At 36.6% G+C, this 140,053-nt stretch overlaps 3 protein-coding genes, 2 long non-coding RNA genes and 2 pseudogenes across 5 annotated transcripts; 2 read left to right on the top strand and 5 right to left on the bottom strand.

Moving 5' to 3' along the window:
* Positions 1-17,058: 17,058 nt before the first annotated feature.
* On the top strand, positions 17,059-18,271 carry LOC113112878 (uncharacterized). The gene is made up of 2 exons (XR_003293503.1): positions 17,059-17,162; positions 17,445-18,271. It is a non-coding gene; the product is annotated as an uncharacterized LOC113112878 (long non-coding RNA).
* Positions 18,272-38,810: 20,539 nt separating this feature from the next.
* LOC113112871 (ephrin type-A receptor 4-like) lies at positions 38,811-71,206 on the top strand. Its single transcript, XM_026278789.1, has 17 exons — positions 38,811-38,945; positions 39,846-39,913; positions 44,422-45,085; positions 56,168-56,323; positions 58,551-58,886; positions 63,538-63,662; positions 63,863-64,022; positions 64,442-64,556; positions 64,908-64,960; positions 65,046-65,159; positions 65,241-65,426; positions 67,926-67,987; positions 68,824-69,033; positions 69,660-69,809; positions 70,005-70,198; positions 70,673-70,834; positions 70,926-71,206. Exons 1-17 carry the CDS (start codon positions 38,849-38,851, stop codon positions 71,038-71,040), a joined length of 2,967 nt encoding a protein of 988 aa, XP_026134574.1. The 5' UTR covers positions 38,811-38,848; the 3' UTR covers positions 71,041-71,206.
* Positions 71,207-72,453: 1,247 nt separating this feature from the next.
* LOC113113265 (NACHT, LRR and PYD domains-containing protein 3-like) lies at positions 72,454-85,088 on the bottom strand (annotated as a pseudogene).
* LOC113112877 (uncharacterized) lies at positions 78,442-79,108 on the bottom strand. The gene is made up of 3 exons (XR_003293502.1): positions 79,017-79,108; positions 78,748-78,861; positions 78,442-78,546 (listed from the first exon to the last, which is right to left on the bottom strand). It is a non-coding gene; the product is annotated as an uncharacterized LOC113112877 (long non-coding RNA).
* A 2,591-nt stretch (positions 85,089-87,679) lies between the features above and the next one.
* On the bottom strand, positions 87,680-95,462 carry LOC113113264 (NACHT, LRR and PYD domains-containing protein 14-like). Its single transcript, XM_026279408.1, has 10 exons — positions 95,327-95,462; positions 95,132-95,250; positions 94,610-94,698; positions 92,217-92,327; positions 89,612-91,375; positions 89,328-89,492; positions 89,111-89,227; positions 88,836-89,009; positions 87,987-88,160; positions 87,680-87,833 (listed from the first exon to the last, which is right to left on the bottom strand). Exons 1-10 carry the CDS (start codon positions 95,460-95,462, stop codon positions 87,680-87,682), a joined length of 3,003 nt encoding a protein of 1,000 aa, XP_026135193.1.
* Positions 95,463-104,747: 9,285 nt separating this feature from the next.
* Positions 104,748-109,008, bottom strand: LOC113113263 (protein NLRC3-like; annotated as a pseudogene).
* Positions 109,009-129,359: 20,351 nt separating this feature from the next.
* Positions 129,360-138,298, bottom strand: LOC113112858 (2-phosphoxylose phosphatase 1). The gene is made up of 6 exons (XM_026278775.1): positions 138,215-138,298; positions 136,542-136,683; positions 132,892-133,053; positions 132,683-132,809; positions 130,965-131,104; positions 129,360-130,447 (listed from the first exon to the last, which is right to left on the bottom strand). Exons 2-6 carry the CDS (start codon positions 136,618-136,620, stop codon positions 129,426-129,428), a joined length of 1,530 nt encoding a protein of 509 aa, XP_026134560.1. The 5' UTR covers positions 136,621-136,683; positions 138,215-138,298; the 3' UTR covers positions 129,360-129,425.
* Positions 138,299-140,053: the final 1,755 nt, after the last annotated feature.

The raw sequence follows: 140,053 nt of genomic DNA, 5'->3' as shown, positions 1-140,053 counted from the left end.
AGGCACCGCTGGGATTTATTTAGTTTATAAGTAGTTTTAGCAGCTCTAATTTTAGTTGACCCAGAGATTTAAATAGTTTGTTTAAAAAGTAGGCCTAGTTTAGAACCAAAACAGTAGTTAACCTACATGTAAAATCACATTAAAGATTACCTATTGTGAAAACTCTAAAACTGCCAGACTAGAGTTTTACCAAGCATCCTAAGTCAAAAATAAAAACACAGATTAAGCTTTATCTGTGTTAAAATACAACCAAAACCTACCAAATTCAGTTCTGACAGGTGATCACTGTATGTGCACAACCCGTGGGGATGGCTGAGTTGAAGAACTGGTGTGTTGGAGAAGGCATAGACCCGGTGAAAGCCTTGCTGGTTAAAGATGTACCGCCGGAAACTGAAGTTGGGTTCATTGAAGAAACGCTGCAGACTGTCAAAGCACTCGGGAGAGTCAAGGTGAGAGGAAGAATGTATGATCCTCAGTCTCAAAGTTTAACTGTGCTATGTGAGTGCAGGGAGAAGGTGAATACAAAGGCCATTCCTCTTGATGTTGTTCCTGAGGGGTTTGCTATGACCTGGAGAATCTTTGGACCTTCTGAGCAGGAGGAAGAACCCCAAGCTAAGGCAGCAGGTGATGGCCACAATGTGCCACTGCCAGATTCCAGTTTTTTCTCCCCACTTCAAGCGTCCACTCCTGAAGCTATCATTCGAGCAGTTGGTGATGTCCTGCAAATGACAAGCAAGCACACTCATGGTGACAACAATCTTTACAGAAGACTGCGCACTTTCTCAGGGGTCATGCCCACACCCCCAGGAGAAGAACAGTTGGAAAGCTGGGTTGAACAAGCCAGACTTATGATTGAAGAATATGATCGCCCTGAAAGAGAAAAGAAAATGAGAATAATGGAAAGTGTAAAGGGTCCTGCACTCGAAATCCTTCAAGCTGTCCGATTCAACAACCCATCTGCATCCTCTATGGACTACATTGACATTCTCGAGACCACCTTTGGCAACCCCGAGAGCGGTGAAGAACTTTACTTTGCCTTCAGAATGTTGTGTCAGCATCCCAACGAGAAACTCTCTGAGTTCCTGAGACGCCTTGAGAGAGTCCTAAATAAAGTTGTCCAAAAGGGTGGACTCCAGTCATCGGCGGCAGACAAAGCACGTCTTGACCAACTCATTAAAGGGGCCATCAGGTCTGACATTATGATCCTAAATCTCAGATTAAGAGACCGCAGAGACAGTCCTCCCACTTTTCTCGATCTGCTGAATGAGATACGCCTGGAGGAAGAGCATGAAGTTTCACGTCGCAGACTCCATCCACCCAAAGCAGTCTACGCCAAAAGTGCTACTGTGACCTCTGACACAGAGTTAAAAGATTTGAAAGCTGAAATACACCAACTCAGATCACAAGTAAGTGAACTCGCTTCCCCCACCGCCATGTCAAGTCATCTTTCGACGAGCACATTGCTTTCAGTCACTCCAGCAGCAGAGAACTCAGAAGACAAGAACGTTCAAGCTTTAAAGAAAGAAGTTGTCAAGCTCCGAAAGCAAGTCTCTGTCATGTCAGTCAAGCCTAAGTATAGTTCTGCTACTGAGCCCTGCCCACAAGAGACCCAGTCACGACCCTGGCAGCCAAGACCTTCAACAACCAGAGACCCAAGTGATTTTTTCTGCTATCGCTGCGGTGAAGACGGGCACTTTGCCAACAAGTGTGCCTTTCCCGAGAACTACCCCAAAGTTATTCAGAAACTGCTGCAAGCTCAAAGAAAGTCCAAGCAGAACAGCAAATCTGATAACGAAGCAAGAACCAAGACCACAAATGCAAGTGTCAAGAGAAGCTCGGTAAATGTACAGACCAACAGTTTGCCCGAGGGACTCGTGGGACCGCCCTCCACTGCTCAGGTCAGGATCAATGGCAACCCCTGCACCGCGCTGATGGACAGTGGATCTCAAGTTACCATCATCTTCGACAGCTGGTATGCCAAACACCTGTCACACATCCAGTTAAACTCTGTGACCGGTCTAGCCATATGGGGCCTAAGTGAGTCAGAGAGCAGTTACCCATACAAAGGTTACATCCAGGTTGAGTTGGAGCTGCCACAAAAATCTAAGTCCAACAAAGTTAAGTCTGTTCCTGTTTTGGCTCTGGTGTGCCCTGATCCACGTTGCTCCGAGACTATACCTGTCCTGATTGGCACAAACGTCAGGGGGGTTCAGCCTTTCAAGTCCCAGCCTAAAAAGAAAGAAGACCTGGAGAATGTCAACTCTGTCAAAATCCAAGTTCAAGAGAAAAAACATTTACCCGCTTCTGGAGGGATGTCCATAAAAGGCAACAAAGACTTGCCTGTGGCTGAAGTAAAGTGGTCTGGGCCTGGTCCTCTCAGCATCCCTCCTGGAACTGAATACGTTGCTATCTGCAAAGTTACAGAGAAACAAGACATCGGAGACAGCATACTCATCATTGAACGAGCCCACTCACCTTCTCTTCCTTCAAGTGTACTTGTCCAGCCAACTGTGTTGTTCTCCAAGATGCTAGATCCAAACAACTTCCTGGTGCTCCTGCGTAATGAGTCTCTAAAGCAAACTGCCATTCCAATGGGCACAGTCATCGCTCACCTTCACATCGCTGACATTGTGACAGATGCACCAAACCCTAAAGCCGAATCTGTTCCAGCTATGGATCCTTCTCTGTTTGACTTCAGTGAGTCACCCATCAGCAAAGAGTGGAAAGAGAGGCTGAGTCAAAAGCTTGCTAAACACTCCCGTGTGTTCTCTATAGAAGAGTGGGATGTTGGTTTGGCTAAAGGGGTAGAACATCACATCCGCTTGAATGATAACACTCCCTTCAGAGAGAGATCTCGACGTATTGCCCCTGCTGATTTGGATGATCTTCGGCGTCACCTGCAAGGTTTGTTGGCGGCTGGGATCATAAAAGAATCAAGAAGCCCATATGCTTCACCGATTGTACTTGCACGTAAAAAGAATGGTCAACTTCGTATGTGCATCGACTACCGCACCCTGAATCGGAGAACTATCCCAGATCAGTACACTGTACCTCGTATTGACGACGCTCTTGATTGCTTGTCCGGCAGTAAGTGGTTTTCAGTGCTGGATCTGCGCAGTGGCTACTATCAAATCCCAATGGCTGATGAGGACAAAGAGAAAACCGCTTTTATCTGTCCACTGGGATTCTTTCAATTTGAGCGGATGCCGCAGGGGATCACAGGGGCCCCTGCAACATTTCAACGACTCATGGAGAAGGCAGTCGGTGACATGCACATGCTTGAAGTCATAGTATATCTTGATGACCTCATTGTTTTTGGCAAAACTCTGGGGGAGCATGAGCAAAGACTCCTCAAAGTCATCGCTCGTCTTGAAGAAGCTGGACTCAAGTTGTCCCTCGACAAGTGCCAGTTCTGTCGCTCACAAGTCACCTACGTCGGGCACATTGTCTCTGAGCACGGTATTGCCACAGACCCGGACAAAGTTGAAGCAGTGACTCGGTGGAAGCAGCCAACAGACCTTCCTTCTCTGCAGTCATTCCTGGGGTTCTGCGGCTACTACCGCAGGTTTATAAAAAACTACTCCATCATCGTCCGACCACTTACAGAGCTGTGCAAAGGGTATCCTCCCACCCAAAAGAAACGAAAGTCTACCTCTTCATCAGACAAGACCTACTACAAAGTAAGTGAGCCTTTTGGTGACCGGTGGGACCAGTCATGTTCAGAGGCATTCCAAAAGATCATCCACTGCCTCACAAGCGCACCTGTGCTGGCATTCTCAGACCCCACCAAGCCTTACATACTTCACATTGATGCCAGTTTTCATGGGCTTGGCGCTGTCCTCAACCAAGAGTACCCCGAGGGCTTGAGACCTGTTGCTTTCGCAAGCCGCAAGCTGAGTGCCTCTGAAAAGAACTATCCAGTGCACCAGCTCGAGTTTTTGGCACTTAAGTGGGCAGTGGTGGACAAGTTCCACGACTACTTGTATGGCGCACAGTTTACCGTGAGAACTGATAACAACCCCCTAACTTATATTCTCACGACTGCCAAACTCAATGCGACAGGTCACCGCTGGCTCTCAGCACTCGCCACATACAATTTCACATTGCAGTACAGGCCTGGCAGCAGCAACACCGATGCCGATGCCCTGTCACGCAACCCTCTTCCAACCACAGAAGAATTCTGGCAAACCATACCGACTGAAAGTGTTCAAGCTCTGTGTAAACAGATCAAGTGCCCTGAAACTCCAACAGAGCCCACAACTATTGCTGAGTCACTCGTAGTGTCACCTGATGGTATACCAGAGTGTTTTGTCTCCCCAGTTCGGTTGGATCTCGGTTCTCTGAGTCAGCTCAGTCACAAAGACCTGGTAACTGCTCAAGATGAGGACTCTACTATCGCTCCAGTCAAACAGTCAATTCATGGTGGTTCATCATTCACCAGCACCGACAATCCAACTTCTGTTTTGTTGCACAAAGAAGCAAGCAAGCTGTTCATCCAAAACAATCTGCTCTACAGAAAGGTTGAGAAAAATGGATCTGAGGTAAAGCAGCTGGTACTGCCCAGAGAGTATGTCCCGATGGTCCTGAAATCTCTGCATGATGAGTCCGGTCACTTGGGCATGGACAAGACCATCGAACTTATCCGAAATCGGTTCTATTGGCCGAAAATGGGAGTTGAGGTTGAGCAGTACATCAAGAACTGCGGTAGATGCATCACTCGCAAAGCCCTTCCCCAGAGAGCTGCTCCATTAAAACAGATCACTAGCCAAGGCCCTCTAGACCTTGTCTGTATAGATTTTCTGTCACTTGAGCCCGACTCTCAAGGTTTCGCCAACATCCTTGTAGTGACAGACCACTTTACTCGATACGCCCAAGCTTTTCCAGCCAAAGACCAGAAGGCGGCCACCGTTGCTAAAATACTGTGTGAGCGTTACTTTGTACACTACGGACTCCCTGCCCGCATACATTCGGATCAAGGCCGTGATTTTGAAAGCAAACTGATCCAAGACCTTCTGATGATGTTGGGTATTCGTAAATCAAGAACAACACCTTACCACCCTCAGGGAGATCCGCAACCCGAAAGATTCAACCGTACGCTTTTGTCAATGCTTGGCACACTCGATCCAAAGCAAAAACAAAAATGGAGTCAAAAGATCAGTCAGTTGGTCCACGCCTACAACTGTTCTCAAAATGATGCTACTGGTTATTCGCCTTACCTGCTTATGTTCGGCAGAGAAGCTCGCTTACCGGTAGACATCTGCTTTGGCGTGACTGAGGACAACCAAAAGACAAAATCCTATCATCAGTATGTTGTTAAGCTCAAGAAAGATCTCCAAAGAGCCTACAGTCTTGCAACAGAATCTTCAGACAAGAACCACCAAAGAAACAAAAAAGCACACGACCGGCACGTCAAAGAACAAATCCTTGACAAAGGCGACAGGGTGCTGCTGAGAAACTTTGGGGTCACAGGCAAGCAAAAATTGAAATGCAAGTGGCGATCCTCACCATATATTGTTATGGAGAAGCTACCCAATTTACCTGTCTACAAGATCAAGCCAGAGAGAGGCATGGGAGCAGAAAAGACTATTCATCGTAATCACCTGTTACCCATTGGTTATCTTGTGAGAATCCCTGTTGACGAAAGGGAAGTGGGGCCACAACAAAGACCTGTGACTAGAGCATTTCAGCAAAAGACAAAAGAATTGGTACAGACAAACTACCATGATGAAGACGTGTCCTCAGATTTAGAGTACGACGAAGTATACCCGCAAAGCCCCGTTGAGTTAGACTGGGATAAGTTGTTGACATGTTCAGAACTGTCCACAAAGCAATCCAAGCCAATCGTCACCAAGCCTGAAAGACAAACTCAAGACCTGGCTGAGATAGAGTCAGTGGTCAGTGATCTTCCAAACCTGCCTCTCAACGCTGATCCAGAAGTCAACGTTCTAGAAGAGGGAGGAGCCATCAACCCTTGTCCAGACACTAACTCTGGGATTGAACAAGTTGATCGTCCCAAAAGAGTCACCCGTCCAGTGGTCAAGCTGAGCTACGATGAACTTGGCAAGCCTCGTGATTACCCTGTGACAGTCTTAAGCCATGGAGTGTTGGTGGGAAGTGGACTCTACGGAGACTCCAGAAGCAGTCAATGTCACACTCTCTGGTGCCACCCCATGGCGTTGTGTTTCACTTGTTCTACTCTGGCCTCTACCCTTGACTTTAAGACTATTAGAGTCCTCTAAAGTTTATTTTGATGAGGGCATCAAAACGGTCTAGAAGGGGGAGGGTGTAGCCCAGTGGTAAATTTGGGCATATAGTGTAACGGGGACAGGGAGGGTTATGATTAATCTCTCTTACTCTCAAAAACGAGTCACATGACTATTAAAAAAGTAAACGTTTATTTACTTTAAATAAATAATAGGGGACATCTGATTTCTAAATAAGGAAATATCAGTTCATTTTACATAATTAAAAGGAAATAAATATTTGGTAATTTTATTTCATGACAGTAATTAAAACTGAAGTTTAAAGTTTATATTATTTAGCTGAATAATATTTCCAAAGGTTTTATGCAGTTAGCCTTTTATTATTTTATTTTTACTGTTTTTATGTGACTATTTTTATTGGTCATTTGGGTATTCACGCTGTATAGTCAATGGTGTTTGGCTGCAGGTATGTAAAAAGTAAAAAAAAAACGTATTTACACGTGACCTGGTGAGAGACACGTGAGAGAGTGCTGGAAGTTTTTTTCCGGTTTTTCCCCGTACTCGTGTGGAGCGCGGGACGCGGGCACGTTGAGAAGAAAAAGAACGCTAGAAAGTGCGAGTAAAGTTGATTAATCTGAGCGGGAGGCGCACAGAAGAGGACCGCGGACTCGGGATGTTTGTGAGCCGCGAGACTGAGTGAGAAACAAAGCCGGAGACCCGTCTGACGGAGCGGGAGAGAAGAAGTGGAAGCCGTGAACGCAGATAGCCGAGATAGTTAGCCACGGTGGGCGTATGCTGGGCGGAACTGTCGTTTAATCGCACCGCACCTGATCATCCGGACCAACGTCTTTCAACGCTCTCAATTTTTTGCAAGTGTCCGTTCAGCGCACTCAATGTTTTGCAAGACCAAAACAGGCCTGCAACGTTTTTTCTTTCTTCGTTCAAAATGATACCGTGAGTAAACTGGAACATGTTTGAATGTGTGTGTGAGTGGGCCCACCACTGCATTTGCTAAGACTTGTTTCAGGACACTTGGCGTGTTTTTTTTTATTGTAAAGTCCTATGTGTATTTCAGATTGTTAGGAAAGAGTTAAGGGGAGGGGACTTTTGAACCACTTATTCAGTTGTAACAAGTGTGATTGAAACTACTGGGGTTTAAGCTAAATTTTAAAGGAGTAAATATTTAAGTGTTTGGGGAATATTTTGGTTATTTATTTTTGTATATTCATTAATATTGAATTTTGGGGAAAGCTTTTATATTCTGTTTGCCAAATTATTTTATTTAATTAAACAAAGGCGTTACCCATTTTTTGATAAACTAAAAACCATCTCTGGGTCTCATTAATTTTTGTATTTTATTGTCAAAAGGTTTTAAACCTCATTAGACACTTATTTGGTGCACCTTCGTGGTATCCACCTGAACTACACCGAACCCAAGCACCCCCATTCTCACGTAAGTAACTCACAGAGTGGTTGTACGGGTGCTACACTAGCTACTAAAAAATCCTACCTAATGAATCAAAATGTTGTTATTCCATCTGCAGGTGCTGTTTGCACAACTGCTAAGGAATGTAAGTAAATGTTAACCTAAGAAAAACATCTGACATCAGCATCCTTATTTATTTTTTAAATGTTTACTGTTTAATTAAGGCTTCACTTGTTTTTTACCTCAAAATAGGTATTGGTAGGCATTTTATTTAAACAGCAGAAACAGCAAAAATTTTGCAATAAGGAAATATCAAAGCTAAAAAAACAGTTTTGTCAGGTGTATTTGATGAGCTCGAAACCCAAAAGGGAATGAAAAAGATGCTGTGATTTACATCATATTAAATTAACAGAATTGAAAAGCCATGACAGACCATTTACTTGCATAGATTTAGTTTATGCTGACTACCCTGCAGGAAATGTCAGGACTTTTCTCAAAAGCATCTCTATGCCTTGATAAATGTAGGGTCACAAATATTATGTGTGCTTGTATAACATATAAATGTGTATTACTCAGTTTTAAATGTTGGCACAATTCAGACTGACAGCAGACATGGACCATATAAAGGCTTCTGAGCCTTTACATTTTAAGACAGTTTGAAATCACTTGTTTCCTCAAGACAACAACAACATATTAACAAAAATTACACTCTTTAATAATTATTAGAATTAAAGGAAAAAAAGGAATAATCAACTCTGGCATTGTTGCTAGCATTTTTCTTTTCCAGAAGTTCCAAAATGTTTGAGGAAACTTTGGAATTTAGAAAAACGAATGAGAGACAAACATTTTATTGAATAGAATAATAACAAACACTTAGAAAAGAGATGAGAAACAATGGCATATTATTTCAGGTTATTTCAGCAGATAGTTTCAGTAGCTTTCAAAAGTTTTTTCCCCAAAGTTTCAAATGAGATTTCGTAGAGATGAGAATTTATTATAACAGACACATTCACAAAAGGACAAAAAAAATTAAACATATATGATGCCTCTGACAGGAATTGTGCAATTGTTTGATGTCCAAATGGAAGACAACAGCAGGTCACATGAAATACACTTTCAATAAATGATAAAAAAGATTGTCGGTTCTCAAAGTAAGTGAAAACATTATTTAGCTTGAAGGTGACAAGTTTAGCTGATGTGCCCTCAGAAGTATGTTTGTGTTTTTGACATTCGGGTGGAGGGAAATTACACCCATAAACCCTGGCAAAGACTTCAGTCAAAGAGTGAGGGATCATGTAGTTTCCATTCATCTTGTGATGATGCTGATGAAGCGGGCCAGTCAAGGGTCCAGGATCATAAATAGCCTCCTCATCACAATGATCTTCACTCTTTACTCTGAAGAAGACCTTAACCTTCAGCATCAATGGTAAGTAATGTTTAAATGCCATTTTTCATTTAATTTGTTTAAGATGTAGTTATTTACTCTTAATCATAGAGGCTCTTTATTAGCATTCCTTGTTGATCTTTTTATTCCACAAAAGGCTCTATGTAGCAAACGAGGGTTCTTTAAGTTTTTTAAATGTTCTTTAACTAAGAAAAAAGTGTTTTTTAGGAATTGCAGTGTCAAATGTTACATATAGTTTTTAAATATAGCATGTTTTTTCTTTTTAGAAGATCATTGTGTTTCTGAATGGACTCCTGCTGCTCTTTCTGCTTCATCACTGGACAGAAAGTGTGGAAGAACAGAAGATGAACCTTACAACTCTTGCCCGAATAATTGACTTCTTGGAGCAGAAGTAAGTATAGCGCATAAAATCAAGGTTTTATAAATAGCATTTAACTGCTGTATATGATGTAGCACAAAGAGGAAGTAAAGAAATAAAGTGTCATTAGTAAACTGTGTTTAGTCTGCTGGTAATCACAGAAATCTTCTTATCTTCCTCTATTGGATGTTTTACAGCTATAAAGACTCCAAAGAGGAGTCGTATGCTGTGGTCATCAATGTACCGAGGAATCAATGTCAAGGCAACTTTGATCCTTTAAATGAGAACTTCCTGACTCAGGAAAATGCAACACGTGTGAGAAATGACATTTTTGAAACACAAAATCAATATTACGAAGGTGAAGACCTCATGGCCGCAGGACCTTGTCTTTGTAATGGTAGTAAAATATCAGAAAACTGCAAATATAAGTCAGTGTCTGTCCTGCTCAATAATGACTCATTCTCAACCTTTAAAAAATTCTTACAGCGTAGAGAAAATGACAGCTGTGTTGTCATCTACACCATCTATGCTCCCTGTCAAAAGATGTCAGGTGGATATGACATTATACCCAACCTTGAAAACTTGAAAAATCACACTGGAATTAAAGCCTTTGTCTTCAAGAAAGTTTACAAGGTTGATGAAAGTGGCCATAGATGCTCGGATCTTGCCAAAAACTTTACAGAGATTGTGGATCTTGTTCCCTTCTATCGCTCTGTGAATAAAACTGTTATGAATATAACATATCAGTGTTAAAATGCACCAATGATGAACAACGTTGTCAGGGAATGAAACTCAAGTATAATCATCAAGTTCTCATACATTTAATTAATTACTCTAAGTACATGAAATGCAGGTCATTTTGGTTACTGTAGAGTCTAACATAGCTGAAGTTTTTATTAGTGTTGCAGGACAAAGAAACGAAGAAAAGAGAGAGGGTAAAATATTTAGAAAACCTCTTGAAAGTCATTGTTTTAGATGGCAGCTGTCTTGTGATAATTACTGATATAATGGCTTACTGCATGATGAAAAATAAATATTTGCAAGGCAATTGTTGTGCTGTAATTTCATTTCAGAATAATACTTGTGCAAATCCAAACACAAAACCCTTGATGCAGATAGATCAAGTGTAAACTTAATGAAGTCTAAGTCTAACATTTTAAGCTCATTTCAATTTCTGTTAATTGTGGATTACTCTTTTTCACATTGTGTTGTGCACCTTTGAACACAAGATGGCAAAAATGTGCATATAAGATGCTTTTTCTGTGCTGCAAAGTCAAATGAAAGTATGAAAGACATGGCTGTAAATGTATTTGTCTTGTCTGTATTATTGTGTAAAAGCATTTAGAGTTATATGAGAAATTAAAACCAGAACACTAATTTTTGACAAAACAATTTTTAATTTTTTTTTGACAATGATCATATCGTATCTTTCATAAAACTATTTTTGCCCATCACACATTGGGCTATGTAATATGGATTATTATTAACCAAACACACACTTATGAATTATTTTAGCAGTAGAGTGTTTAGGCACCACACGATGGAAGACTATAAAATAATACTTAATACTGAAAGAATACTTGTAAGTTTTTTTTTTAAGTGAACCTAACATTATACTAGTAATTTACTATTTATATACTTGTATACTATTTATATATTATTTTTTATCTGTATCTGTGTGGGATATTATGTTAACAAAGAAAAAAAAGTTTTTTCACACAGTATCTGAATGTGACTGAATACTTGCGGTGCATGGCTCATCCTATGGTCTCACATAAGGTCATTCACACGCACAAAGCTTGATGTCAGACAGACCACAAGGTGTGGCAACACATTGCAATATTAATCACAATTGCACAAGACCCAAAAAGAACATGCTGATAAAATGGTTCCTCAATGTTGTATTTAATCTGTGAATACATGGAGAATATAATAAAAAGGCAATGACTGGCACACACACACACAACTGCCAGATCACTTACAACCAGACAAACTTACTGCACCACACTGCACCACAGAAAATAACAGAAATGTTTTGAAAAGTTTGCACAAGACCCAGTTGGTTATGTCAGGTCTTCAAGAGATGGTAGCAGGACCACTCCTTCCCCCGGAGGAGAGCTGGGGGAGAATCCTTTGTTCTTGTTTTTTTTTGTTCCGCCACTGGCCCCACGTTCCTCTCTCCCCTTGTCAGTTTCCATCCAGAGCCGGCTGGAGAACACATTGCCTTCTCATGCCCTCTTTGCCACTTTGAATCAGACGAGTGCTCTCACTCTGCCCCAGCTAATGGACGCTATGCCTCCCATGTCGGGGCTGTCTGTTCCACCTCGCTGCCCCACCGTGGGAACGCCTGTAGTTACCTTGACCCCGCTGGATCGGTTTCTGGGAGCCTGGTTACAGCTCCCCAGGCCATCCCGGTGGCTTATTCTGAAATATCAGGCTGGGCAACGCTATTAAGTTCTTTCAGCATCCCCCCAGGTTTCGGGGTGTTTGCGTGAAAATGGTGGGCAAGGATGCTCCTTTTATGCGCGCCGAGGTTGTGTCCCTGCTGGCAAAGGGCGTGATAGAGCCGGTCCCTCCAGCTGACATGAATTTCCGGCTTTTACAGCCCCTACTTCCTAGTACCCAAGAAAATAGGTGGATTACGGCCAATCCTTGACTTGCGTGCCTTGAACCGAGCTCTTCACAGACTTCCGTTCAAGATGCTAACACCCAAGCGGATTTTCAAATGCATTCATCCTTTGGATTGGTTTGCAGCAATCGACCTGAAGGACGTGTACTTTCATGTCTCCATTCTTCCTCGATACAGACCTGCATGCTGCGTCAGGTTCCTGGACAGGACCCCAACTTCAGTGACATGTCAATTGCCTCGAGTTGCTTGGCTTGCTCTGCACCGCTTCAAGGCCCTGGTGAAGGACAAGCACGTTCTGGTCCATACGGACAACACTGCGACTGTAGCGTACATTAACTGTCAGGGCGGTCTACGCTCCCACCACAAGTCGCAACTTGCTCGCTATCTCCTCTTGTGGAGTCAGAAGCATCTGAAGTCGCTTCGTGCCATTCACATCCCGGGCAGGCTCAATCATGTAGCCGACGAGCTGTGAGAGCAGCAGTCTCATAGTGAAGACCCCTGGAGATGCATGATCGGGTCAGTGCTTTCCTTTCATTAGGAAGGGTTGGAACGAACGCTGTCTTCTTCCACCCTGAAGGTCTATGTGTCCACCATTTCAGCTCACCATGACCCTGTTGATGGTAATTCTCTCGGCAAGCATGATCTCTCATGTTATCTTGAGACCCCGGCCTGGGTACGTGCCCAAAGTTCCACCACTCCCTTTAGAGTCCAGGTGGTGAACTTGCAAGCACTGCCTCTGCCAACCCTGGCACTGCTCTGTTCAGTACGTGCGTTCCGCACTTAAGTGGACAGAACTCAGTGCCTCAGGACCTCAGACCAGCTCTTTGTTTGTTATGGAGGCCAGCAGAAGGGAAAGGCTGTCTCTAAGCAGAGGTTATCCCACTGGATAGTGGATGCTATTGTCCTGTCTTATCAGGCTCAAGACCTGCCCCTTGCCAGCTCTGTTGTTGAAACTTCCACCCTGCGGGCTGGGTACCTCAGAGTTCATGTGTATCACCACCTTTTGGTTGATACCTGCCTTTGTAAGTCCTCCTACACGTATGCAGCCTGCTAGCATACATCCAGCTGGAATATGCTACTAAGTGTATCCTGTGACAGCTATAGGCTATAGACGTCTCCGTTCCCTCCTTCAGGGAACGAGGGTTACATATGTTACCTAGACGTTTCTTATCGTCAGCTTCTAGGAAGTCAAACGTTCAGAAAGAAGCCCAGTTACATTGTTAAAGGTGTCAGTAAATCAAGTGTGATTAGTAAGTCAAGTGTGTCTGTCACAGTGTTGAATAAGAGGGCTAGGCGAGGGTCAGAATAAACAACATCTATCAATATATATACAGTACAGACCAAAAGTTTGGACACACCTTCTCATTCAAAGAGTTTTCTTTATTTTCATGTCTATGACAATTGTAAAGTCACACTGAAGGCATCGAGGGCTATTTGACCAAGAAGGAGAGTGATGGGGTGCTGCCTCCACAGTCACCGGACCTGAACCCAGTCGAGATGGTTTAGGGGTGAGCTGGACCGCAGACAGAAGGCAAAAGGGCCAACAAGTGCTAAGCATCTCTCGGGGAACTCCTTCAATACTGTTGGAAGACCATTTCAGGTGACTACCTCTTGAAGCTCATCAAGAGAATGCCAAGAGTGTGCAAAGCAGTAATCAAAGCAAAAGAAGAACCTAGAATATGACATATTTTCACACTTTTTTGTTATGTATATAATTCCATATATAATTCCACATGTGTTAATTCATAGTTTTGATGCCTTCAGTGTGAATGAAGTTTATGTAAGTGGTGAGCTTATCGCTGCAAGGGCTGAAATAAATAAACAAGATCATTCAGAATTTCGCCTGAGGAATTATCTGAAGAATATCTTGAATGTAAAAAATCAATGTGTGGTTTATTTCACTGTAAAGTCACCCTGTTTGGATAAATACATATCAGAATCCTGGAAATTCAGCATTAGAGGCAATCTGAGAAATTTTGAATAATGTGAAGTAATTATAAAGCCTTTGCATTCAAATTATTTTGGAAACAAGATGCAAGTATGGATGTTACAAAGAGACTTAACATAACTGAACTGAAGGTAAATAAACAACTATAAGGGAAACATTAATCTCTGTGTAAGGGTCCGGTTACATAAACTGCTGCTAGTCTGCTTGTTCTACTGTTACTTGCATATAAACAATTATTTTTTCTTTTGCCTTTTAACAAATCCAAAATTCCATGATGGTGTGCATGATTAAGTTAATGAATTCACCCATTAAATGGTGAGTTTCTCTCATGTTTTTATACTGTTATTATATCCATGCATAAAGGCCAATATTTTATTTTTATTTTATTTGTAATTGAGACATTATTTATTTAATAATCAATACTTTATTTTTTTATCATACTTTTACAACTGTTTTATTTTTATTTTATTTTTTTGATAATATTTTTTTGTTATCATTGTTTTACTGTTTAGGTCTTGTTTACAGTTTTTTTCAGTCGCTAACAAGCATTTGTCCAAGCAGTTGTCACATTTTCAAAACTCTAAACACAATTAGCACAGCATCTGTCTATTGTGGCCATACCATTCACACATTTCATGTCGTTTTCACACAATATGGATTCATTGAACACATTTCCACAATGCTTACATTTTCTGAACAGACAAGCTATACCTCCCAACAAAATGATGGATCGTTTTGGTAGTATTTACAAATGTTAACACACAACATCCCACAATAGCAAAAACAATGTTCCAAACCTTAGATACAGTATAAAAACCTCTGCTTCTGCAATGATATCAGTTCAAAAACAATATATCTTAGCTGATTTATTTTGTGTAAATTGGGCCAACCACAACTGATTCCAATCTGGCTTAGACTCAATGGCAGGGGTTATTTTTTTCTATTACATTGACACTTATACAATAAAGGGAGGACTTTGAAGAGTGATATTTTTGGAAACAGAAAAGACAAACACTGTAATGTATGGACGAGGAAGAGTAAGAGCAAGGGGCCCAGGGAGAAGAGCAGGCCCAGTGAGAGATGCAGTGAGAGGAGCAGGAGCAATGAGAGATTGTTTTTATTTTACCCCCCCTCCCCCCACCCTTTTTATCTGGGCTTTTTGCTGTTGTTGTTTTTTTGTTCAGAATGCTCTTATGTGTTTCATGGATATTTTGTCCACTGTAAGCAATACTGTCAAACCTTTTCTGTTCTATCATACCGTGTTTCTACTGTACCTCCTGCAGTAAACAGTAAAGGAAAAAAATAGCTTTTTACTGGAATGCTTTTGAATGTGAACATTACTGTACATTTGGACATACAGTTCCTAACCAAGAAATTTAGTGTTAAACAGTGAATTGCATGTTTTGCATGCAAATACCTGTAAAACTGAGACTGAAAAGTCTATGCAGTTTTTGTAATGTCAACAATAGCCAGTATTTTGAAACCTGGTGTACTTTGATTGACTGCATGTACCTTTTGAGGTGAAAACAAGTGTTATTCTTTGACAGAATCATTTAATTTTGAGTCAGATTTCCAGTGTTTTGGTAAAGTTGGTGTGTGCAGAGAAAGATGTGTTCTATTTTAAATGAAGATTTAGTATATATTTAACAAAATGTGTTTTTGAGAAGAAAATTATCCATTTGGCCAATTGTGTTTTGTAGGTGTGAGTCTGTGTTAAGAGTTTAGAAAAAGTATCTGAAGTATGGTTAAGCGCTTGTTAGCGATTGAAAAAAACTGTAATAGCACCATCCACTAATTTGACGAATAGTTATGGTTATGTACATTTCCGTTTGTTCTGATTACCAAATTGTTCCATGTTTACATTTATTCCACAGAATTCTGCTAGATTTCCCGATATAGAAGATAAGAATGTTGATTCTATCTGGACCTGGTTATCAGTTATCTTAAACAAAAGTGAGAAGCACACACACACAAATCCCACCCACTCTGGTTAAACACTAAGTTTGTCAATTATAAACCAGTCAGGTCTTTATGTATGCCTCATTTCCTCTCAACCATCAGAAGAGAAAGAAGAATACTTCAGCTCTGAAAACAAGTGTCTTCTTCCTCATAATTCCAGCAGTCGCAATGGTAAGTTTGAGAAACCTTTCTTTTCTGTTCTACTGTATTCTTAAACTCTCTTGTCTCTGTAGGGACCATTTCAAACGGAATGTCCAGTTATTCTAAATTTGAAAATGATTGGCTCTTTGAACTGGCTTTAGGTTTGTCTGTTCCTCACTTTTCCCATCTTCAGTCATATTTACGTTATCGTCAGTAGTACTTCTGGCTTAGCTCTCTACAGTAGTTTTATGAGATTAACTGAAATAAGCTAAAAAAGCATGATGTTAATATACATATTTCCATTCCAAAGAAAACACAAATCTATGAACATAATCAGGTGAGGTGAGGTAACTTGACTCTGACAATCAGAAAATTAATGTTTTTGTCTTCATCAGGATTGGGGTTGAATCCTTAGGGACATTTTTCTCTGTTTTGTAAATAGTAGTGTGAATAAGTGCAGAATATGATCAAATGCAATGACTGACACACACATGAAATCAAACAACTGTGAGATCATTCACAACCAAAATAAAATAAATTCATATTCAAAACAAATAAAGCAAATGTTGGGAAAGGAATGCCCTTCTTCCTTTTATGTGTATTTCCTTATGGTGTTAACACTATAACATGTTGCATTGGATAAGTGATATTACTGTGTATTTGTCAGTATCAAGGACCTTAAAATAATTTCTCTTCATATGTTGTGGGTACTAGATGACCCCATTAGATCCTTTTTGAGTTCTTGCAGTAATTGGGTTCTTTTTTTTATCGACAGTTTCCAGGAAGTCCAACATTCAAATATTCTTACATTGTTTGGAAAACCGGTCTTGTTAAATAAATAAGAATAAAAAAAGAGTTAGAAGTGTCCATACAATACGACTTCAAAGAATATAAATTTTCTAGCTTAAAGAATGATTGTGTGCTCTTTGTGTACATAGTTTGTATATGAATGTTTATATTTGTGTGTGATTCAGATTTTCGCTGTACCTCAGAGGATCCTCCTGATCTGTCTGCTGCAGTTTTGCACTTGTGCAGTCGGTCAGAATGTGAACCCAAAAACTCTCATGAATATTGTAAAGAACTTTGAGAATAAGTACGTTGCTTTGATTGAACATGAAAACAGAACTTACAAGTACAAATAATAAAAACAATCACATACAATAAAAACGCAATCAAAATTAAGAAATGACACACACACACACACACACACACACACACATATATATATATATATATATATATATATATATATTTATATAATATATATAACAGAGATTGTTTTAAATCAAATTTAGTTTCCCTTTATAAATAAATCATTATGCAATAATTTTAATTCATTTGATAAGCAAAATAATAAATTCTCATTGCTTTCCAGGTTGTCTGGCATGGGACAATATGCTGTCGCTTTCAGAGTCGAGAAGAACAAATGTCAAGATTCCAACTATGACGGTCAGGAATTAATAACTAGACAAGTGAGAAAAACACTTGGTCAAAATCAGGTTTATATAAGTGGTGACCTTATAGCTGCAAGGGCTGAAATAAATAGACAAGATCATTCAGAGTTTCGCCTGAGGAATTATCTGAAGAATATCTTGAATGTAAAAAATCAATGTGTGGTTTATTTCACTGTAAATTCACCCTGTTTGGATAAATGCCTATCAGAATCCTGGGAATACAGCATTAGAGGCAATATTAGAAATTTAGACAAATATGAAGGAATTAAAGCCTTTGCATTCAAATTAGTTTGGATACGTGATAAAATTGTGGATGTTACAAGGACACTTAAGAAAATTTCACCCAATTTGCCATATTATCATTGTGAGCAAAACAAAGCTGAATGTGATCGCCTGTGAGTAGAGCGATGCTTATGCTGAACAGTTGCTTTCTTCACACACATAGCTGAGGGTTTTGGTTCTGTTTTAATTGCAGTAAACATTACGATTGGCAAATAAAATCTGTAATCTGTTAAATTCATAAATTGTGATCTTGTGTGCTTGATCAGTCGCCAGCTCTGTTACAGTTCCTGTTTTGTGTTCAAGGAATAAATGTTTTTGCACCTATGGTTTCTGTGTTCACTTACATTTACATTTAGTCATTTTGCAGATGCTTTTATCCAAAGCAACTCACATGAGATATAAATAAAGCGATTTTCCTTCAAGAGGCCAACAGACACAGGAAGTGCTTGTAATACCAAGTTTTAGACATTGTTCAAATTAGTAAAAGCTAGAAAGAGAAGGAATAAATAATCACTTTTTTTATTCAGTTCATGTTTACCATAGTTCCCCTTGTTTGTTACCATAGCTACCCTTGTTACCCATGACAACTACAGTAATCACCTTCACCTGTCCCTTGTTATCCCTTGATTAATGTGTGTATCCCTCTGTTCTTTGTCTTGTGTCCTTCAGTGATGTATCAAGTGCTTGTTGTCGGATCTGTTTTCCTCGCCTGTGTCTAGATTCATCTATCCTGGATTTACATTTATTAGGTTTATTCGAATAAATCTTTGCTGCATCTGGATCTCTCACTAAATCCTAACATTACAGATAGGATGTCTGCTCAGTGCTGGAACAAATAAAAATGCATTTTATTAAGCATAATTTGTGATTCAATTATTATCTCATTCAAACACACTCTAGATGTACATCATTCAGTCACACGGAGAGGCCATGTCTGTTTTAACTATTATATCCTTCCATGATATTATACTTTAAAGCCATGGCATGAATATGAAATGTTACATATAGTATTTAGAACAGATTTAAATGATACATATGGGACTGGAACTTCAGTGTCAACTCACGTAACTGATAAAAACTGCCAGACAAGAGATGACACAAAAAAGAGAATTTTTCACAAAACCCTGTTTGCAGAAGATACACAGGAAATAAAAAAATCATGTTTTAATAAGTATAATATAATTTGCAACAGGTTTATTATAGACATGCTTTGTAGAATAAAATATATTGGTGGAAATGTCCAAAAACAATAACAATATTAATACAATACATATTAATACTTGTAATAATAATTTATAATTTAAAAACAAAAATTCAAAATGTATGAATAAATAATATTAAATATATTTTACACTATTTATTATTGGTGTTGTTCTTGTTAATATGTTGCTATAATATACTATTTCAATAATATTTTAAATATAAAAAAACCTTTTAATTGATTGATGGGTATGCCGAATGGTGCATGCCCGGGATTAGGTGAGAGGCGTTTGAATAAAGAAGAAAAGTTTAGGAGGCAAAGGTAAATGAACCCATTTAGTTAGCCCATAAAAATGCTGGCTTGTTTCAACCCATTTTTTGTCAAATATGGACTAAACCAACTATTGGGGTACATTTTATTAATAAATTTTGTAACCCAAAAGGTGGGATAGTCCATTTGTAACAACACAGGATTTAGAGTGTAAGTAAATTCTTATAACCTAATTTTTAGTTCATTACCAAGGCTTTTAACTATACATTGAGCTCTGAAAATAAATAACTAATGTTAATACTGTCCTTCAGAAGGCAGCATTTTTCAGTTTTCGGATACAAGCTGTGGTCTTCATGCTTATTTGAACACTTGGGCCAAATATAGGAAATTCATCATATAAGTAGCCTAGTGGTCAAATGCAAAGACCACAAGTGTTTGTATTTGGACTAGACAAATCTGTCCTGCAGAGTTTGGCTCCACACCTAATCAACACACCTGAACCAGGTAATCAAGGTCTTTATGTTCACTTGTAAAGTCACAGGCCAGGTGTGCTGAAGCGGGTTCGAGATAAACTTTGCTGGACAGTGGGTCCCAGGAGCAGGGTTGAAGATCTATTTGCTAGAATATTTTCTTTGCATTTCTCTTGAATCCCTCCAAAACAACCTGTGGTTTCTAGAAGCATCTTAGAGAGATTGTCACAGTGCACTGTTGCAGCACTGGCTGTCATCAGACCTCACACAAGGTCATTCCCATGCACAAAGTTTGATGTCAAACCGACCACAGGGTGTGGCAACACATTGCATTATTAATCACAATTGCACAAGGCCAAACAGATCATGCTGACCAATGGTTCCAGGAGGGTGTATTTGTAAATACAGTAGTGTGAATATGTGGAGAATATGACAAAATGCAATGACTGTCTCTCTCTCTCACACACACACACACACGCACACACACACACACACACACACACACACACACACACACATGAACACACAGACACACACACACACACACAAAACTGCTAGATCACTTACAACCAAAAAAACTGTGAAACAGACCACAATGCCTTGCACCATACTGTAACACAGAAAACAACAGAAATGTTTTGCAAATGTAGTTTGCGCAAGACTCACAGCAACATCTTAAATCATATTTTAAATGAATTATAATCAGCATCATGTATGTTATTTCCATGTTTTTACAAAATAAAATACATTTAAATTTAAAATAAATAAAACAAATGTTGCGAAAGTGATACCATTGTTCCTTTTGTGTGTATTTCATAATTATTTTAAATTCTATTATTTTGAGCAAACACAGCTGTATAAGTAAAAACGGACACCTGATTCGCCAGTTTGGTTCATTTCATTGTTTACATTTCACTTGTTGGAGAACCTTTCAGGTTGCCTCAAACATATGCTACAGTTTTTTTCGATTGCTAAACGACAGTGGGCACAACTGGAGTCACATGTGTAAAACTCTAACTACAGTCTGCACAGCATGAGTTCATGTGGACCAAACTCTAGTTCGTTTTTCATTGCTTGAACACAGTTTTCAAAACTCTACACACTTATCCCATGACTTTAACCACAACCTGCACAACACTGTGGATTTACAGCACTTTGTTCAAATGCTAACACACTGCTGTCAAAACTGTGAAGCACACATTCAAAACAGAAGAGATTTCAAACACTGCTGACTGCAATTTCAGGATTAGCCCTGAAAATTATTTGTTTGAATTACAGTATGTACTTTTAGTTCTAACTTTTTTTCTCATTACTGTAATTCTGTAAATTACTGCAGACTATTGAAGCAAACTGCTAATTTTCATTTAACTTAAAGAATTATGTTCTAAAAATGTAAATAAATAATGTGAAAGAATATCACTCTTTTCTATGAAGAAAATATGACTTTGTATGAAGTCACTGAAATAGTTCAAACTGTAAAGATAAAAAGCTTGTATTTTCTGTATTGGTGTTTAATGCTAGTGTTTTTCCTCTCACTGTGTTCGGAGTGACAGTGTGTGTTATCTCACTGAGGGTTGTGTGTAGTGTTTGGCTGCACTGAGCCTGTTTTGATTCATGTGTTAAGAGTTGTGTTGCTTGGAATGAGTTTTGCAGGTGATGTGAACTGTTTAGCTCAGGTGACTGTTGCTAGTGCAGACTGTAGTTAGAGTTTTGCACATGTAGCTCCAGATGTGCTCACTGTCGTTTAGCAATCGAAAAAAAAATTAATTTATGGGTCAGTTTCTAGGAAGTCCAACATTCACAAAGAAGCTCAGTTACATTGTTAAAGGTGTCAGTAATTCAAGTGTGATCAGTAAGTCAAGTGTGTCTTGTTCAGAGTGATGAAGAAGAGGGCTGGGCGAGGGTCAGAATAAACAACATCTGCTCTTTCTCATCAATTCTGCTTCATTACAGACTCACAGCATCACTATTGCTCATGTTGTGAATTAAAATTCCTAAAAACTGTACACACAATAAAAATTAAAAAAATATTTTGTTTTTACAGTTTTTGCCCGTTGCTTGAACACATTTTGCAAAACTTTGCTCATTGTGCCAAAACTCTTCACACAAGTAAACATGACACAACACTGGGAAATATACCATTCACATCTGTGTAAAATTGAAGCTCTACTATCAAAACCTAAACTTTGCTATCAAAACCTAACATTCTTTTGTCAAAGTGTAACTCTGATGACAAAATGACACATACTTGCATCTTATGCATACACTTTCAGATCAGGGGGAACACACTAGTCTACTTTATATAAAACACTGCAGTCTTTGATTTTCACTGTTTATTCAGAAGGCATATTTTCAGGAGGCACATTTTCAAACAACCAAAAGAGCAAATAGGCCTACTAAATATTGTACATTACAGCACTGTACATTGCAGTAACATGAATTCAGATAAAGCAAAAAAAATATATATATATATATATATATAAACACTATACTGTAAACACAGAAAATCATGGCAATTGTGCATTCGTGGGCTCATGGATCCCACCGTCTGTTGGCCTCATCGACATCACAAGCAATGTCTTCTCCCGCTAGGCACCGGGGAAAATATCCCCTTGCATGTCGAAACCATCCATGGATTGCTGTCATGGTCCACCAAAGTTGCTCTTATATCATCAGAAATAGGGGTCCGTGCATGGCCCTATTCGACCTCCTCCTCCTCCTCTTCCTCCTCCTCCTCCTCTTCCTCTTGCTCTTCCTCTTCCTCTTGCTCTTCCTCTTGCTCTTGCTCTTCCTCCTCCTCCTCCTCTTCCTCTTCCTTCTCTTCCTCTTCCTCTTGCTCTCCCTCCATCCATGCTTGCAAAGTTCTTGAAATGGCTAAACTGAGGGCTTTTTGTAGCTGGCTGATTGGTGTTCAGTTTTGCAAGTAAGTGCCTTCAGTTGTGTATTTGAGTGGTAGCAATTACCCAATGTGTTTTGTATTTTGGATACATGTGTTTTCCAAATGGCACTTTGAGATTTCATTTTTGAACGAAGTGTCTTAAGTATGAAATAGAGTGTAGTATGCAGGACCAAGTGTGTTGCATAAAGGAGTAAGTGTGTTGCAGAATTACAACTAGAATGCAAAGCAGCGCTTTTGTTTAAGGTAAGGGTACATGTGTTTGAGGTATGGTAACAAGAGCTTCAAGTTGTGTTACTTTAGTCTAAGCATGGGTCTATAGTGTTCAAGCAATGAGCGAAGTTTTGCTAAATGTGTTCAAGCAACGGACAAAAACTGTAAGAAACCCTTATTTTAACCACCTTACAATATATATAATGCATTTTTTCATTATTAGAAAAATAAGCTCTTATAAAATATACCATTCCCACTGCTTTGTAATTTCCAGGTTGGATAAAATCAATCATATGTAAAAAATCATAAAGTTTGAAATTGCATACTTGATTAGAAGACAAGTATTGTTAAAGTAAACTAATGTTAGCATGTCTGCTTACTGCTGGAGTGAATTTTTTTTTTTTTTTCTGAGCACCATTTGTGGTTCAAGTATTATCTTATTATATGCATTACTTATTCATATGGAGTGCCCATGTCTTTTTTAACTATGATATCCTTCCATTACTTTACACCTCAAAGAATATGAATATGAAATACTTATATATTTAGCACAGATTTAGATTATACATAAATACCGAATTCTCAGACTAGTGGTTTATTGCGACCAAGAGTCAAATACCTCTTGACTCTTGACTTAAAGTCTTTAAAATCATTTTTGACGCACAGCAATTTTTTTAAATAATATTTCAGTAATTACAATACAATCAGCATCAGGTTTGTTGAAAAATATTAACTTGTTGGAACTGTCAGTGTAGTGCTGATACTGCTGATACTATTTTTTGCAATAATAATTTGAATAATATTAATAACATTGAAAATAATATTTTACATATTTTTAAATAACTGTTTTTATTTTTACATTTTTATAGTACTTAAAGTAACAGTATTTATTATTATAATTTTTAAACATTTAAACATTACATTATATAATCACTTTTATTTTAATCAAATAAAAATATTATTTAAACAATGTTATTTTAATTATTAATAATTTTTTTAATTCACAGAAGCTTCATGTTTTCCATCTTGTGTGATATTCACACACACACACACACACACACACACACACACACATACATACACACACACACACACACAAACACACACACACACACGCACACACACACACACACACACACACACACACAAATGGTGTATAAACTATTTTCACTCAGAAATTGCTTGTAAATTTAAACAATTACAAACAAACAGCAAGTGACACAATGAATTAAATATGAAATTCTAAATATGAAAATTATTTTTTTACAATGTTGAGAAGAACAAATAATAAATATAAAATATAAATATATTAATAAAATATATTCTATAATCTAAAATATATACTAATAAAATATATTCACCTGAACTGTCAGTCTGGTGCTGTTAAATGTATTTCATCCAGGACGAGCCTGTCAATCAAACCTGAACAGAGTCTGTGGTGAAGGTACAGCTGCTCCTCATCAACACGCACAGGCTCTCTGGGGCCCGGGGCCCGGTCAGCTCTCTCTGTCCACAGACCCGCTGCAGACTGACCCTCTCAATGGAGGTCAGGACTACACTCATGGAAACCATTGGATTCAGTCAGCTGGAGATGAAACATCTCCCACAGCATATTACCCTGAGGAACAGCGCAGAGAGAGACTGTATGAGGGGAGCCAGGTGTCAGGTGGAATTCAATCAATAAGAACATTTCACTTCATAGTGAGAATGCATAAAAAATGAGGTGCATAGTAAAACGCAGCGGGTCACTTCTGTAAACCCCCAGGATACTGTACTGAGTCCAAACAGATGCCCTGAAAATGTGACCTTTGACCTCACAAACAGCTAAATATCGACCCACTGGGTCTCTTTTATTTGTGTCTTGATGTGGCACATTACTCGCTCGAGTTTGGATGAAAAAGAAATGAAGCAACAGCGCGTCACGGTGGATTCAGAAAGACATGATTTTGTTAATTTTGCCCGGTGTGTCTGGAAATGAACACTAGATGGCGAAACACGATCAGTCCATAATTCATTAGGCTTTAAATGATCTGCCACTTCCACCACCACCACTATAATAATAATAATAATAATAATAATAATAATAGGTTAATTACCATAATTTTATTATTCGTTATATTGTGTCTTATTGTTTATTTGTTCATGTTATTTATAATTTTATTTTTCAGGACTATTATACAATTTGTATGAATGTTTAAAAATATCATAAATTAGTAAAATAATAGGTAAAACGTTAGATAAATATTTTAACTATTTTAACAATAATTAAAATGATTTTATAATCCCAATTACATAACAAAAAAATACTATTGTTAGCTCATTGGGATTATTAGATTAATATTAGTGTAATAATATTAATAATATATATATAATACACACACACACACACACACACACATAATAGGCTATTTATTATAATACTACTATTCATTATCATAATAATAATAATAATAATAATAATAAAACATTTCTCGTAAATATTTTTCTTCATAATATAATTAGATTAATATTTTTAAATATATATTTTAATAATATTTAATATATTTGTACAATCATGTAAAATGTTTTTCAGTGATCAGTGTTATGCTTGTAAAGGGGAAGGAAACACTCCCATAGACGCACACTGTTTGCTTCCAAAAAAGACCAGAGATGAGTTGTAACAATTCTGTGAGTCTGTATTAAGATCTGCTGTCTTTTGTGCTATTGATTTTGGAAATCAATATGGAAAGATGAATTACTAAATGCATTTAAAAATGAATCATGATTCTTGCTAGAACAAATAAAATATATCCGCTTGGTAAACACTTGTTTTCCATTTCCATTTATTGATTTATCCAGGGCCCGGTTCCCCAAAACGTTCTTATCGCTAAGTAGTTCTTAACCTATTCCTTAACCTCTCTCTTAACCTTATGGCACGATTCCCGACACGTTCGTACGCTAAGTATATCTTCTGTAAGTCATACTTTCGTAAGGTTGGTCTGGACCATTCGTAAGCTCTCTCTTAGCGTTGTTTGAGCTCAAGATGGTAGGCTACTGTACAGCAGTCTTTAGAAATCAACTCAGCGAAGTACAAGTCAAACTATGGTATGTACACAATGTTGTGGCTCAACAATGATTTTATGTTATTTTTTAAGACTCATAATAAATTATGTTCGCAATGGATACAGGCCTATTTATGAAGTTGACTTTATGTGGTGGTAATTAGCCTATATGCTTTTCGTAATGTAATTAAAGTGAATTGACAATCAATTTTTTGATAATTAAAATATGGCAAACAATTTGGCTCTAAATGGCTAATATCTATAAATGGGTAAGCATGGTGGTGTCCAGTAAGCGACGAACTATGGCATCGATCAACGTGTCCTTGTATTGAATCAAAGAAGGAGCCGGACGCGGAGCCGTTTAGCCCACGTAAAAATTTTTATTCGGCAAAACTTAAGCCCTTTTGACATTTTTCCTGACGTGGCCCAAGACAACTCATTATGGAGCTGCAGGACCTTCTCAGACCTGCGCTTGCCAGCCTAATGCAGCGGAATTTTGCTTTAAGCCCTGAAGCCCAGCGCTACTTTTTTTTTTTTTTTTTGCTACAGAGAGATTCATCGAGGTCGTGGGAGAGGGCTACGGCCTAATCAAGACCTCTGTGTGGAGGTGCGTCCACACTGTCACCAACGCCCTTCTGCGCAATGCCGGGGATTACATCCTGGTGGATGGCACACTCATGTCACGTTTGTGTTATGGGAAACACAGGAGAAGGAACCAATAGCAGGTACGTCGTTTTATTAGGGATAATCCAATAGGGTAAACAGTCCAGGCAGGGTCAAAACCAGAAGATCAAAACATAAACACAAACAATACACGAACGCAAGGCAAGACAAGGATGACGGGCATGAAATGAAATAACATAACATTAAACAAGGACTCCGTAACACAGACTAAGACAGACTGGGTATTTATACACAGAAGGATAATGGGGAAACAGGAGACAGGTGGGGGGAACAATCAATTACGCAACAAGGAGGAAGGTGACCATATAAGGGAACAGGAAGTGATCTGGGACAGACACCGTGAGAAGGAGGACATCTAGTGGAACCCCGGGGAACAACAACCCAGACAACTCATCTCTATCGCCAATCCATCAGTGATTGATCAGGCTTATGCTACTTATCGCGAAAGGGAGACACGGCCATAAACGTGCAGGTTATAGTGGACCATAGGGGTGTGATATCTGACCTGGTGGCAAGGTCCAGCAAAACTGGCAAGGTCCAGCAAGTTCCTCTGACGAAAGGCTTGGTGCCCTTTTTTACGTTGCTTCATCCGGACATATTTTGTATCTAACTCTCTCTCTCTGTTCATTGTAGATAGGTTGCTTTTTATTAAAAACATAAACCAAATGCAATCAATACCACATTAAACAGAAGTAACTGCAGCTGCTTGCCGATCAATTCTGATTGTAAAGTACCTTACCATTAATATAAAAGTGTATTATATAATATTTATAAGTCGTTAAACCCATGTCAAGAAGCGGCACAAGTGGCACAACGGGATGGATGATCAGCGAGGGATACCCGGTTCGTCTAACCGTCAAAACATATCGTGTGAACATATTACTGACCATTTGATAATTGAATTTATAGTCTATATTTTACTGATAACTTAAACTATGTTACAATAAATGTTACTGTAATAATTTGAGGAATGTTTCATTTGCATAGAACGTGTTGTCTTTCTCAACGCTGTAATGCACCTTCGCGTGAAGTGGAAAATCGATTCCTGAGCAATCGATGCCAACTAATTCAGCACCTTCACTTTGGACAGCGCTCTTGTAACGTCGGACGTAAGAGGCAGCGTGCTAAGAAGCTTCCTAAGGGACACTTCGGGGAACACACTTAGGAACATAAACAACTTTGGTAAGATATATCTTTCGAGGTCTTCTTAGCGCGCTAAGAGTAAGCGTTATGGGGGAACCGGGCCCAGATGCCTTTTTACCCTTTTATTATAGAGTAGGCTATGGGCTGCAGTAATGCACATCAACACACACACAGTTCTCACAATAAAAATAAAAATAAATCCACATCAAAGAGGAGAAAAGCATGCGATGTAAGCTGAGGATCATTACTAAATGACATCAGTACAAATGCAAACACAAGAACCTTGAAGCAGGTAAATTCATTATGTGCTACTTAAGAGAATGTTTAGATCATTTTAAGCTTATTTAATTTCTGTTCAGTTTCTAGATTGCTAACTTTTTCACATATGAAGTGTTGTGCACCTTTGTACACAGAATGACAACACCGCAAAACAAAAGCACTGCAAAGTCAAATTAAAATGTTAAATTAAATAATTTGATATGGCATTAAATGTAATTGTCTGTATTATTGTATAAAGTATTTAGAGTTATATAAGAAATTAAAACCAGAACATTAATAATTTGATTGATATCATTTACTCTTGGTATTAACAACCTGTGATGAGTTAATGGTCTGTCTAAACATGGTTACAATATAACTCTTATTCCCAGTGATTAAAGATAAAATGAAAAGTTTGAAAAGTTATTGCACAACCATTCAGGTATCTAAATGGATATTGAACAAAAGAAGAAATATGGTGCACTTTTTTCAATTTCCATAATGACTTGTCGATTCGTTGCTCTGTTGAGAATGTGTTGTGTGTTTACCGTAAACAAACTCTCATTTTTGGAACAAGCATATCTCAGTGAGAAAGGTTAGGGTTAATCAACCGAGAGTTCAGGGTGTATGTGACGGTAAGTTAACGTTGCTTCTGGAATACACCACAGCTGCTATCAACCAAAGGTTAAAAAACAGCTTCAGTCAAAATGTGTGCTCCCTTGCACACTTCTAAAAAATACAGATCAATACAACTGTGTAGTTTTCTATTTTTACAACTCAACTTGTGTGAAAAAGTGCATTAAGACTGCTGACAATATTTTTCTGGGGGACTTAACGTTTTTGTCTATGGAAAGCTATGGAAGGATGCCAAGAAGGAAATTGCCAATGATTTCCTAATGATTAATAAGCCTCTCTGTAGGTGTAAGAGTACAAATGTGATGGAATGTCAGAATTGTGTGAAGGGAAACACTGCAAATTATTTCTGTCTGTCTGAAAATAAATCTGTGGAATCTTTCTATTCCACAAAAGGGTCTTTCAAGCAAGAGAAAAAAATAATTCTTAAGTTTATTAGAATGTTCTTTACACTGAGAAAAGAAAATTGCTTCTTTTAAGAACTGTCAGTGTCAAATGTGACATTTAGTTATTGAGTATGAACACACATGGGTTATCTCTAGAAGTTTACAGTGAATAATGTCATATATTTCAGTCTCATGACAGGTGACACAGCCAGTCGCTGCAGTCATTATAGCGTGATTCCTTTCTGTATCTTATATAACAAAATATTAAAGAGGTAGCTGTTTGGTCATAAAAATCAAGTCTCAGAGAAATTACAATCAAATTTTCACAAACTTGAAGTGAAATCATTTCTGAAAGCTCTATTTCAGAAGATACAACAAAAGTGTGATGAGCGCCAGCTGAAAGCCTGTCAGATTGTCATGCAAGAGAAGATATTATTGTTATGATATTTAAGTTATACCACCGTAGTTTATCCTTGTAATTTGCAAACTATAAATTGACATGAACTAAGTGATATGCAAATGTCAAAGAGTTTATCGAACATTAATACAGTCTTCCTTGTTAAAGATTACAAGTAGTTTATTTGCTTATGGCTGATGCCAGGATAAATATTGTCTTAGTCTGATCGATCAGACCCAACATATCATCTCTGAAGAGCTCAGAAGTGTCTCCCTTCTCTTACATTCATCGTGATGCAAGCATGGTCAAATACATGTCGCAAAATTCTGAACATGGAAAATGATAATCAATGTGTTTAAAACAAATCAAACAAAAAAACCTTACAATTCACCTTGCATAACAAAATGCATTAATGATAAAGAGGAGACAGCTTGACATATCTAGTATCCAGTGTCTCTCTATCAATGCATAAAGAATCAAAATCAAAATGTTATAATCCAGGCAGTGAGAAGTTGCATCCAAACTGTGTTTGCTGAAAAAGCTTTTTTTTGTCAACAATCATGCCGTTATTGTATGGTAATGAATAATTTTCACATCACTGTATGTGTTGCCCCTAAATAAAACTTGTTTTATGAAGGACTATATACAGTATATTTCCATTAATGAAGGACTATATATTTACAAAGAATTTATTTGCAAATAATATTTTTAAATATACACACATTAATTTATGCCCATTTGTGTATGTACTGTATAATCCTGATCTAACCTTGATTCTGCTTCAATCAATCAAAGGTTAAAAACAGCTTCAGTCAAATGTGTGCTCTTCAGTGAAACTGAAGGTAAATAAAGAGCTATAGGAAAACATTAATCTTTCTGCTTATTCTCAGTCACAGTCAGTGGCCGCCTACATAAACTGCTGCTAGTCTGCTAGTTCTAATGTTACTTGCTTATAAACAGTTGCTTTTTTTTTTGCCTTTTAACAAATCCAAAATCATGCACACTTAAATTAATGAATTCACCCATTAACTGCTGAGTTTATCCCATGTTTTATAGATTTTCCAGTAGATTATATCCATTGTAATTGAGTCATTATTTATTTATTAATCAATACTTTTTATCATACTTTATCATACACACACATACATATATATATATATATATATATATATATATATATATATATATATATATACATTTTTTCTTTTTTTTATCATATTTTTTGTGTCATCATTATTTTACTGTTTAGGTCTTGTTTAATAGCACCATCCACTAATTTGATGAATAGTTATGGTTATGTACATTAATGTTTGTTCTGATAACCAAATTTTTCCATGTTTACATTTATTCCACATAATTCTGCTGGATTTCCCGATAGGGAAGATAATTCTGCTGGATTTCCCGATATAGAAGATAAGAATGTTGATTCTATCTGGACCTGGTTATCAGTAAAAAAAAAAAAAAAAAAAAAAAAAGTGAGAAGCACACACACACAAATCCACCCACTCTGGTTAAACACTAAGTTTGTCAATTATAAACCAGTCAGGTCTTTATATATGCCTCATTTCCTCTCAACCATCAGAAGAGAAACAAGAATACTTCAGCTCTGAAAACAAGTGTGTTCTTCCTCATAATTCCAGCAGTCGCAATGGTAAGTTTGAGAAACCTTTCTTTTCTGTTTTACTCTTGTCTCTGTAGGGACCATCTCAAACGGAATGTCCAATTATTCTAAATTTGAAAATGATTGGCTCTTTGAACTGGCTTTAGGTTTGTCTGTTCCTCACTTTTCCCATCTTCAGTCATATTTACGTCATCATCAGTATTATTTCTGGCTTAGCTCTCTACAGTAGTTTTATGAGATTAACTGAAATAAGCTAAAAAAAGGCATGATGTTAATATACATATTTCCATTCCAAAGATAACACAAATCTATGAACATAATCAGGTGAGGTGAGGTAACTTGACTCTGACAATCAGAAAATGAATGTTTATGTCTTCATCAGGATTGGGGTTGAATGCTTAGGGACATTTTGCTCTGTTTTGTAAATAGTAGTGTGAATAAGTGCAGAATATGATCAAATGCAATGACTGACACCCACATGAAATCAAACAACTGTGAGATCATTCACAACCAAAAATAAAATAAATTCATATTCAAAACAAATAAAGCAAATGTTGGGAAAGGAATGCCCTTATTCCTTTTATGTGTATTTCCTTATGGTCTTAACACTATAACATGTTGCATAAAATAAATGTTATTACTGTGTATTTGTCCGTATCAAGGACCTTAAAATAATTTCGAACCCATTAGAATCTTTGGATTTCTTGCAGTAATTGGGTCATTTTTCTTATCGACAGTTTCCAGGAAGTCCAACATTCAAATATTGTTTACATTGTTTGGAAAACCATTCTTGTCAAATAAATAAACAAATAAAAAAGTTAAAAGTGTCCATACAATATGCCTTCAAAGAATATTCATTTTCTAGCTTAAAGAATGATTGTGTGCTCTTTGTTCACAGAGTTTGTATATGAATGTTTATATTTGTGTGTGTTTCAGGTTTTCTCTGTACCTCAGAGGATCCTCCTGATCTGCCTGCTTCAGTTTTGCACTTGTGCAGTCGGTCAGAATGTGGACCCAAAAACTCTCATGAATATTGTAAAGAAGTTTGAGGAAAAGTACGTTGCTTTGATTGAACATGAAAACAGAACTTACAAGTACAAATAATAAAAACAATCACATACAATAAAAACGCAATCAAAATTATGAAATGACATATATATATATATATATATATATATATATATATATATATATATATATATATATATATATATATATATATATACTGTATATACTAATAATATAACAGAGATGGCTTCGAATCAAAATTACTTTCCCTTTATAATTAAATCGTTATGCATTAATTTTTACATTAAACTATTTTAATTATATATAATATTTGTTAATTTTCACAAGCAAAATAATAAATTCTCACTGCTTTCCAGGTTGTCTGGCATGGGACAATATGCTGTCGCTTTCAGAGTCGAGAAGAACAAATGTCAAGATCCCAACTATGATGGTCAGGAATTAATAACTAGACAAGTGAAAGAAAAACTCAATAACAATGAAGTTTTTGGAAGTGGTGAGCTTATCGCTGCAAGGGCTGAAATAAATAAACAAGATCATTCAGAGTTTCGCCTGAGGAATTATCTGAAGAAAATCTTGAATGTAAAAAATCAATGTGTGATTTATTTCACTGTAAATTCACCCTGTTTGGATAAATGCATATCAGAAACCTGGCAATACAACATTAGAGGTAATCTGAGGAATTTAGAAAAATATAAAGGAATTAAAGCCTTTGCATTCAAATTATTTTGGATACGTGATGAAATTGTGGATGTTACAAGGACACTTAAGGAAATTTCTCCTTCTTTGCCATATTATCATTGTGAGCAAAATAATGCTGAATGTGATCGCCTGTAAGTAGAGCGATGCTTATGCTTAACAGTTGCTTTCTTCACACACATAGCTGAGGGTTTTGGTTCTGTTTTAATTGCAGTAAACATTACGATTGGCAAATAAAATCTGTAATCTGTGAAATTCATAAATTGTGATCTTGTGTGCTTGATCAGTCGCCAGCTCTGTTACAGTTCCTGTTTCGTGTTCAAGGAATAAATGTTCTTGCACCTGGTTTCTGTGTTCACTTACATTTAAATTTAGTCATTTTGCAGACGAATTTATCCAAAGCAACTCACATGAGATATAAATAAAGTGATTTTCCTTCAAGAGGCCAACAGACACAGGAAGTGCTTGTAATACCAAGTTTTAGAATTTTTTTTTAATAAGTACAAGCTAGAAAGAGAAGGAATAAATAAAGAATCACTTTTTTTATTCAGTTCCTGTTTACCATAGTTCCCCTTGTTTGTTACCATAGCTACCCTTGTTACCCATGACAACTACACTAATCACCTTCACCTGTCCCTTGTTATCCCTTGATTAATGTGTGTATCCCTCTGTTCTTTGTCTTGTGTCATTCAGTGATGTATCAAGTGTTTGTTGTCGGATCTGTTTTCTTTGCCTGTGTCTAGATTCATCTATCCTGGATTTACATTTATTAGGTTTGTTTGAATAAATATTTGCTGCATCTGGATCCCTCACTAAATACTCTTAAGTAGCCCAAATTACAGATAGGATGTCTGCTCAGTGCTGGAACAACAACAAAAAAAGAATAATTTGTGATCCAATTATAATCTTGTTCAAACCCTCCAGGAGGGTGTATTTGTAAATACAGTAGTGTGAATATGTGGAGAATATGACAAAATGCAATGACTGACACACACACACACACACACACACACAAAAGATCACTTACAATCAAAAAACTGTGAAACAGATCACAATCTGTCCTGCAGAGTTTGGCTGCAAACCTAATCAAACACATCTGAACCCGGTAATCAAGGTCTTTATGTTCACTTGTAATGTCACAGGCCAGGTGTGCTGAAGCAGGTTGGAAATAAACTTTACAGGACAGTGGGTCCCCAGGAGCCGGGTTGAATATGTGCTAGAGTATGTTCTCTGCATTTCTCTTGAATCCCTCTTAAACAACCTGTGGTTTCTAGAAGCATCTAAGAGAGATTGTCACAGTGCACTGTTGCAGCACTGGCTGTCATCAGACCTCACACAAGGTCATTCATATGCACAAAGCTTGATGTCAAACAGACCACAGGGTGTGGAAACACATTTTAATATTATTCACAATTGCACAAGGCCAAACAGATCATGCTGACCAATGGTTCCAGGAGGGTGTATTTGTAAATACAGTAGTGTGAATATGTGGAGAATATGAAAAAATGCAATGACACACACACACAAAACTGCCAGATCACTTACAACCAAAAAACTGTGAAACAGACCACAATGCCTTGCACCATACTGTAACACAGAAAATAACAGAAATGTTTTGCAAATGTAGTTTGCGCAAGACCCACAGCAACATCTTTAATCATATTTTAAAGTAATTATAATCAGCATCATGTATGTTATTTCCATGTTTTACTAAATAAAATAGAATAGAAATAAATAAAACAAATATTGGGAAAGTGATACCATTGTTCCCTTTGTGTGTATTTCATAATTCAAATAATTCAAATAATTCAAATTCTATTCTATTGAGCTAACACAGCTGTAAAAGTAAAAACAGACACCCGATTCGACAGTTTGGTTCATTTTCTTGTTTACATTTCACTTGTTGGAGAACCTTTCAGGTTGTAATATATGTTAATACAGTGTACTCTATGTTTGTGTATTTCAAGGGCCTTAAAACTATTTCTTTTTATATGTTGAGGTTACTGGTCTCTCCTAAGACCATGAGAGTCCTAGGAGAGAGTCTTAATTTATGGGTCAGTTTCTAGGAAGTTCAACTTTCACAAAGAAGCTCTGTGTCAGTAATTCAAGTGTGATCAGTAAGTCAAGTGTGTCTTCGTCACAGTGATGAAGAAGAGGGCTGGGCGAGTGTCAGAATAAACAACATCTGCTTCCTCTTTCTCATCAATCCTGCTTCATTACAGACTCACACAGCTTCTCTGAACCGTTGGATTTTGAGCAACAGATAAAATGGTAAGTTATACATACTTAATATCATCTTTAGAGGAGCGAAAGCAGTATTACTATTGCTCATTTTGTGAAATAAAAGCTCCTAAAAACTGTGCATGCAATAAAACTTCAAAGAATAATTTGTTTTGAACAGAATGCTATTTTAAAATTCAGTGTTTTGTTGTACACATACTGTTTATGTGAAAGTTTATATTTGTGTGTGATTGTTTCAGGTTTTCTCTGTACCTCAGAGGATCCTCCTGATCTGTCTGCTGCAGTTTTGCACTTGTGCAGTCGGTCAGGATGTGGACCCAAAAACTCTCATGAATATTGTAAAGAACTTTGAGAATGAGTACGTTGCTTTGATTGAACATAAACGTAGAATAATAATAATATATTTTTTTAAATAAAACTGCACAAACATGATAAAAATAGTGAAATGAATGATCAAATATAAGAAATAATAGAAATTATTTATAAAAATGTATAAGAAATATATTAAGAAAAGCTAACAATAGTTAACAGTGTATGTTTTGCCTTTTATAATTACACCATCATACAATAATTTAAACATTAAATTATTTTATCACTTGCTATAATGCTCTTTTTTTTAATTAAAGAAATAAGCTCTTATAAAATATTGCTTTGTAATTTCCAGGTTGGGTAACACGGGACAATACGCTGTTGCCTTCAGAACTGAGAAGGACAACTGTCTTAAAGGTTCTGGCTATCCAAGCAAGGACTTACTAACTAAAGTGAAAGAAAAACTTGAGAAGAAAGAGGTTTACGTGAGCGATGAGTCTGACCTCATTGCTGCAAATCCAAATGGAAAAGAACATTCAGAGTTTCGCCTGAAAAATTATTTGAAGAACATCTTGAAGGATGCAGATGAGTGTGTGGGTTATTTCACTGTAAATTCACCCTGTTTGACAACATGCCTAGCAGAATCTGGGCCATACAGTGTTAAAGACAGTCTTGTACTGTTAGAAAAATATGTGGGTATTAAAGCCTTTGCATTCAAAAAGTTTTGGAAATATGATAAAAAGGAGGATGTGATAAAGAGACTGAAAGAAATCGCGCCTGAATTGCCATATTATCAGTGTGAGAGAAACAAAGCTAAATGTGATCGCCTGTAAGAAGAGCAAAGCTTGACAGTTGCTTTCCTCACATATAGAAAGTTTCATTAAGCTGAGGATTTATTTTCTGTTTTAATTGCAGTCAACATTAAAATTGGTAGATAAAATCAATCATATGTAAAAAATCATAAACTTTGAAATTGCTTGATTAGAAGACAAGTATTGTGAAAGTAAACTAATGTTAGCATGTCTGCTTACTGCTGGAGTGAATAAATTTTTTTTTTTTTTCTGAGCATCATTTGTGGTTCAAGTATTATATTATTATACGCATCATTTATTCATATAGAGTGCCTATGTCTTTTTTAACTATGATATCCTTCCATTATTTTACACCTTAAAGCTGTGGCATGAATATGAAATGCTACTTATATATTTAGCACAGATTTAGATGATACATAAATACATAATTCTCTGACTAATGGATTACTGAGACCTTTAAAATATTTAAAATAAATTTTGACGTACAGCAAATTTTGAAATAATATCTCAGTAATTATAATACAATCAGCATCAGGTTTGTTAAAAAAATATTAACTAAGTGGATCTGTCAGTGTAGTGCTGATACTGCTATTTTTCACAATAATAATATTATTACTAATAATAACATTTAAAATAATAATTTACATATTTTTAAATAAATTTTTATTTTTACATTTTAATAGTACTTAAAGTAACAGTATGTATTATTTTAAACATTTAAACATTACATTATATAATCACTTTTATTTTAATCTAATAAAATATTATATTTACATGTTATTCAAACAATGTTATTTTAATCAATAATTAATTATTTTATAAATTCACAATAGCTTCATGTTTTCCATCTTGTGTGATATTCACACACACGCACACACACACACACACACAAAAATGGTGTAGAAACTATTTTGACTCAAAAATTGCTTGTAAATTTAAACAATTACAAACAAACAGCAAGTGACACAATGAATGAAATATGAAATTCTGAAGTAGAAAATATTACATAATATTTGTTTTTTTTGCAAAACATACATCATTTTGAAAAATCCTTTTTTTTTTTTTACATTGTCGAGAATAACAAATGCCTTGCAGAACACTTCCGCCACTCTTAATAAAATATATTCACCTGAACTGTCAGTCTGGTGCTGTTAAATGTATTTCTTCCAGGATGAGCCTGTCAATCAAACCTGAACAGAGTCTGTGGTGAAGGTACAGCTGCTCCTCATCCACACACACAGGCTCTATGGGGCCCGGGGCCCGGTCACCTTTCTCTCTGTCCACAGACCCGCTGCAGACTGACCCTCTCAATGGAGGTCAGGACTACACTCATGGAAACCATTGGATTCAGTCAGCTGGAGATGAAACATCTCCCACAGCATATTACCCTGAGGAACAGCGCAGAGAGAGACTGTATGAGGGGAGCCAGGTGTCAGGTGGAATTCAATCAATAAGAACATTTCACTTCATAGTGAGAATGCATAAAAAATGAGGTGCATAGTAAAACGCAGCGGGTCACTTCTGTAAACCCCCAGGATACTGTACTGAGTCCAAACAGATGCCCTGATAATGTGACCTTTGACCTCACAAACCGCTAAATATCGACCCACTGGGTCTCTTTTATTTGTGTCTTGATGTGGCACATCACTCGCTCGAGTTTGGATGAAAAAGAAATGAAGCAACAGCGCGTCACGGTGGATTCAGAAAGACATGATTTTGTTAATTTTGCCCGGTGTGTCTGGAAATGAACACTAGATGGCGAAACTAGAGCAGTCCATAATTCATTAGGCCATAATTCAATGATCTGCCACTTCCAACACCACTATAATAATAATAATAATAATAATAATAATAATAATAATACGTTAATTACCATCATTTTATTATCTGTTATATTGTGTTTTATTGGTTTTTTTTTTCTTCATGTTCTTTATTATTTTATTTTTCAGGCCTATTATAAAATTGCACTAATGTTCAAAAATATTATAAATTATTAAAATAATTAGTAAAACTTTATATAAATATTTTAACTATTTTAAAAATAATTAAAATAATTAAAAGTATTTTATAATCCCAATTACATAACAAAATACTATTATTGGCCCATTGGAATTATTAGATTAATATTAGTGTAATAATAATAATAATAATATATATATATATATATATATATATATATATATATATTTATATATATACTCACATGTGCCTCCGTTACACACACACACACACACACACACACACACACACATAATATGCTATTTATTATAATAGTACTACTATTCATTATCATAATAATAATAATAAAATGATCGTAAATATTTTTCTTCATAATATTATTAGATTGATATTTTTTAATATATATTTTAATAATATGTAATATTAATATTAACAATAATGTAATATTAATGTTAATAATATATATATGTGTGTGTGTGTGTGTGTGTGTGTGTGTGTAAAATATATAATATGTAAAATTGTATCATTTTAATTATATTTATTTAATTTTTCAATAGCTTCTGACATAAAAAAAATACTATGTCTTCTACTAATGATAATTTTAATCAATATTTAGAAAATTAAGACTCTCGTCTCTCTTTCTTGATTGATAGGTACGTCACCAGAGAATGCCACGCCCCCTACAGCAGAGTTCTCGGAGCGCGCGTCTCGTGAGCCTCCAGTTCAGACGCGCGGAGTAGCACGAGGAATAAACAGGAATAACGGAGAGACAGTAACGGGACGAATGGCGCTCATGGCCGGGATTATTTACTCACTCACCTCGCTCTTCCTGGGGATTTGTGCAGGTCTGTCCGCTCCGAGGAATCCTCCGGCGAATGAAGGTGAGATGGCTTTGAGCAAAGACGAAAAGTTTCGGGCGCGGAGAGAAACTCGCGCAAATACAAACAGTGGCGATCAGCGGCCAGTTCCAGAAACACCTCCTTTTAATTTAATCTACATTATCAAATAATTTATATATATATATATATATATATATATATATATATATATATATATATATATATAAGTTATATATATATAACTTATATATATATATATAAGTTCTTGTTGCAACTAATGTTTGGAAATATAATGTAGGCCAACTGTCACTTTAGCAGCTTAAAAACTACTATTTATACATAGAGATATGCCGCATATTTATTATTTACATTTTAGATATAATAATATTTATTCAGAATTTTGTTTATCCTTCCTTTTCTCAATTAATATTTATAATGTCTTAAATCTTTAGTTTTAACTTTAAAATTATTTAGGCGTTTTTATCACAAGAATAGAATTGTGATAATTTGTTATCTGGAAATATAAACAATAGCCTACATATAATGTCAAAGATCATAAAGGCTGTATAAGGCCTTAATTAACTTGAAGCTTTTTTTTTTTTTTTTTTTTTTTTGTGAAGGCTAGAGTTTTTTTTATGCAGTACTGTATAAGACACAAAAGTGTTTACTTATAAAAAAAAAAAAAAAAAAAAAAACTTTTCTTTGCATGTTGGTTAATTTTATAAATATTATTTGTATTTGTAATAAATAGCCATAATTCCCTACTCAGTTCAGCACTTGATCGTACCCCTGTGCACTTCTCTGTCACTTTTCAGCCAACTTTGCAGCTGTTGTCATTATTTATCAGTTTAACATCATCCTCGCATCAGTTTTAACACTGTGGGTAAGATGCACAGGCTTTAGTGATCTCCTTCTCAAGTCCTCTGTGTTTTTCTCCTTCAGTCACGCTGCTGGATTCCAGATCGGTGCAGGGAGATCTGGCATGGGTCGCCAGCCCGACGGAAGGAGGGGTGAGTCAAAACCATCTCTCCGTCCCTCTTTCTCCAGCTTGACCTCATTTGTATTCATACGTAGAGTTCGAACACAATTTAGATTGATACCGCATCTAAATGCATCTAAAACCTAGAGCCTTTAAGGACGTTCAAATTATTAAAAATGAACTGACATTCATATAATATTAAATTCATGGTTAATTGCATTGTATTACTAATAAATGACAGGGTTTAAAGGTGTTTAACACCATTGCATTTATTATAGCGCATATATAAAGTTAATTAATTATACATTATAGCAGTTTCGTTCTGTTCTGCTTTGATGATAATTACATTCAGCCATGCAAAGAGTGCAGGTGACTTTATTTTTATTAGATCCATCTGGAGTTCATTTATAAATAATTTTGCTATTATTAATGTCTTTTTAGGCCGTTGAGTATTACATTTTGGTGGTACAATTTTAAAAATCAAGGTTCTTTAACGGAATCAAAGGTTCCAGGAAGAAACATTCATGTAACGTTTTCATTGCGCAAAAGTTCTTCTGATTATTAAAATGTTCTTCACTCTATGGTTCTTTAAAGAAGCATTTGCTGAAAGGTATGGAAGGTTTCTGTGTTTTTTATCTCGCAATTCAGACTTTTTACTTCTTATTTCTGAGTTTCTAGTTTACCATTTAGACTTTTTTCTCACAATTATAATTTTTTTTACAAAAAAAGTCAAAATTGTGAGAAATAAAGTTAGAATTGTGAAATGTGAAATTGGATTTGTGAGGAAAAATTCTGAATTGTCCCAAGATTCTGAGTCTTTTCTCAGAATTGAGAGAAGAAGTCAGAATTGTGAGATAAAAACTGTTTTATTTTTTCATCCCATGACAGGAACCCCAAATAGCTCTATAGCATTGCCATAAAATAAATAAATAAATAAAAATTTCAGTGTACACACAATTTTGGTTCATGTCTTTAGAGAGCCTCAAGGTTGTTTACATCTCATATGTAAAAGCATTTTGCATTTTAGTTGCTGTCAGTATTTCGATATTGTCTGTTTCAACGTCTAAAAATCTTCATGTCACGTATGAATACCTGCAAATACAAGTGAGATCAGCCTACCCTGTCCACTTCTCTGGGATGTAAATTCGGAAAGCTAGGTTACAGCGACGGGTGTCAGATTTCCTAAATAGTAGAGGAAGACAAAAATGCCCTTTGTTAGGAAACTCTATCCCTTTTATTTCAAAAGAGGTAGGGGGGAGAGACTTGGCAACCCGGAGGCAGAGAAAAGGTCTGTTTGAATGTCTGTGTGTGTGTGTGTATGTGTGTGTGAGATTTTATACCGAGGGGGTTAGTGGGTTCTGTCCGATAATGTATGCTTCTGCACTGTTTGGAGCCCCTCATCAGCAATTAGCCGTTTAACATCTTCAGATCAGGTGCATCTAAATGAGCACATCAGCGATTCAATAAAACACACAGAATTCCCTTTCATTCCGGAGCAGCTCGGCTTCCTTTCGCATCGATCCAAGTCTCATTGAGCTCCTGAGTTCCTCTCCCTCTGTGATCTTCTCCGTGATGGACAGGCCTTTGGCACGGACGGTGGGCGGGTATTCAGACTTTAATACGGCCAATTAGGTCCTTTCTCCTCTCGTCCCGCTATCAGCAGCTCCAGGTTCTTATCTCTGCGCTGCTCCTCTGGGCCTCCGTAGTTACACAGATGAAGAGACGAGCCGAATGGAGGCAATCACGCTCCCTGACGTACACCAGATTGCTGTCAGTCTTATTATCTCACAAATGCTCAATTAGTTTTAGCGCACTTTTAATAATTCCTGGAGATTATTCAGGGCCGTCAGGATGATCTTAGTGGCTGCTGAAATCACACATAATAATTTTTCAACAGATTTTTTTTTTTGTGGGTTCTAAAATAACAGATTAATAATTTGGTAAATTTGTAGATCAGTCTGTGAAGGTTCACTGATATGAGTTCATTTGTAATCAGTTTGGATAAAAGCATTTGCTAAATGAATAAATGTGCCTGTAGTTCAAGGTCAAAGGCAAATTATTAATGCACATACACTACTGGTCAAAAGTTTGGAATAATTATGATTTTTAGGATCATTAGTGACACTGAAGACTGGAGTAATGATGCTGAAAATTCAGCTTTGCATCACAGTAATAAATTATAGTTTAAAATATATTCAAATAGAAGTCTGTTATTTTAAATTGTAATAATATTTCAAAATATTACTGTTTTTACTGTATTTATTTTGCTGTATTTATTATAAAAGCAGCTTTAGTGAGCATAATGGTCTTATTTCAAAAACATTTAAAAATCGGAATTATTCCAAACTTTTGACTTGTAGTGTAAGTTATTATGTGATATTTCCCATTCAGACTCTTGGGTATCAACAGTTAAATTAGCATGTGTTTATATGGTGTTCATTTGCTTTAATACAAATCATAAGTGCTGATTAGATGATGAAAACTTAGGGAGTCCAATCAGTCGCTGCAATGCTGGTTTAGCAGAGGCTGAGAAGTGTTGTAGGCTGTGAAACATTAATGACTGTCAAGAGTTGTTATTGTCTCTGAGGCTATAGAAGACGAGTAATGGTGATTTTCTGAGGTTAGTTCAGGCAAACTTATACTCAAGCCTGTAAGAGGGAAACAGATGTTATGCATTTACTCTATAGATTCCCAAGGTTCAGTTCTGTTTTCACTTTGGATGACCTTGTGTTTGTTTAGTTAAATGATCAGTTATTTTTTGTTTTCTTTCGGTTTTTTTTCTGATGAGCCTCATACTTTATGCTTTCAACCACCTGTCATAGTTTTTTAATAGAGATGCTTCAGTTCTGTTTTCATGTCATCTGAATTGGCCAGTCCTGAATGTTTTCAGGAGTTCTGTAATAATTTGTTGACTATATTGTTTAATGTATTGATAATAAGCACAAAAGTATTCATTTTAAAACAAACACTTTCAGTAGACCTCATAAAAACTTGTACGCTTGCACAAAATATGATCTGTTTAACAGGATGAGGACATCACCTGTAACACTTAAAATCAAACTTATATATAAAAAACTCTGTGATTTATTGTCATTTGTAACGAGGCTGACGAGTCGTGAGATGTGTGAGCTTTTATTACACAGAGACGTGGTCATAACAGGCATGGCAAACAGGTATAAAGAGGGAAAGATGAAGAATATTCTTAGGGCAAGCGTGGGTCTTCGATGAGTGAACAATATCCAGAGGGCTAAGCAAGAGGGGTAATCTAGAATCCAGAGCAAAAAGGTCAAAACACGGCAAGGCAAGAAAAAGACAAAACTACGAAAACAAGGAACTGAAACAAGACTATGAAAACTAGAAACTAACACAGAAAGATTTAAAGACTAAACTATGAAAACTAGAAACTAACACGGAAAGGCTAACGTATAGCAGCTATCGCTAGGGGAGAGATGTGTGCAGAACAATACTCGGCAGTGTTTGAAAGGAAGTTCAATGCTTATGAAGCATGTCTGATTGATTGTGCTGTATGTGTGTAATTGGTCTCAGGTGCATGTGATTGTTATCAGGTGACTGTGATTGGTGCAGTGGAGCATGGGAAATGTAGTCCAGGGTGTACTGTGTTGTGGATGATGACCTCTTGTGGTGAATTAACGGAAGTTCAGTGATTAGATCATGACATCATTATTATTTGCCACACTTTTTTTATTCTCTCCTTATTTTAAAAAGGAACTCTTGACTTTGTGTGAGTTAAAGAACCAGCTCATCATTCGAAATCGCTTGCGCTGTTTCACTAAAAAGAACCAGTATATTTAATTTCATTTATTTATTTGTGAATCGGACTGCACTGGGGTGTGTTTCCCATACAACAACATTACTCACTCATTAACCACAATAGTATGATGCATTGTTGTGGAAACTAACTAGCCAGTAGTGAATGTTTCCCAAACACGTTCACATCTCCGTCGTATAAACCTTATTTGTTCAACAATAAAGGGCTGTTGTTAATCCCGTCATACGCATGTGGTGAAGAAATAACTTCTGCTAATTAATTGATTCGAGTTCTAAGATAAAACTAAGATCGACATTAGGATACGATTGTCACATTTCTCCCCCTAGTGGCAGTCGCACTGAACTTTCAAACTGGTTGTGAAGCAACTGTTACCCTGAACTTATTCACCATGGGAAAATGAACGATTTTAATTAATACAATGACTGTATGAAATTATCCACACAAAACAAATGACCAATTATGGGGCTCCCGCACTGCTCTCCAATGGAAACGAATGACTTCTGGTCTATCGCTTGTCGTTTATTGGAGATAGTGAAGATGGCTTTATTTACTATTTAGTTTTTCCAGTCATTCTGCTTTATTTGATGTTTAATTCATCACAGGTTCCCTCTTAGAAACTATGCTTCTAATCACAGGTTGAGATCTTTAGTATTTTTTGCATTGTTTGCATTCTAAAAGATTTCAATTTGACATTGAGAAGGTCTTAATTTTCCTCATTTCTAACATTGTTTTTTTGCTGTCCTTTGCAGTGGGAAGAGGTGAGCATCATGGACGAGAAGAACATCCCCATCAGAACATACCAGGTGTGTAACGTGATGGAGCCCAATCAGAACAACTGGCTCAGGACTCACTGGATCCAGCGCGGGCCGGCGCAGCGTATCTACATCGAGATTAAATTCACCCTGCGTGACTGTAACAGCTTGCCCGGCGTCATCGGCACCTGCAAAGAGACGTTCAACCTCTACTACTTCGAGTCTGACTCCGATAACGAGCGTTATGCTCACGAGAGCCGCTTTGAGAAGATCGACACGGTGGCGGCGGACGAGAGCTTCACGCAGGTGGATGTTGGTGATCGGATCATGAAGCTGAACACAGAGATTCGGGACGTCGGTGTTCTGAGCCACACAGGGTTTTATCTGGCCTTCCAGGATGTAGGAGCCTGTATCGCTCTGGTTTCCATTCATGTGTTTTACAAGAAGTGTCCGTTAGCTGTGAGGAACCTAGCACAGTTTCCTGACACGGTAACCGGAGCGGACACATCATCACTGGTGGAGGTGCGTGGCTCCTGTGTGAATCACTCGGAGGAGCAGGAGGTTCCCAAAATGTACTGCGGTGCAGATGGAGAATGGCTGGTGCCCATTGGGAATTGCCTGTGCAACCCTGGATACGAGGAACGGAATGAGCAATGTCAGGGTAAGACACTTCTGATGTTTCACTCAAACTAGCCTCAATGATCATGGGGACATTTTAGAATTGGCTAAATTTCATTGGTTGGAATTTTGATTTGAATTTGTCACGCCCCCAGGAAGTTGTCACCATCTGTGTTTTTAACCTTAAAGTCAGAGACCAAAGCATAGATATTCACAATATGTACATTGTATTTTAGCAGAAAACTGTTCAGAAAACACCTTTTTGTACCATTCATTGAACATATCGAATATACAGAAAGTTTGAGTCCTCCTGAAACATAAAGCAGTTTTCTGAAATATTATTAATTTTATGTATGTTTAGAATTTCAGGGGCTTTTCCTGTCACTAGAAATAAAAATTTTCTAGAAATTTTCACGTTCACGTGAAAAATGACTTAAATATGGAAGCTTGTTTCCACCATGAAATAAAAAAATTAATTGATAATTTGACTTGATAAAATGACTCCTTATCTCACAATTCAGACTTTTTTTTCTTGCAGTTGTGAGTTTGTATCCTGCAATTCTGACTTTATTTTCCACAATTGTGAGAAACAAATTCCAATTGTTCCAAAACTCCAAAAGTTATAAAGTCCATTTCTGAGGAAAAAAAAGTCAGCTCACAACTATGATGTTTTCTTAAAATTGAAAGTTTCTATCTCATAATACTGTCTTTTTAAATCTTAACTGTGAGAAAAAAGTCTGAGTTATGAGATAGAAAGTCACATTTATTGTTTTTATTTTTTATTCAGTGGGGGAAACAGGCTTCCATACTTATATGAATTTCTTTGCATTTTTAAATGAATTTTAATATACGTTTGAATGACCTCAAATTGAAATACAGGAACTGAAATTTAAAAGGATTCTCAATTGACTTCTGAACGGTGAACAACACTTCCGTCCGTCCATGCATCCATATGTCTTTTTTCTTTTCCTCTCAAGCATGAGTCTGTCATCAAGTGGTAATAAGAGTGCTTCTGATTGGTTTATCAGCATTTGTGATTAATAACGAGGACGGAGGTCTCTCCTCCCATGAGAACAAGAGATGCTGATTACAAGCACAGAGTAAAAGAAAGAGGGGGAGAGGCAGTAAATCCACGAGTGACGTCCTCACCCGAGCGTTCTCACGGAAATAACTTTATTATAATCATACTAGTTGGGCTCTGGACTTTGTAATTAACAGATTTTTGGCAACTTCATGCCACATAATAGGATGTGACTCACTGTGGATGTGTGTGTGTGTGTGTTTGAGAGAGAGAGAGAGAGAGAGAAAGATGGAATGAGTCGAGGCATGTTATCAAGAGTCTAAAAATGGCAGAGGGCTGTGAGTGTGATGAATGGATCTGTTGGAGGAGAAAAAAATGTAATTATCTTTAAAACTGACGTTTCATTCTGCCATAGATCAAGCCAAATAAGAGCCTGTGACAATAATAAATACACATCACACAGACGTGTTGAAAGAAAAGAGAAAGTAGGATTTCTCTTGTGCTTAATGGCTTCTAGACATGTGCTGCTATTTGTAGAAGTGCTGCAGAGATGCACTGCAAACACTGTGTGGTTTCCATAGCGATGATGAGGGAAAGCCTGCACCACTCTTGACCTTTTCCTCGAGAGGTCACGGGTCAAAGGTTATGTTCTCGCTCAGGACTCAAGTGCAGTCATCTGGAGCTGTTTCAGGTTTCCTTAGGTGTGCGTCGACTCCATGATGAGTTAAATTTTGAGTTTTTGAAGGGGAATTATGTTACAGACAGATTATTAGTTGAGCCTTCATGAATACTGATGGTATTTGAATCCACATTAATTATTCAGAAAACTGAAAACTATGAATAGCAGTACTTTTTTTCATTTACACATTCATTTATATATATACTCGCAGTATATATGTAATGTTATATTATTTAAGATATTTTTATATATATAATTTTTTCTACATTTATTTATTTATAAATAAATCATTTATTATTTTATTATTTTTGAAATATATATTTTTATATTATGAAAGAACTAATACTTACTTATAAAATGTTATAAAATATTTATGATATAATATTTATAATGTTATTATCATATATAAATAAATATATATATATATATATATATATATATATATATATATATATATATATGTATAATGTTTGTAGATTTCATTTTATAAATAAATGTTAGATTTTCTTAAATATTATAAATTGTAATTAAATATATATATTAATTGTTGTAATTTCTTTTATATATAATATGAGTATTAAAAGATATAATATATAATAAATATTTAAATGTATTATGTTATTGTATGCTATATTATAAGTGTGTATTATACTGTATGTACAATATAAATATTACAATAAATAATATCTAATATATATATATATATATATATATATATATATATATATATATATATATATATATATATATATATATATATACTTTTGCCCACCATATAACCATGTCTAACAAGAGAGGCAATGTGCTTTGTGTAGCTCTACATGACTACTTAATGGTAAAATTGGTTGCTAAATACATTATATAAATAGAAAATCAATGCAAGTTACTCATTTGAAAAGTTATCTTGGTATATGCAGTGTGGAAATAAAGTAATGCATAGCACTGCATGTGAAAGTATCGATGCTATTGTTGAGCTGACGCTGTGCTGAAAGGATTCGAGTGCAGTCGAGTCTCGGGGTTCTGTGAGAGTTTTGGGGGTTCACTGAGGGGAGCTGAAGGAGAGGTCCGGGGCAGGTCAGAGGTCACTGACTCTTTCATCCATCTCTGACGCTCGGCTGACAGCTGGAGAGGAGAAATTTATTAAGACCTCAAAACTCTTGACAGCTGGACTTCCACAGGACACCATGGCTCCTGTTCTCTGTTTGTTCTGGGTGTTTTAGAGACGCCTGTTGCATGAGCACCCACAGGACACTTAGGTCTTTACAATCTCATTTGGACTTTCTAGACAAAAATGATATTAAATTATTTCTTCTGATTAATCTCACATGTGTCTCCTTTATAGTTTCAGAATAAATAGTAGACCACAAATTAGATTCTTAAATGCACCTAAGTTGCAAGGATAAATAATAATAAAATTAAATAAAAATATATTATATATAACACAGAATTTTTTTGCTTCTTTTGGCTCACTTGGCTCATAAATTTGTTTAATATAATAAATATATTGCTATTTTCTGGAACTCTAGCTGTCAAGGATATGTATTTATTTTATTTTATTTTATATATTTTTTTACATTTAATTTAATTTTAGTAAAAACTTTTTTTTAATTAAATATTTGTATTTACGTACATGCTTGTGGTATAATGAAGGTTTATTTTATTTATTTAGCTTTTTATCTCATCTCCTCAGGTATGAAAGAGCAATCACTGAATCATAATATGTCCTCTGGGTAATGAAGGAAAGCACAGGAGAGGAAGAAAACAATCCCTCTCACCTTTTCTTCATCACTTTTTATTTGAGCTGAGGGAAAGTCGGTGTTGAATTGTGTTTGGTGTTCCAGCTTTTTGTGGCTTCGTTTTCTCCTACACGCCTGAACGGTTTACACACACAGCAGGATAAAAAGGACAGGTCAGAAATTTTACCTCAGCCTGGAGAGCTCGGGACGACCAGCTCGGTTCCTCAGTAGAGGAAACAGAGGTAGAAAGAGTCCTGTGTGTGCGAGTCGAACATCATTACCGAGGTGTTGAGAGCTGTTTCTGGTCTGGATGGTGTTCTGTTCCCTCACTTCTTTATCTCTGACTGTCTCTCTCATCGCCGGCTCTCCCTCCTCTAAAAGGAGCGTGACAGAAGTGCGAGGGACGGCACCACCGTAACATTGATATAATGTTGCTGCTCGCTGACAGTACCTTATATTAACCAAACTTAATGGACTCTCTGGAAGTCTTACAAGGGAACGACAGGAGATGTGTGGACTCAGCTGACCTGAATTTCCCTCTCTTGTTTCAGTCAAATTCAGCTCTGATTCAGCTCTCTTAAAGGGACAGTTCACACAAAAAATGCCTACTCACCCTGATGTTGCTTATAATAGGAAATATTTAGCAAGTTTCTCATTTATAAACAGTTTAAAGAACAAAAAAGCATCATTAAATTAACGTTTTGTGTATTTCAGGTGTTAAAAAGACATGCAATGGTTTTGTGCATTTTTTCTAAAACCCCTTTTTTAAACCTGGCATTGAATAGTGACATACTGTACATTTTAGTTTGTTTTTCAACCAAAGTAAGAATATATTTTATATTGACAATCTCCTGAAAAAGGCATCAATACACCAAGAATAGTGAGAAATTAAAGTTGTAAGGCAAACATTTCTCATCAAATTCTTCCGAATTATCCTACATATTTTATTCACTTTAAGTTTTATTTAATGGAATTTCATTTTAATTTCTTCAAATTTGAAGACTCTGTTGAAAATTATTATTAAAATGATAATAATTGTATTACAATTTTAATAAAACAAATATAAAACTATATATATATATATATATATATATATATATATACATAATGTATTTATTTACAAACATACCATAATAGTATTATAAAAGTAGTTATTTTGCATCTTCTGTTCTATTCGCTTTAAATTTTAAATATTCTTTTATTTTAATTTAAATTAAACAAAATTATTATTAGATATCTCATGGTTATCATTTCAGATGTTTCTCCTAAAACTGAAAATGCATGTGTGTGTGTGTTTGTGTGTATAGTAATTATTAATATTATAACAATCTAATAATCTAATGAGGTGTTGTGTATTTCAAGCTTCCAAAGTCATGCAATTAATTTGTGCATTTTTCCTTTAATATTTAAATCTGGTGGTAAATAACAAATCAACTTTTAGTTCATTTCTCACCCAAAGTGATTGCATGACTTCAGAAAATTTAGTATATCATGTTTGAATCACGTTTACTACTTTTATGGTACTTTTCGCACCTATTTGAAGCTAGAAACGTTTTAGTCCAAATTCATTGTTAATGGATTGACTGTGATGTTTTGAACATGATTCACAGAAGAAAGAATATCCAATCTAAACCATGCCGCTGCTTTAGTCATTTCCTATAGTGTGGTTTGGTGTTAGAACTAGTTGTAGTGCTTTGACCAGTAGTGTGGGGTTTTGCTATCTTGCTGTATTGTTTTCTCTCGCACTCACTTTCCTTCTGCCTTTGAATTCGTCTTTTATTTTCCATCAAGAGGGGGTTAAAAAAGACAGAGGGAGATAGACGTGCAGTAAGAGTAAGGGAGAACAACAAAAGACAGAAAGACAGCGAGAATAAAGGAGGTGATCGCAGAGAAAAACAGATTTGTCAGCACACAGGGAAGGTCAGCGGCCTCCTCTCAGACAGGAACAGACCAGAGAATGAAAAGGAGCTGATGTCTAGAGAAAGAGAGAGGATTTTAGGTGGTCTTTGATTTCTTTTCCTCATCATTCACTTCACGTTCCCTTTAAACTTCCCTTTGATGTGATGACAGATGCTGTCTCCTTCTCTCCCTCTCTTTCTCTGTCGTTCTCCTGTAACAATGGATTGTGATTGCAAGGTTTTGAGTTGTAATCTTAAGCTCGTCAAACTGTAGGAGGTGTGTAGGTGGTCTTTTCTCAGTTTTAGTCCTCTTTGTGATGGAATGATGGATGTAAAGAGGTGTCAAAAATTTATGTGTTCTGAAACTCATTTTAATACCGTTTAAAAACTGTTCCAAAACCCTTTCTTCTAAGGCTGCTTCAAAACTGGAACATTAACAGTGTGATAAAAGTGCATAGTACTCACACTTATTATATGTTAAATGGTCATGTGTTATTAGATTAGACTATTTTATTTACACTTTGAATTGAATGTAAAAAGAGCATGAATATTGCACATACGGAACTTGTTGCAATGCATTCTGGGATCGTCTTCTATGCATAGCATGCATTTAGATTTTTGTCATTTAGAAGATTGCATTAGGGCTGGGCAATAAAGAGAAAAGAGTATGCAGTATGTAGTATGTAATATTATATATATATATATATATATATATATATATATATATTTAATGCACAAGCATTAGTGAATTACTGAAACAATCATTTTATTTCAATTCATTTTATTTTTACCTCTAAGGACAAAAACAAAACAAAAACATACACCAAAGTACTGATTGAGAGAACTGATTACATGGCTGTGACTCATTTCTAAAGGTCAAGAGAAAGTAGCAAAAGTAAAAGGTCATAATAAAAGAGTTTGTCATGTTAGTGCTGCCATTTTCACCATGTTGCAACGCCACAACATCATGTTCATGTGTTTGTACAATAGGTGGGTGCCTTTGTTTTCCCAACAAACCGATAGAAACGTACCCAGTTCCCTGCTGTCACCCACTTCCCATAAACACACACACAAATACACACACATAAACACACACACACACACACACACACACACACACACAAATACACACATTCACAGTGGAAGGTGTTGCAGCTCCAGACAGTCTGTCGTCCCTCATTTCCAACAAACGAAAAATACACACCCTAATTTTTTGACCCTGATCTGATAAGTCACATGTGCATGGTATCAAAACAGTTTACTCATCCCATGATGCATCATGTTGTAAACTTATGGTTGTGTGATGTGTGTGATTGTACGGTGTGTCAGTAAAGGTTTTACATGAAAAGTCACCTGACATTTGTGTGTGTGTGTGTGTGTGTGTGTGTGTTTGTGTATATGTGTGTGTAACTGTATGAAATCAAAAAATGTGTGTGTGGAACTCATTTACATATCCTCCTGTGTCAAAACTAGTTCCACAACTTTTCATGTTTAACAATGCATGCAGACCTTTCCAGACACACACTAGTCTTTCTTTTACTTTCATGCTAGATGCTATTGAAACCCTGTGGTTTTATGAATTGCATATGGATTTTAAAGACCCCTGCAGCACAAAAGGGGGTGCGCGATCATTCCGCCGATAAATGCACTGTAAATTATGGGAAATTCCTCTCTCTGACTGAAGGAAGTTGGTGTACGTGATCGGGGCAGCATGAAGTTCAGGTCATTTCAGGAAGTCTTGCACAAATCCCTTCAAAACCTGCCAAATCTATTATATTAAAACAACACACTTTAACAAAATAATACCAACAACACTGTGGTTTCATAATGTATATTAATAAATAATTCAGGTGCAGTTTTGACTAAGTAACTTGCTGAGGAGAGGTAAAGCCCAGGTTACTTTGGTAATAATTCACCCAAAATATATGCAATAGCCTGCATTAGCTTTGTTTGAGGGACAGACAAAAATTTTGCTATTCAATGAAAATCATTAGATTTTTAGGTAAATGTAAGTTTTTACACCCAAAACAGTATATTTTATCTTTAAAATTTTTTATTCAGTTTTAATTTTTGTTATGGAGCCTCGCACATGGCATGCAGGAAAAAAATTGTAGGTTTAATCGTGTGCACGATTTACTATTACGTTCCCTCGATTTATAAATTGTGCGCACAATTTACTAATTTGTTCCCTTGATTTGCTAAATCATGCATGATTTGTTAATTGAGAGAACGAATTAGTAAATTGTGCGGAAAATTTAGAAAATAAAGGGAAATAATTAGCAAATTGAGGGAACAAAATAGTAATCGTGTGCATGGTTAAGTACAAAGAGGGAACGAATTAGTAAATTGTGCACACAATTAATTTTTAAATTTTTTTTTTTTTTTTTGCATGTTATGTGTGGGGCTCTAAAATTTTGTAATTTTAGAACTTAAGTTAACTTAAACCTTAAACCTAAAGTTTAAGTTTTCATTTAATATTTATATTGAATTAATTTCAATGAACAAACATTTTATTTTTACTTTTAGTTTTAGTTAACAACATTGTTCAGTTTAGCTAGTTTAATTAGATTTTCATTAGAATTTGTTTGTTTTGAAAACATGATTTATTGATATGTTCTTCTCTCTTGTTTTTAACCTGCTTAGAAAAATGAATCAAAAGTTGACAGAGTTCAGAGCTATAAAATGAATATGAATAGCGGCTTGGATTATTTGCTGAATTTCAAGAGAAATGTTTGAGTTAATATTGAGATCTTACAAAACCTGAGTAAAAACTGAATCTGTTTTCAAACTCTTGATTAACTGAGATCATTGGGTCATTTTCTAAGAAAAAAGTGTCTACATTTGCTCCATTTGCTCTCCGTTTAAAAATGAATTTTTCTTTTATTTGGGTAGTTAAGAAGCCATACAATGACCACCCTTCAAAACACAACGGGACCTTCCGTATCTACTCAGGAGTTAAATGAGATTTGCTTTTGTTCAGGTTAATATTATTACTAGAGCTCGTCGGATTCGCTCCGGCAGGCATCGGGAGATGGACGACTTCCTCTGGGAATGAGAATAGGTTTTGTTAAGGTGAAGCGGGGCTGCTATGAATCGGTTAGTGTTGTAGGCCTCAGGGTGGGGTCAAGGTCAACATGTGGAGCGAGTGAGTCATAAATCAATGTGATCCGCCGCCCTCCGCATGTTTGTCATCAATCACACTGATGGAGCCGGCCCTGCGTTTGGAGGGGGGGTCAGTGGTAATTGTTAATTAGTGACTAAACCATGTAGAACAACAGATGCCAGACCGTGAGACAAGAAGCCAATTGATGTTTCTTTCACGTATGTGTGTGTGTTAGAGAGATCTTCCCTGCCCTTAGGAGAAGAAACTGATCTTGATGTTTTTGTCAAAAAAAAATCCTGGTGTTCTGCAAACTGTCATTGACACACACACATACACACACACACACACGTTTATCTAGCTATCTAAATGGACCCTGCCCATTGACTTCTGTTATTCTTAAAGGGATACACACCCTAAAATGATGTGCTTGTCACCGTATCTCAAAGTTTGAGCAATGCAAATATTTATTGCACTTTTCCATGCAGTGCAAGAATCAAATGTATTCTTTTAAATGTCTGCATGTCTTTTGTCTAAATATTTGTGTGTTCCTCACAAAAAGTTATTGAATGGTTTTAGAAAACTTGGAATATAGTTGCACAAATTGTATGGAATATCTTTATGATGCTTTTTTGGCAATAAAAACTATACATTTTTATATAATATATAATTTTTTTGAAATAAGTAAATACTCTTATTCGGCAAGAATCCATTAAATTGATCAAAGTGACATTTAAGACATTTATAATGTTATATAAGATAGCTCGTTTGCATTTAAAATAGCATGCAAGAAAACAGCTTGATCTGAAAAGAGCTGTTTTTGACAGGGTAAAAACGGTGTTGTTTTACACTACCATTGAGAAATTTTAACCAAACTATGTTACAAAATTTACATTAAAACCCTAAAGAATCATATCAACTTGTTGAAAATGGGCATTTTATGCCCTCTTTAAACATAATTCATCCTATTAACTTTTCCTATTCTATGATTCTTTCCTAAAGGTTGAGTTGCATTGAATCAAGAATGACAGAGAAATGGGTGTCAACAAGGTTTTAGAGCAGATTCAAGCAGATAATGAGAGAAGAGCAAAGACCGAGACGATCAGAACGAGACAAGATGCTCAGGATGTATTTTAATAAAAGCACAAGATACTCTTGAAGTGTCTTCTTCCTGTCTGTGTGTGCCAGGCCAGCCACTGAAGAATTCGTCTCTCATCGCAACTCGTCCGTCTCTCACCGTCTCTCAGCGTCTCACTAATGGAAAGACGTTGATTGGAGGGGTCAGAAATGTGACTGATGTCTCTGTTCTTCATCCTGTATAGATATGAGGGAATGTTGGTATGCCTTTTGGAAACCAAGAAGACACTTTTTTGGTCTCCTTATCTGAGAGGGTCATGTCATATAGTCAGTGTTTGGATGTCTGGAGGAACAGAAAAGCTCTTTCAGTTCGGTGAAGATTAAGACCAGAGGAAAGAGTGAATGAGAGAGGCTTTTCTCTTCCTCTGGTATCTCCCGCACCTCTGGATCAATCTTAACCAGAGATTAGAGTCCTAGGCTGATGGTGATAATCTGTCGGGAGCTCTGTTCGCTTCTTTAGGATTAGCAGAGGAACATCTAAGAGCCTACTGGCAGAAAGCGCTTCTCGTGTCGTGGGGTTTATCTTTCCTTCCAGTTTCTGGGGTTTTCTTTACTTTCAGCGGTTTCCAACAACATTTGTTCTGTATCATATTTGATATGAACAAACCTTGCTGAGCAGCCAGTTGTACACAATCTACTACATGCCTTCTGTCGTCTGATTGATAGGTTTATAGTTTTTAAAGATTAAATGGCATTTTAGTATAATTACAAATGTGCACCTACAGCTTGTGCTTCACGTGTGTTTTTGCTGTGAAATCTTTACAGATTTTTATAAAGTAAACGTAAGAAAAACTTGTATTTTTTGTAATATTTCAAACAAACAAAGACTGAATTGAAGCAACTTTACCTTACTAGATTACCCATACCTGAGAAAACAGGGTCACGCTAAACACCTAAACTCAACCCCAAATTCCCATCGTTTTGGTTTGGTCTCTGGAGTCTGATAGAAGTTTATAGGAGTGCGCTGGAGTCAAAGGCATCTTTCATCCACCTAGTTTCCATCCATACGCATACAGACGTCCAAACACACAGAGAGAGGTTTCCGTGCGTGCTTGTGTTAGCATGTAAATGAGTGACAAGGATGATGAAAAACAGTTTTTTCAGGCTGGAAGAGTAGGAGGACGCGACGCTAGATTATTTAAACATCATGCATTCTTTATTTATGATGTCAAAACATGTTTTACTCAGATGTGTGAGGCGGGTTCTTGAGACGTATGGGTGAGAGAATTAAAGGTGACTGGTGCATGCTGGGAAGACTCCCAGAATTCCTCATTCATCATCGTTTGGTCTGTCTCGCAGTCTCTTGACTTCACCTCCCTTTCCTGGCTTCTCTCTCCATCATAAATGCATAATTGTTTTATATTTGGAAAACTGGCAGGTTTTCATCTTCCATCTTTGTCTGCTTATATACTTATATACTCATAATTGAGTCGTTTAATAATGATTTATAATAGTTTGAGTCATAGGCCAGGTATTTTGTTATCTGGGTAACATTTTCAGCAGCTTGTTTTACACTGAATTGACGCCATCCTGTATCTTTCTCTCCTCTGTTAGTGTGTAAAGTGGGTTACTACAGGTCTCTTTCTACGGACGACGGCTGTCGTAAATGTCCACTGCACAGTTACTCCATGAAAGAAGGAGCTACTTCCTGTGATTGTGACAAAGGATATTACAGATCGGAGACGGATCCTGCTGGCATGCCTTGCACACGTGAGTTAAACACAAACATTGGCACCAGTTTGAAGTGGGTGGACCGTGTTTTTTGGACACTATGGTGGTGATTTATATGGGTGACTTTTTCAATATTTTACTTTTACTCAAATGTATAGGCTCTTAGACTTGTCAAATAATGCACTTTTCATTTTATTAGCATTGTAACCCTGTAAAGCCTAGTCCGAAAAATCAGATTTTTTTTTTAAATGGAACAGTTTGTTGAACTATTGAACAAAATATTTAAATGCAATGCAATACAATGACTGCGAGATTAAAATTTCTCCAAAGCCTGATGATCACTTTTGATCACGTTTGAACGTGATTCTCTTAAAAATGATATGTGGGTAATTAAGTTAACCTTAGTTGCTTTATTCCAATAAGTGTTCATCTTTAAATATTATTATCAATATAAAACCTGTATTATGTTTACTCTGTAATTTTTTTTTAAAGATTTAACTTAAAAAGGCATTTTTTTTACCACAAACTGAAAATTGACCTTTTTTATTTTTAAGCAATTAAACTAAAAGGCCTTTTACTTGCTAAAAAAATCAAAACTATCAATCAGATGTCATGTAGTAGATTGTGTACAATATTGGTTTCCAATAGGTGATATTGATAATTAAGAGGAAATGTATGCATCAAATATAGACTTAATCCAGATGTTCCCCCTTGACTATTGAACAATCTATAGCTTCATTATGTAATATTTTCCCTAGATAAAAAAAATAATGAATTACAAAATATATGATAAGTGAACTGAAAACTATAATGTCTGAAAAAATATTTACCAAAAATTCTAATAGAATGTTGTGCATGGGCATGTGATTATTTCTATTTACAACCTTTTATGCGCAGCAGATGTTCCTCACATCAAATAAAGGAATTTAAATGAGACAGTATCGGTCTCACTCTACCAGCTGTCTGTCTCTCTCTCTTTCTCTCTCTCTCTTCCATACTAATGACCAGCTCTATCTCTTTGTAGAACAGACGCTGTTTGTTTTCTCCTTCTGTTCTTGTTTTTTCTTCTGTCTATCTTCTTTCATCCTACTATTCAGAGTGGAAGGAAAGTTTTAGAGTACGCAAAACGGCACTTGCATAAGTACACAAACACACACACACACACACACACACACGTTTGTTTTTGTGAAAAGTGGGGACATCTCATAGGCGTAATGGTTTTTATACTGTACAAACTGTATATTCTATGGCCCTACTCCAACCCTACACCTAACCCTAACCCTCACAGGAAACTTTGTGCATTTTTACTTTCTCAAAAAAACTCATTCTGTATGATTTATCAGCGTCTTGAAAGATGCGGACATGGGTTATGTCCTCATAAGTCACCCTCTCCTTGCAATACCTGTGTCATACCCATGTCATTATACAGAGCACACACACACACACACACACACACACACACATACACACACACACACACACACACAAAGTAACAAAAACAGAACCATGGAAAATAACAAATAAAAATTGTAGGAGTAGCTCATCTAATCATATCATTGCAACCGACATAATTCTGATATAGAATAAATATTTACAATAAAATCTTTAGGCAATGTGCGAATTCTGAATATATAAGCTATTTAAATATATATGGGGTAATGACTATTAGTATTGTGTAATATTATATTTTAAGATAAACTTTTCTATTTCAACTGTTTTCTATTTTTGAAATGTAATTTAAATAAATGTTTTGGCAAACCTTTATAAATCATTCTAATATGCTTATTTGATGCTCAAGAAACATTTTTAAATAATAATAATTATTAATATTGTTATTGTTGAAAACAGTTGTGTGGCTTAATATTTTGTGTAAATCATGCTTTTTTGTTTCAGGATTCCTTAAGGAATAGATATTTCAAGAGAACACCATTTATTAGAAAATAGAAATCTTTTGTAACATAATAAATGTCTTTACTGTCACTTTTGATCAATTGAATGCTTCCTTGTAGCATAAATGTATTTGTTTCTTTAAAATATTGTGTGTACAATATTTCACAAACTTTTGTGAAAAGTTCCAAATGAATTTAGGTAATAATATTATATTAAATTATATTAAAATTTGTTAAATTGATTTTCCATCCATTGTAACATTGTTATTTAAATATAATTACATTTTCCGTTGTATCTTCAGCAAAGCAGCCTGTTCTTATGTAAGGATTTTATGCACTTAAAGTTCTTGCTCTCTATCTCTCTGTGTTTATGTCAGGTCCTCCATCTGCTCCTCACAATCTGATTTCTAATGTCAACGAGACGTCGGTGCTGCTGGAATGGAGTCCGCCTGTCTCCTCCGGAGGCCGTCAGGATCTCACCTACAACGTGGTGTGTAAGCAGTGTGTGCGAGACACGCAGAGATGCACACCGTGTGGAGACGACGTGCGATACTCTCCACAGCGGCTGAGTCTGCGCTCCACACGGGTGTCCGTTCACCAGCTGCAGGCACACACCAACTACACCTTCCAGATCTGGGCCATCAACGGGGTGTCCAAACACAGCCCCAGTCTGGAGCAGGCCACGTCCATCACAATCACCACCAACCAGGCCGGTGAGTGTGTGTGTGTGTATGTATGTGTGTGTGTGTGTGTGTGTGTGTGTGTGTGAGTGTGTGTCCAAAGATGCTCGGATTTAATCAAGCATCATGTTTGCATGTAATCAGGCAGGTGCAATTGAGCCATGTGAAATATTTTCACTGAGGATTAGATGAGAAATATAGTACACTACCAGTCAAAAGTTTAGAATTATTAACATTTTTTAAATGTTTGTGAAAGAAGTCTCTTCTGCTCACCAAAACTGCATGTATTTGATTAAAGTATTTGAGTAAGCGTTCCTGTGGCTCAGTGGTAGAGCATTGCATTAGCAGCACAAAAGGTCATGGGTTCAATTCCTGGGGAACACAGATACTAATTAAAAAAAGCCTGAATACACTGTGAGTAACTTTGGATAAAAGCGTCTGATAAATGTAAAAACTGAAATATTATTACAACTTAAAATACGTTTTTTATTGTAAAATAAATCATTTTACATTAATGTAAAATGTCATTTATTTCTGTGATGCGCAGTTGAATTTTCAGCATTATTACTCCAATCTTCAGTGTCACATGATCCTTCAGAAATCATTCTGATATATTTTAAAATATATTCAAATATAAAACAGTTCTTATAAATAGTAATCATTTCACAATATTACTGTATTTTTGATCAAATAAACAGAGGAGAAGAGACTTCTTTCAAAAATATTCTAAAAAAATGAGTAGTTTTGTCTAATCTGAACTAAACATTGTGTCAACAGCATCTACATTGAGATATATATGTTTAGTTAATCTAAATATACACTCATGACCCCCCAGCGCACGACTAACTAGGACACATGTATCCACGTCCTCTGTTAACCAAAGGCACATCACTGCATGGTAAAACCCCACCCTCCTCCCTAAACTCCACACTCAGATCCCTCAGGCTGATTTACAGGCTTGGCTTGTCACAGAAAGTTCCGGATCTCCAGCTAACGCTCCATTCTGAAGGAAACCCAAGACACCATCAAGAGCACAGACTGCATATAACACGTCTGCAATTACACACACACCACCATGAATCAAAATATTGTTTTGACGCGCTACATATATGTGTGTGTTTGTAATGGAACAGAAAGGTCATACAGAAGTTCTCCGAAGGTGATTATGTGAGTGAAATTGAACCTCGTGAAATGTTTTCATTGAGTATTAGGAGAGAAATATAGTACGCTACCGGTCAAAAGTTCCGAATAATTAAAGGATTAGTTCAAAATTTCCTGATAATTAACTCACCCCCATGTCATCCGAGATGTTTACGTCTTTCTTTCTTCAGTCGAAAAGAAATTCCAGGATTATTCTCCTTATAGTGGACTTCAACGGCTACCAAACAGTTGAAGGTCAAACGTACAGTTTCAGTGTAGCTTCAAAGAGCCCGAAACGATACCAGACGAGAGATAAGGGTCTTATATAGTGAAACCATCTGTCATTTAAAAAAAATTTATATGATTTATAAACAGAAATGCTCACCTTGCACTGCTCTGCGATGCACGTCCATGACTTCATGTAATACGTAAACACGTTGAAATGGTCACGCATGATGTAGGCGGCAAACACCTTAATTTCTTTACGACTGAAGAAAGAAAGACGTAAACATCTTGGATGATATGGGGGTGAGTAAATTATCAGGAAATTTTAATTTGAAAGTGAACACAATATATTCATGCTTTTGGAGTGAAAAATGGAACGTCATGTAATGATATTTGAACAGTTTCAGAAGGAAAGAGAAGTGCTAGACGAGGATGTAAAACCTCCTGAACTGTGGTAGAAATTACTGTAGCACGCTGCTGCTTTTAATTCATCTTTGGGAACAGCTGTATAATAAAAGACACTAATGTTCACCTTTCAAATCATTCAGATGCCTTCAATAAATGTAAAAACAATATTTTATATATTATTTATTAGATTACTGTTTTCCAACAAACAATGCAGCATTATGAGACTTTATGAAAGGATATGCAGATAAAAATCTTAAAATGCTAAATAAATATATGTTTGCACTTATTTTGAATTAACCTTTGCTATCAGAAAACAAAAAAGTATCTGTAAAATATATTCTTAGAAATTATAATATTAAATATAGTATAATATATAGTATAAATAAATATATATATATATATATATATATATATATATATATATATATATATATATATAATATTTTTTCACATATATAGTCACAGTTCACAGGAATGCCACAAAACTTCATGCCACATGTGAAGTACAGCATATCCCAGCATGCACTAAAGGTGTTAAATGAACCATATAGCAAGTTGTTCCTAAATCAGCTTTACCGAATCTTAATGTGCTTGAGTATTCAAGATGATCGAGCGCAGATTCTCATCTTTCCTTAACGTTATCTCAGCCAGACACACACACACACCCACAACTCCATTACAGCCCATATCTGTCAGAGCAGACGGCATGATGGATGTGTGTTAGGGATGAGTGTGTTAGGTGTGTGAAGAGGGGCCTGTGACCCCTGTGTTTTTGGCTGGAGGGGGCTGACTCAGAGTCCCCCCAAGGGACAAACCTAAATGACGTTCAGTCTGTCGGGTCTGGCAGAGGAAGATGGATCTGTGAGATGAGAGAGGGCCGCCGTCGAGCTGCTGCTACAGCTGGTGGGGGATCGAATTGTTTAACAGACTCACACACACCATCGCTAATGCACTGAGATGAAACTCTAGCTTCAGCATTTGAATTCTGGAAGCTAAGAAAACCCTAAAATTGTGATATGGCTTAGTGAAATGGCTGCAATTTAATTAATTGAATAGCTGTCCTGTATGTTTCAAAGTAAAGCACAGCACTGTGTTCATTCACACACGAGCAGCCCGTGATCCAGTGTTTTCAGCATTTTAGAGCAGCTTGATTCATAGTAAATATGCTGCTCCACATGAACTCATTTCTGCATCTTCTCTAAGTATCGTTTGGTCATAATGTGCATTAGCAAATGCGACATGCAGCAAACATCTTCCCAAAATTGTGAAGAAAAGTGCTTATAAATCAGCTGACGACAAAATAGAGGAATAGATGCTTTTTTATTTTTTGTTCTGCCAAAATAAAAAGCTCAATGATTTAATGTTTGAAAATGAAGAAATTAAAACAGCCATAAATATTAGTATTTTTTAGTTATACTTTAAAGTTTAAATAATATTATTTTTATAAGATGCCTGATGTAAATAAAAGAGATGCTCTATGGGCTCCTTGCATTTTTTTTTTTTTGCCAAAATAAAAGCTAAATGGTTTAATGTTTGAAAATGAAGGAAAAAACCAAAACATTTTGTATTGTATGATTTTTCTAAAATACTTTATATATATATATATATATATATATATATATACATATATATATATATATATATATATATATATATATACATATATATATATATATATATATATATATAATTTAATTGTATTTTTATTTTTTTACAGTGAAATAATATTTTGTTTTGGTTAAAATTTAAATAAAATTCTTATTTGTATTAATATTAATATTTTATAGTCTTGTAAAGTTGTATTGTTTTAATATTTAATATTGATATATCAAAATCTTTGGCCAAATTGTGCAACCCTACAGACAAACTTTTTTTTAACACATTTAAAATCATAATTATCAGAAAAAATTTAATTAGAATAAGTTTTTTTAAATCATGCAGCCCTACTATATATGGTAAAATATGTCACATTGAGCTTATAGTTTATTGCTAGCTGAAAGCATCGTCATGCTGGTTTGTTTACATCTTTTGAAGAAAATACGAGTTTGCCAATTTAAATCTCACCACCATAATGTCAGGGTGTTGTTAGTGGTTGTTAGGGTGTTGCCATTTGGTTTTTAGGGTGTTGGGTGGGTGATTAGAAGATTGCCTGAGTTCACTGGTTGGTTGATGTGTAGCTTTTACGTCAAAACACAGAAAAATATTATGGGCATGCACATTTTATTACTTGGCACTTTTTCAGTTTTCAGTCAACTAAGACACTGTTTACATATGGAAATGAGATCAGTACTATACATTTTCTGAAACATTGTGGCCTTTGAATTAGATTTTTGTTTAACGGTAAGTATGAGCAATTGTAATAGTGATGCTCAACTTAGCAAACACCACTAATTAGTCAAAATACACATGAGATAATGTGTAGAACTTCACCAAATATAGCATTTGAATTCTGTTTAAATACGCTGAGCTTTCTGTGGTTTTGATATCTAGAGTTGTTCTGTTTGGTAGCGGAAACTAATACATAGAGATCTTTTGTTTGTCTTCTTCCTTTGCATCCCTCAGATCCGTTTTCTTTTGCTGTTTTTCTCTTTCTGTTTATTGTGGCTTACGAAAGCAGAGAAGACGACATATATCTCTGTTGTGTCTGATTCTGAGTCTGTTTGACTTTCTCACCCTCAACAAAAACAGCTTCATGGGACAAAAAACCCAAAGAGACAATAGCGGTCTTAACTCTAAATCCACAGTTTTGAAGAAGAAAAAGCTTTCCTTGCTTTCCGGTTTATCCGTTCTCTCTCTGTTTGTCTGTGATGGGATAAAAGGAAGACAGATGTGTCAGGAAAACCTGACAAAAGTACAATTTAGTAAGCATGAACCTTTAATAAATATATGAACTCTTTCTGTCTCTCCTCAGCTCCCTCCACGGTCATGATGGTTCAGAGTAAGGAAATCACGCGCCAGACGCTCTCTCTGTTCTGGGACGAGCCCGAGAAACCCAACGGAGTCATACTGGAGTATGAGGTCAAATACTACGAGAAGGTGAATGTTCTGGTTTTTATTTTTCATATTTTAAAGGCATTGATCATCACCCTTACATTCTGGGTGTGCTGTTCCTTTAAGATGTTTTTGTTCACACACACTGCAGCAAACCCTTAGGACATTTGCTGTCTGGATAAACAGATAGTTCACCTTCCTCTCGTCTTCCGTTCTCTGTCTCTCTCTTTATTTATGAATCTCAGGATCAGAACGAGAGGAGTTATCGCATCGTAAAGACGACGTCTCGTAGTACTTATATTAAAGACCTGACTCCGATGACTTCCTACATGTTTCACGTGCGCGCTCGCACCTCCGCGGGATATGGGGAGTTCAGCGCCCCCTTTGAGTTCAGCACTAACACTGGTGGGTTTAATTAAGTAAGAAGGAGCTAGAAACAGCTTCACATATACTCTAAAAAATATAATGAATACCTAGTATAAAATAACAACATGTTGCTTCCACAATACACTATGCACTTATACACTATGTACTTATGAACTATGTACTCAACCATGCAGTGTAGCAATTATATGATGAGGTTTTTTTTTTTTTGTCATTCAACTTTTTGAGTTTGATAGCTCCTCCCCCTTAATTCTTCTGTTATTTAAGTGCATCATTCAGGTGTTTAAAGTGCACTTTTTCTTTTTAGAATTTTCAATCTGAATGCACTACTAACTTTATTTATACTACAAAACGGTAAAGAATAGTGCATATGTACGTGAATTAGGACACACAAATATGCTGCATGATTTGGAGAAGAAATCGAATTATGTCTCTCTCAGTCGCAGCTCCTGTTGTTGGAGGAGTCATAAGCTCTGCTGTGCTGCTGCTGTTGGTGGCCGGATGTGTTGTTGTTCTCCTCCTCGTCCTCATCATTACCTTCATCATCACCAAAAGGTAACAGAACATCCAGTATATTTTCCATGATGACGGGCCAGTGTTATTAATGTTAACTGAACCTAAAAAGTAATAAAATGTTGAAGCACTAAAATGAATAAAAAGAAATTAAAACTAAATAGAAATATGAAAACAAATTACTTTACAATTACATTTTAAATTACAAAAGCACATAACAAAATGAATAAAACTTTAACTACAAATCAAATCTAATATGAAAAAAAATTGTGTATGTATAAAATATGGAATTCATTTATTTTTATTCATTTATTTTTCGTATATTTTTTGTATATGTATGTATTAAACTGTACATAGATAAATAATAGAATATTGTGAATATTTTCATCTCAGGAGGAGCAAATACAGCAAAACTAAACAGGCGGAGGAGAAAAACCTGCAGCCAGGTGAGAAAACACCTTTCATCAGTCTTCAGCTGGACCTTAAAGTGAAACATTTCTGTTCTCAAACCTTCTGTTAATGTGCCGGTAGGTGTGAGAATATATGTGGACCCTTACACCTACGAGGACCCCAACCAGGCCATCAGGGAGTTCGCTAAGGAAATCAACACTTCCTGTATCAAGATCGAGAAGGTGATCGGCATCGGTGCGTTAACGACCCTTTTACATCGTTAGCAATCATTTATTGATGATAGATGCATGTAAAAGTCACTTCCTGTCTCTGTAGGTGAGTTTGGCGAGGTGTGCAGCGGCCGTCTGAAACTTCCTGGAAAGCGAGAGATCTGTGTGGCCATCAAAACACTGAAGGCAGGGTTTACAGAGCAGCAGAGGCTGGACTTCCTGAGCGAGGCCAGCGTGATTGGCCAGTTTGACCATCCTAATATCATTCACCTAGAAGGCGTGGTCACCAAATGTAAGTTCAAGTTTACATAGATTTTTATTTGTCCCCTGCAATCACATTTATATATATATATATATATATATATATATATATATATATATATATATACTGAACAAAATTATAAAAACAACACTTTTCCCCACCCCCATTTTTCATGAGCTGAACTCAAAGATCTAAGACTTTCTCTATGTATGCAAAAGGACTATTTCTCTCAAATAGAGGAAGATAGGAACATTTCAGCAGTTTTTCTGCTGATTAAGGTTTAATTTCTGTGGCTGTCAAAAGTAAAATGCTACAAAATGCATCATCTTTTGTGAAAATTTGTAATGTGCTCGAGCAGATCAGCTACTACTTTTGGAATCAGCACCCAAAATTAGTGAGAAACAAGTATTTCTTTGTCTTCTTCAGTCATTTTTAGTTTGGGATGTTTTCAAGAGGTTCAACTTGCCTTAAATATTAGTTTCGAGTGCATGTCATATCAGAATTTCCTACTTGGAACCATCGTGGAATTCAGGGACAGAGATGATACAATTCTCAGAAATTCTAAACATTTAACTGTTATGCAAATAAAATGCCCCAAAGATTCAAAATACTTATGTTTCATGCTAATATAATTAGAAAGCAGAATGCTATGGTCAGAAGTGGGAATATTAAGTGTGCATAAAGCCACAAAAGAAACAGGCTGCTGATAGAACTTATTTTCCTTTTGATGTGCTAATGGTCGTGTGTTTATGTATGCACGTCCAGCTTAACTGTGTGTTTGCTTGCTGAGCGTGTCTTGACAAAAACTGCTATGAGATGCACACACACACACACACACACACAGCCTTGTGGTCTCCAGATGGAGTGGGTCGCTCTGGATGGCTAATGTGAGCTAAAAAGCACAGCACACTCATTAATCACGTCGTCAGACCTAAATGTGTTTGGGGTTAGAGTTTCACCCTATATCTGTAACCTATAGCCACTTCGCTCTGTGTGTCTGTGTGTGTGTGTGTGTGTGTGTGTGTGTGTGTGTGTGTATGTGTGTGTTTGTGTGTGTGTGTGTGTAAGCGAGAGAGAGAGAGAAAGTCAGACTCTACACACATTTAGCATGTTTCTTAATCGTTTTGGCCATCCTTCTACTTAATTTTTCTGTTTACTTTATTTATCTGTCATTGCACTAGTTTATCAATAGAAGAGAGTGACAATGAATTAAACGATTCATTTTAAATGTGAGAAACTGAATGTTTTAAAAAGTCATAGCATGAGTTTAGATTTTTAAGTGATTCATTGAAATTTATTTTTTATTTTTTATTATGTGTATATTTGATATTTCAAATATGTAATTTTTTTGCACATATACGCTAACATTTTTGTTTTATATGCTTAAAGAAATAAAGCCTTGAGCAGCAGGTGACTCCAAATGCGTTGATTTATAATTTCTTAGTAAATTAAAATGGTGCGAGACATTTCTAACACTTGAATATCAGCCAGCACTGTCAATTTTTCATTTAATTTCAGCTCATAAATATCCACATGAAACTATAAAACCATCTCAAGTCTCCCGCTTTGTGTTACAGCAGAGCTAGTGGAGTTGAATGCTTCATTTGCATAATGTAAATGAGTATGAAGTGAATCTAAATATGTAAATAAGGTGGTTTGGAGCGGGGCCTCTCGATGTCTCTCATCAAAGATTCAACAACATTTCTTTGCGATTATTTGGCTTTATAAGACTTGTGGTAGTTTTATTCTTGATGCAAGAAATATAATTTCCAGTGTTTTTTTTTTATGTTTTTGAAATTATGAATGGTATATTTCTGTTATGTTTAAATGGAGATTATAATGCTTGTCTTGCAGAGTTCATTGTCAAGCGTACACATGCATGTCGGCACAGCTATACACAAGAAGTCAGTAAACGCTTCATTAGCATTCTTATAGCGTGGGCGGAGAGGGGCGGAGCTGGGATTTTCCAACAGTGAGGGGGTGGGGTCAGAGGTCACCTGCTCCTCAGGCCCTCTGGAGGAGCTGTCAGTCAAACTCGCCTTGAGGTCATCAGAAAGGCCAGCTCAACAAAGATGTTCTACAATGTGTCTGGTCTAGCTTTATTTACTGCACTTCCTTTATAGGACAGGAGAACTGGCTAAGTGTCAATCAGCTGGACTGTGACTATGTGTGTTGATTCTCTTTGAATAACTGATATTCATGTTCTGCGCTCAGTGTTTACATCTGGTTGACACTGACATGAGAAGTTTCAGTAAAGGGTGTTGCATATGCCCAGGGAATCACTCGCATTCAAATACTGTCAGTGGGAAAGTTTGAGTGCTTTGTTAAATAGATTTACGTTTAATCAGCTTTATTCAAAGCGACTTACAAAAGAGGAACAGACTTTTACATCCTAAGAAGGCAGTAACATACTATAATACAAAACAAGATGGTTTAGAGTACATTTGTTGTTTTTTCTTACAGAAACTTGAATTTACTATAATCTGTGAATTTTAATTGTTCTCTTTTTGTCTGTTTCTGTGATCGCAGGCAAACCAGTTATGATTATCACTGAATATATGGAGAACGGCTCACTGGACATGTTTCTCAGAGTAAGATCAATACACTAAAACTACATACTGTATACAGTATATGGGGTTGGATAAAATAATTTCCCACAATAGCACCTGGGAAATTGGCAATATTTCTTCATAATGATGTTTTTTTTTTGTCCTTTTGCCTTTAAAACGGTTTTAAAAAGGGCCTGGAAATAATATTTTGCCACACGTGCCAGTGGCCACTGGCCAGTGACTTCAGAGATTTACAAGCCATATTTTTTTATTACTGGCCATGAAACTTTATGTGCGTTATTAAAAATATATATATATTTTTTTTTTACTGTTATTATTATTATTATTATTATTAATATTATACATTTTATTAGTAGTAGTAAGTAGTATTAAATCAAATAACAGAAATTAAATCATAAAAAAATTACTAATACAATTGAACATTAAAGTATTTCATAATACTCTTAATTTATATAGTAATAGTTATAATAATTCTATATAACAACAGTAAAATTATAATGATATATTTATGATTCTTTTTTGTTTTGCTTTCAATCATTAAACCATAGAGCTTTTATTTTGGTGGAAAACCAGATGTGAACTTCTATTTTGAAATGTTTCTCTTTTGTTCAATACACATTTATAAATGCTTCTTATTATAGGTTTGTGGCATGTTGCATTTTCATTATAAGCGACTCGCAGAGCTGGAGTTCATGTGGAGCTGAATTTAACACGTGAACAAATAAAAGTGTTCTTACAAATGTCACAAGTAAAAAAAAAAGGAGATTTTGCCCATACTAAATGACTCAGAAGAACAATAACGACTAAAGCAACTTTGATTCTTGTCAAGAGTGTTGATGTGTTCTCTCCTCTTTCAGAAGAATGATGGCCGCTTCACCGTTATTCAGCTGGTGGGCATCCTGAGAGGAATCGCATCTGGAATGAATTATCTTTCCGACATGAGTTACGTTCACAGGGATCTGGCAGCACGCAACATCCTAGTGAACAGCAACCTGGTGTGCAAAGTCTCAGATTTTGGGATGTCCAGAGTGCTTGAAGACGAGCCAGAAGGAGCGTATACTACCAGGGTAAGAGTGTGTGTATGTTTTTACATTTATGCATATATAATTTTACATTTATATTATCATACAGTATATACAAATCAAGTAACTAATGCTTCAGACATATTTTGGCCAGTGAAACAGAACAGTTCATTGTAGGAACAATGCAAGCAGCTTTGTTATGTTTTCAGTATTACTTTTGTATTATTATTATAGCATTTAATCATATTTTTAATTGTTTTTTATTTCCATTTTAGTGTAAGCTTAAGTTATTTTGTTGTGTTTTTTCATTTTTATTTTATTTAATATTTTATTTTATTTCGGTTTTTAGTTTTTTGGGTTTTATTAATTTTAGTACTAAATGAAAACTAAATGATCTTTTATTTTATTTCTGTTAACATTTATTAAATAATTATTAATATTTTTTAGAAATGAGATAGATAGATAGATAGATAGATATATAATATATATAATATCAGAATTGTATATATAATATATAATATCATTATAATATATATAATATCAGAATTGTATCCAAATTTCAGTAATAACAATGGTTCCTATATGATTATATTGAATATCAGACTTCTAATTCAGTTAATTCTGTTGTATAATGCTGTTTATTGTCAATAACATGAACCTGTCAATCACAGGGAGGGAAGATCCCAATCCGCTGGACGGCTCCAGAAGCCATCACATACAGGAAGTTCACCTCAGCCAGTGATGTGTGGAGTTACGGCATCGTCATGTGGGAAGTGATGTCATATGGTGAACGACCATACTGGGACATGAGCAACCAGGATGTGAGTGGCACTGTAGCACAAATCTAATTAATTACGTGTGGTTGTCATATCTTCAGTGCTGGCGCTCCCATGGTACATGTTCCAGAAATGCATGCAAAGTATTAATACTCTGCTTTATCATGCTATTGTATGCCATGCCAATTTATACAAACCAACTGAATGCCATAGATTAATACCATCTCCTCTGTTTCATAGGTGATAAAGGCAATAGAGGAAGGCTACCGGTTGCCGCCGCCCATGGAGTGTCCTCTGGCTCTGCATCAGCTCATGCTGGAGTGCTGGATGAGGGAACGAGCGGACAGACCCAAATTCAGCCAGATCGTCAACATGCTGGACAAACTCATACGCAATCCTGCCACGCTCAAGAGGACGGCGGGAGACGCCAGCAGGTGAACATGCACTCTTACACAGACTCTCAGATTTCCATTCACATTTTTATTGCTATTTTGGATATATTTTGGTACAAGTGCATTTGTAGATACTAATTCCTAAATCATTTGTTCTCTTGTGAACATGTATTAGGCTTTTCTATTCTTCTAGAGACATTTTCAGAAATTTTATCTTGACAAGAAGCTACTTATAATCGCTGTCATCTCAAAAATCTCAATTTTATTTGCTATTGTGTTTCAGAATGCATTTAGTCTACATTACATTGATCAAATTTGACAATAAAGACATTTATAATATTGGAAAAATATTTCTATTTTAAATAAATGCTGTTCTTACATTAATTAAATGAGTTTTTTATATTGCTGGCTTAACCTAAAATAAGCTTTTTCACTCACACACACACACACACATACAATTCTGACAAGTTCATTTTCTCTGGGTTAATATGTATTCTGTAATGTTGTCACCCTCAGACCCCACCCCTCCACATTTCAGCACGCCCCCTCTGAAGGCTCCGCCCCCTCTGTAGGTTCTGTGGATGAATGGCTGAAAATTATTGGACTTGAGCAATATAGAGAAAACTTCAGCACAGCAGGATTCTGCAGCTTAGAGAGCATCTTACCAATGAGTCACGAGTGAGCACCACTTTCACACATTACACACTCAATTACACATCTTGATGAGCTTGAAGATGACTATAGCTTACCAAATCTCCCTCTTTTACAGGGATCTGGGCAAAATGGGAATCTCATGCAGTGCACATCAGAGAAAGATCCTGAGCAGCGTGCAGGAATTATATTCTGGAATGCATCACAGACAAGACACAAAGGTTCCTGTCTGATCTGTGACGAGGGGAAAAAACACTGCACCATGTTGGTTAACGTGCATTACAAGAGGGACGGAATATTTCACATTCGCACTTTAATGAATACAAACGGTATGAAGATCAGAATGAATGAGCTAAACTGCACTTTTCTGGGCCTCTTTGTGCTTCTATGAGACAAAATCTAAAATGGCTCAATGCATCTCTCCGGATGAGATGTTTCTGGCCCTGTCATTTTAGGAAGCGAGGCAGTATTTTTTGACTGGAGAAAGTTTGAGAAGTGTCCTCCTCCTTTAAGTGGAAAGAACCATTTCAACTTAAGTGCAAACAGACTAAGACGCTTTTCACCTCAGGATCTTTTCAGGATGGCCGCTCGTTGTCAGCAGGAAGGAATTGTTCCCTGCGGATCAGATTTGAACATTATATTCAGATCTTTTGCCTCGGGAGATTTTGAGCGTTTGCCAACGAAGCTAACAGACCTTTTGGACGGTGTGTGTTTATTTTACGAAGGCCAGATGGGAGTTTCAGAGGCATTGCTGAATGGAAAATTATATTGCTTTATTTGTTAAAAAAAATAAATAAATAAAGGGAATGAGGAGATAGATCCAGATAAGGTTTAGTCTTTAGTTACTCATGTTCCATGTATCCAATCTTTGCATTTTTAAGTAGCAAAGTAAAAGACTCAATCTGATGATCTTTCTTGTTTTCTTTTCAATCTTGTTTTTTTCTCTCCTTTCAATTTCATTTATCTAAATAAATGTCTGCACCTTTGAGTACCATTGACTCTGCACCCAGAGATCATACACCAACAGCTAAATCTGTGTAGAAAGTGATCAAATGTTGGAAACCGCTTGAGTTGAATCATTGCAAGAATTTTATAGTCACAGATATATTTTTTAGAATTTATTTTCACTGTACATAATCTAGGAATTTGTGTGTACATAGTTTTTAATAGTTTGATGTACATAATACCAGCAGACATTTCCATGTACAGCTCCATCATTTTCTTCCTGTTTTTCTTTACATGTGTTAACAGAATGTATTTAATTATACAGTGAGCATAATATTCATGTTGGCAGTAAATGTAACATTTTAAAACAGCAGTACATTTAAGAAAGGTTCGGTAACATATTGAGGAGTCTTTTAATTTCACAGTTTCTGTATTTCCACCTTTAGGTGCACCTAACTTATGAGCTTTATTTATGATCTTTTGTATCTAGTTCCTAAAATAAAAATTTAAAGAAACTGTAGTTGCCGTTCTATATTTATAATAATTAAATCCATTATACAACGTATCCACAGATCTTTACATTAGTGTAAACAATGCATGGCATTCTTTCCTCTAGTCACAATGTTGTTCTTCATACTGTATTGTACGGATTGCAGTGACATTAATATTGATGCATTTTCAATTTCTTTTAAAGTATTCTCTTAAACATTTGTGTTATTCAGTTTGTTTGATGATGTGTCCAGTATCTTGGAGAGCACTTTCAAGTCTGACTCTTCCAGATCATTCTCAAGCAGATCAAGTTCTTTCAGGTGGGATGGATGTGATTTCAGAGCTTCAGTCAATGCTGTCACTCCTTCGTGTGTTACATTACACTTGGACAACCTGAAGAGAGCAGAGTGGATTTTCACAAATTGGAAAATGTAAACAAATAATGGTACAAACGGTTTAGTTTTTGTGGAAATCTGATTTGGTTTTACAACTTTTACCTGAGCTTCTGTAGTTTACAGTGAGGCTGCTGCAGTCCAGTACAGAGTTTCTTCACTCCTGCATCTTGTAGATCATTAATACTCAGATCCAGATGTGTGAGACTGCAGGTCTTTGAGCTGAGAGCTGAAGCCAGAGCAGTGCAGCTTCTCTCAGTGATTCCACATTTGTCCAACCTGAGACAGAAATTAATTTGTAACATATGCTTCATTTTCCAACTTTATCAAAAACTATATTTCTTACCCCAGTGTTTTCAGTCTACAATTTGGATGCTGAAGAACAGCAGACAGCAGCTCTGCTCCCTGATCTCCAGGTCTGTTGTTGCCCAAGTCCAGTTCTTTCAGATGAGAGTTTGACCTAAGAACTGAAGCCAGAGATCCAAAACCTTCTGTTTTGATTTTGCAAGTTGAAAGTCTACAATAAGTAAAAAATGTAAAGTTCTTAATTATACAAATTATAGTACATAATATCACTTTAAATTAATAGTTAACCCGAAATAAATAAATCTGTATTTATTTATATTTGATTTAAATGCCAACCTCAAAACAGTATCATAAAAAGAATCCACATTTAAATTTTAAACTGAAATGTGTTTTTAGAACAGATGTTTAAATCATTACTGAGCTGTTGTTTTTTTAAGATATCCTCCTAGGACACAGACATAGACTTTTGTCCTCTGTAGAGGACATTATATTTTATGCATTTGTTTCTTATGCTGCAACCAATGTAATGACATAAAAAACAACACAATTCACAAAACATTTTTTTCTGGTTCTCATGAGGAATTAATTCTCAAATTACTTTGTGATTTGTCACGTGACATGTTGGCATCAACTGCGTCGAATAGTAGCACCCTTTTTTAACTGATGAGATTGTGTTTTATATTTTGAGAACGGTAATTAATCAGTAATTGCTTTGATTTCACTTTGTTCCTCACATAAAGTTATCGTATGGCTTCAGGAGACTTAAAATATTGCCTAGAAGTCATATGGAGTGCAATTATGAAAAAAAGTTTTTGTGCCTGGCATTTTAAATAAACACTAATTGTTATTTGGAAATTCTCCTCATGGGGGTGAGTAAATAATTTCCAATTTTGATTCGAGTGAATTATTACTTTAAAGTCAACATGGATTCAAAAGTCACATATTTTTGAATCCATGTTCTTCATCAACTTAACTTTTTGATTGACATCACCAAGGCCCCTTGGTGATTATTATTGTTTTGTTTTTTTATCATCATATAGAGACTTTTATTTACCTTTTAATGAATTCCCGATGGTTCAAATCAGGTTCAACCTTACTTTTTCCTACAGGATATCCTGAATTGTTTTATGTTGATTTTCATAGTGACAAATAGAATTGTTGCAACAGTAGCATTAGTTAACAGTTCTTCTCTGCCTTGACTTTATATTGCACTTCTTAAATGAATCATCAATTCAGATAGAGTTCATTACTAATTAAGTTTCTTATAACTCACTTTAGTGTTTCCAGTGCACAGTGAACTTTCTCCAGAGCAGCACAGAGATGTTTCACTCCAGAGTCTCCAATGTTGTTCCAGCTCAAGTCCAGCACTTTTAGATGTGAAGGGTTTAAACTCAGAGCTTTGCTCAGATAAACACAGCCTGCTTCTGTTACTCCACAGTTCTTGAGACTACAAAGAGGAGAGTACATATTCAGTAGTCTAATTACACTTATAAATCTGAATATACAATATCTGAAGCTTAAAGAAGAAACCTACTTCAGTGATTCCAGCCTACACTTTGTGTCCTCTAGTCCAGCAGTAGGAAGAATGATAAAATCAAGATCAGGTTTACAGACATCAGAACCCAGGATCCTCCTGACAATGGATTTATATATTTGATTAAACGTTTACAAGTAAAAAGGGCTTATATAGACATGTTGTTTCTGTTTTGCTTTACTGAACACACATACAGTATTTTTTTTAAGTCGTAGTGTGATCTTTTCAATCCAATACAGAGTATTTCTACTCCTGAGTCCTGCAGGTTGTTGTGGCTCAGGTCCAGCTCTCTGAGATTGGATATTGATGGAAGAACAGCAGAAAGCACAGCACATCCTATTTCTGTGATATTACAGTCATGCATCCTGCCAACACAAGTATATTATTAGCATAAGCTATTTAGATGTTATTTACTCTTTAAATAGTGGTAAATACTGTTGCACTAAGTATAAATAGCCACTAATATAATCTTATTTATGCTAAGTGCAAATAGTGATAAATGCTATTTATTGTAAAAATAAGTAATTGTAGTAGTTGTTGACTAGTTACACAAATTTTAAATGGAAACAGATTTTTTTATTTAACTTCATATCAATGACTTCATGTATGTAAGCAACTGAATGTTCTCACCAGATCTTTTTCGAAAGCTTGATAACAGGAAGCAGCCAGAACAGAGTCGCGTCTGATCTTCCATAGTTACAAAGTTCAAAATCCTCAAACTTCTCATTTGATGTCATTAAGATGTACACCAGAGCCGACCAGAGATCTGGGGACAGAGCTTCGCTGTTCAGCTTTCCAGAAGTCAGGTAGCTTTGGATTTCAGTAATGAGGGAATGATCATTGAGTTCATTCAGACAGTGGAATATAATAAGAGCCATTTCTGAGCAAGGGATTGTTTTTATCTTTTGCTTGAGATAATCAATAGTTTTCTCTGTTTCCAGGGAGCTGTCTGTCTTCTTCGCCAAAAGCCCTTTTAACAGACTGTGATTTGACTCCAGAGAAAGTCCAATCAGGAATCGAAGGAAAAGATCAAGATACCCATTCATACTTTTACATTTTTTTCAACTGCACACTTGTGTAAACTCAACATTGTCACCGGCTTTCCAGATTCATGTGCTTCAAGCACGTTTATTCTGCTGTTGTGGAAGGAGAGGTGCACATATAGAGCTGCTAGATGTTCCTGAATGCTCAGATGAACAAAGCAGAAGACTTTCCCCTGATACAAGCCAAACTCCTCCCTGAAGATCTGAGTGCACAATCCTGAGTACACTGATGCTTCTGTCACATCAATGCCACACTCTCTCAGATCTTCCTCATAGAAGATCAGGTTGCCTCTGTCCAGTTGCTCATATGCCAGTTTCCCTAATTTGAAAAGCATCTCTTTGTCAGAGTCCTTGTTCTCCTTGTACTTTGTGTCTTTAATATTAATCTGTGTCATCAGGAAGTGTGTGTACATCTGAGTGAGAGTCTTGGGAATCTCTCCATTCTCTGCTCGACTCAACATCTTCTCCAGAACAGCGGCTGAGATCCAGCAGAACACTGGGATGTGGCACATGATGAAGAGGCTCCTTGATGACTTCAGGTGTGAGATGATCCTTTCGACCAGAATCTGATCACTGACTCTCTTCCTGAAGTATTCCTCCTTCTGAGGATCACTGAAGCCTCGTACCTCTGTCACTCGATGGACACACTCAGAGGGAACGAGATCAGCTGCTGCTGGTCTGGAGGTGATCCAGATGAGAGCAGAGGGAAGCAGATTCCCCACAATGAGGTTCGTCAGCAGCACGTCCACTGATGCTGATTCACTTACATCACACAACCTCACATTGCTCTGAAAATCCAGAGATAGACGACACTCGTCCAGACCATCAAAGACGAACAACACTTTATATTTGTCACTGAAAATGTCTATTTCTTTTGTTTCAGGGAAAAAGACGTGAAGAAGATCTGAAAGACTGAGTGTTTTGTCCTTCATCAGATTGATCTCTCTGAAAGGAAGAGGAAATATGAGCTGGACGTCCTGATTCTCTTTCCCTTCAGCCCAGTCCAGGATGAACTTCTGCACAGAGACTGTTTTTCCAATACCAGCGACTCCCTTTGTCAGCACAGTTCTGATGGGTTTGTCTTGTCCAGGTAAAGCTCTAAAAATATCATTGCATTTGATTGGTATCGTTGCTCCTGCAGCAGCCTTCAAAGTTTTTTCTATTCTTTTAATTTCATGTTCATCACTGATCTCTCCATTCCCTCCCTCTGTGATGTAGAGTTCTGTGTAAATCTCGTTCAGGAGTGTTGAGTTTCCCTGCTTTGCAAATCCTTCAAAAATGTACAGATGCTTGTTTTTTATTTCTGATCTTAATCTTTGAATCTTGACTTCAACTGTTTCTGATTCAAATCTGTTGAAAACATGTTTATTAGTAGCAAGAAATGTAGACAGTTTAGGCACTATAAATGTGTCTTGATGGTTTTAACCTACTGATATTCCATGAATCTTCCAGGAGAGCTACCAGTCTTCTCTGCATCTTGACATGATTTTCTGTGTAAATCCCTTATAGACAAAACAATAGTTTTATATTCAATACTTTCATATTCATCGTTTTTGAGTTAATGCTAGCCAGCTTGTGAATTTACCAGAAATATTTTTATATCTCACCAACATTCTTATCTTATCTTGTCTTCCTCTTTCTCTTTTTTCACTGCCCTGTTGATCTTTGCTGGTCTTTGTTTATTTGTATCTTTTCTATCTTTCTTGTCATTCAACAAGCAATTAAGAGGAAGTGAAATAATCCAACCACACTAAACCTTTGTCTTCTCATCTGTCATCAGTGCCATCATTTGTTTGTCCTAGAATTATAGATACTTTTTGTTTACACTATTTATAATACACTTTACTAAAGTAAAATAAATGAGTACTTATAATAGAATGTTTCCTTAGTTTCAGTGGAAGTGATCTGTTCAGATAAATTGGCATTTGCATTGAATGATCACTCTTCATAGAACACTTGGAGAAAATGAGTCTGATGGGGGCCCCAACCCTTTGATAGGCCCCATCTCAGGACATAAAAAAACAAAACAAAAAACACGTAGAATGTATTTTTGCTTTGAAAAACAGTGGAATTAAAACTGCCTTTTTTTTTACTCGAGTGCTGCGTTTCTGGAATGCTGTGTCATGCTCAGACGCAAGTGCAAAGGTAGTGCAGTGAGGTGCAAAAGTGCGTGAAAAACTACCTTTTTTCCACCGGAACTGATCCATTTTGAAGTTGAATTGGCATTTGCATTGACCGGTCACTCTTCAAGGATAAAACACTAGGGGTAGATGAGTTTGATCTCTTCTGCTGAAGACTGACAGTGAAAATAAAAGACATTTGTTGATTTAAGCAGAAATTTGTTTAGTTTCGGAGAAGGTTAACAGTAAATCACTGAGGAGAGAAAGTGTTCTAAATATTATAATCTACATCATCCTTATGAATGTCACCACATCACTGCAGTTCTGAATATCTTTATCTTAAATAAGGCTATATTCACACTGCAAGCTGGGATTAATTTTAATTTATTGCTCAGATATCTCAGATTTTTTGAATGGCTGTTTACAAAATCATTTATAAAAGTGGCCAATATCAGATTCTAGTGTGAACGAATGACGGTGCTAACTGACCCACATATGCAAAAGAACGATAAAAAGACAGCATGAAGCGCTGTCATGTGAAAGTAAACACAAAGCCAGTGTAGTAAGCGTTTAGAAGTTCATTTATGTGTTGAAATGCTATGGAAGCAAGCTAATTCATGAGCAGGTGATAAGGAGGATGAAGTCAGCACTTGCGGTACATGTGCAAAGGTAGAGCAGTGAAGTGGAAAAATGGTTAGCTTAATGTTCTAAAACAGCACCAGGGAAAGTAACTTGGGAAATTAACTTTAACTTGTCATATTTTCCTGCTGTGTGAACTATGTGAAGTTATTTCCATTACCTTTTTTCCATCGGCTCTGATCCATTTTGCATTTGAATTGGCATTTGCATTGACCGGTCACTCTTCATGGACAAAACACTAGGGGCAGATGAGTCCGATCTCTCCTTCAAACTACAGCAGGAAACATAATTTTATCTTATGCTATACCTTGTGTTTATATCAAATGTGCTAGTGAAAAATCAGTAAAATTCATTGCATTTCTGTTATAAATAGAAAGGGGATCACTGAAGTAACATTGGATCACATTTTCACTGTAATTATAATATAAAGATGTTAATTTGATGACCACTGAAATGATAGAAAAGGGAATACCATAGTTGTGGTAGAAGTGTTTCATTTCTTAGCTGAATAGGCATTTGCATTGATCGGTCACTCTTAAACGACAAAACACTGGGCGCAGGTGAATCTGATCTTTCCTGATCAAAACTGTTAGATAAAACATTTTCAGAATTATTTATAATATTCTATTTCAGATTAAAAGTAAGTGGAACTGGAAATTACATGTCATTGTTACAGTTTTGCAATGTATTCACATCTATTCTATAGCAAATGTATGTATATGACAGCAATTAAAAATTTACCCATGATAAGAAGAAGAAGAATCTTTGTCTTTTAACTGATCCATCACTCTTTATGGACACACTGGGTTCTTTTGGCACACAGACATTTTTTTTTCTTCGTTAGGCAAAGATTACTTTTATTATTGAGTTTTTTTTTTACATGGAGAGCTGGAAATGTGAAAGAGAAACAGATCATGCATGTAATCTGGTTTTACTAGTTTTTCCTGATGCACCTGAGGGTGTAATCTAAGTGAACTGCTTTTAAAAAACATTATAAAGCATTAAATAACTGACATTGTTTGACTAATCACATATATTTTGTGTCATACAGTATGATGCCTATAGCTCCCCTGAGGAATCATTAAGATTACAATGTATTTTAGTTTACTCAACATTATAAAAACATTCAGCAAATAATATGATTGAAAAATTAATATTTCTCTAAATCATCAGGTGTAGCTCAAACTCAAGGATTCATCTTGCCTGCAATATATAGATGTATATTGAGATGCACTTACCATGTGTCTTCTGAATTTTTGCCAGTCCACATAAATCCGTTGAACTGAATGTTTTCTGTTTTCTCCACAGTCTGTATATCTGCTCTTCGGTAGTGTTGTGAGCAAGTCATGGCATTAAGGAAGTTGGCAATGGTTTAGTCTGTCACACCCATAAACCATCTGATGCACATTGTACATCGCACAACTGGATGACACTTTCTTGTTCAGCTTTCCAAAGAAAGCATAAAGATTATTAACCTAATGTTTTAATTCTGCAAATAATAATATATAATCTTTCTAGTGGTACTTACCTTGTGTTTCCAGAATTCCACTTGCTAATCCTAGCATTAAGGAAGTTGGCAGTGGCCCATAGTCTCAGACTCATTTGTCACACCCACTTATCGTCTGATTCTTGTTGTAAACAAAATGGAAAGCACTTTCTTAATGTAACATGTGCTAATCTAACTGGCTGGATTTGCAAACTTGAATAAGGCCACACCAGACTCATCGGTCTGCCTGCAAACAAAGTCATGTTTGCATGGTACCAGCTTTTGAGGATGAAATAATCCCTCAAATAAAGGATATTTGCTGTTTTGTTTGAGGTACTCAGTAACAAGTAGACTTAAGATGACCACAAGCAGAACAACTATTATGTTTATGCATGTGTACTGTACATTTATTACATATGTATAACTCACACTTTACAATAAGGTCATATTAGTTGAAATTACAACTGTCACAGGTTGCTGCAGTACAACACATGATCACACAAAGATGAAGGTAGAAGGTAAACTTAATAAACCAAAAGGGTAATAATCCACACAGAGAGAGAACAGCAACAAATACACACAATCAGTGTTTCATACCCGAAAAACACTAATAGAACAAACAGGAACTTAAATACACAGACAAATGTGACGATGACATGATGACATAATCAATCACAAGGGAAAACTATGTCAAGGAACACATAAGGGAAAAAAACTAACTAAAAGTCCATGTGGTTTGACAACAAGCAAATTCATAACCATGAAAGTATATATTACATACTTTAAAAACTGTTTAATCCTTTATAAAACCTGCTATCTGAACTCTCAGTCCATAGAAATTGTGATTTGTCTTTACTCTAAAGACATAGTCCATACAAAAATGTAATTCTGTCATTATTCACATCATTTAACCAAACAGTTGCTGGTAGCATTTGACTTGCATAGTATGGGGAGGGGGGGATCTTTAAGTCAATTCCATCAGCTGTTTGGTTACCAACATTCTTCAACATATCTTCTTTTGTGCTCACCAAAACAACCAAACAGGTTTGGAACAACATGAGAGTGAGTAAACAGAATGATGACAGAATTTTCATTTTGGGTGAACGATAGGTCAGATGTTATCACCGAATCATGCATGATAACTTCTCACAATGTTAAAAGCTTAAATGCTTATTCTTAGAGTTATCTTAAGGATTGCTGTTATATAGTGTTTTTTTCCAGTATAATGGCAAGCATATTCAAGTCTGATTCTTCCAGATCATTCTCAAGCAGATCGAGTTCTTTCAGGTGGGATGGATGTGATTTCAGAGCTTCAGTCAATGCTGTCACTCCTTCATGAGTTACATTACACTTGGACAACCTGAAGAGAGCAGAGTGGATTTATAAGCAGAGATGGTTTTGCTATTATTCCATTTGATTTTAAATGGCTTTAGATCTAAGATTGCACTAAATAAGACATTTCCAGATTTTTACCTCAGCTTCTGTAGTTTACAGTGAGGCTGCTGCAGTCCAGCACAGAGTTTCTTCACTCCTGATTCTTGTAGATCATTAATGCTCAGATCCAGATGTGTCAGACTGCAGGTCTTTGAGCTAAGAGCTGAAGCCAGAGCAGTGCAGCTTCTCTCAGTGATTCCACATTTGTCCAACCTGAGAAAAAAATAATCATAATATACACTGTTCCAACTACGTCAAATATAAAATGTGCTCACAAGTTTCTATATAGTAACCTCAGTGTTTTCAGTCTACAGTTTGGATGCTGAAGAACTGCAGACAGCAGCTCTGCTCCCTGATCTCCGGGTCTGTTGTTGCTCAAGTCCAGTTCTATCAGATGAGAGTTTGACCTCAGAACTGAAGCTAGAGATCCAAAGCCTTCTGGTTCAATGTTGCAACATGAAAGCCTATTGAAAAAAATTCCAGTATGTTTGATTGATATGATACAGTGATAGCAGAAAATTTCAAATTAGTATAATCAAGAAACCTTTAATTATAGTAAAAGCCTAATGAGTTAAATGTTTGCTAGTTTAATATTTTTTTAAATATTGGACATGGTGAGTACAGTAGTCCTTTTACTTGTTTTCCAATGTCTATGATGTTAATGTCCTTTATGTTATGGCTTTGAATATTCAGAGGTAGCCCTTATAAAACAAAAACCCTTCACCATGAAGCAATATAATTTAATGGTCAATTTATTGTTTACTTAATCTAGCACAAGTATTCAGAATCATCTTGCCTGAGTGTCTCCAGTTTACAGTGAGGATGATGCAGTCCAACAGAGAACAGCATAACACCTGAGTCCTGGAGCTCATTTTCACTTAGAGAGAGCTCTTTCAGGTTTGAAGCTGTTTGTAGTATTTTAGCCAATGCTATACAACTTTTGTGTGTTATGTTACAGTTATTTAACCTGTTAAAACAATTAAAATGTGCTTTAGTTATTTATTAACTTTAAATGTATTTAATGATTAGCTAAATAAGCTCATAATTGTGTAATAACTCACTTTATTGTTTCCAATGCACAGTGAATTTTAACCACAGCAGCGCAGAGATGTTTCACTCCAGAGTCTCCAATGTTGTTCCAGCTCAGGTCCAAAACTTTCAGATGAGAAGGGTTTAAACTCAGAGCTTTGCTCAGGTAAACACAGCTTGCTTCTGTTACTCCACAGTTCTTAAGACTGCAGAGAGGAGAGGTAATACATTTGAGATCTCAATCCAAAGACAAAAGTCTTGTTTCAAATTAGGCAGGAAAAAGTCTATTTTAAAGACAGTTAACAGAACCTACTTCAAGGATTCCAGTCTACACTCCGTATCCTGTAGCCCTGCAGTGAGACATAGGAAAGCTTCATACTTGAGCTGATTATCTTGTTCATTTTGATTACTGCTGAACCATTCCTCCCTTCTGAAGAGGCATAGAAATATTTCTTTAAATGTCTTCATAAAGTATGTACATTATGTATTTGTAATATAATATTGTAATATTTAACTTCAAACAAACATACAGTTTTGGTGCATAGCATGAGTTTTTTACTCCTGTGCTGAGTATTTCTACCCCTGCATCCTGTAGGGTGTTATTGCTCAGGTCCAGCTCTCTCACATTGGATAGTGATGGCAGAACCATACACAGTGATACACATCCTCTGGTTGTGATATTACAGTCATGCAACCTGGAAGAGCAAGTAGACTGTCATTTTTTTTTATTCATTGCCATTTTATTATATATCAATTTTCTGCACTCACATGTAAAGTTAATTCCAAAAGGTGCTCATCAAAGTCAAGTAGTCACACCCGTTTATTTATTTTTATATGTAATTGATTTTGAATACGTCATGTAAGTACCCAGACAGCAAGCAGTTTCGGCCCAGGTCTGGCCCACATCTGGCCCACATGGATTTCATGTGGGCCAGATGTTGGCCGGATCTGGGACAACACTATGTTGCTGTCTGGGTAGTTAAATGTTCTCACCAGATCTTTTTCGACACCTTGATCACAGGAAGCAGCCAATACAGAGCAGTGTCTGATCTTCCATAGTTACAAAGTTCAAAATCCTCAAACTTCTCATTTGATGTCATTAAGATGTACACCAGAGCCGACCAGAGATCTGGGGACAGAGCTTCACTGTTCAGCTTTCCAGAAGTCAGGTAGCTTTGGATTTCAGTAATGAGGGAATGATCATTGAGTTCATTCAGACAGTGGAACAAAATAAGAGCGATTTCTGAGCAAAGGATTGTTTTTAGCTTCTGCTTGAGATAATCAATAGTTTTCTCTGTTTCCAGGGAGCTTTTTTGTCACCAAAAGCCCTTTTAATAGACTGTGATTTGACTCCAGAGAAAGTCCAATCAGGAATCGAAGGAAAAGATCAAGATACCCATTCATACTTTTTAAATTTTTTTCAACTGCACACTTGTGTAAACTCAACATTGTCACCGGCGTTCCAGATTCATGTGCTTCAAGCACGTTTATTCTGCTGTTGTGGAAGGAGAGGTGCACATATAGAGCTGCTAGATGTTCCTGAACACTCAGATGAACAAAGCAGAAGACTTTCCCATGATACAAGCCAAACTCCTCTCTGAAGATCTGAGTGCACAATCCTGAGTACACTGATGCTTCTGTCACATCAATGCCACACTCTCTCAGGTCTTCCTCATAGAAGATCAGGTTACCTCTATCCAGCTGCTCATATGGCAGTTTCCCTAGTTTGAAAATCATCTCTTTGTCTTTGCTCTTCTTAACATTGTACTTTGTGTCTTTAATATTAATCTGTGCCATCAGGAAGTGTGTGTACATCTGAGTGAGAGTCTTGGGAATCTCTCCACTTTCTGCTCGACTCAACATCTTCTCCAGAACAGTGGCTGAGATCCAGCAGAAGACTGGGATGTGGCACATGATGAAGAGGCTCCTTGATGACTTCAGGTGTGAGATGATTGTATTGGCCAGACTCTGATCACTGACTCTCTTCCTGAAGTATTCCTCCTTCTGAGGATCATTGAAGCCTCGTACCTCTGTCACTCGATGGACACACTCAGAGGGGACGAGATCAGCTGCTGCTGGTCTGGAGGTGATCCAGATGAGAGCAGAGGGAAGCAGATTCCCCACAATGAGGTTCGTCAGCAGCACGTCTACTGATGCTGATTCACTTACATCACACAACCTCACATCACTCTGAAAATCCAGAGACAGACGACACTCGTCCAGACCATCAAAGATGAACAACACTTTATATTCATCACTGGATATTTTCATGTCTTTTGTTTCAGGGAAGAACATCTGAAGAAGATCTGAAAGACTGAGTGTTTTGTCCTTCATCAGATTGATCTCTCTGAAAGGAAGTGGAAATATGATCTGGACGTCCTGATTCTCTTTCCCTTCAGCCCAGTCCAGGATGAACTTCTGCACAGAGACTGTTTTTCCAATGCCAGCAACTCCCTTTGTCAGCACAGTTCTGATGGGTTTGTCTTGTCCAGGTAAAGCTCTAAAAATATAATTGCATTTGATTGGTATCGTTGCTCCTACAGGAGCCTTCAAAGTTTTTTCTATTCTTTTAATTTCATGCTCATTACTGATCTCTCCATTCCCTCCCTCTGTGATGTAGAGCTCTATGTAGATGTCATTCAGAAGTTTTGGGTTTCCCTGCATTTCAAATCCTTCCAAAATGTACAGTTGCTTCTTTTTTATTTCTGTTTTTAATCTATGAATCTTGACGTCGGGACTTTTTGAATCACATCTGTTGAAAACATGTTTTTCAGTAACTGAGAATATGCACACAGTACAGATACTATAAATAAGACTCTTGATGCATTGAACCTACTGATGAATGAATTCTCCAGGAAAGCTGCCAGTCTTCAGATCATCCTGACATGATTTTGTTAGTGAATACCTTATAGACAAAATAATATTTTGTAATAAGCATTAAAATCTCAACATTGTACAACCTATGAGAATTAAGACTTTTGTCTGAGAATTGTAAAAACTTTTGCAAACTATTTACCCTTCACTTTGTTGAAGCATAATAAATGAGTTCTTATAGTAGAATGTTACCTTAGTCCCAGTGGAGGTGGTTCATTTAGATGAATTGGCATTTGCATTGACCGGTCACTCTTCATAGACAAAACACTTGGGGAAGATGAGTCTGATCTCTCCTGCTGGAGACTGAAAGCAAAGCTTACCATTGGTAGATTTGAATAAAGAAGAAATCTGGTATTTTAGTAAAGATTGCCTAAAAAGCATCGATGAGGGTCCAATTTTTTTTAAAAATCTGAATCCTTATAGCTGTTTTACTGTTTACTGTTTTACCTGATGACCCACTCTTCTATCTATCTTTATCTTAAACAAGCAATTGTCATTACCCTTTTTCCATTGATCCATTTTTCAGCTGAATTGGCATTTGCATTGAGCGGTCGCTCTTCATGGACAAAACACTAGGACTAGAAGGGTCTGATCTGTCGACCAAACTGTGAGAGGGAACACAATATTTTTTTATGCTATAATATAAATTAAGATTAAAAATGTTCAAAACACAACCATTTTCTTAAAATGTTTAACAGTAATTGTAATGATATAATTATGTTAATTTGACAATTTATTTGATAATTAAGATTAAAACGATGTACAAATATACCTTAGATGTGGAAGATGTGTTGTATTTCTTAAGTAAACCGGCATTTGCATTGATCGGTTGCTCTCCATAGACAAAACACTGGGCTCAGGTGAATCTGATCCCTCCTGATCACAACTGTCAGAATCCACGTTGTGTTTTTTGTACCTATTGTTTTTTTATATTATAGATTTGTATTCCCAACATAATAAATTGGCAAAGAAAGCCTTTTGTTCTGAGGAAGAGAAACATGATTAAGTATGTAATCTCTCTTTAAGATCAGGCTTCACTGGTTTTTGTTATTAGTGTTAGGCAGTAAAGTATAATGAAGAAAAACCTTAAAATAATTTTCAACAATAATTGAAAAATATTACAAAGTAATACATATATGAAATCAAAATTTAATTGTATGTAACACATACAAATACAGTTTTTTTGTAACACCTAGAATTAATCATAGCTAATCTCCCACATTATAATAGTTTGTTGTGTCTGGTGTGATCCATCAGATCCTTTTCTTGGTCTGGGCAGTATCGTACTTACCATATGTCAACCAGTTTGATGATTTCTATTTTTCCACAGGCTATCTGCCCCAGGCTTATATGTCGTCCTCAGTGTTGTTAGTGAATTCTGATGTCAAGGAAGTTGGTGAAGGCTAAGCCTCAGGCATTACGGACCGCCCACAGTATGCGCACTAACTGCCTTATCAGGGCAACATCTGTGAGAGAGGCTAAACAGGTATTTTTTTATCAGTTTGTTAACATCAGCTTGTTAAAAAAAGCACCAGGATACACAAAGGACAAAGCACAAAGGAACCATACTCTTTGTCATGCTTGCATTTTTTAAGAATATTCAGTTTAAACTATATTTAGCAATCTGGTTTGTCTTGTTTTCTGATTGTCAGCATTATAATATATTCTGTACTTGGAGACTTATTCATACGTAATGTGAGACTGATAAAATAAAGGTTTGTTTCTCAAACAGTACAGTAAATCATAGGAGCTATTGCTGTAGGACCTTGAGACATTCTAAAACAATGTTTGATTCTCTGTGGAAAGCACTGCTGATAGATTTTTATTATTATTACATTCAAAACAAAGGTAAAGATAATTAAGGATTTCTTGTTTCTTCAAATAAAATCCTCAGATTTTAAATGTTGAAATGCAAAATCTTATGTGAATAGTTGTCTGTTTTTTAAAGCAATTGAATGAGTGCAGAAGAAATGCAGTACCCCACAAATAATACAGAAAAAAAGTGTATGTGAATGTGCAGCTTCATTGTTTAGCTAAAATGCTCCTGCAAAGAATTATCACTTTTCAGGTATTTGAGGTTAAAATACAGTTTATATGCCTAATTGCTTTGTTTAGTTTTTTTACATGTATTTTTGCAGCACATAATTTAAAGAAAATAACAGAACAGGACTAACAACAAAAGTTTTAAGATTTTTATTTTCAACAGAGAGTGCTTTTAGTTATTCAACAAAACAATGAAAGCATCAAAGAACATACTTTTTTTCATTGGTTTTATAAAAATTATTTTGTTACAATTCAGAAAAGGCTGAAATAGATACATTTTTTTCCCTTTTCACAGCTGTCTAAAAAAACTGCCGGTGGATATCTCCTGTTTTCAAACGGATGGCAGCTTCTAAAAAATGGAGACCCTCTGCACTGAACCAAATGGAACATGTACTGGTGAGTGTCCTGGTTTTCCTCTATGCTTTGCTCTAGCCTTCATTCTGGTTTTGATTTGTTTGTATTCTTTTTATTTGCAACCAGTTTAGGAATTATCTTCCTAATTAGTGTTCTTAAAGATTTCTGTGCATTTTGTTTATTTTTATGATGTGTCCAATATTATAGAGAGCACTTTCAAATCTGATTCTTCCAGATCATTCTCAGAAAGATCAAGTCCTTTCAGGTGGGATGGATTTGATTTCAGAGCTTCAGTCAGTGCTGTCACTCCTTCATGTGTAATATTACACTTGGACAACCTGAAGAGAGCAGAGTGGATTTCTTAGCACAGGTTTGCTATTGCTTCTTAGTTTAACAGTTTCTTAATGTATAGTTTAGCATCCAGTTACGCAAGTTTTCTTAAGTAATATAAGTGTATAATATAATAATGTAACAGTTTTGCAGACTTTCACCTCAGCTTCTCTAGTGTACAGTGAGGATTCTGCAGTCCAGCGGAGAGCTTCTTCACTCCTGAGTCTTGTAGGTCATTAATGCTCAGATCCAGATGTGTCAGACTGCAGGTCTTTGAGCTGAGAGCTGAAGCCAGAGCAGTGCAGCTTCTCTCAGTCATTCCACATTTGTCCAACCTGAAAAAAAAACATAATATACACTGTTCTAACTTCGTCGAATACAAAATGTGCTCACAAGTTTCTATATACAGTATTAACCTCATTGTTTTTAGTCTACAGTTGGGATGCTGAAGTACAGCAGACAGCAGCTCTGCTCCCTGATCTCTGGGTCTGTTGTTGCTCAAGTCCAGTTCTCTCAGATGAGAGTTTGACCTCAGAACTGAAGCCAGAGATCCAAAGCTTTCTGTTTCGATGTTGCAACATGAAAGCCTATTGAAAGAAATTCCAGTATATTTGACTGATATGATACAGTGGTAGCAGAAAATGTCAAATTAGTATAATCAAGAAACCTTTAATGATAGTAAAAGCCTAATGACTTTAATTTATTGTTTACTTAATCTAGCACAAGTATTCAGAATCATCTTGCCTGAGCGTCTCCAGTTTACAGTGAGGATGATGCAGTCCAACAGAGAACAGCATAACACCTGAGTCCTGGAGCTCATTTTCACTTAGAGAGAGCTCTTTCAGGTTTGAAGCTGTTTGTAGTATTTTAGCCAATGCTATACAACTTTTGTGTGTTATGTTACAGTTGTTTAACCTGTTAAAACAATTAAAAGGCTCTTTAATCATTATTACACCTTTACATTTATTTCATGATTTGCTAAATAAGCTGTTAATTGTGTAATAACTCACCTTATTGTTTCCAATGCACAGTGAATTTTAACCACAGCAGCGCAGAGATGTTTCACTCCAGAGTCTCCTATGTTGTTCCAGCTCAGGTCCAGCACTTTCAGATGAGAAGGGTTTAAACTCAGAGCTTTGCTCATGTAAACACAGCTTGCTTCTGTTACTCCACAATTCTTAAGACTGCAGAGAGGAGAGGTAGTACATTTGAGGTCTCAATCCAAAGACAAAAGCCTTGTTGCAAATTTGGCAGGAAAAAGTATATTTTAAAGAACAGAACCTACTTCAAAGTTTCCAGTATACACTCCATATCCTGTAGCCCTGCAGTGAGACGTATGAAAGTTTCATACTTAAGCTCAATATCTTGTTCATCTTGCTGATTACTGAACAATTCCTCCATTCTGAAGAGACATAGAAATGTTTCTTTAAATATATTTGTCTGTATGTAATGTATTTATAATATAATATTGTAATATTTAATTTTACACCATATAAACACACAGTTTTGGTGCATAGCATGAGTTCTTTATTCCTACGCTGAGTATTTCTACCCCTGCATCCTGCAGGCTGTTATTGCTCAGGTCCAGCTCTCTCACACTGGATAGTGATGAAAGAAGTGTAGACAGTACCAAACAGCCTCTTTTTGTGATATTACAGTCATGTAACCTGGAAGAGTAAGTAGACTTTCAAAAAGCACATACAACTTTTTTTATTTATTATTTATGTAATTTCATCATATCAATTTTCTTCACTCACACATATAGGAAATACCAAAAAGTGCTCACCAGGCCTTGGTAAACAGCTTGATCACAGGATGCAGCCAGGCAAGGACTATGTCTGATCTACCATATTTAGCTAATTCAAACTCATCAAACTGCTCATGTGTTGTCATTAAAATGTACATCAGAGCAAGTCCAAGTTCTTGGGACTGGATTTCTTGAACTTTTCCTGAAGTTATGTACCTTTGGATTTCATCAGTTAGAGAATGATCATTAAGTTCATTTAGACAGTGGAACAGAAGGACACTTGTTTCTGGACAACTAGTAGATTTTATCATTTCCTTTAGATACTTAATAATTTTCACTGTGTCCTGTGGAAAGATTTTTATTTTATTTAAAAACCTTTCTAGAAGAGCCTGATTTGACTCCATTGAAAGTCCCATGAGAAAGCGAAGAAAGAGGTCAAGATATCCATTCTTACATGTTAAAGTTTTAACAACTGCACACTTAAGTATGTCATTAATTTCTTCTTCTTTAGATGCTTTGTCCTCTACAAGCACATTTTTGCCACTGTTGTTGAAGGAGAGGTGTACATATAGAGCTGCTAGATGTTCCTGAACGCTCAGATGAACAAAGCTGAAGACTTTCCCCTGATACAAGCCAGACTGCTTTCTGAAGATCTGAGAGCACAATCCTGAGTACACTGATGCTTCTGTTACATCAATGCCACACTCTCTCAGGTCTTCCTCGTAGAAGATCAGGTTGCCTTTCACAAGCTGCTGAAAAGCCACTTTCCCCAGTTTGAAGATCATGTCTTCATCTGTCACGTTCTTCTCATAGTCCTTCTCATGTTTAATGTTGGTCTGAAGGATCAGGAAGTGTGTGTACATCTGAGTGAGAGTGTTGGGAATCTCTCCACTCTCTGCTCGATTCAACATCTTCTCCAGAACAGCGGCTGAGATCCAGCAGAAGACTGGGATGTGGCACATGATGAAGAGGCTCCTTGATGACTTCAGGTGTGAGATGATTGTATTGGCTAGACTCTGATCACCGATTCTCTTTCTGAAGTATTCCTGCTTCTGTGGTTCATTGAAGCCTCGTACCTCTGTCACTCGATGGACACACTCAGAGGGGATGAGATCAGCTGCTGCTGGTCTGGAGGTGATCCAGATGAGAGCAGAGGGAAGCAGGTTCCCCACAATGAGGTTTGTCAGCAGCACGTCCACTGATCTCTCGTTGGTCACATCCTGTAGAGTCTCATTGGTGTTAAAGTTTAAGGGAAGACGGCACTCATCCAGACCATCAAAGATTAAAACAACAGAAGAGTTTTGAATCAAATGTAAACTTATCTCTTTCATCAAGAAGGTTTGAAGAAGACTGACTAGAGTGAACTTTTTGTCCTTCATCAGATTGATCTCTCTGAAAGGAAGTGGAAATATGAGCTGGACGTCCTGATTCTCTTTCCCTTCAGCCCAGTCCAGGATGAACTTCTGCACAGAGACTGTTTTTCCAATGCCAGCGACTCCCTTTGTCAGCACAGTTCTGATGGGTTTGTCTTGTCCAGGTAAAGCTCTAAAGATGTCACTGCATTGGATTGGTATTGTTGCTCCTGCTGCAGTAAAGTTTTTTTCTATCCTAGTAAACTCATGTTTATTACTGATCCCTCCAGCTTCTTCTTCTATGATGTAGAGCTCAGTGTAGATCTGGTTCAAGAGTGTTGGGTTTCCCTGCTTTCCCAATCCTTCAAAAATATACTGATGTTTCCTTTTAATGTAAGATTTTAATCTTTGTTGGATCTCTTGTGTATTATCGTGTATTTGCAGTTTGTACCTAGAAAAGAAACGCAAATAATAAAACCAAAAGTTTGTTATAAATATATGTGCTCTATACAAAGTCAAATGTAAGCTTGAACCTTTCAAGGGATTTATTATGAAATAATGAAGCTGTGTTTTCTTTATTTTGTCTCAGTGTTTTTTTACAACATTTATTTCAAGTTACACTGATTCACAATTGCAAGTGTGATGGATATCATAGGCAAGATGTTATTTGAAAATAACTTACATTTTTCTCTTTTCATTTAACAGTTTAACTGTTGTGCTATAAAACCATACCTCTGGTGTGGTGGCTTTTTTTCATCTTTCACATGAATTGTGATTTGTCTTGCACTTTCATCAGGTGTATGTGATTTCAACAGTGAACTGAAAAAAACAACAACAATAACATTAGATCTCAGATTTATTGCAGTTTTCATCTCCATTACTTTGATGTATTTCATTAAGTAAAATTCTCAAATTATATACTCATTCTTAATAGTGCACCAATTTGTAAATAATTTAAACAAAGCTGTCAAAACTGAACGCTTCATTAAAAACCAAATTTCGGCCCCATTTTTACACAATTACTTTGGTGTTTAGTGGATAGTGTGTTATTTGAGTTCATGTTAAATTTATGTTCTGTGATATTTTTTACTGAAGGAGAATGTGGTTAAACCTGTGCTTAATAAAGAAAGCTCTGTGTGGGGGAACAGGTAAAGAATATTTGTAGTTTTGAAATACGTCTTTGACATGAAGTGAAGTAGTGGTTTGAAATTCACAGAATCTGTTTAAGTGTGCAAGGAACTGCGCAAAAACCATAATTGATGCATGCAATGTCACATAAAACAGTTATTTACCTTTGATCAGATGCAGATTCTTCGTCTTTTAACTGAATTGGCATTTTCATCGACATGTCACTTTTCAGGGACCAAACACTGGGATCAGGTGAATGTGATCTTTCCTTAGCACTGAAAAGCAACAAAATTCATCTCACCATAGTTCAGAAATGAAATTGATGTCATAAAGATTTAAGAAAAATATAAGTTGCAAGTTTTTTTGTTTTGTTACATCACAAAACTAAAACAAAACAACTATTTGTTTTGCTTTATTTTTATACTTCACCAGTGTTAATTTTGACGGCAAATTCGGATTTAGTCTTAGTCTTAGTCTTTTGAATAACACACCATTTAGTTTTAGTCACATTTTAGTCATCTGAAATGTTTTAGTCTTAGTCTAGTTTTAGTCGACTAAATATCATAAGAGTTTTAGTCTTAGTCTAGTCTTAAGTCTTTTAGTCTAGTTTTTTTTTAGTAGAACAAAGTCAACTTAGTTGACTTGACTAAATGTTTCCATCAGTCTGTTATGGAATGGTATTTATAAAATAAACATAAGGCCTGCTCTCAATGCAAAATATACATGCTCTCTGAAAAAGATATGCATTCGTCCTGAATGATATGCAATGCATATGACATTCTTTCAAGATGAAGTACAGTATTATTGAAATAGACAACCACCTATATTATATTTGTATTGTATGTTCATTCTATTTCTTTATTTGTGCTATTTACACAAAGTTTACATTTTTTTAAGTTTGTTTTTGTTCATTTAAAATAGCACTGCATAGTCTTCACTGTAAAATAAAATACACAATCAAACCAAAATGTATTCAGACACCTTCAACGTTTCTTACAATATCACAGTTTATTTGCTGTAGTTTAGAAATTGGTAATAAAATATGACAATAACTTGGGGTTAAACTGTGTCAGAACAACAAATTCATCTTGATAATGTCTGATGCAATGCTTAATTTGGTTCAGTCTGTGGTGTGAAAAGGTTGCATTAGCAATTAAAGAAAGAAACACTTTTTTGTCACTAGTAAAACAATATAATCTATTCTATCAGATTTTTGGATTGACTTTGGATAAATTCTTGTTAAAACTACAAAGTAATTCAATCAAGAGTAGTGAGTGATTTACTTTCATTTTCATACATTAAAGACACTGACAGCAGAGCTAGTAAATTAGGCGCGGTCCCTTTAAGAGACAAATGCATCCATTATAAAGATACGCATCCGATTTCTTTCCAACTCTTTACTTTCACTGAAGACATAACTGCAGACTTTTTCGAACACACTTTCCAAGACGGGTATTTCGACATATTTAGTATGTATTTGTTGTCGGTACAAAAGCAAGAAGACTTTGAGACGCGTCTCATCTTGCTCCCTGAACACCAGAACACCGCGCTGCTGAATTGAGCTCTTTCACTTTTTGGCTATTTTTCTTATGTTTATTTAAAATGCGATTTGTATTTGTTTGTTCAGGTGCAGAAAGACGCAAACGTCCGGAAGGAGAGCTCGGTTCAGTGTTGCGCGAGTAACCAGCTGCTCTGCTCAGTTCAACTTTCCCGCATCGCGGGGCTGAAGCCAACTTGATGTGTTGAATGCTCGGAGCACATTATAAAACGTATTCTTAAAATACACATTTCTGTTTTAATAAATGCTCATATTAAAACATAGCATTACACATAAGTAGGTACAAAAATAATTAGTGATACATTTACGACCCCATAAAAATTTGGGTCGCAATGGCATTTCAAAAGGTCGCAGTTTAGTTCCCTGTGTAAACAACTTAACTGTTATGAAAACGTCCTCGAAACTGTGCGAATTTCTGCAAACTCATCTTTGTTCTCTTTTCTGTGTAACTGCTGCTGCGTTTGTTTAGCTGTTGCGCTTGCATTTGCCGCAGCTTTTTAAAATGGCTCGGCTGCTTCTGCATAGATCAACCTACCCTCAAAGATTCGCTCTGATTGGATCTCTTCTCCATTCGTCCCTCCCATATATTTTCGTCTCATTTTTATTCGTTGACTAAAGTGTCAGTTATATTTCGTCACGTTTTTCGTCATCATATCTGACTTTTTATTTAGTTTTTATTTAGTTTTCGTCCGTGAAAAAGGTTAGTTGACGAATATTTTTCGTCATAGTCTTCGTCAACGAAATTAACACTGTACTTCACAATAGGAAGAAAACGTCTAAGGTTACGTATGTAACCCTGGTTCCTTGAATGAACGAGACGCTGCATTGAAATGTATCAGTCCAATGGATGGGCGAAACGTCATAGGCGGGTGACGTTATAGACCAGGAAGCATAAAAGCACGAGTGACGAAGCCGGCATCCAGCCTCAAAGGATGAAGCAAGCACCGGACAGAGATACAGTGTGTAGTTCCTTTGAGGAACCAGGGTTACATACGTTACCTTAGACGTTCCTCTTCAGGAGCTCGAGTTGTGTCGAGAACACTTTGGGGAACGAGAATGCCTATGCCGCCAGACTTCCGAATCTCTGCCTAGTGTGGAAGAGCAAATCTAAAGAAAGAGAGGAGACAGGAGCCTGACAGTAATCGGGGACAACCCGTCCAATGGCCAAACTTCAGAAGGATTGAGCTTTAACCGCCAAGAGAGGGGAGATCAGAGGACTCGAGGCTTAGGATAGCATCCTGATCACTGCTTAGCATAGGCTTCTTCTGGCCGGAGATCTCAGACTCAGTGCACCATAGAGGAAACATGGAGTGGGGCGCGGTAGGCCGCCATGTAGACCTTCAGGGTGGAGTGGGTCAACCCTGCGGAGAGAAGCGTCTGCAGGAACTCCAGCACTGTACCAACTGGGCAGTCAACTGGGTCAAGCTGGCAGTCTCTGCGTCAAGAAGTGAAAAGCTTCCACTTCAAGGCATACGGTTTCCTCATTGAGGAAGCTCTGGATTGGAGAACAGTCTCAACAACCTCGGTTGAGAGACCGGAAGCAATGAGCTGTGCCTCCTCAGAGACCACACCTACAGCCTCTAAGCTCCATGCAGGGATGCACCCTCCACCTGTGAGAGGAGATCTCTCCTGACGGGAACCTCTCATGGAGTGCCATCAAAAAGATAAATAAGGCCTAAGAACCATACCCGGCCTGGCCAGAAAGGGGCTACTAACAGCAGCCGAACTCCATCGCCCGAACTCTCTGCAGAACTCCCAGGAGTAGAGCAATTAGGGGAAAAACGTAGAGATGAAGCCTTATACACGTCTGTAAAATGGCAGGGGAGCTGGATGGGTCAGAGGAAGCCTCCATTCCCCAGGCCTCGGCCCCGGACTTGACAAGATGTCTGCTCCCATATTAAAATGCCCAGGAATGTGGACTGCTCTCAGCGAGAGTAGTTCACTCTGGGACCACACAAGGATCTGGTACGCTAGTTTTTATAAGAGTTTGAGTGCAGACCACCTTGGTGGTTAATGTAAGAGACCACTGCTGTACACTACACTGTACACTGCACAGCAACACATGGTGACCTCTTAGGTCTGGGAGAAAGTAATGTAGTGCTTGAAGCATGGCCAGCATCCTCAGGCAGATGATATGCCATGTCAGATGGCGGCCACTCCACAGGCACTAATGACCGCACCCCAGCCAGTAGGGGGATGTGTCCATCGCAAGCATTACGCAGCGACAAGGAGCTTCCAGCACCGGGCCCTGAGACAAGAACCAAGGTTTTCTCCACATGTCCAAGGCAAGTAGGCACCACCGCGTGACCTTTAGCATGTGAAGTGGGTTTCCCCTCAGGGAGAACCCCTTGGTCTTGAGCCACCACTGTAGGGGTATCATGTACAGCAGGCCAATAGTATTAACGTTGGACGCAGCTGCCATCAAACCCAGCAATCTCCGAGACTGCTTGACAGTGAGTGACCGGCCTTCTCTCACTCTAGTGACTGCAGTGAGGATCGACACAATCCGAGCAGGTCACAAACGTGCCTGCATCATGGTCGAATCCCACACCACGCCCAGATAAGTAGTTCTATGTTATGGTGAAAGCACGCTTTTCTTGGCATTAAGTCTTAACCCCAGCTCTTTCATGTGAGCAAGAATGATACCTCGATGCCAAACCATCATCTGCTCTTATTGAGCTAATATCAGCAAATCGTCAATGTGGCTGAATCGTGAAAGTTTCATGTGCTGAACTCCAGTCCCCTGACTGCAAGCGTGCTGAACTCCAGTCCCCTGACTGAGCGGTTCAAAAAATGCAGATCTAAAAAAGGACACAACACCTCATCCTTCCTCGGAACAGTGAAGTACCGGCTGTAGGACCCGGACTCTGCAAGCCGAGGAGGGACCACCTTGAAGGCCTCCATCCTCAGAGTCTACTTCTGTTCTATTACCAGAGCCTGCTTGGGGCCCACCAGAACTGGATTTAGTGGCCTCTCACTACAGTGTGTAGGACCCACTAAGACACATTTGGCAGTAGTTTTCATGCTGCCAAATAGTCTATTAAGGGAATCAGCCTCTCAAGACTGATTTCTGGTGTCATCAGAGCAGTTAGCTCAGTGACCTGAAGCAGCGCACTGGCAGGAGACAGCCGAACTAGCTGCTCTGGAAACCTCGCAGGAGGTCACAAGCCTCTTAAAACCGCTATGTTTCCGGGCAGTAACTGAGAGAAGCACTGGCAGGGTTGGCAGATCGATCTCCTGAGGGCACTGAGGAGAGAAACCGACGGTCCGCAGAACTGCTTTCCACTAGAAGCCTTCGGCCTGGGAGCGCAACTCTGACTCTAGCGTCTGCAGAGTACAAAAAGTGACATCCCCAGCACAAGGGGCCGGAACATGGTAGGGTTGGGACTGTTCCGCAGAGCAGCCCCTGACCACCTCAACCTCCTCAGAGAAAGAGAGGTAAACACATGTTCTCACACAAGAAATTACATACCAAAAGCCCCTGTACATCTAACTTCACATAGTCAGATAAATGTCATTTTATTCTTTAGAATTAAATGTAGTCAACAACCAGACGAGACAACACGGTCTGGTGTAGAAAAACTCACACTAAATGAAACAATGTAATACACATGTTGCCTCAGCAGCGCGCATGTCTTTTTTTTTGCTACTCAGTAACACAAACAACATCAGTCTCCTCAGAGAAAGATGACTGCTGCAGCAAGCTCTGCCTCAGAGGGCTAAGAAACCACAGCGTGGGCTTCCAAGCCTCAAGAACGAGCTTTAGATCTAGTGAACATGGGTGGAGATAGGACGAGCCAAATCCAACCCGTTCACCAGATCATGTGCGATTCCCGAATTCACCCGCCTATGATGTCTTGCCCATCCATTGGACGGATTGCACACGTTATTCAGAGACGTAACACTGGAGGCATTCCCCAAAGCATTCTCGATGCAGCTCGAGTTCCTGAAGAGGAACCATAGTTAATGCATGCAACATCACATAAAACAGTTATTTACCTTTGATCAGATACAGATTCTCCATCTTTTAACTGAATTGGCATTTTCATCGACATGTCACTTCTCAGGGACAAAACACTGGGATCAGGTGAATGTGATATTTCTTCAGAACTAAAAAAAACAACTTAATCAGTCTCACATAGTTTAAAATAATTATTTTCTAGGAAATTCAATGTCATGAAGATTTATAAAGAAAAACCATTTGCAGGCAAATTTCTTGTTTTGTCTGTCTCCCAATAACACAAAAACCATAGGTAATGGATACAATGTGATCTTTCCTTAGAACTAAAAAGCAACAAAATCCATCTCATCATAGTTCAGAATTTAAATTGAAGTCATAAAGATTTAAGAAAAGCATAAATTGCAAGTATTATTATTATTTTTTTTACTAAAAAACTAAAACAAAACTACTTTTTTTACTTCTCAATAGCAAGAATAACAGTTAATGTGCTGTATGCTATGTCCCTTTTTTTTTTACTGAATTGGGTTTTTCATTAATTTGTCAATCTTCATGGATAAAACACTGAAGACAGGTGAATGTGGTCTCTCCTGCTGAACACTGTCAGATACAACATAATCCATCTTCATAGTTCAAAGCAATTCAACATCGCTTTCACTCAGATTATATTAAGAGTGTCAGTGGCTTTTGTGATTAAGCAATTATTTTTCAAGTAACTATGCTAGGTCATAAATTCTAATCTTAAACTTTTTTTATTTCCTTTGATCTGTACAAATCTGATACATCTACAAATGCAACAATACTTCACTTACCTTTTCTCTCTTTCACAAATGTTGTGATAAACAGTGTCTTTTTCATATTTCATGGTGCTTGTCTTTTCATAACTTCTGAACAAATGTATTCTGAATTCTGTGTCTTGTAATGAAAGGCTAAAGAACAGCGAATGAGGAAAAACATCCAAGAAAACAGCTAAAGCTGTCTTCAGAAGCTGGTTTGACTGGTTCATGGTAAAGTACCTTCTGGTTTAGTTATATATAGTTCACATACTTTCACATTCAATAAAAGGGTTTTACTGTTTAGACTAAATGCAAATATAAATTTTTTGTTATAATAAATTAAGACAATACATTGTAATGGAAAGCATAGTTTGCATATTTTATGCTTTTTGTAACACTTACACTTTCAATTACATTCTGCAAATAATATAACTGAAAAGCTTCCGATTTGAAAGTGTCAAGTGTATTTAAGTCCTTATTGTTTAATTCAAAAGGATTTATCTTGCCTAATGTAATCTACATTCTACTCTCAGTCTGTGCATTTGTTTGTATAAATGTTTTTAAAGCCGACAGGTTGTGATTCTGTCTTGCAGAATTGACAAAAAATGTATCTTCACATTAATTCTTAATTCTTTTGAAGTTCTTTTTGTCATTTATTCTCCACCGTTTTTTTTCTTTTTTCTTTTTTCTTTTTCTGACCCCGCTGACCCAGTTAGCATTTTTTTGTCCAATGGTCATGTCTCAACTTTGCCATTTCTGTATTAGGTTAGGGTTTGAGTTTGAGTCTGAGTTTTGTCTCATTTCATCTGTAAATGAAAACATGCCTAATAATTCTGTGCACCTGAATTTTTTCTCTTCCAGCATTTCTCTTCCATCTTTCCTGGACAATTATATATCACTCATAAATGATTAAATAAACAATGAATGGTAGTTATTAAGATTGATATGGTTTGGAATTGGTCAAATGTGCTTGGAAAAAAAATAAAATCAAATTAACTGACATGAATGAATGCTATATAATTATTCTTCATGTTATCTTTGTTCAGTTTAAATAGTGTCTGTGCATTCATTTGCAATCAAGTCAACAATATCTCTGTAGATGAAGTGACCCCAACTAAGCAAGCCAGAACCGACAGCGGCAAGGAACCACAACTCCATCGTTGACAGAATGGAGACAAAAACCAGCAGTTCAGTTGCAGGCTGCAGCAAAGTCAGATTGTGCAGAACAATCATCTGTTTCCTGTGGTCTTGTCCTGGTGGTCGTCTGAGACAAGGTCTTTACAGGGGATCTGTATCTGGGGCTCTAGTTGTCCTGCTCTCCGCTGTCTTTCAGGGCTGTAGAGGTCCTTTCTAGGTGCCGATCCATTATCTCGTCTGGATACGTACTGGACCCGGGTGACTGCAGTGACCCTCTGATCTGGATGCAGACTAGATCTGGTGGCTACGATGACCTCGGAATAAGAGAGAAACAGACTAATATTAGCGTAGATGCCATTCTTCTAATGATGTAGCAAAAACATTGGATGTTATGGGAAGTGTTCCCGGTTCCGGTTTACCTAATTAAAAAACTCAGTACATGTAGAGACTGCAGCATTGAGTGAGGTTTTGTATTTGAATTATTTTTGTAAATATTTTTAGCAGCATTCTGTTAAAAACTGATATATTGTTACTGTCTCAACATGTATAAACATAATGGGTTACTTGATGACACAATGAGGTGTTTCTTCATTAAAGTCTAGATAGATTTTTTTTATCATGTTAGGCCTATCATAAAAGATGATCAGCCAAACTTCAGTAAGAGTTTTTGTCACAGTGTCTGGGTTGTTGTTCCCTGGGGTTCCACTAGATGTCCTCCTTTCTCACGGTGTCTGTCACCAGATCACTTCCTGTTCCCTTATATGGTCACCTTCCTCCTTGTGTAATTGATTGTCCCCCACCATTCTCTTGTTCCCTCATTATCCTTCTGTCTATTTATACCCAGTCTGTCTTAGTCTGTGTTACGGAGTCCTTGTTTAATGTTACGTATTATTCATGTCCGTCAACTCTCGCCTTGCCTTGCCTTGCCTTGCCTTGCCTTGCCTTGCCTTGCCTTGCCTTGCCTTGCCTTGCCTTGCCTTGCCTTGCCTTGCCTTGCCTTGCCCTGTGTTCATGTCGTGTTTATGTTTCGGTTGGATTATGTTTGGTTTTGACTTCTGCCTGGACTGTTTACCCCTTTGGATTATCCCTAAATAAACGACTTGCCTGCATTTGGTTCCATCTTCGTGTTTTCTATAGCACTGCCGTGACAGTTTTTTTAAGATCTAGATATAGTTCTTTGTGAATATGTACCATGAGAATCTTAAGAGGAAATCTATTTTAGTCAGTTGTTTTGATCATTTTTATGTATTTTAGTTTTTAATCATGTGTAAATAATATGCTGCAAATCATTTGTGACCATTGGTGGTGCTGTTTCACTTGCAGGCCATTCGTGTCTCACAAAATTCTTCACTTGAGTTCAAGGTTTTACTCGTCCATGTTTATTCGTCCATGTTTTACTCACCTTTGAAGCATTCTAAGTGGGTGTGACTTTCTGCTTTCAGATGAATCCATTCTGAGTTTTATAAAAAATTGTCTTTGCTCTTCCAAGCGTTTCAATGGGGTAAGCGGGTGTTTATTGTCAATAGTTCAGAAGACGTGAAATAAAGTGTGCGCATCTTTAATAAAATGTCACTCACACTGCTCCAGGGGGTCAATAAAGGCCCCTTGTAGCAAATCCATGCATTTTTGTAAGATGAATATCCAGATTTCCAAATTTTAATAAACACTTTTTTCTCACATCTGCTGACTGTGGGACATGGAAGACAAGCAGTAGGGATGGGTGAATTGATCCTGAAGTATCTATATATCGATACTGATGTGAGTATTGAAAGTATCGCTATTCAAATAAAAAATTGATCTATACTTATGTGTTTTTATTTACCAAAAAATAATGTGTACATTATGCATTAAATTGGACAAGTAACATTTTCCAATGCTATGGAAATGATAATGCCCATGCCGGCAGACTTGCAAATCCCTGTCTAGTGTGGAAGAGCACAGCTAAGACGAGAGAACAGAAGAGCCGGGAGTGGCTTGAATATCCAGACCATAGAATCTGATGAATGTGAGGGGCATGGACCATCCTGCTGTGTTGGAGATGTCTTGCATAGACACACCTGCCAGGAAGGCCTTGGAGGCCGCCATTTATTTAAATCTGTTGAGTGAGCCTTGACCCCCATTGGGGAGGGGAGATCAGAGGACTCATAGACAATAGTAATGGCATCAACTATCCACTGACTGAGGGTCTGCTTCATAGCAGGGAGACTGTTGTAGCATGATAGGCTGTGGTGTAACAGAGGGGACCTTAAGGAAAAAGTCTAGATAAAAAGGGGCCACTGAGAGGGCCTGAAGATCCCCAACTCTTTTTAGAAGAAGAAGGGCAGTCTTAATCATCAGATAGCAATCAGAAATTTCCTCAATAAGCTCGAATGGAGACTTACAAAGAGCTTCTTGCACCACAGCCAGGTCCCACGTGGGGACACAAGATCGTACTAGGGGCCTCAGTGCACCGCAGAGGAAACATGTAACTAGGGGGTGTCTGCCCACTGACTGACCACCTAGATGGGCGTGGTAGGCCTTAATGGCCGCTAAGTAGAACTTCAGGGTGAAGTGGGTCAAGCCTGCAGAGAGATGGGCCTGCAGGAACTCTAGCACTGAACCAACCAGGCAGTCAACTGGGTCAAGCTGGTGATCTCCACCAGAGGTGGGTAGTAACGAGTTACATTTACTTCGTTACATCTACTTGAGTAATTTTTTCAGGGTAACTAATACTTTTCGGAGTATATTTAAAGATGGGTACTTTATACTTTTACTTGAGTAAATTCAGATGAGTCATCACTTAAATGCCGGTGCTTCCTTCACTCGCTCACTGATTGAATACCTCTTTCTGGTGAATTCTCTCATCAGAAACAACAAAGTGCAGATGTGTGTACGAATCTATAATAAAGATATTGATTTCACAGTGTTAACAGTTTCAGTGATTTTAATGGGAGTTTCTGAGAGTGATTGAACTCTAGACTGTCAGTGAAAATGATCTTTAATAATGTAAATGTTATTTGCTCTCTTTCTGAACTCTCTTTCTGAACAATGAAAGATTAGTAGCAATATTAATATCAAATTAACTTTCGATGTTAAATTCACATTTAATATAAAGTCAGTCGTATTAAAAATATGTTATGGCTTGACACCTATATCTGTTACTTAAGTAAACAGACAGGGTTTTATAATAAATTGGAGTAAAGGCTGATGAAATATATACATTTATACACACACACACACATACATTACATAAATTTTATCTATATATCTAAATAAAAATAGGCTCCGTATATATGACCCAAAGTAACTAGTAACTAACTACTTGAGTAGATTTTTAATCCGATACTCTTTTACTCTTACTCAAGTAACTATTCAAGACTAGTACTTTGACTTTTACTTGAGTAAATATTTCTAAAATTACTTTTACTTTTACTTGAGTAAAGTTTTTGGGTACTCTACCCACCTCTGATCTCCACACCAAGAAGTGAAAAGTTTCCACTTCAAGGCATACAGTTTACTCATAGAAGGAAAATCGTATCTTCCACCTGTGACAGGAAATCCCTCCTGATGGGAATCTCCCATTGAGAGCCATCTAGAAGGGAAATCAGGTCCAAGAACCATACTTGGCCCAGCTGTGTTGTTGGAGAGATCTAGCACATGGTGATCTCTTAGGTCCGGGAGGAAGTGCTTCAAAGCTCGAACTACGGCCAGCATCTTCAGGCAGTTGATATGCCAAGTGAGTTGGCGATCACTCCACAGAACACGAGCAAGGTGGCCACTCATGACCTATAGCCCCCCCCCCACCCCCCCCACCCCCCCCGGCGGTGAGGAACGTATCTGTCACTTGCGTTACCTGACGATAAGGAGCTCCCAGTACCGGACCCTGAAACAAGAACCAAGGTTTCCTCCACATGTCCAAGGCACATAAGCATTGCCGTGTGATCTTGATCATGCAAAGCAGGTTCCCCCTCAGGGAGTAGCCCTTGGTATTAAGTTATCACTGTAGGGGTATCACTTTTCTTGGCGTTTAGTCTCAAACCCATCTTTTTCATATGGGCAAGAATGACAGCTCAATGCCGAACCACCGTCTGCTCTGACTGAGCCCCCAAAAAAAACAATCGTCGATATAATTTAGTATGATCAGTCAGATGTAGTCAGATGCCCTGGAGTCGCAGTGAAGCTAGAGCAGCATCCACACACTTTGTGAAAGTGTGGGGCGAGAGTGATAGGCCAAAAGGAAGAACTCAATATTGGTAAGCTTCGCCCCTAAAAGCCTTAGGAACTTCCTGTGTTTGGGAAGGATGGAGACATGGAAATAAGCATATTTTAGGTCTATAGTGACAAACTAGTCCTTGATCTGAGACACAACCTGCTTGATAGTGAGCATCTTGAACTTCATTGCATGACTGAGCAATGTAACTGATGCAGATCTAAAGTACTACACAACCCTCTATCCTTATTTGGAACAATGAAGTACCGACTGCAATATAGTGCACATAGGTTTCCAGGAACATACAGATTAATTTTATTGTACAAATAAAATATCTAATGTATTTTTCTCACTCATTCAGTCCATTTAAAGAGGTGTAGGAATCCATATTGTGTTCAGTGTTCTTTGTAGACATTGTTTTTTTATTTTTATTTTAGAAATTTGTTTTCCCAACATAATAAGGTTGTAAAGAATGACTTTTGTTCTTCAGAACACTGCATGCTGCAAATGAGGAAGAGAAACATGAATAAGTTTGTAATCTCGCTTTAAGATCTGGTTTTACTGGTTGTTAATAGTGTTTTTATGTTGAGAGATTTGTATTTTTTAAATAAAAAGTGAAAAAGGTAAAGATAATTCAGAATTTTTTTTCTTTATGCTACAGCGCAAAAAAGCCCTATTTTTTTCTCGGAATTGGTGCGTTCGACACTCACCGTACATGTGCACTCAGATGGACCAAGAAGCAACGCAACTAGCCAGCCTTAATAATAATAATAACAACGTATTATCATAATAACTCGAGATTAGCATCAGAATGCTTTGTAAAAAGACAGAATACATGTTTGATATCTAAATGTTTGACTTTATTGAAAATATATTGAAAATTCTTGTTTGTTTTAATCTGGGCCTATTTGAGGAATGGGCCTAATGCTGCAGCATCAATAGCACCCACCTTAATCTGGCCCTGCATACAATACTCATCTTTGAAGTGATGAAATGCAAAATATTAAGTGAATATCTTGTCTGTATAATTTTATAGTTATTATACTTGTCTGTATAATTTTATAATTTTATAAGTATTTACTTTAAAAATTCTGCTCCGCGGGGCGATCTATTAACTCCGACACAGAGTATTTCTACTCCTGAGTCCTGCAGGTTGTTGTTGCTCAGGTCCAGCTCTCTCACATTGGATAGTGATGTAAGAAAAGTAGTCAGCAGTGCACAGCCTTTATATGTGAGATTACAGTCACTCAACCTGACAAAATAGAGAGAGTGTAATATAAATATTTTGAGCATGCTTGCATTTAATAAGATTTCAAAAAGTACTGACCGGGCCTTTGTGAATAACTTGATCACAATATGCAGCCATTCTAAGATGTCATCTGATCTGCCATATTTTTGAAGTTCAAACTCTTCAGACTTCTCATCAGATGTCATTAATTTATACACCAAAGCTCGCCAGAGAGCTGGGGACATGTTTTGTTTTTCATAGCTTTGGGATTCATCAATCAGAGAATGGTCGTTTAGTTCATTTAAACAGTGGAACAGTAGGACACAATCATTTGGACACAACTGTTCTTTTAATTCTTGTTTGAGATACTCAATAGTTTTCTCTCTTTCCAGGAAGCTTTCTGTCTTTGTCACCAAAAGCCCTTCTAGAAGGCTGTGATTTGATTCCAGTGAAAGTCCCATGAGAAAGCGAAGGAAAAGATCAAGATGTCCGTTCCTACTCTTTAAGGCTTTTTCAACGGCACACTTGTGTAAACTCAAAATTGTCACCGGCATTCCAGATTCATGTGCTTCAAGCATGTTTATTCTGCTATTGAGGAAAGAGAGGTGCACATATAGAGCTGCTAGATGTTCCTGAACAAAGCAGAAGACTTTCCCCTGATACAAGCCAAACTCTTCTCTGAAGATCTGAATGCACAATCCTGAGTACACTGATGCTTCTGTCACATCAATGCCACACTCTCTCAGGTCTTCCTCATAGAAGATCAGGTTGCCTCTATCCAGCTGCTCATATGCCAGTTTTCCCAGTTTGAAAATCATCTCTTTGTCTTTGCTCTTCTTCTCATTGTACTTTGTCTCTTTGATGTTAACCTGTGCCGTCAGGAAGTGTGTGTACATTTGAGTGAGAGTCTTAGGAATCTCTCCACTCTTTGCTCGACTCAACATCTTCTCCAGAACAGCGGCTGAGATCCAGCAGAAGACTGGGATGTGGCACATGATGAAGAGGCTCCTTGATGACTTCAGGTGTGAGATGATTCTTTTGGCCAGACTCTGATCACTGACTCTCTTCCTGAAGTATTCCTCCTTCTGAGGATCACTGAAGCCTCGTACCTCTGTCACTCGATGGACACACTCAGACGGGACGAGATCAGCTGCTGCTGGTCTGGAGGTGATCCAGATGAGAGCAGAGGGAAGCAGATTCCCCACAATGAGGTTCATAAGCAGCACATCCACTGATGTCTCTTTGGTCGCATCCTGTAGAGTCTCATTGGTGTGAAAGTTTAAGGGAAGATGGCACTCATCCAGACCATGAAACATGAAAACAACAGAGGAGTTTTGAATCAAATGTAAACTTATCTCTCTCATCAAGAAGGTTTGAAGAAGACTGACTAGACTGAACTTTTTTTCCTTCATCAGATTGAGCTCTCTGAAAGGAAGAGGAAATATAAGCTGAACGTCCTGATTCTCTTTCCCTTCAGCCCAGTCCAGGATGCACAGAAACTGTTTTTCCAATGCCAGCGACTCCCTTTGTCAGCACAGTTCTGATGGGTTTGTCTTGTCCAGGTAAAGCTCTAAAGATTTCACTGCATTTAATCGGAATTGTTGCTCCTGCTGCAGTAAAGTTTTTTTCTATCCTAGTAAACTCATGTTTATTACTGATCCCTCCAGCTTCTTCTTCTATGATATAGAGCTCAGTGTAGATCTGGTTCAAGAGTGTTGGGTTTCCCTGCTTTCCCAATCCTTCAAAAACATACTGATGTTTCTTTTTAATGTAAGATTTTAATCTTTGTTGGATCTCTCTATCGTGTATTTGCAGCTCATGCCTAGAAAGCAAAGCAAATAATAGCTCGACTCAACATCAGAAGACTTTGTCATTGTTAGAAAACACATCTGCTCTGTACAAAGTTAAAATGTAATCTTAATTTTTTTTGAAAATATTCTCAGTCTCAGAACCAATCTCAGTTGGTTTTGTTACAACATTTATATAAAGGTACTGTACATTGACAATTACAATGGTGAAGGATGTCATACACAATATATATATATATTTTTTTTAAATAGCCAGAATTTAAGTCTACTGCTTTAAATATTTTGGATGAACTTTTTTTCCCCAGATGCCCTGCTGTCTATTCCTGAAACCCTGTGTCTGGTGAGAGTTAACTGCAAATTGTCTGTACTCACCAGAATCCTCTCAGATTTTGGAAGCAAAAACTGAAATCTGAAAACTGTTGTGATCTAAAACCTTACCTCTGGTGTGGTGAATTTTTTTTCATCTCTCAAATTAATTTTTGTTGAATGGGTATCAGGTGAATGTGATTTCTCCAGTGAACTGAAAAAAACAACATCAATATTAATTCTCAGATTTTGAAGTTATCATCTCTATTACGTAGATGCATGTCATTAAAAAAATATTCCCAAATTATAAACTCATTCTCAATAGTGCACCAATTTGTAAATAATTAAAACAAAACCAAATGCTTCATTCAAAACCAAACTTTGGCCTCATTTTCACAAAATTACGTTAGTTTAGTGTGTTATTTGAGTTCATGTCATGTTTGTATTCAGTGTTATTTTTGCTGAATGAGAATGTAGTTAAACCTGTGCTTAATAAAGACAGCTCTATGTGAAGTTCTGCTCGGGGTGGGGGGTTTGAAATACATCTTTGAAATGAATTGAAGTAGTAGTTTGAGATGCATAGAATCTGTTTTAGTGTGTAAGAAACTGAAGAAAATCTGAATTTATCGCTATATGGCTACAATTATCACAGCTATGCCACATGCAAACAAAACATACATAGATTTACCTTTGATCAGATACAGATTCTCCATCTTTTAACTGAATTGGCATTTTCATTGACTTGTCACTTTTCAGGGACCAAACACTGGGATCAGGTGAATGTGATCTATTCTTAGAACTGAAAAAAACCTTAATCAGTCTTACATCTTTTAAAATAATTATTTTCTAGGAATCTCATGAAGATTCATTAAGAAAAATAATTTGCAAGAATATTTCTTGTTTTGTATATCTCACAGTAACACAAAAACTATATGTAATGCATGCAATGTCACATAAAACAGGGATTTACCTTTGATCAGATACAGATTCTCCATCTTTTAACTGAATTGGCATTTTCATCGACTTGTCACTTTTCAGGGACAAAACACTGGGATCAAGTGAATGTGATCTCTTCAGAGAACTGAAAAGCAACAAAATCCATCTCACCATAGTTGATAATTGAAACTGATGTCTAAAAGATTTAAGAATATATATATTTTTCAAGCACTTCTTTTTGTTTTATTACTTCACAATAGCAAGAAAATCATAGTTAATGTATCCCATGTGACATAAAACATATTTTGTATTTACCTTTGATCAGATACAGATTCTCCATCTTTTAACTGAATTGGCATTTTCATCGACTTTTCATGGACCAAACACTGGGATCAGGTGAATGTGATCTCTCCAGAGAACTGCATATAAATAAATAAATAAAACCATATCCATCTCATCATTAGATAACAATGATTATGTTCTTGCAAGTAAAAGCTGGTGACAACGAGATTTTTTAAGGACAGGACAGGACAGAAATACAACACAATACTACATTTTAGCTGCCTCACAAAAGTACCACAAACTTCAAAGCTATGCAAAAAAAAAACAAAAAAAATGTATATTATATTTAGATAATTAACATTATCTACAACATTAACTGGATTCACCTTAGAGAATCTTCAGCTTTTAACTGAATTGGCATTTTCATCGATTTGTCACTCTTCATGGATAAAACACTGCAGACAGGTGAATGTGGTCTCTCCTGCTGAACGCTGTCAGATACAACACAATCCATCTTCATAGTTCAAAGTAATTCAACATCGCTTTCCCTCAGATTATATTAAGAGGGTCAGTGGCTTTTGTAATCACATTTGTTTAATTTAATTAGATATGGTAGGTTATAAGCGCTACGTTTTAAGCTCTTACTTTAAACCGAGTTGGTTTTAATTCAGTTTGCTTTGATCTGTACAATTCTGATATATCTACAAACACAACATTTGACTTACCTTTTCTCTCCATCGCTAGTGTTGTGATAATCAGCGTCTTTTTCAGCATTCATGGTGCTTGTCTTTTCATAACTTCTGAAGAAATGTATTCTGAATTCTGTGTTTTGTAATGAAAGGCTAAAGAACAGGGAATGAGGAAGAAAAACAAAGCACACAGTTGAAGCTTTCTTCAGAAACTGGTTTGACTGGGTCTTGGTAAAGAACTTTCTGGTTTATTTTTATACAGTTCACATACTTTCACATTTAATAAAAGATTTGACTGTTTAGCAGTGTCTGATTAAAGGTAAATATAAAATTTTTGTGATAAATTAAGACGTAAACTTAAATAAAACTTAAACACTTAAACTTTCAATTACATTCTGCAAATAATATAACATAAGTGTCATGTGTCCTTACTGTTTAATTCAAAAGGATTTATCTTGCCTAGTGTAATCTTCTACTCTCAGTCTGTGCATTTGTTCTTATAAATCTTTTTTTAAACCTTGAACCACATTGACAAGATGAATTTGCACCAAAAAACTGTAAAGTCTTACTGAGAACCACCGCTTTAAAACATTAAGGCAATCAAGTACATACATGTGGGGACTGCAGCATTAAGTTAGTTTTTGTATTTGAAAACTGACGTATTGATACTGTCTTTACATGTGTAAACATAATGGCTGACTTGATGACATAAAAACAATGCTGTTTCCTCATTAAAGTCTAGATAGATTAGATTTAATGTTATCATAAAAGATGATCAGCCAAACTACAATAAGAGTTTAAGATCTAGATAAAGGGTATAATCATGTGAATCTTAGGAGGAAATCTATTTTAGTCAGTTGTTTTTGTAACATTTTTATGTATTTTAGTTTTTTTAATCTTGTGTAAACATTGTGATGCAACTTATCTTGTGACCACTGGTGCACATAGGAGCACAGTCTGGGTGCTGGTTTTTTTCTCCTCTCTTTCCTAATGTTTTGCTGTTATCTCTTCCCCTGTCCACTGTATTTCGTTGCCTTGTGCCCACATGTGCAATGACAATAAAGTTGAATCTGAATCTGAATCTGAATCTGAATCTGGTGGCGCTGTTTCACACTTCGTGGTTAAAAAAGATTCTACACTTGAGTCCAGCTTAAAAAGATAAAGATGTCGAAGGTTTTATATATATCTGTATGGTATGGTATTTGTAATTAAATATTCCGGTCTGTAACTCACTTCATCAACGATGGCACTGTGTTTGCATTTGAAAAGCGTGCAAAAGTCTCTAGTTCGTTTAATTTTAAACATGAGCTTGGTAAATTACATAAATGCAGTCGATGAAGGAAAAAACTTTTGAGTGCTTCACAGATGTTTATTCAGGTATGAGGCGTACACCATTTTTGTTTATATCAGTTATGATAAGTTTTGAATATAGTGAAGCAAAAATGTTACGTACGATTTATCAAAAACACATGGCAAATTTTATTAAGAAAGCGACACATTTCTCTGGTCTGTAATCATATCTGTGTAGAAAACCTGTTTCTGCCACTGAATAAAAAATTAAAAAGGTTATTGGGACTTTATCTCAAAATTCTGACTTTATTTCTCAGAAATTCTAGTTTGTATAAATTTCGAGTTTGTATCACACAATTCTAAGAAAAAAAAAATCAGAAATGTGAGATAAAAAGTCACCGTTTTTTTCAGTGGCGGAAACAGGCTTCCATAGATCTGACCCTCAAGCTTCTAACACATTCATTTGTTTATGTTCACCTTTATGTAGGTTATATGACTCTCACCAGTTTTATAGATTACAGGATTCTGTTTTTACAGTTTTTTGGTCAATCAGTTTGCCGCATATCATATCTTACTGATCCTGCTTTGAATTATAAACAGCAGTCGGGGCTCATACACTTTTACAGTGAGTTTATTGCACTGCATTTATCAGATGTTCACATTCATCAGCCTGCATGATGACAGAAGCATGAGATCATCTCAGTGATGTAATAATTCTCTCAGATTTACCCAGCATGCAAATGCAAATAAGCTTTTAGTAAAGGTGTGTCATGAATATGAAAATTAATTTCTGGAAAGAGTGATTGATTATTATTATTTTTTGTATGCGGGTCTATAAATCACTTGTGCATACCTCAACGAAAAGGATCCAAATTGGACTACATTGTTCAGATTATATTTGCCCAACAAATATTTAAATAAATATGCAATATAAATATTTCTATTATTTAATTACAGAAATGTACAGTAATTTATTAAGATTTAAATTTGTAAAAAGTACAGCTATACATTTTATAAAATGTAGGCTATATTTTAAAGTGAACATCAGTGGGATCAAATTATAACTTCAGTTTTTTTTTTCCTTTCAGTGAAATGTATAAACCTCAATCAAAACCTAGATAAAGAAGACACATTTGTGGGCTTTGATATGTCTTCCTGAATCTCTCCACAGGTCACTGCAGCGTCCTGCGGTTCAGTTCTCCCTGCAGAAGCGTAATCCTGTTAGAAGCGTCGAGCAGTCAGGCGTACTGGAATGTGCCGTGACAAGGAGAGGTTGAGTGAGTGATTTGCTCTGTTTTAAAACAGGTAATATGATGAACATTTGCATAATCTATAAATGTGATGAACAGCAGGTGCATTCATTACAAATAGTGAGCGTGCAACCAAAATGAGTGACAATATTTTGTACATGCGAACAGATGTGACTATATACTGTCCACATTCAATCTTGCAGGATGCAACTTTTATTACACCAAACAATCAATATACAAATAACAAATAAATCAGTAAGCATCTTCACAGCCAGAATAGGAAATGAGCTTGAATTGAGTTTGTAGTGGTGGATTTATAGATTTGAAGCCCTTTAATGTATGTCAGAGATATATCATTCATAAAAATAAAAATAAAAAAACAATGCATTTTTTAACTCAGTTTTTTTTTTCTTGTTTTCCAATAACTGAATAATTTACTTGAGATAAAAAAAATGATATGAGATATTAAGTTGTGTTTTTAGAGTAATTTAATGCGATTTATGTATAAAACAAGAAAAAATACTATTGGCCTGTGGCATCAGACAAATAAACACATTTTCACTTTGAATTAAAGTAACCCCACTCGCAAATATATATACATATTTTTTATTGTTATTTTTAGCATGAACCTCATTAATTTTTTTTCTGTAAACATTGTCATCTCATGCTTTTTCCTTCTTAAGTAAATTTAGCTTGTTTCATGCATGTTTGCATATTAATGCTGGAAAACTTGACTTGATTTTATCCATCAGAAATTTATTGAATGGTGACATCTCTATGTGATATGGGATTAAATAAAATGCATTTGAAATTAAGAAAAGAAAAAGAAAAGGAAAAGCGTAACAAGCTTCATTACATTTTGATGTGACACATTATGAGGACAAACATGAACAGAAATGTTGATTTCACACTTTGCTAAAGGCATATAGGTATCTATAGATACAGAAATGAATTGTTTGTTTTTAATGACACACACACACACACATACACACAAACACACACTGGTTTGCTCTGTTGCTGCCAGCACAACCTGCTGATTTTCAGTGGTCACATGCAAAATGTGTTGATTAGAGAAGAGCGGAGACTGCCAGATAGACCACTGTGACACACACTACTCTTGTCTTTTCCTTTCAGTTCAGTGCTGGACTAGATTAATTCTCAGTGGAAAGAGCTGTGATCATCTCCCTATTTTGAGTTCTTGGCACATATGTTGTTCAACTTTCAACCTTTGTACAGTTTAGAATATAGTTACTGTATTTTTGGCAGTGGTGTCAAAAGTATTGGCATTCATTACTCAAGTAGAAGTATAGATACTAGGGTTTAAAAAGACTTTTGTAGAAGTTGAAGTATCATCTCAAGCTTTTTACTCAAGTAAAAGTTTAAAAGTACTGGTTTAAAAACCTACTTAAAGTATAAAAGTAAAAGTAATGTAAGGGAAAAAATGCCATTAAGAACAAAAGCTTGGGCCGTGCCACAGGGGCCTATAGTGCACTACCCCACCTCCTCAAAAAAAAAAAATTTCTAAAGGCCATAATGACTATAATGTTATATCAAAATGTTAATGTTGAAAAATTTGGGATGCACTAGGCTACCTGTTTCAGCCGCATATATGCCCATTGAAAATGAACGCATTTTAGTACAATGCAAATACATTAAAGAGTTAGAGATATGATGACTAGTTGCCTATAAGTATTGTTATGGTGCAAAAAGTCAAACTTCAGAGGCATGTCATCAATAACCTTTAATGGAATGTAAATGTACATCCAAGCTTAGCTGCAGGAATCTGCGAGGGCAATGGACAAGAACATTAGTGCAGGCTTAGTAACAATTACTCTTGTATGGTTGTCTATTTACAATAAACATTATAGTGCTGTAAAAATTAATGATTAATACAAGTGATTAATCAAAATCTAAAATAACTCATAATCCTGATACCTTCTTGATTGATAGCATCCTGTATTCGGTACATACGTCTGCTATGTCCAGTGTTTGGGGGGTAACGAGTTACAAAGTTGGTAAAGCCTAGTTATCACAACATTGTCAATCGCATCATCAATCGCAAACGATAATTCATTAAAACATCTCGCTACCGAACTACCTACAGTAGCTTAATTTGTGGAGGACGAAGAGAAAGCACCCATTTGGTAAATGAGCCAGTGAGAAATAATAACTTTTAAGTAGGGTCCAGTGCCTTTTCAATACTTAAAAAAAAAGAATCTCAAAAAAACAAAAAAAAACAATGGATAACTTTAAAGAACATTAGAAATATTTAAAATAAATCCACAGCTTTCACCTTGGATGCTCTCGTCATTTCCCAAGTTGTGCTTCCCTTAATCTAAGGCTAATAAATGTATTTCACAATCTGGGTCATTATTTAATACAAAAGCACACATAATATTTCTACTGTATATGTGTCACTCACTCTGATATTTAGTTAAGATGAGTGCTGTCTGTCACTGTCTTAAATCAGTTCTGTGAATTACTGTATGGTCATTCTTTATAAAGTAGCAACAATGTCGGTTTTACAATACAGTACTGTGCAAAAGTCTTATGGAAAAGAAAAAAATAGTATTTTCACCTCAAAAAAGGGTTTTAAGCCAGTTATTTATATCTTTTGCTGTAGTGTGTCCATAGGAAATATCAGTTTGCCATTAATTTTAATAATAATCTAGTGTGATTTTTAATGCACAAGCAGTTTGACAACGGCAAAATGAATGTTTGGAAATGTAAACTGATATTTTCTACTGACATAGGCTACAACAGCAAAATATATAAATAGCCGAAAACCATTCTTTTAAGTGAAAATACTAACGTGCCTAAGACTTTTGCACAATAGCTAGTGTATGTATAAAGTACGTATGATTAAATTAAGTATATTTAAATAAGTGTAATTAAAGTATGTGTTCGTTCATGTGTTAAGGGCTAGATTTTCGCTGGAGGAAATGGCTGTGGTGTGATGAGCGGTGACAAGCGAAAACTTTACTGTAGATGAGAAAGCGACTGCTTCTTCGTGACCTTTTGTAAACTGTATTTATGACAAAGAACTGCACAGATACAGATATTCTAACAATCTATTGATAAACACACACCTTCTGTCCTCTGTCTCTGTTTGAGCTCGCGCTGTTCCGCCGCGGTCTGCAGGTTGAAGAGCGCGCTGAAAGACGGGGAGGAGACCGGTCTGACGCCGGTTTCATATGAAATTTAAGCGGACTGACTCTGAGGCGATCGGATACCGGTTCCATACCCAACCCTACTTTTAAGAAATATATTTTTTGATAAACGAACCCAAAACTGGCTATGTCCTTGCTGGAGTGTGATGTGATTTGTGTCATGTGCAGGTGCGATGGATCGCGTATAAACCAATAGGGTGTCGGAATGGTATATGTTTATACTTCTCATCCAACCACAATCAAATTCACTCCATCCGGATGGCGCGATTTATCTGGACAGGTTTTTTATTTTGTAATTTTTTTATATATATCTTTTTTTTGAATGATGACAAGCCGGAATGAAAACAAGCCAAAATGAAATAGCAGTAACGAAGCTATTTTTAAAATGTAAGGAGTAGAAAGTACAGATACTTCCGTGAAAATGTAAGGAGTAGAAGTAAAAAGTCGGCTGAAAAATAATTACTCAAGTAAAGTATAGATACCCCAATTTTCTACTTAAGTACAGTAACGAAGTATTTGTACTTCGTTACTTGACACCTCTGATTTTTGGTTCTGGTTCTTCTAATCTCTCTCCTATATCTAACCTATACCGACCTTTGACTCTCCAAGGAAACTCAGTTTAAATGTAAAAACTTTCTGAGAAGAAGAAAACATGCCATCTTTGTGATGATCTTTTGTTTCACATCAAACTCTATCCAGGTGAGTGTTAGTAGCCTCAGACGGCAAACCTAAGGACTGTAACATAAAAATGTCAAGACTTTCCAATCCCTGAGTTGATGTATTGGAGCTTAAAACGCATTTTCTGGGAGTCAATGTGTACTTTTTATCGGTCCGCCAGGAAATAAAGACGTTTAGAGGTACTACAAGGAAGAACTCAGAGCTATAAGTTTAAGCAAAGGTTTGTACCATTGCAATTTTTAAAGAAAGTTTTATTTGAAGTAAATAAATGAATCCTTAGAAACCTCTGAATGTAGACACTTAAGCTACACTTAAAATTTCATTTTATTAGATAACAAAATATCAAATAATGTGGCATATATTGCAAAAAAAGTAAATTTTACTTGCAAAATATTTTGCAAAACATCTAAAACCATAATCTTCCTATTTCAGAGCAACCAACACATATATAAAAACTTACCCATGGTCACTGACTTTAGGTGGTGTCAAATGGCTGTTTTCTGTCTAAATTGTCAGTGCCTGTTGTTGAAAGTATTGCTACATGAAACAAGGTAAGCACAGGGTGATCTGTTTATGAATATTGACTGTTTATGAATTGCTCAGCTTTCTTAAATGTTTCAAAAAGTCCATGTAATCCATTTCTATGAAGACAAAGCACTGGTGTGCTTCCAGAGAGTGTGAGAGCGAGAGAAAGACATTTCAGACTGGTGTTCCTCATCAATTTCCTCTCTAATCCCTCCATGATTCTCCCAGAGTCATAAAATATCAGTCGAGACTGCTTTTCCTCCTCTTCTGGAGAAATTCCTGTGGGACTTTTGTGAGAGAGGGATTTGGGAAGATTAAGGAGTAGTATGTAAATGACATGAGAGGGAAGGATTTAGGAAGAAGGGCCATCACATTCCAGAAGCAGACTGAGATGAGGAGACGGGGAATAGATCCGGGGAATTTCCCTTGGTGTTCTTTTGCTATGGAGAGTGTGCACTGTGACCATTTGACATTTCGTGTAAGAGTGGTCAGGTTACAGGACGCGAGAGCAATGGTGACCACAGCAGATCTCCAAGCTAGATGACCACTTGAGGACAGAATAGCAGGGAAGATGTGTTTAGCACCAAATTCAACACAATTATGGACTATTATACAAACCAGCTGTTCAGAATCTCAACATGTTGCCTTTTTTGGTTAGCCTGCTGAAAGTTTTTGATCAGACATTGAAGACAAGCACCAGTGAAAAATATGTGGAGTTGATGAAATTAATCTGCCAAAAACTGTTTTGTCTGAATGTCTGGAAAATTTCTCCCCAAAATTAAGAGTTAAAATAAAAATAGATATATTTAATTCAATTAAAATGACAGGTATGCGCATAATTTCTCCAAATGGTCCTTACTGTAATGCTATATACATATATATATCTTTTATATATATATATATATATATTAATGCGGTAACTATTAAATTTTAAAATAACACATTGTGGTAGTATGTATGGTACTTCCTTTAATATGTCAATTATTATATTGTATATATTTATACTTGTATATTAAATATAAAAAAAAATAATAATTGTAATGACAGTTATGCTCCCTGTTTTCATTACTGTAATGCAAATATTCAATTCTTATTATTTTAAAGAGAAGAAACTATGGTAAATTCTGTATAATGTGCAGATTTAAGTTCTTTGAAGAAAATTATTTTAATGACAGTTATGCACATTATTCCTGGTCATTACCATAATTCAAAAATGTCATTCACATTATGTTAACACAAAAAGTAACATTGAAATTTTTTACTTTTACACTTTTACATTGTGGTAGTATTTATGGTAATTCTTGTAATATATACTGATTTAAATTCTTAAAATCATTGTATAATATAGTATTTTCACTCTATTATAGTTATAACTAATAATGTAAATATTAATTATTTTGTAGCTTATGTAAATATAAATATTAAGACCAATGATCAACCAAATTCACTCCCTCATAGCACATGTTGGGACCCTCTCTGGCTCTTTCTTCTCTTCATCTCTCTCTTTCTTTTTTTCCTCTCCTAATTTCTCTCTTTCTTCAGAGTATAGAGTTTTAATCAGCCCCAGCTGTATGATATTGCATGGTCAATTAAAGAAAACCATTTGGCTCAGTCTAAAATGAGAAGACCACATATAACGTTTTCTCTTTTCACACATATTTTACTCCAGATTTCAAATGTAACTTTACTTTTTTTAATTTCTTTATGTAAACATGTGTCTAACAAGATTCAGATAATTAACACATATTACTTCCATGTTCTCTATTGCAGACGCAGTGCAAGTAAATGCAGAAACAAAGCGAGATAGTAGCCCATGAAAAATCTACACGTCACCATCTCGCTTAACTCAAAGCAAAAGTTCAACATCCCCGAGAAACGGTGCAACTGTCCCAGACACGTGAATACTGCCATCTGATGAAAGACCTCATTTAGGAGGCAAGACCTTTGCAGTTTCCTGTTGATAGTGGATCACAGCTGGAGGTCAAAGGTCATCTGTATGTGTGTGTATCTGTGTCACCTAACACTCTGACAAACTGTTCTTCATTTTTCATTCTGTCCAACATCCCTGATTATACTATAAACAGACCTTTTTACAGGAGAGCTAAAGAAAGAGAGATTTACTGATTGTGCAACCATTTTTATTAACATTATTTTCATCCTTTCGATAATGGGATTATTTATGCTTTTCCATGCATGTTTATGACAAGTTACTGATAATTATGTCCTAGCAACATAAATGACAAAAATATACCTGTCACAAAAATAAAGAGTTTCTGCGGGTCTCAAATTTTGTCGTATAAAATTTAAAGCCACAACAAATCTTACATGGTATTGTACAAGAAACACTTAATTATGAGAGGTCTTAAATTTTTACAGATGGAAAGACAAGAGTTGTGGATTTATGATTAAACTTCAAAAGGCTATGATTTAATTTAATAAATATGAGCACTGCAACTTTCAAAGTCAGATGATGTACTGCTTTGAGTACTGTTGTTTCTGGAAAGCACCATCTGCTGGCAGAGAATTAATTTGCATTGTCAAGAAGCACTTCTGCTGTATTTGTTCAGACCAATGCAAAAATCAACCTATATATTTACAGTTGTATATGTGAACTGGTGGATCGACAAGAAGCTAATGCTAAAGCATAATGATCGCTTTGTCGCATACAGTTTAAACACAGTGTAAATATTTTTAGAAGATGGACAACAGATCACAAATAGATGGTTTTTCTTTAAATCACTCATGTTACATCAGTAATTATTGTTCTTGCAATTAGATTAAATTAGACTGTATTAAGTTTTTAAAAGTAAGCATCCAATTTATCTACTTGTCAAAGCCAGTTTCACTTGGCAATGTTAATTTTAGAGCTTGTTTGAGATCCTCATGTAGGTCTGTCCAAATTATTTCAAAATTGTATCCTTTTATACACTGAAATCATGAAGTCCAAAGCCAATAAAATTACTTCAGTTACATAGAATGTTCTTATGAACTTCATCCCAAAAAATCAGCTGGTTTATGGTTTCACTTCAATCGTCCTTTCAAGTTTTCCAATGATCCCATAACAGAGGTGAGTCTAGATCATAGTGCCTGATTGTATTGTCATATCATGACTTACAGAAAAATGCAGTTGCTTTGTTACATCTTTCAGACTGATGGAGAAGATCAGTGTGGATTTGAAGATGTGAGGGAGGTAAAAGAGGAGTATGTCGAGGAGTTCTCACGTGACTTCGGTCTACTCATGTTAATCAAGTTCAGCTACACACAAGCACACTGCGGCCTGGATCGCATTGGACACGCAGATAATGTAAAGAATCAAACCAGTAGGGGTGAAGCAGAAGAAAAGAACGAGATCAAAGAGAGAATGAAAGTATGACAGATTCCTCCTCTTCTGTTTGTCAGTAAAGAGAAGAGATGGACTGTAAAGATAGAAAGAGAAGAAGGTGGTGGAGGACATTTAGTGTTTGACAACTTTGTGTAAGTAAATGTTCTCTCTCTCTTGAACTTTCAAAAAGTATTAGACCACTATAGAGAAAGTGCTTCCTTTTCTAAATTATAGGGTTTTTTAAAAGATGAAATACTCCAGTGTCTGCTAAATATGCAGAGACGTCTGTAATAAAGCCAATTTTGACACAGGAAACCTGCATGATAACAATCATTATTATCTGTTTGACGATGTTACTGGTACAGAAAGTACAAAGTTTCATGAGTTATCAGGATGTCAATTTAAAGGAAATTATGAATTTAAAATGTTTGCATGAATTTGAGAATTTATAGTTTGTTTAATATTTGAAATACATCTGTTTTGTTTTATTGACAGTGACACTGGGGCTGACAAGAACCTGATGGATGTGTTCTCCAGCATGATTCAAGATATTCTCAAGTACTTATTGAGCATCAATGAAAGCAAGAATATCTGGCCATCTGTTACTAATCTACTTGCATTTAATCTGTGAATTATAAATAGTGCAGAATCTTCATTTATATCATAACTTGTATTGTTTTAAATGTAAAAAATGTTGAAATGTTGTTTTCTATTCTGTCTCAGGATTTTGGACCCCACTGCCAAAGTAAAGACATTTCATTGTTTTATCACCTCATCATCCAACTCTGCACCTGATAGATCTCAGTCTCCATCACGCACATCCTTTCCCTGTAGGATTTGCTCCAGGCTTTCTAATGACCATCACGTAAAGCTGAGCTCTTGAAGGTCTGGTGTGGTTCGGTGTGGTTTTCGATGTTGTGCTCAGTGTGTCGAGCTGTTTCTGTGTCACCACGGCCATCCGTGCGCTAGATCATAAACGCCAAAACCACATGATCTCACTCATCTTTACGACCCACTAACAGCCCCACGCTGCAAACACACTGGAAACTATTGAGGCTTCACCACAACGTAATACTTTATATGTGAAAACAGATTAATAACAGACAATGTTTCTCCAGCAAGCATGATAGAAGATTGAGGAGTTTGGTTTCCTGATGCTAAAAGCAGCTTTCTTTAGGAGAGTGGACGGCTTAAGTGTGTAGAATTAGACATTCTTAATGAACATCCATGCCACTGCAGTAAACATTGCCAAATGATTAAAATGCTACTGGCCCATTTAAAGTGCTGATTTTAGATCATCTGAAGCAAATTTGGTCACAGAGGGGAAAGTGACTCCTTGTTTTTAAGGAATGTGAAGTATCGGCTGCCGTTTCAAGGATTATGTTTTGCTCAACATGGAATCATCTGGAAAGGTTCCAAATCTTATTGTTTTTTTAAATATCTTTTCAAATAGAATATGAATGTTCTATTTATCGTTCGTTCTATGTTCTATCTATTGTTTTATCATTCTGATGTTCTGTGTATATTATATTCCGTCTTGCTAGCTTGAGATGTTTGTTTGTTTGTCCCTTCCATCAATCTTTTTTTGTTTTCCTTCCATTGGCCTCCATAAAATACATAAAGCTGAATTAGATATAAACACTGCACACACACACACACACGATTGAAAGCACTGGTTAATAAACAATAGAAAGGCTGGAACGGTCAGATGTTCTTTTGGCATTACCTGCATGTTCAGTTTAACAATCCCAGACTATAACGCATATAAACACATCTGTCTCTCTCGTTCTGCATTGTTCAGTGATTAAGGCTGCGATTTCTGTCAGCAAGGATTTAAAAGACGGATGCACGTTTGCTGGTTGGTGTTTTCTGAAAATGTTAAACCTTTAAATTTTTGTTGTGCTAAATTGTGGAAGAAATGTGTGCTGTACATTCAATTCTGTAAAGTAGGTTGTTCTAATATGTGCATGCCTATGATCTCAGAAATAATATTTCAAAAAATATGCTTTTTGTTTCTCAATAAAACACATTGGAAGATAAATATCAGTGACAAATGCTCCTCTGAGGGGCTTTTAAGATTGTGGATGTGTCTTCTGTCACATTTCTCTGAGTTATAGAGCCATACCAATGAGATACGGAGGTACTATAAATGACCTACACACACTTCTTTTCAAGGCTTTTCTAGAGAAACATTGGCAGTGAAAGGGCTGCTATACAATGTCTGACTTCAGCATTTATTCCAGGGTGAGATATTTGAAGTCAAAGATGACAGCATGGCAGCTTTTCCTACAGGTGACTGACATTTTGATTCCTATTCTTTTGTTTTTGTTGGCTCACAGAAATGTTCAGAGTAGATATGTGTGTACTGTAGGTCAGTTTTCCACAGAAAATCAACACAGAGTCTTAACACTCAGCATACCACGAATCCCATACTTAATTTCTCTTTATAATTACGCCAAGCGCATGGAAGTAACATGGTGAATTAATTCTGTCAAATTGTTCTGGTTGAGCACAATCTCATTGGAACCCAAACATGCAATTAAACCTTCAACCTTTGAATTATAAGCTTAGAAGGCATCCAAAACTAACTAGTTAATTTGTATTTAATTTCTTCAAAGACAATTAAGACGTAGTACTCATAACTGTAATTGAACTGTGACATTCTAAAGCTGATATTGTAAAGTATTTTGTGTGATATGTATATAACTGTACAAAGACCATTTTGTCTTAAAAAAGTGAGTAATGTGTGTGTTTGTGCTGCGGTATTCCTGTACATATGCAAAGTGTGTGTTAATGTGATCTAATAGTTTGCGATGCATGCTTTGTGTGTGTGTGCGTGCGCGCGTGTTCTGAAAGCATTCGAAGTGTGTTTATCAAGTCAAGTGTTCTCATCATGTGGGATTTATTACAGTCTGAGAGGCATGTAAAAGTATTTTCACAGTTTGTAAATATAACTTCCATGAGATAATGTTGTAAATTTAGTCAAACACAGCTTAAACCCTGGAATTTGTCTGCTGTACTAATTGGGGAAACTTAAAGGTATAGTTCACCCAAAAATTAAAATGTGATGTTTATCTGCTTACCCCCAGGGCATCCAAGGTGTAAGTAACTTTGTTTCTTCAGTAGAACACAAAGTGAAATTTTTACTCAAACCGTTGCACTGTATCAGTCTTATAAAGTGGATTGAATCACAGCTAAAAAAAAAAAAATTCATAAAACCAAATTAAACCCTTTGGCTCATGATGATACACTGATGTGTAAAGACACAAAACGATCGATCTTGCAAGAAACTGAACAGTATTTATATTTTTTACCTCTGATTCATGCAATGTCCGAACTGTTCGAACTCTCTTGAGCGTGTTCTCAGCAGCAGGAGCTTGAGGCATCTTCTTCTTCTTGCTTTATGACGGATTACAGACTCATAAGTGCATTACTGCCACCTATCTCTCAAGTGGCCCATTGACAATCTTTATTGAGATTGTAGATAGAGTGTCAATGGTCCATTAATTATGTTCAGCTTCTTGCACAGCCCAGTCGTTTTGTGTCTTTACACATTAATGTATAATCCTGAGCCACAGGGTTTAATTTAGTTGTATGTACATTTGTGTGTGTGTGTGTGTGTGTATGTGTGTGTGTTTAAGCCATTGTTTCCATCGACTTACATTATGTATCTTGGTTTGTGTTCAACTGAAGAAAAAAAGTAATCTACATCTTGGATGCCCTGGGGGTAAGCAGATAAAAAAATAAAAATGTGCATTTTTGGGTGAACAATCCCTTTAAGCAGTTAAGAAATAGTGCCACTTACTGTTTAAAAAAAATATTTTATAACTGACAAATGTTAGATTAGGTTTCCATTTCCAAACAAATCCAGTTGGTCCATGCATTTTCCTGTGAAATGCTAACAAATATATAATCTCTAGCTTTGCCATGATTTTAATTATTAAAATCAAATTAGTATGTTACCATGGGACTGTGACCTTTGTTATATCCCGATAAATTACTGGACAATAAAATAATTCAAGAACCAAACAGCATAATCAATTCTTTGGATAAAGTGTGTAATTTATGAGCAACTAATGGCATCAAATAAATAAAAAATACTTTATTTAAACCAGTAAAAAAAAAAAAAAATGATCTGACTGATTGATTTTATCTAAAATATTAATTCATCCACCAAAAGTAATCCAGAAAATAAAAGGGGGACAAAAACCTAAATGGAGGAAGAATTTCACTGCTTCCTGTGTTTTTTTTTCTTTCAGACAGATTTAGTGCAGTTCAGGAAGTCATAGATCCTGCATCTTTCACTGTAGAATTATACACACAGAATGAGGGATATTTGACCTTAAGAGATTTTTAAGTCACTGGTTTTGTGTCTTATGTGTCAGTGTTGATAAGTCCGTCATAACTGAACTCAACCAACCCGCAGTTTTAACCCACACTTCTTATACACACAAGTTTATATCCACAGATTCCTTCCAAAACACTGAATAATGAGTGAGATACAAATGTACCGACTGACTGACTGACTGTTTGTTTGAGTGTTTGTGGGTCTCGCGCAGCTCAGTTAGTGATTGTGTTATTGTATTGCGATATGTGTGTGGATTTGTTCTGCCCTGGGGGGTTCTGTGTCGTTTTGGCTCGGATCTGTTCCACCCATCTGGTTTTGGAGCACAAAACTGAGAGGATCAGACCAAGCCAGAAATATTTCCCTCACTCACACACACAATGAAGAAACAAAGCAAAGAACAAACAATTAGAACTTTAATTAATTAACCATAACTTTAACATAAGAGTTGTTTCTTTGTTTCTTTCTTGTCTCATGTTTTACTATTTCTGATCCCAAACAAGTGGAACTTATACTTTCTAAGCTATTCTGAGTGCTTCAAGTGCATTATTATTGTCTTAAGTCTCATTAGGATTTTACAGCAAAGTTAAACACTTTAAGTAAGAGTTTTAGAAGGAATATCAAAAAAATATGAATCTAAACAAATAGTGCAGATGTCATTAAGACACAAAAGGAAGTAGATGCATAGGGAGATCAGAGGAAAAATACAAAGCGACACTTCTTTATGTATATGTGTGTGTGTTTGCCTGCGGGAGGTGAGCTGGTACGACCTGCAGCTCAGTGTGCTGTTGAGGAACAGGTGGAGATGGAAGACACCACAGAGACTGTCACAGGGGTGTTTGGGCTCAACCATGTCATACCTGTGAGCACAGCATGAATTGAGTCTCTTTTACTCTTTGCCATCCAACGCAGTCATGCAGTCGAATAGAAAGCTTTGGCATGGTTGTATTCATGGGGAGAAGAACTAGACCTATAGTTAATGAAGAAAATCTGTATAGTGTTTGCTTATGCAAAACTCATTTCAGTGATTGCTATTTTTGTCATTGAAAGGTAGTTGCAAGGTTGTTCAGATGTTGATGTGGCGTTGTTAGTTGTTTGTCAGGAGGTTGCTATTACATTGCTAGTCAGTTGATATTATTTTATTTAGGGATGTAACAAGTCACTCTCACAATGTGATACAATTCACACTACTGATTTAATGATTTTCTCTGCATTTTTTTTTTTTTTTTTTTTTTTACAAAATGAGAATCACGACAAATTATAAAGGTGTCTTTTAGCATTTCTCAGACAAAATGCTGCGCATTTCTTTGTGAAACTGAAATATGTATAATAAAAAAACTATAATAAAATATAAAACAAATCCCAAATCACATAAATAAATAATACAAATAAAAGAAATGTCTTCATATAAACAAAACATATCTGAATGGAGCAAAAACAGCAGACAGACTGAATGAAAATGCAAACTCACTCTCTGACAGCAGGTGGCTCTTATGGAACAGCAGCAATACAGCGTTTCCTTGATTACTGCTGTAAACAAAGCAGCGCTGCGCTAATAAATTCTACTATTTTAATATTCACTATACAGAGGGAAGATGAAAAGAAAATACCATCTTAACTCTTCTAAAGACAGTAAGTTCCCCTCAGAGATACACTACATTCATATAACCCCCCACCCACAACTCTATCGTGATTGTTTTAACATCTCAACCGACTTGAATCATGACACATTTTCAACCAACTCAGAATTCGTCGTTACATCCCTGTATGTTCTTAACTACTGCTAGGCGGAGTCTAGGGTGTTGCTTGGGCATTGTAGGGTGGTTGCATGCTGCTTGGATGCTCAGGTAGTTGCTAGAGTGTTTTTATTGATAGGCAGTTGCTAGGATGTTCTCTTGTGGTTGTTAGGGTATTTCTAGATGGTTGCAAGAGTGTTACTAGTCATTAGTGTTCTTGATGATTGCTGAGGCGTTCAGATGGTTGCTTTGGTGTTGCTGGGACATTGTTAGGTTGCTAGCATGTTGAAAGGGTGTTCAAGCAGTTGCTTTTTTATTTTTTATTACAGGGCAATTGTGGTTTCCATCAATTAAATACAAATGGTACAGGAGGAGTTACATCTTAAATGGTAGAACTAAAAGTCTTTATCTTTGTTTTGTAATAAGAACAAGCTGTTTATAGAAACCCACGCACACACATTTGTTTACTCATTGCATCTGGTCTCAGATGTTCATTCACTCTGTCAGCGTGTTGAGGGGCGATTGGAGAGAAAAGCACACCCGATTGGCCCGAGCTGATGAACTGAGTCCAACATGTGGAGGTCAGGATTTCTGAAACACTTCATGATCACTCAGCACCAGCATTCACTCGTCATTCTTTTCCTCGCTCAACCACTCACTCTGACACACGCACACACACAGAAATACTCACAGTGCGTTAATGTCCCATGGCTTTCTGCACCTTTTAAGTGTGTGTGTGTGGAGACGTAGTCGAGTTGTAAGATCTGTTTTGGAGGGAGGAAACATCAGGTTGAAGAAAATGTTATGACAGAGCAGTGAGTGAAGCATCGCAGATGTGACCACACACACATTCACAACGCTGAAAAAACCTTTTATAAAGACACGCTCATGTTTATGTGTGTCTGAGGCTAATCGTTTAAAAATCTTACAGCAGACATGACGAAGACCTTGATGTGTTGCTCTAGTCTAAAGAGTTGAATGTCTCGTTTTTAAATTATTCCCTTTGATTCTGTTTCTTCGTTTTACATTATCTCACTTGCTGATTGATTATCAGTTTTAAAAATAAAGGGTCATAACCTCCATACACAATACACAATACATTATCCCTGTGTTTTGATTGGTGGTTGATTAAAAAGTGGTTTTCATGCATTTCATTCATAATTTTGGACCACCCTAAACTTAAATATTTGTTTTGTCCTGGTTTTAACCACAAGTTTCCAGTAACATTTAGGACAAAATTATACACCCTTAATGTGTAAGGCAACACAATGGCCATTCAGAGCACATTTACTTACTATAGTATACAGTAGGGATAGTTTTTTATAACAATAAAACATCATATTCATTTAACATACTGCTTTTTGCATCAGTGCTGGGTAGATTACTTACAAATTGTAGTTATTGATTCCAAATTACATGACACAAATTCCAATAATCCATTACATTACATGGTTTACGTAATATAATTGGACAATTTTATAATTATTCTCATATTCTTTTTGACCTAACTTGTTTATCACATTGATTCAAATAACATACAGTATTGCTATAAAAATACAAAGAGAAAGCAAATATACTAAATTCTTTATTATTATCAACATCAAGTACATAGCGTTACATTAGATTTCCTTAGGCTTTGTGAAGGAATTGCAGGGGGGTTATAAATTGAATGAAAAACAAAAATAAAAATGCAAAACAAAAATAAAACATTTTAAAATAACAAAAAATCTAAATGCTTACTAAACGATGCAAATGTTCAGAAATCCAGTGCTGTGTGGCATTTTCTGTGTAATTACAGCCACCTGATTGGTCTTCGTTTGAATGTCCACAAAACTAGAAAACTTTCTGAGTATTTGGTGGACTATAAAAAAAAAAAAAAAAGATAACTTAGAAAGCAAATCAAAAAACGCTTAAACATTTACTGCTATTGTGTGAATAATGCGAAATCATATAATCAATAAAAAAACAACTGTAGTATGATCACGGGTGTTATAAAATGTAATATAATCTAATTGCAAGTACTTAATTTTTGGAATCTGATTGCATAATCCAGATTACATGTAATAATTTACTGCCCAGAAGTCAGTTCTTCTCATTTTATAGAAATAACCAAGCCATGTTTTGCATAATTGCAAATGAATCAAAAGAGAGTCTGGACTGTGTTGTCTTGAAGCTGCTAATAATTTCTGTATCATGCTTAATTTGCTAAGTTAATTTTATTTCTCTCTAAACACTCGCCGACACACAAACACCATCTGATACACACACTCTAACTCTCTTTAATTAAGATTGATTTCTCTGTCCTAGTCAGTAAATGAATGATCTTTTCTTTGGCGAGGAAGGCAGCGGCTAATTAAAATCATCCCGTAGAGATCAGAGGACCTCAGATTCTTTTACTTACATCCCAAGACACACTTCTGGGGAAATTCTGGAGATTACTTCTGGACAGATTTTTGGCTGCTGTGATTGAGTTATTCAACAGGAGAGGCTAAAAACTAGGCAGCATGATTTGCAATCTCATATTTAACAATAACGACTCAAAGCCAAAGAGGCTTTCTGCATTTAGTGTATGTATAATGCTGACCACTGAACTGAAGTTTGTTCTATTTCTATAATGCTGACTCAACCTGAGGTCACTTGATTGGATTTTTACTCTCAGAGCCACTGATGAAATTCTCCTGCCACCTAGTGGTGATCACATGAAACATAAAAAGTATGCTAGTTAATAATCAAGTTCAACACTTATCTAGCTGTTTAGCAGAGCAAAAAAATTGCAAGTTCCAATCAGATTTACTAGCTTTAAACACCTTTGGGATATCTGAATTCACCAGTCTGTCTTGAAACAAACTTTTGTTATTAAACTAGATTCTCTCATGCAGAATTGAAAAGACAGAAATCCTTTGTTTTCTGTACAGCTGGTCTCATACCAGCACTGTTGAGCAATGGATGTGAATGCATTTTTCCATGCTGGACTGTTATTGTTTTATGAGGTAGTTTAAATAAATGGCATGCAAAACATGTGGTTGGATGCTTTACTGTACATGTCAATCAAAAGATCTCCTCGTCTAAGTGGGTGGATCTTGAACAGAAATGGCTACAACGTGGCTCAGATTCAAAAAGATGTGTATTTTTCTTTAGACAAACCACAGAGAAGTTCTACAAAATGATTATTTTATTGAAAAATGTTCTTGGAGGTTTGGAATGTGGCAGTACAGACTGATCACAAGAACACCATTCATGATACAATTAGTTGATTGAATCAGTTTTACAGTACTAAAAAAATACTACCACTCTGTTTTAAACTTGACATTATATGTAAACAAAGGGGAAAAAAGCACAAATGTGTGAGGAATGTGTCAGGAAAACATGATTGTGCTAGAAAATCTGCTAACACTATTCAAGTGAGAACTTACCACTGGAAGAGAGATGTGAAATTGTAATAACATCAGATTCCCAATCACTGAGGGTACTCTGCAATAAAGTGGCGTAGTGCCCTAAATCTAATACAAGTGTTTAAGAAATGTGGTCTAAAAATGACAGTTCGAACTCTTTTTTTATATAATTCCTAGATCAAGGCAACAATTGACCGTTTCTGTGTTTGTATGGATTCAGGAGCTCTTGAAGGGTCCTTGACATCACACCACAACATCAATCAGATAATCAGTCACAACCCACGGTTTAAAACGATTACTGTAAACCACTTCAAATTTTGTCAGCGGGATTAGTAAAGTGTACCAAAAACAATGTTGTGCAGAGATAATTATTTGGTCCACAAACTTAACGCTACATCAGTAACATTAGTAGAGCTCAGTCTTAAAGGAACAGTTCACCCAAAAAAGAAAATTCTGTCATCATTTTTTTCACCTTCGTGTCATTTCAAAACAGATTTTCTTTCTTCAGCGGGAAACAAAAGAAGAGATTTGCTGCTCTCGATCAGCACAATTCAAGCATTCAGTGACGAGCACATGGAAACTATAGTGCGGAAGTCGTATGGACTTTTAGGAAGCTTTTTAAGTCTTGCATTCATTGAATATTCATCACAATGTATTCAGTTGCACTCCTTGAAAAGTCATATGGGTTTGGAATGACATGAAGGGGCTAAACAATGACCAAGCTATACAAAATATTTGGGTAAACTATACTTGTTCCTCATTCTTGCTTCATGTTTGCTCTCTGTCAGTCGTTCACATTTACAGTACAGTTTGGTGGCAGGCCTGCTGGTAACTCGTCGCATTGACAATATTAAACATATCCTTTCTCACAAAAGACAGGAAATTACCCAGAGGGCACAGCGGCTGAGCCGAGTGTCGATTGTGGTCACGGCAGAAAGCTGTTTCAAAGGTCAAGTCCTCTCCGTTATAGAGAACACGAATGAACATATTTTCCAACCACTTTCCTTCTTTTCTATCACTCTTTCTGTCTTTGTCTTTCACTTCCGGGCTCTTCCACAGCTCAAACGCCAGCCGCGCTGCAAACTTTGGAAACCCCGCCCCTTCCAGACCAAGCGCGCTTAGCAGCGGTGCCATTGATACGTCATGAGCAGATGCTAAAGCGAAGACCGCCTCTTCCTTGCCTTTGCGCGTTTGGCTTCCCCTGGCAATCCTCTCCATCCGTGTTGCAGTGCGGTTTAGGTACGGATGTGCCGCGAGAACAGCATACTGGCGGTAAATCCCCGCCTCCAGCCGCTCAAGTTCATCATTTTTCTGCTGCCGTCGAATCACAGCAAAGTGCTGTATTTTAAGACACGCATCCTCATCTGGAGCGTTTGATGTAGTTTGTGTGCTAGAGCATGGAAAAGAAAGACCATGACAAAAGTGACACAACAATGCATCCACCGGATTGGCCGCCCTTAGAGTCTTTGTGGCCACACCCAACGTCTTCGCCATTGTGACATATGTGTGTTCCAGTTCGGTGTCTGCAGTCCTCTGCCGATACTGCCTGCGCTGCTCCTGCTCCAGGTACCGGTTGCGTGCGGGACAGTCGCACGAGGAACCGCAGAACAGCGTACTCCACTGCTGTCTTACCGTCAGCCGTGACCAATCGAAATGAGGCAGGAACCCAAAGAGGAAGGCCAATCCACTCTGAAGGGTGCGGCTCTTACCTGTAGTTTCCACCCACAACTGCTGTGGCGACCAATCAGCAGTGAGTAGATTGTGACGCTTGATGTAAGCCTGGCGAAGATGATCGCCATTTTTCAAGTGCTGTACGACTCCTTAAGCGAAAAAAGAAAAATACATGTGAGTAAGAATGTGGAGTAATGTTATTTTATATCTTGTTATTTTATCAAGGCTATTTAAGGGGAAGTCGTGGCCTAGTGGTTAGAGAGTTTGACTCCTAACCCTAGGGTTGTGGGTTCGAATCTCAGGCCAGCAATAACATGAGTTAGGTGCCCTTGAGCAAGGCATCGAACCCCCAACTGCTCCCTGGGCGCCGCAGCATAAATGGCTGCCCACTGCTCTGTGTGTGTGTGTGTGTGTGTGTGTGTTCACTGCTCTGTGTGTGTGCACTTTGGATTGGTTAAATGCAGAGCACAATTGGCTGAATGTCGCTTCACTTCTTTACTATCGTAGATATACTGTTATATGCATTTGTTTAGTTTCAGATATTTTTGGTCTACGTTTGTATTTTTAGTCTAAGTTTTAGTAAAGCTGTGTGTTTTGGTCATATATATATATATATATATATATATATATATATATATTCTATAGCTGTGCAGTGTGATTGGTTACCTGTTTGTGTGAGCTCTCCCATTTCACAGGTGCTGTGATTGGGTAATCTGGGCAGAGATACCAGTGATGTGTCCCAGTGACCACGCCCACTGAGAGCCATGTGACTAATGAAGGAGGCCAAGAGGGGGTGAGAGGGATTTCTGCAAAATTACAACAACAACAACAACAAATAGTGTTTTAGAACTTATTTTAAATCAGACTTTACCAATAAAAACAACACAGTAGGCCAACAAGTAGCCATGCGAGCATGTCATTACTAGACATATCCAGAAGGGGGAAGCGTGATAACATTCATAATGATCTGAATTTAACAAGCTATTCTACATTAGGGACTTCTTCCAAGGTTCATAAATAAGCTGGTTAGCCTTTTGATTAATTATAAAACTGCGAATACTTTTATAACTACATTTTGGGTTAGTCTGCAGTAAAAAAAAAATTTTTATAAATTAAAAACAATAAAAGTCAAGGGCAGAGGTCTGTTGTTTGTTCCTGAAAACTATAAGATGACAGTAGGATACACCAAAAACAATGCAAAAGCACAGTATTAACTACACTGAATTGATGAACAAAAGTACTACAATTGCATGAAACATGCACCATTTAAATAATTACTCCATGGAATTAATGCAAGTCTCATGCAACTAAGGGAATCAAAACTGGAAAGTAACAAGTATATCTAACACACTGGGTATTATTTCCCTTTGCAGTCAGTTTTGATTTCTAAAAATAAGGGATGTCAGATCACTGAATTTTATTATAATGCATTCTCATTTTTGAGTCAGAGACTATCAGAAGAGTCCAGTTGGGTCAGGTCACAGAGTTAATCTGTATCATCTGACCTCCGAGGGTACGTCTGCATTTAGATAGTAAGGTAAGCATATTTAGTGCATGTAAAGAACCAGAGCATGTTTAAGGGAATGAGAAAGAAGGATTTGTGGCTGAGGATTACTTTATAATACATAAATCTCAGCCATCATGGGAATATTATGATATGCTTTGCATGATTAATAATCATTGGAATACTCTGGACAAAAGCATTTGTCAAGCCATTGGTAAGAACTCTACAATGAAACCATGGAAACACAGTGTTATTTTCAGCAGTGTTACAGTGACTGTTCAGTCACCACAGAGACACGGCTCAGGAACGGCTAAAAGAGACGACGACGGGAATGAAATCTTAATCTGATAAAGATTCATAAACTGCATGCCCTCTGACAGACATCAAACACTGATAAACACACAAACACACGCTAAACACAATCATAATCCCACATTTACACACCAATCACTGGTGGTTATCAGCTGTGAGATCAAAGAAACAAAATACAATCCTCTGCAGCGAGGGATGAGTAAAATCAGTTTTGATTCCTTGAAAAAACAAGATGCATTTAAAAAAAGTGCTTTTTTCAGTCATTTTATTATGTATTAGATAAAAGACACAGATAGATAGATAGATAGATAGATAGATAGAAAGATAGAAAGATAGATAGATAGATAGATAGATAGATAGATAGATAGATAGATATATAGATAGATAGATAGATAGATAGATAGATAGATAGATAGATAGAAAGATAGATAGATAGATAGATAGATAGATAGATAGATAGATAGATAGATAGATAGATTTAATTTGTAACTTTAGTGAACATGAACATCAGAAGTTGTATGTTCAGTAACAAATATGGGGTTCATCATCAGATGATTTGCATATGTACCTCTTTTCCGATAGTAAACAGTCTATGGCGGGTTTCTTGGTTTTGGGGATGGAGTACAGAGGGAAACGGTCACCATGCCGAATCATCACATGCACCGACAGCAGCCTGTAGTCAGCCGGACTGTGACCTACGACACACAAATACATCAGCACACGTCTGAGAGAGTCTTCAGGTGAGTGAGAGAGAGGGGAAATGAGTGTGTTTCTTACCCTCCCAGCCGTGCTCGGTGAGGTTGGGGTAATTGCAGTACTTGTGAGTGTCTCGGATGGGGTCTGGAGCGGGAGCATCCGTGTGGAGGACCGGATTCACACGCTTTCTGCTTTTACCAAGTGACCTTTGCTCTGCCACCGGATTGGTTGGAATGAGGTGCACTGTGGAAAGAAAGAGAGAGTCACTGAGCTCAAGCACACACTTTTTCCAGCTTCCCTAGTTCTGACCTCATAAAACAAACATTGAGACTGCACAGTGCTGCGGATTGTAAATTTTGGGAATCGCCAGGGTGATGTGGACAGAGGGAGGGGTCTGACCGGATATTAACCAGTGAGTGACAGCTACCAGAAAGAAGGTTCAATGTGACAGATGTAAACACAAGACCAACATCTGGATACTTACATTTTAAGTACACATAAACAATGACAGAAACTCATGCTTAGGGCTCATAATTATGACAAATCAAATTGTCTCCAGATTGCACTATAAAAACAGACTCTAACATTAAGAACTCTATTTTTCCAAAACCAACATATATATAAAACTAAGACGCTTCAATAAAAAGACCATGAAAAACTAAACTATGATTGTTTTGGCAAAAAAAAAAAAAAAAAACACTTCACTAAAATTGTAAGTGGATTTAAGAAAATAAATAAAATGTGAAAACATATGATATAACCTTTAAAGAGCATGAAATGCTTTAATAAAAGAAACGAGCGGCATCACCATCTAACTCATTAGAAATATGTTTAACATGGCATCAAAGTAAGCCAGGGATTGTTAAAACTTTTCATTGTTCCAGTTACATAACAATACAATTTGGCATCAACTTTCAGTTTCTTTGATTACATTCACATTGGAAATATGTATGCAACAATATGAAGAAAAAAAACGGAGAAAAGCATATAAATACTGTTGCTGAACTTAATAAGTAAAATTGACTAAACGATAAACACTAGCATTTCCAACTAACCCTAACCAATGAGGAGTTAAACTCACCAGACAGAAGTATAATGGTTAGCTGGTATACACGCACCATGAAAGACATTCTGGAGATGTTAAAGTGAGCCTGTGCAGGTTTGTACCTCATACTGGTTTTAATTCAGCATCAAACCCCATTTGACTCCTGTAAAAGCTGCCTGACCAATCAGGCGTAAGCTCAGAGTTCTCAGCCAATCACAGCTCAGTGCAGAGGCCGGCCACACAAAGAGCTCTTTGTAGCTGAAAGTCTGAGTAGAGTGTACAAAAAGAATCACACACACCTAAACACAAATACAACAGACACAAATCAAGCAGGACAGACAGTGCTGTTCAAGGCCGTCCGGCTGATATTGTTTGTTGTCAGCAGTGTGTCCTTCAGCAATGAAGCAATGTTGACAGAAACAAACATATCATGGAATGAGAATGGGTCATTTTTCATCTTTCTCAATGTATGGGCCTCTTTCTCTCAGTCTCAACAGACTCTGAGACTCCTTCTCTAAAACTACATCAGTCATGCTTGAGTGAACTGAACTGAAGTAAAGAGAGAGAGAGAGAGAGAGAGAGAGAGAGGTCGGCTAATTTAAGACCCTGTTCTGTCCTATATTCAGACAGCTTTCAGCTCTTGTTGGAGACACCACAAAGGAAGGAATGAATTAGTAATGACCTCACTCTGGGTAAAAGCAAACAGGCAACGTGAGGAAGACCGTAAGGATGACAATCAGATTCAGCGAAAATACAGATGCATTTAAGCATTTGAGGCACTTAAAATGTCATTGCATTAGATTACAAGTGTGTAAGCAGATGCAGTTTTCTGAACTAACAGCTGAGTGAAATGTTTTAAGTACAGAGAGAGACTGTAAACCAGATCAAAGGGCAACTCTTTACTATCACCAAGCACATGTTCAGGCCTGAGCACAACCAAAATTTGGTTCTCTTATGTTGGCCTGTTGCTCAGACTGAACTGTGATCTGCTTCTGGGATGCAGAAGGTGGGTATTAAAACGATCACTGACCAATGCCTGCTCGCCTTGTCAAAAGATGTCATGGTTTCATTCGAGTTGGCTTTGCAAATTCTTACCATCTGTGCTTTTTAAACGACTAAATTAGCAGGATTTTTCTGTAGCTGTCGCATTAAACGTTTAATCTGCTTATATATGCAGGGCTGGATTCTCAGATACAAATAACCGCAGTCATCTGGGAAAGAGGATTTTTTTAGTCAAGGTCATGGGACATTGGGGTCTAATCTGGGAATAATCTGTCTCAGAAGCTAATTTGATTGACCAGTGCATTAAAACATTTTTCTGCAATAAACCATATTCTCTCCAATGACTTTGGGTCTCCCAGGTTTTTGGACTGCCCAGTTTCACTTCTTAAAAATGTAATGTAAACTTCAGAGATTGAATTTAGCCCGACAGTGGAGTATCGTCCATGTGTCGGCTGGCAGCCCCCAACTTCTACTAGTTCACAAGCTCACGTAAACATTCCCAGAGGTCAGACAGTCTCTACTTTTCTTCTTAAAACCACTTGAAATAAAATCTCTTTATTTTTCAGATGCTTACTATAGATCTGATTGTACATTTTGAAATTGTGTTTGACCTCGTAATTCTTAATCAGAATGTCATAACTGTATCTTCCAGTGAAAACGACAGATAGATAGAGATTTTCTAATTCATCTAATTCATGTTATAGGTCTTATTATGGACAATTCATCCATGCATGCATTTTATTGACCTCATAATGTTTAATCAAAAGGTCATAAATGGACCTTCTCGTAAAAACACTGGAGTTGTCTCCCAATACAGAAGAAAAGTCACTACTTGATGATAACTTTATACTGTTTGAGATACTTCTGAGCAGAGTATCAAGCAGAAAGCATTTAAGCAGTGAGATCTCATGCTTTCTTTTATACAGCAGATGCCATTGCTACAAACCAGTTCTTTAGAACTTAGAATCTTAGAATAAAGTGACCTGTCTTTACACTTACAAAAAAACACCCCAAAAAGTATCATGGGTTGTTTGGACATGCACCACTCCATACTTATGATGTACTTGGAAAGATCCTGGAGTGAAGTTTAGCATCATGATATATTTTAAAGAACTGCTACAGTATCTTTTTGTAGACATTTAAGAATTCATAACTGAAAAACATCCTATATTGATTACCAAAAAACCAGTATATTGAGGGTGTTTATGGTGGCCAGGTGTGGTACTAACATAGTGTTTTTAACATGGTAATAATAAAGTATAAAGTCACCATTTGTCTTTTTTTATTCGTGTATTTATTTCTTTTCTTTTCTTTTTTTTTTTTTTTTTTTTTTTGCAGCTGATTAAAAAAGTATCCCTTAAAACTGTGTTTTACTGAAACAGGGAACAATCCATGATATATATATATATATATATAGATATATATATATATGTCTTCAAGGGAAATGCCTTTGTTTAGTGTGTTGAATGCAGTCTAATTGAGATCATATTCCCACTGGACAAAAAACCCACACTCAGGCACATAATAAGAAAGTAAATACAATTCAGCAGAGGTTATATTCCCACCTGATGCACCAAACGCACATACAAAGCAGTCCTTGGTGAAAACTTAGAGAATGCATGAATAGCTGTAAATTCGTACAGAGGAAATGTGACTGAAATGATACATTGTGTTTCACACTTACAATACTGCAGGCTGAAACTCAGCACCGCCAGCAGGGCACCCACCATCAGCACCAGCATGAAACGGCTTCGTGCCAGCATTGTCCTGTGACTGGTTCAGACGCCTGTCCATCAGCCATACATGCACAGCACACTTATAGTCACCTGGAAATTAAGAGGCAATGGAAACATATTAATATTGCACACATACGAAAAACAGAACATGCATGCGATGCTTAACAAATGTTAAAATGTTGACCCCACAGTGCTGGTTTCACTTTTATAGGCATATTGTAGAAAAAAGAAGAAAAAAAAACATGACACAGGACAGCCAAAGTCTGGTGAAACAGAAACTTACAAACCTTCACACAGCACCAAGAAGCAACGTGTAATTTACCCCAGTCGCGCAGAAGCAAAAACTGCTATTAACTCTAAATACAGATAATAGCTGTGCCTTTAAATTCCTACAATGAGCTTTTTGACCAAATCTGAAGTGCGCATACAAACATGCACGGCTGATGAACTGAGCACATGTTTTTAGCCACCAAAGAGCATTAAACCACTTCCTAGACTACACCCTTCCTACTCTGCAGCTAAACTCCAAATACTGAGATGAAAACAAACATGCATTGACATTTTAAAAATGCAATATCACACCAATTTTGCAGCTGTGGTTTGTCACCTTTTTTCACTTTGTTGGTAACATTGTGCTTCTAATGCCAGCAGTCTCTTGCAGTTTGATGGTGTAAACAAGCCTTATTCCATCTAAAACTACTTTTGTGTAATTATTATTCATGCTGTTTTATGGCCTCATTTTAAAGGAGACACATGACATGAAATACTGATACTGTCAAAATTGGTCACACAGCAGGATAATTGAAAAGAACTAGTAAAGGCTAAAACAGTTCAAAAATTTAATTTAAACAATTATTTGAATGCACACCCTTTTATAATAAACATGTTTTGGGATTTTGAACTGAAAAGAAACATTTTGTAAGTTTTATAGAAAACTATATTTATACCTCATTACGGTGTCTCAAGGTCATCAAGTTCATATATTTAACATATTGGAACTTTATATAAAAAGGCATGTTTTGCTCAAATAATAATTGATATATATATATATATATATATATATATATATATATATATATATATATATATATATAAATATATGTTTTTTTTACACCTTAGAAATGTACCCCTTTACAGTATTGTGTATGTTTGTATGTATGAAACCAACAATAATGCAAATATGACATTTCTAATAACTGTATCTATATATTTACTTGATTGTCCTGAAATGTGTTTCTATATTTTTACTATTTTCTTTACGTGATTTCTTTATAGGCCATATGGAGAAGTTGCTGTTGACAGCTCGCATTTAATAACGCATTTTAAACAATAAATGTCACGGTCTGAAAGTGTAGAATCTTAAAAATCCGACAATGCTGGAAAGGAGCGGTTTTTCTGCATATAATGTCAGTTAGTCGTGTTTTAGCAGTAAAGACGATCAGTTTGCGATCTCAGTAGCGCAACATCGGTGTCGTGGGGAAACCGTGCAAAAGGAGCACGAGAAGAATTCGGATGGAAAACGGGAACGCTGCATATTCAATCCTGAATCGTTCAGTGAGATCAGCGGATCAAACACACGTACAGACACGTCACGGCACGAGAAGAGGGAAACCCGCTTTACCTGACCGAACAGAGCCGAGATATTCCGTTCAGATCGATCCGAGCGGTGAAGAATGACCGATCAGCCCTGTTGCGAGCCTCTAACGATATAAATTGAGAGATAGAGAGAGAGAGAGAGAGAGAGAGAGAATGGTGTATGTGTGTGTGTGTGCGTGCGTGCGTGCGTGCGTGTGTGTTAGACATGTCGAGTTCAGTACTCCATCTGCTGGTCATAAATGGTCAAATATAAAAGATTTTATGTCACGTTCAATGTATTTGACTTACAAGCAGTGGAATGTAGGAACAGAAGTGAAATGTAGGAAAACCACATACAACAAGGTGCAGATTGAGCAACGCCAAAGACCAAAATTGTGGTGATTGCATGGTATCATATGGTATCTACTTGTGTGTGTACAGCCTAGCCATCTATGGAAACAGTCTATGAGATGTCCTCCTCCTCAATCAAATAAAGCTCTTCTGTGTAGGCCTGTGTGTTTGTTGTGCCTCCATGCAGTTGAAAACAATTAATGATAGTTCATGCATTCATGACCTCTAGACTGGACTATTGTAATGTACTTCTAGGTGGTTGTCCTGCTTCTTCAATAAACAAGCTACAGGTAGTCCAAAATGCAGCAGCTAGAGTCCTTACCAGGTCAAGAAAATATGATCATATTACCCCAATTTTACAGTCTCTGCACTGGCTACCTATTAAGTTCCGTATCAGTTACAAATTATCATTACTTACCTATAAGGCCCTAAATGGTTTAGCTCCTGTGTACCTAACTAGCCTTCTACCACGCTACAACCCATCACGCACCCTAAGGTCACAAAACGCTGGACTTTTGATAGTTCCTATTGCAAAGTCCACTAAAGGAGGTAGAGCTTTTTCACATTTGGCTCCCAAACTCTGGAATAGCCTTCCTGATAATGTTCGGGGTTCAGACACACTCTATCTGTTTAAATCTAGATTAAAAACGCATCTCTTTTGCCAAGCATTCGAATAATGCATCTCTTAAATTGTGACTGCAGTTGAATCTTTTCAAATGTGCATTCTTATTTTTTGCTTGGGTTAAACTAATTCATTTTACTTTGTTGGAAAAGCAGCAACACTAATTGTGTCTCTGTTTGTTTCTCTGTTTCTGCTGGGATTTACATCCAGTGGTAAATAGGATTTAAACAAGCTCCAGTCTGGATCCAGAACACCTGAGAAGACATGATGCTGACCCTCAGAGGACCTCAAATGATGCTAACTCTGAAACTACATACAGAACTAACAAATATTGCTACAAGTGTGACTGCATCATATAATAATTGCTGTGTTCATCGGTTGGTTGACTACGTCTTGTATTAATTTTTCTGAAAATTAGCAAGCAAGCAAGCGCAAGGTTGGGGGTTCGATTCCCCGGGAGCACATGATATGTAAAAATTGATAGCCTGAATGCACTGTAAGTCGCTTTGGATAAAAGCGTCTGCTAAATGCATAAATTTAATTTAATTTAAAATTGCTTTGCAATGATTTATATCGTAAAAAGCGTTATACAAATAAACTTGAATTTAATTTAAATAAAGATCCACTAGAGGTTTCTGTGGTTTTTATTCTGGACACAGATTTAACATCGGACATCAAGTGCCGGAGTACACGTCCCTTGAATTTGGCTGGGAGTGTGACCACATGACTACAAACAGTGTTTATCATTGTTGCAGCAAAACCTATATTCACTCCTTGTGAAGTATATTAATAATAATAGCATGCCCATTTATTTTGCAAGTATGCACATTTAAATGGTTAGTTGCAACGTGTTATTTGCATTTAACGTTGTTTTTTTACTGTCTGCAACCCACTTTATGCCGTGTGTGTGTG

This window comes from Carassius auratus, chromosome 13 (genome assembly GCF_003368295.1).
Source record: "Carassius auratus strain Wakin chromosome 13, ASM336829v1, whole genome shotgun sequence".
Taxonomy (NCBI): Eukaryota; Metazoa; Chordata; class Actinopteri; order Cypriniformes; family Cyprinidae; genus Carassius; species Carassius auratus.
Note: the sequence above shows the minus strand (reverse complement) of the source record. Positions and strands in the feature narration are given on the sequence as shown.

Coding starts and splice junctions, on each gene's coding strand:
- LOC113113264 (XM_026279408.1), bottom strand. CDS start 95,462: ATGGAGGCTTCCTCTGACCCATCCAGCTCCCCTGCCATTTTACAGACG. Junction 94,699..95,131: donor CTTCCGGTCTCTCAACCGAG/GTTGTTGAGACT, acceptor CTTCCACACTAG/GCAGAGATTCGGAAGTCTGG. Junction 89,010..89,110: donor TGTATACTGGAAACTTTGAA/GTAGGTTCTGTT, acceptor TCCTCTCTGCAG/TCTTAAGAATTGTGGAGTAA.
- LOC113112871 (XM_026278789.1), top strand. CDS start 38,849: ATGGCGCTCATGGCCGGGATTATTTACTCACTCACCTCGCTCTTCCTG. Junction 45,086..56,167: donor ACGGAATGAGCAATGTCAGG/GTAAGACACTTC, acceptor CTCCTCTGTTAG/TGTGTAAAGTGGGTTACTAC. Junction 69,810..70,004: donor GGGACATGAGCAACCAGGAT/GTGAGTGGCACT, acceptor TCTGTTTCATAG/GTGATAAAGGCAATAGAGGA.
- LOC113112858 (XM_026278775.1), bottom strand. CDS start 136,620: ATGCTGGCACGAAGCCGTTTCATGCTGGTGCTGATGGTGGGTGCCCTG. Junction 133,054..136,541: donor GAGTTTCAGCCTGCAGTATT/GTAAGTGTGAAA, acceptor TTCTTTCCACAG/TGCACCTCATTCCAACCAAT. Junction 130,448..130,964: donor GGGAGAGCTCACACAAACAG/GTAACCAATCAC, acceptor TTTTCGCTTAAG/GAGTCGTACAGCACTTGAAA.